The following is a 144,179-nucleotide window of genomic DNA, read 5'->3' as shown; positions in this document are numbered from 1 at the left end:
TGAATTAAAGTGTTGTTGACTGATTCTGCGTCTTGTTTGCAGTGTACAATCGAATGTGGAATTATGTACGCAAGTGTTTTATGTATTTTCATTTCGCAAAGAGCAGACTCCGAGGACAGTTCACGTGCAAATGTCTGTCGCAAAGGTTCACTTTCAGAAAAAAGTGCATTGATTAGATTCGTTTCAAACGAATTTTCTTTGAAAATTCTTTGAATTAGCTCAAGTTTAAAGTTTTGGATCTCGATTTTTTTTTTCAGACTGCCCTCTTGAATGATAAACACAGACCCGTCAGAACCCGCTCAATTTTCATGTCAAACACTCTTGGATATATAATTTAACATGTTTGGGCTATTATCTCTTGAGTAATGTATGGCCGTAAAATGTCTCAGCACTACCCACGTGTCTAGGATTATTTAATTAGAGCAGGCTATTTTTGGAATAACTATGATTTGGTGCTTGTCTTGCACAAAAAAATAAAATAAAAATAAAATAAAAATAATTTTAATTCAAAATGTGAATATTTGAAAAACTGATCTTAATTGAATTTCTCAAATATTCATATTTTAAATACATTTAAATCGTTTCTCTGTTTTTTAGGAAAAGAGGAAAAAAATGCCAAGATTTCTTTTTACAGGATTTTTTACATTTATTTTAGAACTAAATTGAAAACATGCATTTATAATAGAGAAGTTGTATGAACAGCATTATAAATGTTTTATACGGTAAAAAAAAATGTTATTTTCCGCACATCATGTAAACAGTCATTTACACGCTGAAACGTTTTTACAAACAAAACAATTTTGCCCCTTTTATGCATTTTTTTTCAAGTCTCTCTTACCCTGCAGAAAAAGCCTGGCTGCTGGCACAGACAAAACTGGCATCATTGGCTTCCAAATGTGGAATCAAACAGTCCCTTGAAATCACCAAAGCATCTGAACCTGCTTCCTCAGATGGCTCTTTAGTAAAAATTGAATTCTAAGTAGAAAATCTTGGGGAAGGGTGTGCAGGAATAATGTTGTGTTTGTGACACATGATGCTTGCAGGATGTGGCTGCCCCTGTGTACAGGTACCAGTAGACATGATGTCACGTGTATTTTTTACATCAGATTGTGTTCCAGTGACCTGGCATTTATTGTGCTACAGATCAGCCTCGCAGCAGAGCTGCTTGTGTCCAGGATCCTGTATTTAGGGCACATGCCACAGCAGAACAAATGTGAACCAGCCACATTCTGTTTCCAGCCCTCTCTCCATTTGATTGCATATCAAGGGCAGTTAGTCCTCTAAGTTTATATATCACAGATCCATGTGTCAGGGCAAATTATTCTGAGCACAATCTGCCATCACCTTTCATAAGTCAACCTTTCAGTTGATAGTTAATTATTTCAGAATTAGTAAAATAGGATTTATGGATTGCTGTAGCTTTCATATTGTTTTTCTTTGACCATATGAGAGTGACTGCTAGTAAACTGATATTTATTTACCTTATATTGAATTGTGGAGTCACATTTACTCTGTTGCAAACACCCTGAATTCCTTGTTTCTTACAAAAAAAAGTAAATTACTTAAACTTAAATGTTATTCTCTGTCTACTTTACATTGTAAGGACTTCCCCTCGGAATCCTTTGTAATGATTGTCATTCAATTCAGAATTCTTCCATTTCTGCAGGAGAGAAATTGCTATTATCATGATTTCTTTGCTTAATTGTAATGTATTGTACAAGTTTTAATCCACAAACATTTGACAGATTTGTTCTTTAGACTTTAGAACATTATTTAGACATTGCAAATATCTGTAATCTGCACAAATGATGTATTATTTTGCATACACATATCTGTATGATTCATGTATGTCAAGAATTTTTTTTATTTTATATATTATTTTGCTCTCATGCCCAGCTTCATTCTTTGTCATTGTACCATGCTCTATAAATGCAAGTTATAGTCTATATATTTGTGGCAAATATAGTGAAAGTGAAAGACTGAAGCTTAGTCAAAACCACATATCCACCTCCTTTCAATATTCCGCATATTGAGCATGACATTTTATTGATACATAAAGGAAAAGTTGTATTTGCAATAGTAAATCAGTAGTATTTTATTTTATTTATTATCATTATTATATTTTCATTGTTAATTTTGGTCGTATAAACTTAAACATTTTTTTTTTGTCTAATTCTTGTTATTCTGTCAAATAACCATAAGGTTTTATGTTCATTAATTAAGTCACTGTTAATGTGAAGCATTCATTTAACCATTTTTCAGTCATTTTTCTGTTTTTAATTGTTAGCTCTTTTTTTAATCTTTAATTAATTGCATCTGTTTTAAGTGTTGAATTACTTGTTCAGAAACAATAGAAATTCTTCAGTCTTAGCCATGCGTAACATTAAACTGCTTGGTAGAAATGCTGTCAAATTTGCTGATTAATTAAACCTAATACTTTTTTGTATGAGCCATTCACTCACATAAGTGACAAATCATATCCCCGTGGTAGCACACAACCCCAAACCCCATGAAAGACTTGATCCTGGAATCCCACTCTGTTTTCTGTGGAATACTTTGACAAAGGGGGTAAAATATCAAAGTATGAAGAAATCTGTGACTTTTTAACAGCTTTTGCAAAGCGAGTGAGACTAAAACTTTATTAGATTCGATTAGTCCCAGTGAAGTCTGGCAGCAGTATGCACAAACATTCAAAACATTCACACGGTTTTAGTGTTCTCATTAAGATTATAACTGAAATCTTTGCATAAATGAAAAATAAATAAATAATAATAATTGGGTAATACTGCAAAATTAATTATTTACAGACAGCATATATTGCACCAAATAAGTTTTTGTTATTATTATTTGTGATCTGTGACAATGTTCTCTCTAAATTCTTGCCATGTCTTCATTCTTTTAGTTTTTTTATTTTTATCCTGTATAAGTCATGCACCATATAAATGGTACATTTATAGAGCAATTTGTGCAGCATGTGCTTTTGTAGGCTTGCACAATACAGGCTATTCAAATACCAAGCCTAAATGGTCTGTTTAAACCATCACAATTTGACTGAATATCAATCAGGTTAAATGACACTGAAGTTTTAATAATAAGCAACCACAAGGTGGAATAAAATGTTTTGCTCCACAAATGAGCAGTCAAGAAACAGGCTACCTTGTGGCACAAAGATAAATAATGGATTCAGGCCATTTTATGAATCCTGTATTTATTGACAGCGCTCTGTGGAAAACCTTACCATGTGTGTACTAAAAGCTTTTAACTTGCATATAAAGCATAACAGATTTGTCTCTTATTGTTTGTGGTTTGCATTGAGGTAAAATAGTCTCGTATGTTAAGATGCCATGGGTTATTATTTTATGATATGCTCTGCCCTCAAGTAAATGTCTCTTTTACAATATAAGATTCATGACAGATGTGCCCAAAAGCTAACAAATTTAACTCTCCTCTAAATGAAATGCTTTTTGCACCTATTTGTTTAATAATATTTATGCTTTCACACTGTCATTATCAGAAATCTCCTCAGTCTGATATAAGAGATGTCACTGTGTCAGCAAATGACCTTTGACAGCATTGGCAATGGGGCTTATTTGAGTAAATTTTGAGATCATCTATTTTTGTATTTTTCAAAACATATTAAAGAGTTATGGTAGCAGTTTCAAGATGACCACTGATAAATACATTGCTGGTCACACAGGCCACTGGCCTGAGGCAAAGGCAGTGAATGCTTCCATTTGAAGATATTAATGTGGCATGACAAGTGAGTCATAATTGATGGTTTTGTTCAGTAAAAGCAGCTCACAATTACTCTCAGTGCAGATGTAAAGAAGACAAACAACAGGAAAAACAAGCAAGGAAATGATCTTTGTCATCATATTTGGAAGAGTCACTTCACGCTTTATTCTTCAATTTGGCTAACAACAGAAAAGCAGTTCCTTATTTTATTTTAGTGCTTGTAAATCGATCTCAGTCTGAGTAATTTGCCCTGGGCATAGGGAATAGGATGCCACTTTAATTGCCCGTATATCTCTGCTTTCTTTCAACAGTCTTCATATTTAGTATGAATGGCATCTCTGCCAGAGCCCAAACAGGCCTTCTGAGGCAATAAACAATACTAATTGGCCCTCAAACAAACTTGACGTGCATTTCAATGTTCAGATGAAGCGCAGACCCCACCAGAGTTCAGTTTTTCGTTTGTGTTTGTGCATAATATGTGCAATACACATCATGCTTTTAATCTGAACGTGGCCCAGATTGGCTCTGATTACTTGTGCCCACTCAGACCACATATACTGCTGTTTGCCGTTTGATTTGTAATGTATCCTAATTTCCTCGTCAGTTGAAACCAGCAGTCCACACAATAATGTGTTTGGTTACACACAGGAATGAAAGCTGCAATGTCAGTGTGTCGCGCAGCCCTCTGTGTCAAATTAAAATCTATAATATCAAACAGGACAATGTGAAAAAAGGATACTTATTTCACTTTTTCAAAGATAGGGAAACTTCGGTTTTGAAATGACTACAGGGTGAGTAAACAATGAAAGAATTGTCATTTAGTTATTATCTCTCCCTTTAAAAAGTTTTGTCACCTTGGAATTATAACGTTTTTATTTTGTTGTTGTTGTTTTTGTATTCTGAGTGGTCTTGAATATTGAGCATCAAAGATTTTACCTTCCATATACTTTGTTAATAAAACCTTTTTGTATTCTAAATAATAAAGTATTAAAACATCTCAATGTAAGTTGTCACATAATAAGAATATATAAATAACTGTATTTTGACATGTCAGATAGAATCTTATAACTCCAAGGTGACCATTTGCCTGTGATTAATGTCACACTGGTAGAGCAGAAGTTCAACAACATTTAACATGGGGACTGTAACTATGATCAGGAACTGAATTACCCTGGAATCTTTTTCCCATCAGAATTATTCCTATGTGTGAGGCAGACAGGAATGCTTGGGAGGGAGGAGCGGAATCACTGCCATCACCTCTCCATGGTAACCAGATGGTGTGCTTCCACCACAGTCATGCTGTGGTCCTGCTCTTATGCAACATGACGCACAGACTTGGCTGTAGCCTTGTTTATTCCGTTGTGTGTCTTTTGTGGCATTGTCTGTGCACCCCGAGACAGAACCCCACCAATACTGCACCCCAGCCTCCTCAGGGTCTGTCTCTTGACCTCCTTCCGATTATGTGGGTACGGACCTTTCAGACTCGCCCAGACATGAGGACGTCTCCTGGGTAAGGATGAACCATGTCTATTTGGAGCTCTGCTCCAGATTTTTATGTGTAGTTGAAATTGGTTTCACATGAGTTGGGGGCAGCCTGCATCAGCAGATTTTCTGATCAAATTAAAGCAAGAAAGACAGCGGTTGTACTGATCTTTAATTGAATAAACAGGACTTGAGGAAGGGAGGCGGGAGAGTCATCATACTTGTTCTCACCACTGTCCTCATGGTCAAAGATAGTTTAACCCCCAGCGGCAGATCAGGCCTTCAACACCCTGTCCTGACCAGCTCTACAGCCAGACATTATAAAGTTGTGGTTAAAACCAAAGAGCCGTCAGATGTGTGCATGAGAAATATCGTCTTTCATCTGTGGAGAGAAATTTGGGAATTGAATTTTCCCCTTTCAATCCTTTGACCAGCGTTGGCTGTTAATTGTTCACTGGTGCACATGCTGGAGAATATAGAATAAAAAGGTTGTGATTTTTTTTTAATTCTTTATTTAAAAACTTAGGTGTTTTTTGTGACACCTTATCTGATTCAGATCTGCTGATCATATAGAGGTCTCATGCTTGTGCCTCGGACCCCCTTAATCTAGATGAAAGTTTATTAAGATTTATAAAAATGCTTCCCATATGTGACTGGTTCTGGAATCTGGTCTTGATCTCACAATCGCTCCTTTAGTGATATGATCGGCTGGGTCAATTATGCCACTTCATCAAATTCAGAGCACACCCGACATGAGCCGTACGGCAGTTAAAAGCAGAGAAAAAAGCGCAAGAGAAAAGAAGAGTGATGGAAAAAAGACTAGAAACAGATCGAGAGGGATTATTCTCATTATTTCAAAGCAGGATAAGAGAAGCAAAGCAGTTTCTCCTGGATTATTGTTGATCAAAATAATCACTTTGAGTATTCTGAAGAAATGGAATTATAGTGCTCAATGTTATGTAATAAAAAAATAGGCACATTCCATGAATCAGTGCCATAGCAGTTATTTGTCACTAATTTGGGTGAAAACAGAGTATGTTATTGTATCAGCAGTTCTCTTGCAGAATGCAGAGAGCCACAGAAAGACCCCAGTTATAATCGAGAAACACCAATCTGACCAAAAGTATCCAACAATTGACCACTGGTATGTAAATAACTGGCATTTCGCATGCTTGGGCAGAATTATGAGTGCTGTGAGTGTCTAATTTTTATCCCATGGCAGCCACTTCGGCATCATATCTATATATTGTGCATTACATCTCAACAGGCATTCAGGGCTTGTAGCAGAGAGAATCTCCAAACATTCATCACAGATAATGCTGTGCAAATGGCTTGCAGACAGCAATCTTGGTAGCAATTTATTCGGAATAAATTACACAAATGTCCAGCAATTGTCTTCTTTTTCTCTGTTCCCTCATCCCATTGGGAAAAGCCAGATGTGGGAGTTTTAGGTGCTGTGGTTGGTTCTATTATGTTTGAGCATCTGATAATAAACCAACAGTTTCTGTAGATGTTGATTTGGTTGGTATTCCTATTATAAAAAGATTCCTATTGTAAAAATGATCTCTTTTTTTATGCCCAGCTTATTTTGTCTAGAATTACAATTCCTCATGTCTTTGAGCTATTATCTTTGAGATATAACTGATCCGAGCCAGTAAAATCCCGTATGCAGGGATTTTATTAAAAAAAATTTTAAGTCAAGGATGGCTTTTATGACAGTCTTCAAAGGCTAAGTCTTAGAAAACCACAATGGCTCAGGACTCTTTAAAAAAAAATTCAGTCTGATGGACACACAATTTTCTTAGCTCTTTCTGTGCATTATAAAAAACGGTGGGAAGTGAGTTAGAAGTCCATTTACTGTTGCTTCTCTAATATTTTACTCTTTCATCTTCTCAAATAAACACTGATCTAAATCTGAAGATTTGATGATTGACTGATTGATTCCTTCAGATCAATCTAAGACTTGTATATTCTTGAGCAATATGGTTGTCATTCTGCTCATATGAGGCTGTTATACTTTTTAAAGTTTATTATTGTTCTGCAGCATTTTGCCAATTCACTTCTGTTTAAGAAAGGAAAACAAGACCACGGTGTTCAAATAAGCCTAAATTTGGTTCCAATTGTGCGGAATCAGTTGAATAAATGGGAAACACTATTAAGACACTGACTGTTTTTTCACTTTGAAAAGATGGAATGCCAGTTTATTGGAAAATAGGTTTATTGGAATCAGGATCCTAACTGTTTAAGTAAACTTCATTTAGTCTCATGAAGTAGTTCAAATGGGTGTGTGTGGCCTAATACATGCTTGGAACAGTTTAACACTGCTTTCTTCCTATGCGTTAGATTTTTTTTTTCTCCAGTGAAGGGAAAATTGACATTAACAGTGTTTTTTTTCCATTACGTAGGTGAAAATATCATTAAGTGATCATTAACAAATAAAAATATCATTAAGTGGCTCATACTCAACAACAAGAAATGGTATGCCCCATATGTAAAGTGTTAAGTAATTACATAGTGATGATTTAATTAGTATTCTATTGTCTATAATTGAAGTATTGAAGTAATTCCAATTTCCCGAGTTGTCATACAGTATGTTGGTATATTGAACACAGAAATGACAGATTTCCCTGGCAGTTATGACATGTCTTCACATCTGCTCCATAAAGCAATATAAAACATCATTGTGGAGAGGAGGAAATCTGGCACAAAATTATATTACCCTTCTATTTCCATGGCCACCAGAAGTTGTTTCTTTCTTTCTTGGGTCATGAGCATTATGATAGCATTGCTTTTCAAATATTCTGGTTCAGTCATGGACATCTGAACCAGTCGTTCTTTTTTCTTAACTTTCATTTACCACACTATAATTGCTAATATTCCATATTACAGTAGTATAATGCAAGAACATTGTCCACTGAGTTGCCAACAAAGATGGGTGTGTAGAAACATTGCGCAAGTGCTTTATTGTGGGCTAAAGTCGGGGTGGTCATAGATTTGTGACACAGAGTAGAACTGGCACTGCTTTATATTCCCGCATGCTCATGGCATTTCTGTTAAATAGGGGCTTATCCTCACACTTTCCCCACACGAGTTTATGTAAAATACTTGATTTTTTTGTGACCTGTTGTCTTGAACGTCTCCCTTATGGATCTGACTTTGAACATCTGTCTGAGGAACATCCATGTGAAGTAGAGAATTATAGACGTGGCTACTCCTCAATGTCCTTTTATTTGTATTCCAAGACTATATTACATCTATAGCTCTCTCACCGCACTCTTGTCCATTGAACATTTCTAAGTGCTTACATGAACCCTGGTCTTTTTGAAAAGTCCATCTAAATAAACACTGGCTTTGATTTGCTTTGTTTATAGTATAGTGGGAGGACATGCAGTATAATATGCATTGTGATTTGTTTGAATCCTCAAGCAAACAATGTCAGGGAATGAAAGTGAATGTGATGTCCATTTCATTTTCAATCAAAATATCAATTCAAGATCATTTTCTCCATTCAGTCTTCGAAATGGAAGTTTCATGAATTTGCCAAATGGTAAAGTTAAGTCGAGTGAAGAATAAATAATTTGTTTCTGCCAGTGTCAAACATGGTTCCATTGCAAGAAAAACAGGGTAGGTCTCTCCAGGTCTGGCTGAGGCAGCATTCCCCCTCAGCGCATTTGGAAGGGATGAAAGCTCAGTGTGATCCCGAAGGTCATCCGGTGACCCTGTCTCTGTTTTCACAAGCCGAGGCCTGATCCTCAGTTCTGCTCTTGGAAGCTGGTGAGAAGATCAGCTGCTGTTGTCTTAGTGAGGTGGGCCACACTCTCACAGTGAGGTGCCCGCTGTCATCACTGTGATCTCTGAACTCACTGATGGTCAGACCCAGGACTCCCAATGCTGAAGGCAGTATTGTAGATGACCAAGGACTGAAATTCAGGTAGGGGTCATAAATCATGACCTGAGAACTTTTATTTTAGGTCTCTAACTTCTACAACGGGATAAAACTATTTGTAGTTGGTTTTTCTGGTAATGACCTGGGGATTTTATAGTGTGTAAAATTCTACACATAAAAAATAAAAAAGTTTCTTTTGAAAGGGTTTTGTTTTTGAGTGTCTTATGCTTACCAAGACTTCATTTATTTTTATCAAAAATACTGTAAAATATTGTGAAATATTATTACAATTTAAAATAACCTTTTTATTGTTTGTTTATTTTGAAATGTAATTTATTCATGTGATGGCAGTTGACTTCTTAGCAGCGTAGCAGCCATTACTCCTGTCTTCAGTCTCACATGATCCTTCAGAAATAATTCTTACATGCTGATTTAGTGATCAAGAAAAAAAATTTAAGTAATATTTTGCTGCTTAATTTTTTTTTTTCACCTTTGATCAATTGCTTTCTTGTCCTTGCTGAAAAGGTATTAATTTCTTACAATTTTACTAACGGCATACAATCTTTGCCAAATCTTTCCATATTTGTAGTATTTTCATTGTGGGCTCTGCTAATAAAATGTGTAACTTTCACTTGAGGTAAACCTGCAGTCTCTCTTCATAATGAGCGAATCTTGTGAAGAGGTCATGGCACAGTCTCAAAATCTCCCGGATATGCAGGATTTTACTTCCTTCACACCCTGTAGAATTTTAGTCAAACTGTTAAGTCAGTCACACAGACGTAAGCCTATGCAGCCATATGAACAAACAGACCTATCTGAGTGACAGCTCACCTTCCTGCCCTTTAGCAGTCAGACATAAACCAGGATATACCTTGTCTTCCTGTCCGTGCCCTTCTCATACTCATATGGCCATTTAGGCTGAAAGTGGAAACTTTATAATTGGGGTTTGTGTCTTCCCTTTGTCCTTGTCTTCCCCTCGGGCTCTTGACTGTAATTTAATTAAACATTCGTTTAAGAGGATCATGCTGGTCAGAGACAGGTCAGAGCAAAAGAATGTGACCTATCTGAACTGCTTCTGTGTAGAGGAATTCTTATATTTGCACAGTATATTATTTTTTTTAATTCTTGTTACATTAATCTATGTTTTTGACTGGCATGTGATAACATCTTGCATTGTAAAAAAAAAAAAAAAAAAAAAAAAAAAAAACACTAGACCACGACTTCCCCACCTTTAAATAACCTTTTTATTTTATTTATTTAATTTTTTTTTTAACAAAAGAAATTCGGCAGATGCACTTTTTTTTTCAACTCACAAAAATATGTCCTGTATATTTTGGTCAGTTACTCTTTCTGTCTTTTGTGGTATAGTATTATCTATCTCACATTTATCTCATCATTATTGTATAATTCTGCAATCATTACCATTTTGTATCCAATTTATGAAAATTGTGGTGTCCAGAAAATTATAAATATGAACATAAGACTTTGTGAGTTACTTTATCATCATAGATTCAGGCTGTCATTTGGAAATCAAGTGATAAACTAACTTAATTTTTGGACAAAATTATATTTTAACCATTTTCAATTACAAATTGTCCAAAATAAAAATAATCTTTTTTTAAGAAAGGTTAGTCTGCAATGTAATTTTAATGCATTAATGTCACCTTTAAAACATTTATTATTATTATTGATTTTGATGTCCATTAAGGGTCTGAAAGAGTTAAAGCAACAGTAAAGTCAGTAAGTGTCATTGTATTGCTCTTTCTGGCTGTGTCCTTGTGGGTGTGTGTGTTAAAACTTTCTGTGGTTTATAGAATCTGGACCAACTAACACTGTCTTTAAAATCTTGTCTGTCTGCACTTCAAGACTTCTTCCATGGAATTCTGGCTATGATAGTCAAGTAATTTCAAGAGTCTAGTCTCAAGGAGGTTTTCCATTGACCTCATTAGTTTTGGAAAACAGCAATTTTGTAATTTTATAATAACTTGCATTCTCATATTTTGTTAGTGTACTCACAATAATACATTGATCCTGATAAAATTCTATGCAATAGTGTTGTTGCAAAAAAATGTTGCGTATTGCAAAAAAAAAAAAAAGTTCAAATCAATAAGTTTGAAAGTGATTAATTAAGCCATTTCTAAATGAATTAAGCTCTTTCTTTCTTTCTTTCCCGGTCCTGGTGAATGATCATTCTATCGTTCATTTAGTTTAGTGGTGAAGAGAAACGCCTGTCTGTCTTGTATCAGCACGGCAGGCTTGTGGACTCTCTTTTGGTCTATAACCACAGGATAATTACCATGACAAAAAAAAAATATTTTGAAAAAGTTGTTTAAAGTTCTCAATGACAATCTCATTTTACATGGCTTTCCACATAAAACATTTCAAAAGCGATGCCACAGGAAAAGGCTTACAGTATTTGGTGAGGAGTTGGAAATTCAGCCAAGTGGCATCGCACTGGAGTGTTTCAACACTGTGCTCTCACTGTGTTCACCAGTTTAACAAGAACTGGACCACAGCACTCACTTGGCTGGGATAATTTCAGTGGACCAAATCCAGAGATATTATTGGCTCTAGACCCATTTTTCAAAAAAATGAAACCGGTCTTCTCAGAGTGCGGACACAGTGAAAAGTTGCTGCTCCAATTTTAGGAGCTTCTGTAGGAAGCCCAAACAAGCTGCAAATTTTATGGATATCTTTGCCTGTGTTTTAATGATAGAGTGGCTGTTTCAGACATAAAACACTGCTATTAAACTCGTCATGATGGTAGAAGCTACTGGCCATGGTTGGCTGCTGTTTTTTCTTTCTTACAAGCAGTTAAAGGACACTTTGTAAAGAGTCCATATATTTATTTTATTTATTTTGGGGGGTGGGGTTGTTTATAAACTGGCTGAAGTGCATTTAGTGTGTGTGACGTTAAGGTTGTCTGGTGACTCAAAACGGACCACAAGTCTCTCTGGTCAGCCACTGCAAATGGTGCTGACATCATTTTGCCATCATGTCATGTCAAGTGGAAAATCTGGAAGCTTGAGTCACACTGAAATATTAATTATTTGAAAACATTTAACAAAATGAGTTTGCTAGGTTTTAAAAAAAAAAAATAGATAAATTAAGACATACCTTTCTGGTGAAACTCAACAAGTGCATACAGTTAATGCATTCAATTTCATAAATATTATATAATAAATTATTATTATTTTTATTATTAAACTTAATTACTACACTGAATTGTTTAATTTTTCAGCATTTTACATTTGAAATTCATAGCAAAGTTCATTAGTTTTTGGCTTAGACTGATATAAGGCAAGAACCGAAGCATTTATAATATACAATAGTCATATGGGATGGATCAAATTATTTTTGTTTTTTGTTTGTGTCATAGAAACATCTTCTCCCGTTTGATTCTGTGTAACAGATGTTGTATCTGCTGCATCTGGAATTGAAAATACATTCTTATAAACAATGATTCCAGGAAATTCAGTATCTGCTCTGAATTTTAGAGAGTGTGACATGGATCACCTGCACCTGAGTCAAGTTAACCCCGAATGTTTTGAAATGCTGTTGTTCGGAAGCTCTCCCGGACCACACTGTTCGGCTCAGACAGTTATTGTGGACTCGGTTGCCAAAGTTTTACCAGAGCTGTCAGAACTGCAATAGCACCGACTCCCATGGCAGAGGTCACCCAAAGCAGGAAACAAAGGGAGTCTGTCTGCCACTAACATCTCAGAATGTCCTGGAATGGACAGAAAGAAGCTCTTTCAAATAGAGTCTTAATCAGAGTCATGTTCTTTATTTAATTTAGGGGGACATTTGCATGGAAGACCTTGTCCTTTCTTCACAGCTCCGTTCACAGCTTGATTCAAGTATACTCCTCTACCATAAAACTGTATTTATTCCAGACACATACATTTTTTATTTTATTCATTTCAGTCATTGCTTTATTTATTAATTTGAACGTTTAGAGTTAGAGGCAATCTTGAGTGTTTCTTGAATTAAAGGCATAGTTCACTCAAAAATGAAAACTTTGTCATAATTTATTCACCATTACATTGCTCCAAACCTGTAGAACTTTCTCTCTTCCATCGAAAACACTAAAGGCTAATTTATGAAAATTTTACTGGTTACTCTTTTCCATGCAATTTTCATCATGAGGATGAGTAAATATCAGAATTTTATGATCCCTATTAATATACAAGAAAGTTTGAGATAACTGAATTTTACCTGTCTTTTCGCAATGTGAACAGTTGCAGGGAAGTACGGAGCCCCGCACGTGAAATGCAAGAAGTAAATAAATTGTGCGCACAATTTACTAATTCGTTCCCTCAATGTACTAAAACGTGCACACAATTTACTATTGTGTTCCCTCGATTTGCTAAATTGTGCACACAATTTAGCAAATCAAGCGAACGAATTAGTAAATCGTGTGCACAATTTATAAATCGAGTGAACGAGATAGTAAATAGAGGGAATGCAATAGTAATCGTGTGCACGTTTTAGTACATTGAGGGAACGAATTAGTAAATCGTGCACACGGTTTAGCCTACTATTTTTTTCCTGCATGTCATGTGCGGGGCTCCGTAGTGAAGGATTGCTGTTGTATTATATATTTTTTTCTTTTCTAGGATATGCTAAAAATAGCCTTTGCCTGGTGCATCCTGGTGACATAATGCAGCTAGTGAAGAGAAAGCTTGCTCTCAACAAAGCTCTCCTCATCTTGTTTAGGTGCAAGTGATTCCAATCATAGCTGCAAGTGCTATTTACTGGCTGAGGTCAGAAGGGTCATTTGTGAGCATGTCTCATCCTCAAAGTATCCACAAGTTTCTATAAGTTCACTATTTTGTAGATTCATTCATTTAGCCTGTGATGTAAGGCGATGAAAAGTTTGAAAAGCTCAGAGGCATATCAGCATCTGCACAGTGAAAAAAAATGGTTGGGGGTTATTTAAGGAAGTCGGAAATAATCGTATGATTCTGAAAGTGGACATTGAGCCGATCCAGAGCCTACACGTATCACATCATAAGGCTTGGGTGCTAGCATCAGTGACGGATAACATCATGTATAGCAGGGCCAGGACGCTCTTGAAGTCATTCAGCAGCACTTTTGTGGAAGGTCAGTAATGTAAGGACAATTAAGGGCACACAAATAGTTTACTGTATTATGATATCATTAATTAAAGAATGAATGTACTAAATTGAAATGACTGCATGTCAATCATGTTCTGCATATGTTGCTTCACAGTAGCCTTCACTTAAAATCTTAAGTTTAAGATTGTTGGATGATAAAAATGAGCATACAAATTAGGAATGAACCGAATGAAAATTTTGGGCCACCTCACCAGAAGTTGTACCCATGTTTATTTTACGGTAGTAGTTTAAGAGAATATGTTAGTGTGACCATCTCTGTTCAGTTAAAGTGGTCATATGATGCGATTTCAAGTTTTCCTTTCTCTTTGGACTGTTACAAGCTCTTTGTAGAAAGATGGCATGGTTTCAGTAATCACGGTTAAAAACAGAACAGCAGCACATTTTATGGACGAACTGTTTCATGAACCTAGAAGAGGAGGAAATTCTGATTTTTGTACGACATTCTGGCGCTTCTGAATCATCTACTGTAAGTATGTAGTTTAGTTTTGTGCATCACGTGTGTGTGTGTGTGTGAGAGAGAGAGAGAGAGAGAGAGAGAGAGAGAAAGAGAGAGAGTCACACAGTGGCTTGTGTACTGCAAACACATAGGGCTTCATTATCGTCTGTCACATCACTCTGATCCTCTTTCGGGCTTAAACTGATAGTAAAACTAAGGACATTATTAACATTTATTTTGAAAGATGAAGCTCTTGATTATGGAAATGGGTGTTACATTTCCAAGGAGTGCTTGCAGTGTTTGTCCAATAACAACATAACATTTTGATGTGCTCACATACTACTTGCCTTCATAAACATAGTTGTTTATTGTTTATTTTTATATTTTAAAATGGAAGGAGACACATTGTAACTCTAAACTCAGTTGTGTATTTCAGATGCGGTCACATCCTACACCTTCATCATCTGCAGATGCACATGATGGACTTAAAGGTATCATAAAGGATTGTGAAAATACAGATATTCACTGGAACTTGGTCTTCATTACATTATTTTCTGTTTCTAATTATGTTTTACTACTTTATTTATTTATGTTCCGTGTCGACTGTCATTTATTGTATTTTGCTAATAAAGGTTGTAACATCACTGACATTTTTGCAACAATTTCACATCAATAAATAAAATAAAAGTACCTAAATGACAGCATCCTGTTGTAGTTATTGTTTTTTATGAAAACCTTAATAGACCTTATGAGATCTTATATGACCAGGCAGATAGGGGTGCAAAAATAAAACAATAGTAATAAATAATTTATTCAAATCATATTAATAAAACTAATATTAATGAAAATAAACTATCATTAAAAAGGTTATTTATAACACCAAGGTTTTATATAGCACTTCCAAAGCATGGTTCTTTATGGAACCCTATACATAAGGGTTCTATTTAGCACCAAAAATAGCAAAAAGCAATAGAACAGGTCTCCCTTGCAAGGGAAACTTAATATATTTATAATATATTCTCCTGTTATTATGTTATTATGACATTTTAGCCTGATATTTTTTGACATCGATAAACAGATGGATAGATAGACAGACAAAAAAGAGAGATGGATGGATAGAATGAAAGAATGCAAATGGATGAAATAAAGAAAGATTTATTTCTTAAAATATTTTTTGATGTTTAACTGATGTTCCAACGCATTCTGTAAGTCCTTTAAAAAGAAATCTAGTGTATAACAGACCACATCCTCTAGTAAAAGTAGAGTTTCCGAGAATGAGATTTAATTGACCTTTCACCTCTGCTTCCCCAAAGAACTCCAAAACCCACTTCCTCCTTGAAGTATGTTGAAATCTAACCAACATTCCCAAACAGCACTAGAACAATGTCAGCCAATTAATCAGATTAATATGGGACCTCAGAGCACAAGAGGCAAGTAAAATCAATTTGTTTTGGCATGCAGGGAGTTCCGCCAGTGATTTGGGATATCCAGAGAGAAGAGAGGAAGCCTGGGTAAGGGTCTGCTGTGCCTGAAGGCAACAGGCCTTCCTGTCAACAGCAGAATATGATGTGCAGTCGCGGAGGACTCGGGGCATCGCAGCGAACACAGCTTTATTAACTGCCTAAGGCTTATCCTGTCCACTACACTGCCAATAAAACCATTTCTGTGTAGAGCTATTGTTCGGTGATATGACACACAAGTAATGCATTGATGATCTTTAGGACACTGTTAAGATATATATATATTTTTGTACATTTAGGAATGTTATCTTTTGAATTTATGCTGAGTTTAGTTTCCTGTAGTTGTATTTTACTGAGCCGAATGATTTCATCTGGAGAGGACAGGTCATTTCAGAATTTGTGAGGTTATTTCTTAAAATAAAAATGAATTGCAAGTCTAAATGTAATATTATGTCTCAAAGTGTGACGCACTATTTTCACAATCTGGTCATATTGAAAGGTTGTTACTAATAATTCTGTCTATATAGCACAATATTATGACTTTATATAGCATAAACTTACATCATATCTTGTATTTGCAACTTTATACCTCACAGTTTGAACATTATATCTCACAATATGACTTTATATCTTGACATTTTTCTTGCAATGATTCTTATAATTGCAACTTTATCGCATAATATAACTATTTCATATTTTACCCTTTTATTCTAATGATACTTTATTTATATCAGAACCGCCTTTTTTATTTCTTTCTTCAATTCAATTCAAATTCAGAAACATGCTTTTACAATTTTTCTGTCTCAGGACAGGAAAATAAAAAAAAAAGCAGCATGTGGTGCCATATCATACCACTTTCCTCACCAACAATTGTAACAAGCCCCACTTCCTGCTTGGTAATCAGTGGCAGTGATTTTAAATACAATTTTACTCCCAATCAGAAAAAGCAAGCCTTTGCCATGTACTCAGACACAACAGGCTTTACTTTACACGCTGCCTATAATGAGTAGAAACACATCTTTTCACTGTACGACATAATGACGACTGAAACAGTGACCAGTAATGTAGAACTTTATATTGCCATAATCATTGCTTATTTATAATTAGGCAATTTCTGTTATGAATGGATTGGTCGTTTTTTACACATAAACTCAGCTTAGTGAGACTCCTTCTAAGATCTTCTCAAGCTTGCATGTGTATTATCTTTCAATTAAAAGCTTTTAGGTTCATTTAATGACATGATAGAGACTCATGATGAGATGAAAGTTTGGTCAAATTTTAATGTAATACTTTGCATGAGTAAACTGGAATTGTAAGTATGAAACCTGATTACTGAAGACATGCACGCTCAGATTAGAGATGTGGGCTGTCTGTATGTGAAGAACAGAAATAGAAATAAAAGGGAGTCATTAGTAGATTAGGCTTATGTAGAGGGTGCAGACAGAGGCTGTGTCTGAGTTTAGCCGGTCATCCTGGAAAATGTGCCCATCAAGACTTGTGACTTGTGCTCAAAGGTAACGATTGTGAGTGGGAGACAAATGCTCCACTCAGCACACTTTTATTTTCTCCCTTACATCCATGCACTTTGCCCTTCAATTGTTAATTCAATAACCGCTAATCACACAATTAAAATCACATGCACCCAGCAACTAAATATATGGCCTCTCGATGGGCCAAAAACCTGCAGACTGAAAACTAGCTTCTTGATGCTTCTTAACGGCATAAAATTTTCTTAAGTTGCTATGCTAAAAGCAGTGAGTATATATGTATGTGCTATAGACTACTGTTTAAAGGTTTGGTGTCAGTAAGTAAAAAAAAATAACAAAAAACTCACTAGAGCTCACCAAGGCTGCATTTATTTGATCAAATCAACAGTAAAAACAGTAATAATGTGAAATATTATTACATTTTTAAACAACTGTTTTCTATTTTAGCATACAGTATTTTAAAATAGAATTTACAAGGTGAATTTCAGAAGCCACCAGGCCTACTCCAGTCTTCAGTGTCACATGACCCTTCTAAAATCATTCGAATGTGCTGATTTAGTGATCCAATGATAAATTCTAAAAACAGTTATGCTGATTCATATTTTTGTGGAAACTGTCATACATTTTTTTCAGGATTCTTGGATGAATAGACCATTCAAAGGAACAGCATTTAATTGAAATATAAATAATTTGTAACATTATAAATGTCTTTACTGCCAGTCTTCAACTGTGGCCTTGTTGAGTAAAAATATTAACTTCTTAAAAAATTTTTTATTGAAAGCAACTTTTTTTGATGTATGCATATATTATATATGCAGTTCAAGTTAACAAAAGCCTTAAACCCCTTAAAACCACAGCATTGCATCCCACAGTTTAAGCGAGAGGTTGCTGAGAGAAAAAGAGAGGAGGAAAAGGAAATGGAGCTTGGCATGTTGACTCAGGAGAACTCCTCAATGGACAGCTATTAAAGTTTAATTGCTTGCCTCTCTTGCCTGTTTGGGAAGTTATCATGTGTTCATGTGAAGTAAAAATGCATGGCAATCCAGAGGTAACAAACAAAAAGCGGCTGAGCACAAGGTTAGAGACACCTGCATGTATTGAGCATTCAGCCCAGTCCTTCTCCATAACTTCAGCAATTACTAGGCCGAGTTCTGATATATTTCAGGGAACATTGCAGATGACATCATCTCTGAGAATTTCCACAGTTATCCCCATTTCCCATTCCCTCACAGGAAAAATAGAAAATGTCTGACCTTTGTTGCACTACTATTTGCATAATTCACTTTGATGGCACGATATTAGCCCTCCATCTTTGCACTCTTTTTTATCTGAAGATTACAAAGGGACTATTTCCAGCGCCACGCAGACTACCAGGAGGAGACTATCAAAGGAAGGGAGCAGGCTTTCAAGTTAGGACACTTCGATTGTGTTACAGATTGGTTCCAGGTGAGGCGGCTTTGTGAGGCTCAGCCAGAGGAAAATTGCCCTCCATGAAGTACCGGGTGAGAGGCAGAGGGGCTTCACGGTTGGGATGGCATTCCAGAATTCCAAAACTACTCACGTTTGGTAGGATTTGAAAGGATGAAGGCTGGGCCTCAAAAATCTTGTTGTGGTAATTGCCTACATGTTAAAACCTAAGCATGCTGATGGGAGTTTTAAAAGCATGCTAAATAGCCTTCGATTGTCCCTGTGATACGTTTGTACCAATATTTTCCAGATCTGCTTCTTATTTTCAAAGCATGCTTTTGTTTTTCATGTTGTTCCCAATAGTGACAATTGTCATTATGATCCTACAATCTGCTGAAAAACAGTTACATATTTGGTAATAATGTTGTCTTTCAGCTACTTTTTTATTGGTAAAACTATTGAACTGAGATTAAACTGATACTAAGAGAAAAAGAGCTTCAGAATAGAACTTGTTCTCTTCCATTAAAATGCAGAGAGTCCATTTACTAATAGAAAAGATTTGAGTTATGGGCACAATTTATGCATGATATATTTTTATAATATTTCGGTAACCACAAAAATAAGATTAGTAAGTGATAAAGCTCTGTATTTTGTCTTGACTACAAAAGAAAGAAAACAAAACACTGATAAAATGTAAATACTGTCTTTATCACTTTATTTTGGATGCAACAAATTAATTATAAAAAGGATTTAATTTTTGATCTTTTAAGACTGTCTTTAAAACTTTTTATGATAATGTTAGTTTAAAAGATTTTTAAGATTTCATCTTGAAAATTTCTTATAGCAATTCCTGAAGATAAACATTTATGTAATGTAATGTAACATTTGAATTACATTACAGCTATAATGCTTGCCTGGTGGCAGCTTGTTCTTGATCATAGCTTTCAAACCCTAGTCTGGCTAGTGAAATATGATCGGAGGACATCACTTAACATTATTGCTTGTACTGTAATACACTAGCAGCGGTCATATTCTTTCAATAGACTGGTGCTACTCTTGCCAGGTTTCAGAGCCAAATTCGCCTGTGCAGTTAAATGCATCATAAACCAATTCTCACTGCAACTCTGTGGATCTCAAACGTCTTGAACATTGGATGTGTAGAAATGGGCTCCTGTGGTCACCGCCGCCGCTCACCGTTCATCATGTCAGGCCGATCTAAAGCAGACCGCCAGTTGGAGACATGTTCGAACCAGCAAGTGCCAAGTGTAACTGAATCTGCCAAGGCCTTTCCCTTCATTCACCTTGCCTTCTAGCTTATTCTAGGTAAAATGTACAGCATTATCAAATCAGGAGTTAATTTGTCTAAAAATCTAATCTTAGAAATTAGTTCTTTTTATAGTTTTTGTGTCAGTTTGCTTATAATAAGAACTAAAAACAGTTTTTCCTCCTCAACTGTCCTGAAAAATAATTATATTCATTATCATATTAAAGCAGACAGCTGAGGTTAAATCAGCACAAGTTTGCGCCAGGAAAGATCCGGTCTTTATGGTTATTAACATGGGAAAAAATGAACTCTTGTAATGGTTCGCTGATTCTTCACTGATTGAGTTTACGCTAAGAGGAAAGATTGTTTTCCACCTTCAGAGAGGGATGAGGAATAGTGAAGTGGATCCAGCAGGACTTTAGCACAACGCTACGAACCCTCCAGTCTCTGTAGGGGCCACACAGAACAAATAAGCTGTTATTCCACTGTTGTTTGAAAGGGTTGAGGAGGGATGGTCTTGTAATGAAAAGAAAATACAGATGATGTTCCCATGACAGATATGGTATACAGAATGGTGCCGCGCCGCACTGCAGTGTTCAGTTCACACCTCTAACTTTAGGAGCTCCCAGCTGAAAACCTCACTGCCTGACTTACTTTCCAAAAAACATGATCTGGCCCAGAGGCCCATGCCATCACTTCCTGTGCCTGATTTGTTTGTGAACTTTAATCCATGCCCCTGCCCAGCAATGCTTTTTGTCTTGAAAAACAACCAGCTAGCATGCATTGAAAACCCAGGGGCCTCCAAAACTATTGAACATGATGTAGCTGGGGATAGTATATCCTTAGTATATATATATATATATATATATATATATATATATATATATATATATATATATATATATATATATATATATATATATATATATATATATATATATTAATATATATTATTACGTTTCACTAAATCAAGACCTATAGCAAGGCACAGAAGTTGGACATTTAAATTAGTGCAAATTTGAAAAATAGTGAAAAGATGGTCCACCCCTCAAAAAAAAAAAAAACTTTTCTCATCATTTACTCATGCTCATGCCTTTCTAAACCTGTATTACTTTCCTTCTGTAGTTGTTCTTCTCATTGAAGTCGACTGTACTTTTTGTCCATACAATAGAAGTCATTGTGAACCGAAAATGCTTGGTTCTCAACATTCTTCAAAATATCTTCTTTTGTCTTCCAACATCATACAGGTTTGGTACAGTATGAGGGTGAGTAAATGATGACAAAGTTAAAAACAAATTTGGGGGGGCTGGGGGGTTAACTATCCCTTTGAGATAATTTGTTTTCTGAGAAGTACAAAGGACCAAAGCCCTCAAAGTTGAAGAACCACGCATTAATGAACAAACTACTGTGGGCATGTGGAATTTTGTGGGCACCCAAAAACCATTTTTAAGGCCTTGTCCCGGAACACTTTTCTGCCTCCTCCATCATTTTTGTCCCATAGCAAGGATGTGTATTTGTGTATTATGTGTCAGAGGTCACTTAACATCAGTCTGCTCTTAAGCTGATCCACATGTCAGGGGACTATAGCTGCATTGAGAATCAAAACCAGAGTATGAGAGGAAGTTCTCTGTTTATGCTTTTCATAGACCTCCTTTTCATTTTCAAAGGAAAAAAAGCTGTACTGGCAAGAAAGCCAGCCTGTGGATTCTCTCTGCTGCACAGATTGCCGCTGGCCTGGCTGAACAGAGTTAAAATCACAAGTTTAACTCTCCTACACTCTTTGGGGCCTCAACTCGGGGCCCTCAAAGATTTATCTTGGTGTCTTGAGAAATCTATAGTCTGAGATGAAACTTTAGTGATTACACCTTTACATGCAGATCATCCTTGATCCACATCAGCCTTCAGTATGTTGTAATTGGTTTAGTTACACGGATGACTATGTAAATGAAATCCATATGCATATAACCAATATTTTCAGAACAATTAGATATAGTATATGCCTCACACAACCTCCAGCAATAACTGAGACAAAACAATGAAGGTATGATGCCATCATGTACATATGGTGAGGATGTTTTTGCTCAATATTAATTAATGTAGGGAGGCTGTGTAAAGAGTATGCAACTGTCCCTGGCCTTTTTTCCTTCTCAGAGATGATGCATTTTATCTTCTTTTTCCAGCATATTTTATCTTCTTTTCTGGGAGACTGCACTTATGTTTATTTGCTGTTTGTTAGTTTTGTGTTACCAGGACAACAGCATGAGGCATCCTTATATCCTTATGCATGGATACGTTGCTTCTCTTTTTTCTAGTTCTTGTAGAATAGCAAAACAACAAAAGAATCTCACTCACATATTAGTAATAAAAAAAAATATATATTATTATATTTTTTTTTATAATTAGTTATAATGTAAATGATTTACATTATACTTTGAATGTTGAATATTTAAAATTGTTATTGCATGTTTAAATGTCACTAAATTACTGTAATTCAGCTGGCCAGGGTTATTTTGTTAACTAAAACTAAAACTAAAACCATTAAAAAATGTTAAAAGTGCAATTTGTAAGATATTTGCAGTAAAAAATCAAAAAACCAGTGAGAATGGTTCGAGATGTGTATTTAAGAAAATCTGACATACTTTTGACCTTTCAAGAATTTTAAGATAAATTCCACTCAGATAAAAAACATTTCTTTAAATATCTCCAACTCAGGACTGGCAGAATGCATGCACTTTAGCCCACACAACATCAATAAATACTCATCTTAAAGTTATTCAATTTAAATTGTTAATGCGAACATATGTGACTCCAGTGGAACTCTGTCGATATAATGGAAACATTCATGATGTGTGTTCAAAGTGTAAACGATGTAGAGGAACACTGGTTCACTGTATGTGGCATTATACAAAAATGACACTCTTTTGGGAAGAATCGCACCTGACGCGGCACTGGCCCACTGCTCCTTTTGTAGGTGACATAGAGGGAGACTGCCGACAGACCAGGATCTTGTCTTCACGACAACAATATCTATACTTCATGTTGAGCATAAATATAAAGCCTACTGATAAAGCACGCTGTCAACAGCATTGATGGCAAAATAGACTATGTTTGACAGGTGCAATATGCCAGTGTGTCACTGGCCTACGGTTTTCAAAAGGCATCACGCGAGTGTGAACATCACTACAACTAGGAAAAAATATTTTAATTCAAACGCAGCTCCCGTCGGCATTTAAACAGACCTTTGCTCTTATTTCCAATCGGACAACTAACAATGTCTCTAATGTTTTCAACAACTTGTAAATCATGAGAAAATTCCCATTCTAACCAGTCACATGGGGCAGTGCAGTCGCTTGTCAATGACGTTAGTTACCCTTTGTTATGATCAGTATTGGTGTTGCATTTTCTAGATGGAGAGAGCTTTGTGACAAATCCGATCTCGCTTGTGTTTTACTCGAATGGTGAGTTGGTATTATAACGATCAACAAGATTGGTATTATGGGGCATGCACATCAAACGCGGGGCATCGCGTCTCTAGACCTGCGTGAGGACGCGTCTGATCCAGTCTGATTGTGTCTTTGCATTGACTTTGTATGTAATCTACTCACGCAAATCGTTGAACTTGCATTTGCTATGTATGCCCAATTATTGTGTTTGAATGTACACAAGTGTACATATTTGTTGAACAAGTGGTAATCGTTTCATATAATCTGACTAAACAGTAAATTATAAAATTAATTGATCATTGTCAAACTATATTTGCTGTATTGTATTGCAATATGGCATGACGCAATATGCGTATAACCAAATAAAATGGTTAAATCCATGATTTATCTTTCCATCTGATTGATGGCCGTCAGCGGTTGGGTAGAAGACAACAAATCCCATCATTCCACGCTCCTTCTTAGCATCATCAAACCACACGATTGTCATTGTTTTGGTAGTGCACCTTCTAGTGGCAGGTCCTACAACCTGTACCTTTAATTGAAATTATCAGTGTTAACTGAAGTACAACATAATAAAAAAAATGTATTTCAGCTAGTCACTATGGCAATTTTCTTCATTTTCTTTTTGCTTAACTTGATGCACTAACATAACTAAAACAAAATAAAAACAAAAACTGTAAAAATGACTCACAGTTGTGATAAAAAAAAAAAATGTTAGATATCTTTTGGAACTTTTTTTTTTTTTTTTGTGGTTGGGCCAGATGGCCAGTACAAATCTGAAATACTGACAGAAATACATATAAATAAAACATTTATGTATAGCTCTGTGAAATGCAAATTAAACAAAAAGACATAAATATATAGACATAAATAAAATCGAAAAATTTGCATTTATTGTAGAAAAAAGAAAAGAAAATAGCTCAGAAAATAGCTTGTTTATTTTCATCACCTGTTGGAAACAGCAGGCCACAATGAATGCACAGTCACAAACACAGAAGAGTAACAAGGCACTAACCAAAGCCATAATGACATAATAGAGGATAAGTCCTCTGAAGTTAAGCTGTATGGTTTTTAAGAATGTGTGCAAACATGATCTTACAGTACGTTTCAAACAGTCCTTACATTGATCAGACTTTCTCATTCTCTCTCTCTCTCTCTCTCTCTCTCTCTCTCTCTCTCTCTATATATATATATATATATACAGTACAGACCAAAAGTTTGGACACACCTTCTCATTCAAAGAGTTTTCTTTATTTTCATGACTATGGAAATTGTAAAGTCACACTGAAGGCATCAAGGGCTATTTGACCAAGAAGGAGAGTGATGGGGTGTTGCGCCAGATGACCTGGCCTCCACAGTCACCGGACCTGAACCCAATGGAGATGGTTTAGGGGTGAGCTGGACCGCAGACAGAAGGCAAGAGGGGCAACAAGTGCTAAGCATCTCTCGGGGAACTCCTTCAAGACTGTTGAAGACCATTTCAGGTGACTACCTCTTGAAGCTCATCAAGAGAATGCCAAGAGTGTGCAAAGCAGTAATCAAAGCAAAAAGTGGCTACTTTGAAGAACCTAGAATATGACATATTTTCAGTTGTTTCACACTTTTTTGTTATGTATATAATTCCATATATAATTCCACATGTATTAATTCATAGTTTTGATGCCTTCAGTGTGAATCTACAATTTTCATAGTCATGAAAATAAAGAAAACTCTTTGAATGAGAAGGTGTATCCAAACTTTTGGTCTGTACAGTACATATATATATATATATATATATATATATATATATATATATATATATATATATATATATATATATATATATATATATATATATATGAAGAGTTCAGATGCAAAAGCCTCTAAGTGCCACCTGAAATTTTCATGTAAAATTAGGATTATTATCAAGCTCCTATGCTTATGTTGCGTCATTTTACTTTAATTGCAATGCGCAGGTCCTTTTCCAGGCTATTGAAGTAAAATAACTGAACATAAATATAAGAGCCTGATAAAAATCCTAATTTTAGATGAAAATTTCAGATGGCACTTAGAGGCTTTTGCATCTGAACTCTTCATATATATATACCATTTATATATATTTATATATATATACCATTGTTCTTGCTATGAAGTAAACCTTGAAGCCTGCTGCACTGTGTGGTGTCATGTTCATTTCAACATTACTAATCTGAAATAATCTTGACAAGGCATCTCCCAAGATCACCCATGTCGTGTCATACTCAGTGACCCCTGTGGCCTGTGGGGGTGTTCTGCACGTCTGGATCGCTCGTCTCTCTTGCCATGCTGTAATGCAGAGCTCTGTTTGAATCATCACACTCAATCGGCTAGTTGACCTTAGATTGTCTACAGAGCCCTGGCATGTCAAGCCACATGCCCATTAGTAAGCCACAATCTGCTGCCCTGCTTTGCCTGGGCTGGGTGGAGAAGGAGATGAGGTTCTTTTCAACATTTCAAGCTAAAACCTGCCGGGAAGATGAAGGGTTTATGTTATTCCAGAAGTTCAGCAACAGGCCTGGTTGACTGAATTAAACTTGCCTCATTACTGAACTTTCCCTGCAAATAAAGTGACAGACTCCAGAGACTCTTTAGTGACAGCTACCACTGCAGCATGTGGGCAAGACTTTTGCTGATGTCTGAAGTCTGACATACACGTCTGCCACTATGTGGGCATCTAGATTTGGTGGCCAATTCCATGGCTTTTCTCAACAGGCTTTGATAATCAACTGTATCTTTATTATTATAATTTTTCTTTTTCAGCAAAAGAGTACAGATTTGGTGATGGATGGTGAAAACTTTCAGGAAAAATATGAATCCTCTATAATAAATATACAGTATATATATATATATATATATATATATATATATATATATATATATATATACACATTTTTGCCCAAACTTATAATTACATAAATTACGTACCTGAACGTGGTTTATGAGGACACTTCCTCTGTCCTTGTAAATTAATTGGCTTAAAAAACATACTCAACCTTTGTTTTTTGTTTGTTTTGTTTTTTATCTAAAAATGCAGGAAGTTTTCTGTAATGGGTGGGTTTAGGGGTAGGGTTAGGATATATATAAACAAATATTTCAGAATGCAAGGATGCATTTGAATGACCATCAATGGGGAAATATGCATCTTTCCCTCACAGTGCTGTAGTAACAGAATGTACCAACAGGGGATGACTGGACCATACTTACCATCAAAACCTTGATCCACTGTCACTGGAATAATTCTTTATACAACAATGTATTGATTCCATTCCTTCCAAGTTCATCCATTTCCCATTTTCTCCTTGGTCCTGTTACAAAGATGGATTGGAATTTTGGCTTAATGATCATCCTGACGTAACTGTGATTGGCTGATACCATCACATTCAGCAGGAAGGAGGAGACATCCAAACATGTTTCCAGTTTGTGTTGTTTGCATGAAATGTCCATTTCTGTTATCTCTTCATCAGTTCCTATTTTACTTTTCCAATACGGATATATTTCACCCTAGGTAACAGTGGGAGCTAAAAACCCTCCATAAAGCATAAAGACAAACATGGACCTGTAGTGCAAGTGATTCTGCTCCAAGTTTGGGTTTAGATTTCCATCTAAACTGATTTTCATCTGAATTCAGAGTAAACATGGCGGACGCCATCTGTTTCTCTGTAGAGTGGAAAGAGTTTGATGAAATTCTTGAATGCTTTAAAGAAGTCCTTTGTTAACAACTTTTATTTTGACTTATCCTGTCCTCTCAAGCATAGATCCTTATGTTTGTTTTATTGATTTTTTTTCTAAAAACTCTCTGTGCGTGTAGCCCTCAACTCAAGATACTTTGATGGACATTTAGATGAAAGTTAAGTGGTTAAACAAGAAAAAACAACAACTTACAGTTGGATCCAGAATGTATCACTAGCTATTTGTGATCTTCACACTATCAGTATGAGATTCTGAGTGTTTTTTATTAGCCCCAATACATATGCAAATATATGCAATGTTTTTTTGCAATATATAATCATTTTCAACATTACCTCTGGGGCTGCAATATCAGCTATTAGAGTAAATGTGCTCTTTCCATTAATTTATATATATATATATATATATATATATATATATATATATATATATATATAAAATTTATATTTTATTTATTTGTTTTATTTTATTGAATTCATTCGTTCGTTCATTTTGCAACAGCAAATTTTTACACAAAAATATCACCAAATTCCAAGCTTTATTCATAGCCATTATTCATGATCTCAGGGTCGATTAAATGGCAAGCTCAGGATGTAAAAGCTAACAGCTGATATTACTCCTTTTAAACCAGTCTTGAAGGATATTGTGATCTTGAGTAATAGATGACTGTGAAAAAAACAGCTCAAGTGATATGATATCACATGATTCTAGACATCTGGGAAGCTCCTCGCTCAAGAGAGAGTTTCCAAAATGCCCTCTGTTCTTGACTCTGTTTTAACAGCCTGACGGGTGTGCTCAAGTTTCGAACTGGGAGATAAGATCAAGTTTGTGTGAATTCTGTACAGCAACAGGCGCTGTTCAGTGCATAACCCCCTAGAGATGCAATATCACTTCAGGTCTGAGCACCAAGTGCATTTTAGTCCAAGCTACAGCTAGTGATGCTACACAAGAAAATCCAGATTTAAAGGTTGTACTTCCTTTAGAAATGTTTTCAATGTATCAGTCAAACAAATACACAAAACTCATTCTTGATTCTGTCTGAATCATTTGAACAATAGCGTGTTTCCCATTGATATTAGTTTGTAGTTTTTTGAAGTGTCATGGTACATGTTTTATTTAGTTTAAAATGTAAAAAGCTAATTTTGCTATGTAGCTTGTAGTGTGCTGTGTGCATATATCTTATAATGTTGTCTACTATCTTGAAATGATATTAACATTTAGATTAGCTATGATTTTCTAAAGATTAAATTAGTAGCCAATTTTTTTTGTTTTGTTTTTTTAGCATAGTATGGGTTTTAACCAGATAAATTGTGTGTTTTGGCATGTCTGAATTTAATTATGTCTAGATGTCCGGTCTTTAAATAAGCACTGATTGTGTAAATAATATGTAAAATAATAATTTTTATAGTGTCCATTTTGATAGGCAGCTTCTAAATGGATTGTTTGCTGTGATGAATCAAGAGTGATTTCTTTTACTCTCTCTTCCCTTACAGAACAAAACTATATGGGAATATGCTGTAAAATATAATGCCGATGTTACTTTCTTTAAAAACCAATGGCTGTGCACTTTCCAGCCCCAAAAGTGCTTTATTTATTATGAGCAGGTGTGCGTATGTTGTTGTAAACTAGCTCTATTTTAAAGTATGAAACATGCATTTCATAAATTATTGTTAAAATATAAGAAGTATACATTTCCTTATGTGTGTGTATATACTGCTGAATATATGCTGAATATATTTTTATACATGCAGTACCATATCTTATCTCATGTACATCTATAGATTATAAAGTGTATTACTGAATAGAAAATCACACATCTTGTTATATATAAGTACATATATTGTCACATATTTTTCAATATATGAAAAGTGGCAATACCTTATGTATTATTCAGTGTATTGTATTACATTTACACAATAAATTATTCTGTTTAATTTCTTATATACCATTATGTTGTTTAATATATTGATCATTGATATATTAGGACATATATTTTCTTTGCATAAGATGGATTCACTGCTTCTGTAACTCCAAGGCCTCATGGAAGAAGAAGTCTGCTTTCTGTCATGCTCAGTCCTGAGAGACCAATTCAAAGGATGCAGATCAGCTGGAGTAACTGAGAGATAGAGTGAATGAGTGTGCGAACCGTGGGCCTCTGTGGTAGAGAAGAAGAGGAGGTCATGAATGAGGTGAGCACACACACACACACACACACACACACACATAAGTGACTCACATCTCCAGCATGGATCTGCTCCACAACTCTTCAGAAGCTCACCAAACCAGAATTCATAATATGTGTAGCAGTAATGACGACAGCTGGAATCCTACTATGTGTCAGACACAGAGTGATGTTTTCATTACTCTTTTTGCTTAATATTCCTGAATCAAATAAATGCAATATTTGTGTGCATAAGATACTTTTGAAAACATTATAAATCATAATTATGAAAAAACTTCTGACCAGCAGTGTGTATATGTTTTGGTATGAAATGTATGAAGTTTATTATGCTCATCAAGGCTGCATTTATTTGATCAAGTAAAAGAGTCGATTTGTGTTATATTGTTACAACTTAGAATAAATGATTTCTATTTGAATATTTTAAAATGTAGTTTATTCCTGTAATGGTATTGTTACAATTTTCAGTGTCACATGACACTTCAGAAAAAATAGTTAATTGGATCCTAAAGAAACACTTATTATCATCAATGTTGAGAACTGCTGTTCAGCATTTTTTTTCATAGGCTTCATTGATGAACAGAAAGTTCAAAACATGCACTCATGCACTTTTTTTTACCACTTTTATAAAAAAATATGTATTTTTAAAATAATTTTCCAATTTTATATATGTATATATATAAATAATTTGTGAAATATAAATACAAATGTATATAAATATATACATTCTGAAAAATATTTTCTGTGATATGTAGCAAGTGCCCAGTTATTCAGTTCATGATACAGTGCATGAGATGTTCATAATGTATTATGTGTCAGATTCTTAATGTACAGCAATGTGACCCTAGTGTGAGAACAAGGTTTTCACCATGTGCTCTGCAATGAAGTGTTCCCTTCTTTAATGTCATTTGCTCCACTTTTACTGCCAGTGGAAAGTATGCAGTCAAGCCAGGGATGAATGCAGGGCATGTGTGAGATGAGCACTTTTAAAGCACTGTAGTACTTTCATGTAGTACGTGATGGTGACTTCAGCAACATTTTCCACAGTAACTAAGAAATCTAGTCATCTCTAATTAAATAGGTGCTTCTATTTAGAGTGAAATGCCTTTGCTTTATGTTTTATCCTTTCCCAGGCTGTTATCTCACCATGTGTGCACTACAAGGAAATAAAGTGTCATTGAAGTTTACATGACACATGTTGTGAATCATGGCTGCAAGCAAAGACCTTTCAATTAATAGCAAATGGAAAATTGGTGATGTAAACAGTGCAGTTTGGTGACAAACAGAGCCACCAGGGGAAGAGAGCTGACCAGATTGTTGAGGTGTAGGAAGACCTATGAGAAGTGCTGAAAAGCAGATCTGCATTCGTTGCAGCTGGCGAGCAGACGTCTACTCATCTAGTCAGAACTCCAGCTAGCGCTTTCATTCTCCCTCCCTCTCTCTCTCTCTCTCTCTCTCTCACTCTCTCTCTCTTTATGTCTTGTTTGCCATTCTGTCTCTCTTTCTGGTCCCTCCTGGGGAAAAGAATATTTCTCTTTGATTTCAATCTTGGCACCAAATACAGATCCTCTCTCCCATATGGGTAAACATCCTCACACAGAAAGAGAAAGAGCGAGTAAATAAAGAACCAAAAAGTGCAACATTATCAAAAAAAAGGTAGCTGACCATGAGCTTGTTTCCAACTGTTCATGGATATGAATCCTGATGGATGTTCACTGTAATTATGAGTGGTTTACGACCCCAACAGCTGGATGCAGTGACATCTGGACACACACAGACTCATAGATCTCTGCAGAATAATGCCAGTGCAGAGTTTGGATTGGTTATTCTTATGACACCCATTTGTAAAAGGTATGAATAAAAAAACTCATACACTAAAAGTTTGGAGGCAGTACAATGTCTCTTTTGTTCACCAAGAGTGCATTTATTACTGTAAAACAGTAATATTGTGAAATATTGTTATAATTTATAGTTAATATATTTTGAATTGGAATTTATAACTCTGATGGCAAAGCTGAATTTTCAGCAGCCATTACTTCAATTTTCAGTGTCAAATGATCCTTCAGAAATCATTCTAACGTGCTGATTTGATTCAAAAAGAAAACTGTTAGTTAGTTTTGGGTTCAAATGCAACTTGTGTCATGCTCAAAAATAATATTTTCCATAATCAACAACAGTATGATGTTATATATTCTTATAATATAACATTATAAAGCACTCTGAATGATTTATTCTTCACTACAAAGATATTTTTCTTATGAAATGCTCTCAAACTATTGTTTCTCTCTCCTAAATACTATTTTTAACCAACTAGAGAGAATTATATTGCAGTCCATGACTGTGACACAACTAAAGACTGTATGTTTTTATTTTTCAAAGAAAAGTGTGTCACCAGTATTTCTTGAGGTCTTCTAGAGGTAATATAACTTGTATGGATTATGAGGAAAAAACAAGCAATCGCAGATTAAAGAATAGAAACAGCTAAACATAATAAAAATAATAAAAACTCGATAACCCATGAGAATATAGACGTGTAGTCAAAACCAGTCGAGCTAAGCTGCCAGTGATGCACACAGATATGGAGACAAGCACAGATGGACGGCAGGTCAATGGAGGTGAAGTGGACAGACTAAGAGGGAAGATGGAAGAGGAGAGTGAGACACGGCTGGACACTGAGAGAGAACGGATGAGGAAGAGAGAGCAGAATCAGAGGGGCATCTGGTGAATTCCTGTGCTGGTCTGCAGTGCAGCGGGAGCAAGGCTTCAGCTGAAGTGTTTGTGGGGCCCCTGTGGTTTTTCAACCAATAAATCCAGTGCATGTCTTTAATACAGTCTGAACGTGCAGGCAGAGGAGTGCTGAAGGATGTATGGCCATTACTCAGCGGCCCACATCTGAAGAGAAGAGCTTGGCCCAGGACGACGCAGTCAACTCCCTCCTCTTCCTCAGACTGTGAGCAGACAGTCACAGCTCTGTGGAGGTGTGAAAACGAATGGATCTCCCGAAGCTCAGGCCACTGAACTTTTGCCTGAATGACAGCCAGTGTTCACAGAGTGTTTTCTGAGTGGGGCAAAAAACGAGGGAGAGATCATATCTGTATTATTAAATGAGTAGCTAGGTATCTTGATTTGTTCTTTTTATTTAGATGTTAGGTTATTAGTTAAAAATTTGTTATGTTCATATAGCATGACACAACAGTTAGTATCAATCTTTGAAATGTTCTTGCAAGGAACAAGAACAAGTATATACTCTTAAAGGGACAATGCACTTGCTGGACAAATCTTGAAACTCATAACAATAAAATAATAGATACAATCATATCATATAAATAAAATTACATTTATATTTAATAGAAAAAGGGGGATTTTGAGTGAAAATAATATAAACAAAATACACTTAGAAATTGCTGATCATGCTTTGACTTTGGATGTTGTAAATGTTTTTATTGGCAGAGCAAATACATAAAAGTATCTGGCTCATTGATTAAGCCAGTTAACCTATAGTTTATTTTACTATACTAAGCACTACACAATCTCGTGTAATGTGCTTTAGAAATATCAACACGGGTGTCTTTATCTGAAGCCAAACACAGCCATAATGTTGACAATGTATTTGACTAAAATGCAGGAAGTGACTACTGTTTTCCAGGTCATTAACACGACAGGTCGTGCTCTGTTATCTGCTTCTCATCATTCCAACATTTCTGTTAGTCACTGTTGAGCAAAATCATCTTCCCTTGACCCTGTAACAGAGAGATCACAGGTTTAATTTTCAAAAGGAACACGCTGATATAATGTAGGCCTATACCTTGAATGCAAAATAATTTATTTGGGATAAAAGTGTTTACTAAATTCATAAATATAATGCTCAGCCTTTTTAACACCTCTGTCCACAACAATGAAAAAAAAAGGAGAAAAAAAAAGTTTACTTTACAGCAAATGTACATTGCAAATCTATTTATAATTCAAAATAATTACATTTTAGAGTTCCAGAAATTTAGGGGTGAATTAATTTTGTTTTGCCTGTTTTTAAAGCTTCTCAAAGCTTGTGGGTCCCCTTGAAAGTTGGGTCCCAGTTAAGAAGCACTGATGGATGTACAGTATCTTGTGCACCAGTGACAGTTCGAGTCGTCATACAATATATAGGTTTTTACATTTATTTTCTTTCAATGAAGATTTTTGAAGTCATTTTTACCCTACTGTTCATGTATTTCCTAAAATAAAGGTGTCTTTTGAGAGATTTGCGCCATCTTCTGTTTAAAGTGATGAAAACTGATGAAAGGCTGCTGTAACTGGACTGGTACTACAAGAAGTCTGTCTTTGATATGATTAAGGGGATACCGGGGGAATGGAACAGGCATTGAAACCAGACATTCTCATGCAGTTTATTAGAGGCTTCTCTGTTTACATTCAGGTTGCTAAGATGAAAATAGCTCTCACATGGCTGCATATTAGTTTGATATACTCCAGTGATTATTGTATTCAAGCAAATCTGTGTTTGGCTCGTGCATTGTTTTGTGTTCAGATTTGAGGCCAGTGTTTTCAAGGACACGCTGAAATCCAGTATCATCACAGGTGGACACAATTGTAGGCCTGTTGGCATAAGCACCAACGATCTTCAGTGCAATCAAAACAGGTTTATGATTTTATGAATAAACTAAGAATTTTAGAACTTTAGACGATGTGTCTGTCATTCTTTGTCTCTCGTCTCCTATGTGAAGCATGAAACAAACATTTTTGGAGTGCTGATTGTCATCATAACTCTCTGCGTCTGCGCTCCTGGCTCAGGTTCAGATTCAGCCTGTTTGTAGCTCCATATATCACTATGCTGCCTGGAGATTAGTGGGCCATCGTCACGCCTTGCAAGACACTCTCTAGTGGCCTCGATGACTTTGCCATTTCTCTTTGCTTTTTTCACCCTAGCTTTTACTTTACTTTTTTCTGGGCTCATCAACTGTGCAAAACGGCCAGTAATCGAGCTCTTTTATGTGGTTGGATCCTTTCACAATCCAAACGCTTACCATTTGTCTGTGTCTTTTGCTGCCATCTCTCCCGCTCCTCATTGCGACAGATTTAAACGCTCTCTGGGACCTCACACGCAAATGAAATAAAAAAGGGAGGCAATGGCAACCATGGATGCAATTATCCTCCTCTTCAGTCTTCCAGTATTCATATCTCTCCCATCGGCTATTAGTCAAAATGAGATAACAGACTGAAAGTAAGAGAACTAATTAAATGTATACTTGGTTGTTGCCAGTCTTTTATCACTGTGGTTCACCAATTGCTGTTTGATCATTTAGGCTTGTGAAGCCATTTTTTTTTTGGACACTATCAAATGATCCTTCAGAAATCATTCTATGTTAATTTGGTGCTCAAGAAATATTAATTATTACTGTTATTATTAACAATGTTGATGTTGTGCTGCCTAATTTTTGTGGAAACTGAAAAAAAAAAATCAGGAGTCATTGATGAATACAAAGTTTAAAAGAACAGCATTTGTTTGAATTTGATTTTTAGGTTGTATTTACTGCCTATTTTATTCAGTGAATTCAATGAGTCCTTGCTGTTTCTTAAAATGTCATATTCACCCCAACATTTTGAATGGTAGTAAATCAATAATTCTCATAATGTAAATATTTATTCTATTAAACTAATTATGTCTCTCTATCCACCATGGACTCCTTGGGAAAAAAAGCTGAACACCCCTGTCTCAAATGTTTTCACCTACAAACAAAATATAGTTATAAGATAAAGCTTTGGTTGTAAATAAACTGTATATATATATATATATATATATATATATATATATATATATATATATATATATATATATATATATATATATATATATATATATATATATATATATATATATATATATATATATAGGCTCTGTCTGTGCCTTACTAATGTTAATGCTGTAATCCCTGATGAAGACTTGCTGCAGTGTGCCAAAATTGCAATCAAGTTTGCCTGCAAATTTTATGTGTATATCTATGTGTGTAGTGTACCATAAATAATGTGTTGATGTCAGTAATGATCCCACACACAGCTCTTCATATCTAAAGCAATCGTCCTTTAGAGATGAGGTCGTAAGAATGGTGAGCCAAAACCAGACCATATTAAAGAATATCAAAAACATAAATTACTGAGCTGTGAAAGAAACACAGAGCTGTTCAAATCCCTTGACTGGATCGTCTTGAGCTTTGAGCTCTATAGAGAGTGATTTACAGTATCTAGTATGATAGACATTACATTGGTCTCTCACATTGTCAATTTATGATTCACCAAAGACAATATCTGTGAGTGATATCACTAATAGAGAGTAGAGACTTCTCAGTAATTTTTATACAAGCACTCTTAAGGAAAAGATGCAGAAACAAACTATTTTGGGAAGCTTTTGGAGGACACGTGGGACACAGAAAGAAACTTACAAGCTCTTCAATAAAACAACATTAATCTTGATTGTGCCAGACCCAGATATTGGGTAAGACACAAGGACGGCCTGACCTAGCTGTGCAAATCTTGGGGCTTATCAGGGATTTTGACTGATAAAGCAGAGATGAGTATTTTGAGAACACAGACATCCACATAAAAGATTCATTTTAGAAGGCCATAGATGAGAGACACATGCATGTGAGCAGCCTTGCATGTTTGTGGGTGGCTGCATCACTCTTGGTTGTCATTTTTCTATAGGCTCAAAAAAAAAGTCCCCTCTCCTGTCAGTGCAAATAAATTCCTTACTCCTCAGACGAAAGGCTTCTCTAACCACTCCACTTAGCGGCGAGACTATAGCACACTAAATGGTGGGGCAGCTTAAGCATGTGGCCATCAGACATGCCGAATCAGTAAAGAGATTAACTCTGCACATAAAGCAAGACATGATTTTTATAGAAGATATCTAATATTTCAAGCCACTGAACTATATCATCTGTGAACACTGATATCATAATAATACACGTCGTGTTATCCTTAAACATTAAAATTATAATAATATATATTTAATATTAGTGTAGTCTATGTGGCGAAGACTGCCTTGGTGTAAAGTGAGAATGCACACCCAGTTTCACTATGACATACACACCAAATTGGTTATTTGTCACTTAAGCTTGTAACCATCAATATGAACAATGTGAACTTTTGGCTGGATCATTGCACAGCTCCAGTCTCTGTCTGGCCTCTAGTGGAGGAACATCACAACACAAGTTTTTTTGCAGCAAGGCAAAACTTTTGAGGTGACATATTTTTTATACATGAATTATACAGTTATACACTAATAATTAGCATTTTTCCTTGACCAATTAAATGCTATAACTGTGAACAAATGATTAAAAGAAAACGCTTCTAAACTATCGAACGTGATTTTTTTTTCTTTTTGACTCATTGCCATAGAGTTCAATGGAATTTACGAGCTAACGAAGCTTTTGTGAAACGCAACCTTGATTGAATTCAAACATGGCAACAACATTGTACGCGTGTGTGCGTGCGTGCGAGAGAGAGAGAGAGAGAGAGAGAGAGAGAGAGAGAGAGAGAGAGAGCGAGCGAGATTTAACACTTTATTCTTAACCATTAAAAACAACACTTCACTCAAGACACTTAGTAAAAGATTGTTTTCCATCTTTAACAGAGCATATCTTTGTAATCACATACATTTTCAACTTCTTCAATATTCTTCATATTTTTATAAAATAAATTTTTAAAAAAATATTATTACTTTATTAGACTCTTAAAAACATGTATAACATCCCTACCAACTACCCATAGACTACTAGAGAGAGGGAGAGAGATTAGTTTTGTGTTATTATTCTGTAAATTATTCTACAGATATGTACATTTAATATTATATATGTGAAATATGTCATATTTATGACGAAGTATAAATATTACATATTTCACATATATGATATTTAAACAAAAGAGTCAACTTATTCATAAATCTGTTTTTACCTGCTTTTGGAGATGAGTTCAGGCACAAACACAGACATCTATAAGGGTCCTTCAGCGCCTCTGCATTGTTAAGGCGAAACTCGCGGAGCTGCTGGAGTTGCCGGGGAGCGTCTGTTGTACGTACAGAAAATAACACTTAAAACACTGAAATCCAGCTGCATCGTACAAATATATCTTTCAAAACATTGAAAGTAAAGGTAAGACGCTGTCATGATAAGAATTGTTAATGTTCTGCATTCGTAAAAGAGATGACCAGCAGCTTGTGCTAGCGGCTAACGCTCACAGTCCGCTAACTCGCGATTAAAGTATGATTCTCTAACAACGCTTTTATTTTTATATGATTTCGTCTGTGTGTTCTGTGAATGCCGGCTGTTGTCCTTTGTGTGTTCATACGAGCAGCTAATAGAGGTCCAGAGATGACCATCCGCCCAAGAAGACGGATCTGTGTCTGTTAGACTTAACGTTACAATCTTTTTATGGTTACGCCGATTTACGCTTAATGTGCTGCAAATATGTATTTCTCTTTCGGATCTGTTGCAGATGAGTGGCAACTAGTTTGTCAGAATTGATGTATTGTGAAAATTGAGGTTCCTCTAAGATGGGTGTTTTTGAGTCTTCAGTTGGGATAACAGATAGAACTTTGTTTGCTCTGGACCATAAAAGCAGTTTGTTTTTGTTTTTTGACCTGTGTGGTTAGCATATCATGAATGTCTTTGAATAAGATTTTATTGATTTTGATGCATATGCGTTATTTAGGTAATTATATGGCAAATCTTAATTTCTTTGTCATTTGAGCTATCTATATATATATATATATATATATATATATATATATATATATATATATATATATAAAATTTATTTTTTGGGTTCTATCTATACAGATGCCATCAGTGACCACTGGCGACAATGCTGTTCACTCCTCCAGTCCGGATTTGGCCTCTGCACCATGTGAAGCTCTCAAGCAAGTACTTGGTGTAATTGACAAGAAGGTTCGCAACATGGAAAAGAAAAAGGTAACTCATTGTTAATGTGGAATTAGGCTTGACCCTGTTTACTTAATACACCAGTCATTGGAGTATTGTGCACAGTTTACCAGTACATGTAATTCTAAAGAAAAGTTTTTTTTATTTTTTTTTATAATATTTCAACAAAAGCTTTACAAAAAATCTTGCCAGTGCTTGATCCAGTAATATGATACAGATTATCATAAAGTATTTTGGCAATAACTGCAAATAATGATTCATTTAATGGACATTGAGCATCCATTGTGTCTGTTGAGATTCCTTTATAAAAGAGGTTATTTTAGGTCAGTTGATAACAATAAACTGCAATTACTGGCTCCATTTGTAGTATGACATGGCCCATTTAGATAAGATCAAGTCCCTTTTTTTCTCAACATTGAATGTCCTATGACACTTGGAAATCTAACATCATTTAGCTGTTGTTACAGCGTCAATAAAACAGTTAAAATTAGAACATTAATTTATTTGATTTGTACTTTAAGACCGTATTCTTAAGGCAATGGGTTTCTGTAATTTTAGTCTAGTAAAGTTCAATAAATGCTTATAAAAAGTAGTATATGACTGATATTTATTTAGTTTACTATGAGCCTGACCTGTAATAAACAGACTCCTCAGTAGTATAAATGGCATGAATTGTGTCCGCTTGACGAAGATATTTGCATCTGATCGGTTATGTGGAATTTACATTTTAATCTGCATCCCACTCATCACCATTAATGTGAGCAAACTCTCTGTTAAGAGCAAGCTGGATGATTACCAGACACGGAAGAACAAAGGAGAGCGTCTCAACCAGGATCAGCTGGTATGTGCACTATATTGTGTTCAATTCTAGTCCTCTGTGCTCGCATATATCAGCAGCTATTCCTTTATGTAATAAATACATATGCTTTCTTGTTTCATATGTGTAGGAGGCTTTATCTAAAGCTCCGGAGGTGGCTCACAACTTGGACTTTGCCCGTGAGTTGCAGAAGAGCTTCCTGGCTTTAAATGTGGAGGTATGTGTGTTTGTGATATGAAGTTTACCTAACATGATCCCGTTTTGTACTTGGCGCCCAGTCTCCGTTTCATCTCAGCATCTACATTAACTTTAACACCTCCTGTCTGGCCTAAAACCAATGATGCCATGCAATATTTCTGTCCTCACAAAGCGAAAATGCTATGTTTGTTTTTATATGAAATTATTTGGATTGTTTTCTTGTAGATCCAGAAATCGGTGAAAAAGGCAACACGACGGGAGCAGCTGAAGAGGGAGGAGGTGGAGCGCAAGCGACTGAAGGCTGTGCTGGAGGTGCAGTATTTGCTGGAGCAGCTGGGGGAGGAAAGCGTGAGGCAGGACCTGACTCAGTCCAGTGGGGACGCCCCTGTACTCACAGAGTCCGAGCTCACGGGCCTGGACGAGTTCTACAAGCTAATTGGGCCTGAGCGGGACTCTAGTGTAAGGTGAGGACAGTTCATTTCTGCCATTCAGTTCATTTTTGGTAGTAGATTTGGTGTGTTTGAATATTTTAGAATGACTCTTGATTCCAGGTTGGCTGATCAGTTTGAGGAAGCATCCCTGCATTTGTGGGAGCTTTTGGAAGGAAGGGATAAAGCTGTGGCTGGAACCACATGTAAGTAAGGGTTTTTTTTCTTCTTCTGGATTTTACAGTCAATTTAGCCTTTAATATTAGACCCAAAATGTTTACCTTTTTTAAACTGTAATTGTTTACTTCTACATATAGGAATGAATAAATAAAAATAAACTATCTTTTATACGTGTGGATTTTTTAAAAGTACCATTTATTTAATATAGAATACTATTATTTAACAAAGCTCTATTCTGAATGTGTGTGTGTTTTTTGTTTTTTTTACACTGTCACTTGAGTGATGCACATTTTAGGATTGTGAGACCTTGCATGACATAAAAGGTATCTGCTTAATTTGGAACATGTTTCACGATTCTCTTGAACTATTCATAGCTTGAGTGAATCTGATTCTTGATAACGCGAGAGTGAGTTTGAGGTTGTTTCATGAAAGCTAAAAAGAAACCGTTCGTAAGGGGCCTTTTGTTTGTAACTCTCACTGGTTATCATTTTTGTAGACTATTTTTCTTTATTGTGTTTGCAGTTGTCAGAATGGTATTGAGCCATGCCAACTGAATAATCAAACCAATATTTGTTCTCCAGTGAGTCTGAATACCAATGGGCCCATCCCTCTCTTGGCCTCTCTATTAATGGTGGCACTTGCCATGGCTTTTGAAAGCTGTGTTCTGTCTCGGCCCTGTGAGGGCCAGCAATGCTTCATGCTGACTTTTGACCCACATCAGCAGTTGGGCAGGCAGCCAGTGGTCTGCACAAAGCCTCTCTGCTGGAGGTTTTAATGATGGACAGGGCCTGCCTGCATATTCCTACAGAGAGGGTGGGAATCATGACAGTATCAAATTTTGTGTAAATTCACCCTATGAGTCTTTTGTTTGCTGATATTGCTGCAGTGTTTGTGGGCTAAATTAAAGTTACCTTCAGTAAAGAAAAATACCTTTTTGAGTCCAAATGATGTAGTGAACATCTGCCAGCAGACTAATAGGGCCTCGCAGAATCTTGCACCCTTTAACCTGTTTCTTGTCTTGAACAGACAAAGCCCTTAAGGAAAGCTTGGACAAGATGCTGCTAAGTGGGTACTTTGATCGTGCTCCAACACATCAGAATGGAGTGTGTGAAGAGGAGACGGGGGCCTCAGCAGCAGCGGAGTCTTCAGAGAGCGAAGAACGCCCCGCTGAGCCAGGTAAAAACAAAGCCATCTCATTTCAGATCAGAGAAATGCTTTGTCGCGCAACTGACAGCTTACATCGATGTTCTTGTCTTTTCACAGAGGGAGCCGCAGAAGAATTCACAGAAACTATTGAGGTTGAAGAAACAGAGGTGTGCACTGATATCACCACATTTACATTGTCGACTGCAATCCAAACTGCACCGATCAGCTGTGAGCAAAGTGACATGAATCTGATGCACTAAAGCCCCTCCCCCATATCTCTTGCTCCAAATGAAAGCAGTGTATTATATTATATTTAGAATTCTTATAAAATATTCAAAAAATTATTATATGAACTGGCAAATTAATCTTTTTCCATTTAAATTAAATGTATACAGATAAGTTTTAATATATAAAGCTTTTAAAATGACTAAACTTCTTTTGAGCTTGTTGTGAAATTAAGCAAATTATTGTTATTATTATAATTATATTTTTTATTTGCATAAGATTTTATTTCTGCTTCCTTCTCGAGCTTTTGCTGCAGAAGCAGTTTATTCCTACCTTGTAAAAGCATTTTAATTCATTATATTTTTAATAATGACACCTCTTAATCTTCAGAGTCTTGTGAGTAGTGAATCAATCCGATGCTCTCTCTTCTGTGTGATTGGCTGTTTGCTGCACGCGGCACACTTTCAGGTGCACACACAGTTGACCGTTTGATGATTGAACTTTTTGAGCCCGCTGAACCTGATCTAAACCAAGTTGGATTTATTTGGTTTTGTCAACTCTTAACCTACTCTGAAACACAGTTTGTTCAGCTAGCCTCATGAAACAGGCCACAGGTGAACGGAATCCTGGGTTATCTTGCTTATTTTTTTTATTCTTTGCATTTTTTATTGCCGTAAGTTTTTCTTTTTGGCTGATTCATTGAACAGTGCATGGGACTTACATTTTGACAGAGCTGAGAATGCCAGTGTGCTGCTAAGCATCTAGGTGAAACGTTCTAACGCACGGCTCTATGGAATACTTGATTCTGATTGGTCAGTCGTGAAATTCTGAGGTATGTTATCTCTTGATAACAACCAGTAAAAGCTGATAACTCAGGCTCATCCAGGGTAACTGAAGTCGATGCTATACCCTTGCTCGGAACAGTATTTCTTCATGGAAGCTTTGCGTTTGGTTAACTAATAAAATGTGCAATTATTTAATTACGTCATCCTTGTATCATGGACTTTTCATTCAAATGCAGCTGATTCCGTTTTGTGACAATTGTTTTGTACAATGTAATGGATTATAAGATAACTGCTGGTTTTCATGTAAATCCAGTTTTCTTTGGAAGGCAAGCAAACACAACTCGTCATAACTTGTTTTTCCTTATAGTTTGTAAACAGACAGTTCATTCCAGAAGCCACGTACAGCAGCAGTGACAAAGAACAAGGAGCAGAGTGGAACACAAGTTCTCAGGTATAATAGACCTCATTTGTCAAAGAAGGCACCAGAATTGTTAGCAACTTCTTTCCAAATGGTGTTTACACTGTGATCATTGCTTTTCAGGCAGTTAGTGCCCTCCAGCAACCACAGCAGCCCCCTGCAGCCATGAGCCCGGCTCTGGTGAGCTCGGAAGCACACACACTGAACGCCGTCCTCCCTCCCCCTGCAGCAGATCCCGTGGTCCGAAAGCAGGCTGTCCAGGATCTCATGGCTCAAATGCAGGGTACCTTCAACTTCATGCAGGTAAACTGTGTAATTTGTCATTCATCATGCTTCAAGGGTAGCAGTGGCCTTTTCTAACTTGTGTATGAAATGTAATGCAGGACTCCATGCTGGAGTTTGAGGGACCGCCTCTAGATCCTGCCATTGTGTCGGCACAGCCCATGAAACCTGCACAGATGGTTTGTCAACCAGGTTGGTTTACAAATTTAAAAATGCTTGTACTACGTCCTTAAAGTATGTACTCATGGTGAAGAAAAGGTACACACATTTGAGTGTATAGTTATTATACAGTTGTGTTTTCAATGGGCTGCTCTGTCGCATAGTTACATGCACACTGCAAATGTAAACTGTCCTGTCAATCATCTTGTCATAGTTAACATCCTCCACATTTAATTTAAGTATCTTCCTACCGTATTGGAGAGAAAAGTAGCAGCACTTTGATCTGCCAGCCATGGGTCTTCATGCAGAAAACGCTGCACGTTTTTTTGCATTGATTCATTTGAAAGTTAATGGCCTAATGTATGTTTCATACATTCATACAAGTTCACATTGTTGCAGATGAAATGATGAAACTGATAAGATTAAATATATTTTTTACCAGGTTCATTGTTGATTATTAATAGCTCAGTCCCCTTTATCTAAGCCTCTTTACTAAACCGTTGGTTGTGCACCGCCCTTTTACATTTATTCATTTAGCTGACGTTTTTATCCAAAGCGACTTACAATTGCTATTTATGTCAGGGGTCGCACGCCTCTGGAGCAACTAGGGGTTAAGTGTCTTGCTCAGGGACACATTGGTGTCTCATAGTGGATTCGAACCCGGGTCTCTCACACCAAAGGCATGTGTCTTATCCACTGCGCCAACACCAAGTCGTGTTTGTCGTTCTGAACCAAATCCTTCACCAAAGCGCAATGGATTGTGGGCAAAATAAGCCATTATAGTGTGCACGGATCCACATTTGAAAAGTCTTCTTGGAATAGTAGACCTTCTGGGAATTTTGGCATACTCTTTAACATACTATGCTTTGGGACACACTTATTCTAATCTCACGTACTATTTAGGATGGGTAGTATGAACATTGGGACGCAGGGATAGTCTGATCTTACACACCCTCATTGTGTTTTAAACTTGCATGAGTTTTTTTTTATATAAATATGGCAGCTTTAGATGCATCGTGTCAGGTTTGGCATCAGTCATTAGATTGCATTGTTTTTTTGTGTGTTTTATGACCTAATGTCCAATGAATAATATCTGTACAAATCAATTATATTTGAGAGTTATGCTGAATGCCAAAGATTCCTTGCAGCAGTTTTATTTTAGTATTATTTGATGTTGATATTATTAAATCATTAATATTTGGAATTAGTCTTAGTTTTTATATTTTAATTTAGGTTTTAGTTATTTGGGGGCTTTTATCACTTTTATTCCTTATTTTATTTAGTATTTTTCCAATTTTAGTACTTCATCTTGTTTCTAATCATTGAAGTGAGGTTTTTAATTTTGGCTTTTTCAATTACTAAGACAAGTTTTTTGAACTATAAAGAAGTTTAGCCTTGCAAAAAGAAAAAAAAAGTATAATGACAACATAAGGCTGAATAACTAAAGAATTGTGGATTAACTAACTATTCTATAGGTTTGGGAATTATTTGAATATTATCAAATCCAATTCTGCTTATCCCATTCCTAGTTTCGATTTCAATAAGGTAAAAGAAAAAAAAATGAAGGCGAACATTTAGATGTCATTCACTTTTTTTTTTTTTTTTTTTTTGCAAAGCATTCTGTTGCAGCTGAATAACATGAGCAAATATCAGCAGCAACACTTAGGCTTAAGAGTAACTTTTGCCTATGGATTTAACACAAATACCACAGCTAAAACTACTTCAATATTAATATCAAATATTAAATTGTTAAAGACAAGTTAACAGTCAGTAATAAAATGGGAACAAACAAATCAATAACAATAGTTTTTTTTTGCTCACACAGAATCCCGACTACCCCAACACAACGCTCTTTCTGTGCAGCCTGAACCCACACAAGTAAGTTCAATTAGCACAAACATGCTCTGAAGTGGTTTCTGTCTGAAAAGGATTTCCTAAAACTGTTTCTCCATCCAGGTTCCGATGGTCTCCGCTCCAAAGGAGGCCTACTCCTCCACATCCCCTCTCTATCAGCCTCCTCATAATTCAGAACCACGACCACAGTCAGACACCATTGACCCCCTGCAGGTAACCGCGCACACCGCATTGGTTACGCAGTTGCTGTGTGTACACTATGGCTTAGATATGTGAGTGATGCAGGATATACACCGTAGGTCTCCATGCCCCTGTCGTCTGAGCAGCCCCCCACCCCTTCCTCTCAGCCCCAGGTGTTTCAGCCTGTCTCCAAACCCCTTCACAGTGGCATCAACGTTAACGCAGCTCCATTCCAGTCCATGCAAGCGGTAGGCCTCAACCTGTCTACCCCACCCTCTCCAAATTCACCCCCTCAGAGTTTGTCTCTCCATTCTGCTTCTGTTCTGTTTTTCATGCTGTGTAAGGGGCCATTCACAAAGAACACATTTTTACATTACGCTACAGTTGTTTCCATTGGTTTGCTAAGTACACAAGCATTACACTGACGCGTTTTAACTGTTTCTGCTTATGTCTTACGCATTTTGTATTGTCTTGCATGTAATTTGGTATTAACAGAAACATGGCCTTCCACCACAATTAAAAAAAATGTATCTCCACTGCCCTACTTCTAGCATTTTTAGATGCATGAACGCATTCTGTGTGAATGGCCCTTGACAGGCTTTTATTTTAAAAGGACATTATGAACACTATGAGCCTTTTGAGTTTATCATGTTCAAGCCTGTTGTATATCGTTTGTGGACGAGCTGTTACTTGCATGACTATAACGGTCAGTTTTTATACAAAAAAAAAGTTGTCTAAAGGGTCCATTTAAAGTTGTGCACCTTTAAAAAAAAAAAAAGGTCTTTGTAGTTTTCATCTTTTGTGTATATAATTTATCCTGATGTATATATCCTTTTAAATATTTAATGATTTATGTAATTTTTCTAACTGATTTCTCCCTTTTTATTGCCATTGAAAACAGACTTGGAGTCTGACATTGTGTAATAAGACAGAACAATAGTGAACTTATTACATACCTCATGATAGTTTTGGATATGCTTGTTTTCTCTCCTCCTGTAGGTTTTCAATATGAACGCTCCAGTTCCTCCAACCGGTGAGATGGACTCTCCGAAGATTTCCAGCCAGTATCAGAGTAGTTACAGTCAAGGCTTCAGCACACAAGCCACCGTTCCAGCTGAGCAGCAGGAACTGCCTCAAGAAGCCCTGCAGTCAGGTAAGAGAATTGCTGCTAAAATTGTGCCATTTTACAGTAAAAAAAAAAAAACACACAAACTAATTGGTTTCTAAAAATATTGGTTGGTTTCTTTGTAGTTGGCCCTTTCCATTCTCAAGACCAAGGTATTCCATCTGCAGGGGGACACCAGTCTCCATCTCAGCAGCCCTCAGGGCAGGGCACAGGGTTTGGGCGGCCAGGTCAGCCCTTTTACAACAACAGAGCAATGCCACGAGCTGGGCCCAGAAATCCCAGAGGGGCTTTGAACGGCTTCCGTGGACCATCAAATGGATTTAGAGGTGAGCCAAGTTCTTAATTATAACAAAAAATGCTAGTCTGAAATCCAGTGTAAAATTAAAATCTGAAAAAATCCCAGTGTAAAATATTTCAAACTTTTTTTATTCTTATTTTTTATGTTTAGGTGGATACGATGGGTATCGTGCTCCATTCCCAAACACTCCAAACACCGGATATGGGCAAACTCAGTTCAGCACTCCTCGAGATTATTCCAACAACACCTACCAACGGGTAACTTCAAGAAGACAAATACTGTGTAGATTTGAGAAGTCAAGATTTTAAAGTCCCATGTGTTTTCTTTCCAGGATGGATATCAGCAAAGCTTCAAGCGAGGAGCTACCCAAGGACCTCGAGGTTGCTCTCGAGGTAATGCTCAAGCGATGCGATCCTAAAATCTTTGGGAAGACTTTTCTTTTTGGCCACTTTGAACATTCATTTATTGAGAATGGTTCCCCTAGCCCATATTTTTTACTCCTATCAATGTTTTTTTTTGGCTTATTGATTCAAGTAAGCCCACTTTGATAGTTTTAATATACTAATGTGTTTTACAGAGACACAATGGAGAGCTGAAACTGTCAGTGTTGTGATTTAAAACATAGATATTCCTGTAAACTTGAAAGATTTTCATTAATTTATTTTTTTTATAAAATCAAATGCAAAAAGAAACCTGCCACTGTCGGTTCAATCCATAGGAGTGTTTTTGATATTTCCTTGGCCTGTTCCTCCCCCGTTTTCCATACTTGGTTCTTGCCCCTGTGTATTGGGTACTGAAGGCATTAATTGTTTTTTGTTCACCCCATATTCATGTGAAGGATTTTTTTCTGCTGTCCTGCCCTTTTGTATGCTCATGTCACTCCTTGAGAGAATGTTTCAATAAAGATGTGTTGCATTACCTGCTTGTCTGCCGCTGCTTTCTTTTTGCTCTCCATGCTCGAAAATCCTCTCACCTGTCCTGTGACCCTTTTGTCTGCTAAATTGTTGGAGGTTGACTTTGTTTCCTTTAGTCTTCTTAAGGGGAGGCAGGTGATTGGTCTGCTTATTGGTCGTTTTTTTCTGCAGCTCTGTTTGCTATTCTGCCTCTTGCATCATGTATTATATCCTGTGTTCCAACAAGATTAAGAGTTTCTTTTAATTGGGTGTGAAGCAGTAATAATACAACAAAATGGCCCTAAGATTGGCTCCATGATCTGTGTTGCTGTTCCAAATCAGTCCATAGCCAATGCACTGCTTTTCCTGCTCTTGCCCAGTCAAAAAAAAAAAAATGTCCATTTTGTTCTGAACCTGTATTTTTTTTTTTTTTTTTTTTTTCTGGAGAGTATGCATGTACGAAAAAGAGCTGCAAGAACATCTGGCAAAATATTTTCTTTTGTTATCAGAAGTAAAAATATGGGTTTGGAATGATATGAGAGTGATTGTGGTAAATTGACATAGCAAAATATACATATATATTTTTGGGCGATATTTTTCTTGTGACCTGAACATTATCAGCTGTCTGTTGGACTGTACATAATTTTAGGAAAAATGAAGCAGTGTTTTACAAAGAAATAAACTAAATACTCTATATATTCAGAGAATCCTGTTGAGAATAATTGTCGCTCGTTGCTTAAAATGCTATATTAAATTTAACTCCATAATGTCATTGCGCGTTTGTTAATTAATTTGAGTGCTATAATGATATATGGAGCTGTTCTGATGAATCACACTTGAATTTAACATGAATTTAACACCTGTAGTATAAGGTACATAATATTCATACTTTTATGGGTGTTTTATGATCAGAATACCATTTCAGAAGCGTGGAAAGCGCTCCTTGTAATTGGCCCTGAAATCATTGAATGTGACTAGACTATTAAACTCCACATTGATCTTCTGATGTATTTGGGTTTCAGGACGTGGGGGATCATTTCGGTCCAGCAGAGGAATGGGTCCCATGGCTGCCCAACAGACCAGCTAAACCCAGTCCTTTAGCCATTATCAGCCCTGTTCCATCCCTTTATCTCCTCCACTCATTTGGACTCTCAAACACGAGCCGTGCCACTCCAGACCATGTAGTTAGATGACTGCATCTTAGCAAGTATGGACACAACCAATGGATTTGGGAAAATCCAGTATCAATGAGACTATAGCACTCCCAGGACTGTAATTGCTCAGAGCTCTCAAAGCTTTACTCAATCATATGCTATTGCACAACTTTTACGCATTTGAGACAGAACACGTGCCTTTGATTATGGGTGTCTGGATTTTAATTGAGCTTGGTGGAAGTACGACTTAGTAGCTGGGAACAGCTGCTAGATTATGAAAGTGAAGTACACCGTATACCAAAGGCACTTCGTTTTTGGCCAAATGAACTGTTAAGTGAATGTGAAAAATTTACTTGTGCGTACTGTATTGTAACGTGATTTTTTTTTTCTTCTTTTTTTGGCTCAGCCAAACGGTTTACAGGAAATGCATTGTACTGTATGTGGCTGAATGACTGCTTCATTGTATTTCTTCCAATCAGTGTTGATTAGAATTAATGCTAATAAATGATTTTTGAGGGACGAGACACTTTAAAAGTTATTCAAACACATTTGGTATGACGTAAGAGCAGAAGGAATCTTCTTTGAAGCCATAAAATACATTGTGCATTTAATATCCTATATATATATATGGTGCTTCATTGATAAGATTATCATCACAAATGGTTTTTGACAGGTAAAGTATAGTGCAACAAGACATTTGTGAGGTGTTTGGAATGATTAAAATGCACTTGAGGTTAGTTTTGGGTTCAGTGCAAGTTAAGCAAAATAGATAGCATTTGTGGCTTCATTTTGATTAGCACAAAAAATTAGCACAAGAACAGTTTCAATAATATGAACAGGATGTAAACAAGTATGTGTGTAAAGTTATAATTTTTTTTCTTTTGCCATGATTACACATTACCATAAACACAAGTTTAAAAATGATTCTTTAAACATCTTTACAATTCAAATCGTACACAAAATTAACAGAATTAATGCAAGTGCATTTGTAAAAATGCCGGTAAGAGCTTCACATTTCTGTTTTAAATCCTTGTAAGTGTCTCACCTTAACCTTCATTTTTGCTTTAATTGACCTCAATTTGTACTGAACTGAATTGAAGTAATTGCATGTGATGTCTGTTATTGATAAAAGAAAACTTTTTTCCAAATAGATCTCTTTATTGACTTTACTCTCAAAGTCCCCCCTGTAAGCAACAGTTAAACTCCAGAGTAGCCTTAACCAATTCCAAACTTCCAGCACAATTCAACAGTATTCTGATACCACGCAATTGGGTTTTAAGTAGCTCTTCACGGCCTTTGAAATTTCAGAAAAATAAAATGTGCAAAACAAAAGCGTACAAACAAACATCCGACCCACTGTGTTGGAAAATAAAATATCCACAACGTATGTAAAAGATATTTCCAATTACGAAAAGAAATCAAAAGCACTTATATCAAACAGCAAAGTCTGCATTAAATGTATTATATTTATGAAACTACCTAATTCCTTAGTAATTAAAACCACAGCACACATGACTGCAGGTCATCATTGACTCGTACTGTGCAGGAGGTACTTTTTGTTGAAGTCTATGGTGCTAGGTCAGTTTTCCACACTGTCACGCAGGAAAAACCATACGACTGTCTATGGCACATTGTTGAGGTCGAGGGTCATCTGTGGAGAATCATGGGGTAGACTGTTGTGTCCTGGAGGCAGTGGCTGGTTTTCTTTTGGTATATTTTGGGGTTCCTGTCCTAGATCCTGTTGATTTTGGGGTACATCATGTTGTTGTTGTTGTTGTTCTGGAGGGATATCTTGGTGTCCTGGGGGCAGAGGCTGGTGCTCAGGGGGCACAGGAGGCTGCTCATGTCCTAGTGACTCAGGAACAGCATTTCCTTCAACTGTTATAAAGAGATTTAGAGTGTTTTGTATTATTGGCAAGAATAACAGATTACACTTCAATCAAAATGTTTTAAACTACAGTGCATTTGCCCAAATCGTTTTTTTTTTTTTTTTTTTTGGAATGCCAGGAATGTCACTATTAAAATAAATTTACATTTTAAATTGAAAATTAAAATGTATATAATTATTTAAAAAGTATATAACACAATATTGGAAACTCTGTTAACTCACTGCATACATTAAGTGATATAAAATTTCTTTAAACATCTCCACAATACTGATGAACTAGAATAACATGTCTGTGGATCTCACATTTAAACCCAGTGATGGAATAGCTAGGCAATACAACCTTCACATGTATCCAGTTAAATATCTGAAGTGAAAGTTTTACTTACGTTGCATCTCTGGAGGAGGTGGAACCTTCTGTGTTTTTAACCGCTCCATATGCTCCGCAGCCTGACAAGGCAGATGCACAGAGCAGTTGTTTTTTTTCTTTTTACTTGTTTTAAATGACTCTTTTTGGTTATTTATTCAATGGGTAGGTATGAGATAAATCAGTTCAGTTACCTGCTGAAGTTCTACTTTCTGAGCATTGAGCTGCTCCTGCTGTCGCTCCAGATCCTCTCTCTGTTTGTGAAGGTCAGCTGCTTTCAGATTTAAGTCTTTCTCCTGCCTGGCCAACTGCTCCTCAAACTCTCTCATCTCTTCTTCAGTATATGCCTGGTTCTGTTCTAGACTCTGGGGTCATCAAGTAGCCCAAGATAATTATTACAGAACAACTTGAATTCTTTAAATACCATTGTTTGGGTGAATAAGTGATGAATTAGTGGGAACTGAGCAATGCTCTAAATATCTGTTAAGCATGTGCCATACTCACCTCCCAGCTGTCTGGCTCAAGAAACTCTTTTTTATTTGTGGCAACCAGGAACTCCTCTAAGGACACCAGTCTGTCTTTATTAGAGTCAACCTGTGAAGGCCAGAAGATTTAGAAAAATATATCCCCCCCAAAGATCTTCCTGAAGTTGCCAGGTCATACAAAGAGAATTGGTCCATTATTATGATCATCATTTAACCTCGTTCATGACGTGTTCTCTCATTCGCAGCCTCTCCTCCTCCATTTCAACCATGTCGTCCTCTTCATTTGTGGGATCATAGATCTTCTCCAGCTGAAACAATTATCACATTAGAAGCCATTTCATTGCTACTAAATGAAAACACAATTTTATCACTATTTTAAATATGGTTTATTTTTATTCTGTGGTGAATTATGCAATTATCAAAATTACGCTGCGTACTTCTTTTGTGAACAGGGCTTCCAGCTCTTGTTCATCAAAGAAGCCGTCTCCGTTTGTGTCTGCAAAAATAAAATATAAAAACAACAGTATTAAACATCCTTTTAGCATTCTCATATCCAGGAATCAGCTAAGCTATCAAAAATATTTTACCATGCAGATTGAAGAATGTTTTGGGGTCAAAATCTTCAGGGTCAAGGCCATCGGCTTCTTCCCACACTTCTTTGAGCTGATCCTTGCTTCCCTACAGACCAGAATATCTGAGAAACATGAGCATATCCTCAGGGAAATCACAAATGTCAACAGAAGTTCATACGTGCTGACTCACGGGGTGATTGACTTTAGGGTGGTCAGCATGTTTCTTCTTCATCTCTTCATAGTGCTCCTCTTCTTTCCTCCTGCCCTCCTCATCAAGTGTCTTCAGGTGTTCCCGTCTCTCGTGCTCTTTCATCATCTCGTACCTTTTAAATTCTTCATGCCGTTCCTTGTCATAGTTCTCCAGATCTTTTGTAGCCTATATCGCGAGATCATAAATATTACTGAAATATAACGGCTTGACAAGCCTTCATCATCAGTTATCTTATGAACGTGAAAAGACGGAAAATGGCCCTGAGATGTTTGCTGTAAGCGCTAACCTTGGATTTAAAACTAAGAGTACTACTTGATGTTCTTTTTAAGTGCATACGGAAGACTCAAGAAATCCTTGAGAGTGTATTTGTGGGACGCAGTTCAAAAACGTTTTTTAACCAGTACAGACTAATGTGCTATATTTAGTGAGAGAAATATCATTTTTTGACATTTTTACCACCACATTCTGTTAAATTTGTTTAGAGGAAAATTCCCACCTTCTGTGAAAATGTGAAAATATAACTATATTTTTTATATTTTTCTTAATTGCTGTGTAATTATTAAATATTTATTTACTAAGTAATGGAAATGGATTATTATTATTTAATATTATATATTTGCCTCAGTTTTATGCAATAAGAAATGTATTTTAAATGCAAAATATATTTGGCAGCTTTGTTTTTGATCTTAAAGATCACAAGCACCAAAATCAAGTATTGAATAAAGGCAGCATACAGTCATTCAAGGTGACAGCCAAAGAATCAAATGTAGTATGATGGAAGTACTGACATACCGATTTGATGAGTTTGTCCAGATCCTCAACCTCAAATGTAAGTGGGTTCATGTGGTTCAGATATTCAAACTGTTTGAGTAAGGCCTGGTGATCTACTGCAATATCTGATAAACATGAGAGAGAACTATGTTCAGAGAATGTTCTGAAGACCCATTTGGTGGTTATGGTCTGTTCATACATTAAAGGGTTACTCCACCCCAAAATGAAAATGTTGTCATTAATCACTTACCCCCATGTGGTTCCAAACACGTAAAAGCTTAGTTCATTCTTGGAACACAATTTAAGATATTTTGGATGAAAACCTGGAGGCTTGAGACTGTCCCATTGACTGCTAAATGAATGACACTGTCAAAGTCCAGAAAAGGTTGAAAGATGTTGTCAGAATAGTCCATTTGCCATCCATGGTTCAATCTGAATTTTATGAAGCATCGAGAATACTTAAAAAAAAAAAAAAAAAGATATTATTTAACAATTTGTCTCCTCTGTCTCTCCGCATCACCGTAGCGACATTTTGGATAATATCGGCTGAACGCAAAATGCGTACACTATTCTGTGTCAGTCGCGACACAAGGATATGTTTTCTATGTGTATTTACACTTTGATTTGAATAAAAACAGTGCATCCGTGCAGCGTGGCTGACACCGAAGAGCATATGCTGCTTGTGTTCAGCAGATATTCTCCAAAATGGCACTTTGGATACAGAGGAGACATTGTTGAATAAAGTAATTATTTTTGTATTCTTCATGGACTATTCTGACGATGCTTTTCATACTTTCCTGGACCTTGACACTGTTATTTACTTGGCAGTCAATGGGACAGTCACAAGCCTCCCGGTTTTCCATCCAAAATATCTTAAATTGTGTTCCGAAGATGAACTAAGCTTTTACGGGTTTGGAACGACATGTGGGTAATGGATTAAGGACAAAATTTTCATTCTGGGGTGGAGTATCCCTGCAGTTACCCCTATGTAGGAGAAATGACCTCAAGCACTTATTCAAATGTAATAATTATTTCTTTCAGTCATTCTTACCATTCCCTCCTTCAATATCTTGCTTGGCTTTGATCAGGGTTCTCAGACGGCTGACCTCTTGTCTTTTAAGCTCATCCAGTTTGGTTCTCACATGGTGGCTGACAAAGTCAAGCTCTTTAGCCAACTTCCCTTGCTGAAACCAGCCGGAATGAACAGATTAGCTCTGATACACAACACAAATAAAACCATGCTGTTTCTTACCTTTATATCTTCCATGTCGGTATTGTGCAGCTTTTCTCTAAAATGTTGATCTTTTTCAAGGAAATCGATAACTTCCCTGAGATATCGGTCATAATGTAGTCCAGTGTCCTACCAATATAATACTATATGAATATATGAATGGAATATAAAGTGTTTATTTTTTCTTTCAAAGTAAATGATTTCCAAATTGTGATCTTATTGCCACACAGAAATAGCCATGCATATTTATGCTTCCTCACACTCGATAAGACTACTTGCTTGTTATGTAATTAGCTGATCAAATACTTACCACACTCTGGGGAGGCTCTTTGATTGTTTCTTCTGGGAGTTTCACCTTAGTTTTATCTATGCTTATTGGGACTGCCTTGACCCAGGACATCACACTCGCCAACATAAGGCAGCTGGTGAGGAGCCCCTTTAAATAGTACATCTAGAAAAATCAGCACACGATGAAACATGAGATGGAGATGGCAGCTTCATCATCTTAGAAATATGATTGTAGGGATCATCAGGGGCAGTTTTAGTGATGGGCTGGGGCTGGGGTGTAGGGTAATGCCCCCGTGTTAACAAGCTTGGTCACCCCTCTGCAGTGGCGTAGCGCAAACTGCGTTGGCCCACCCACAAGAGTGGAGGCGGGGCCCCTCATCGCACCAACTCAGAAACACCAAAAATAAAACAGCAATTACATTAACTTGTTAAAATGCAAGGGAGCACATGACGTCAAAATATTTTTTCTATCTGCAGTATACAACAAAGATTCATGACGTTTAACATTCAATAAAGGTAATATATATTACCTTTAAAATCCTCCAAAGCGCCCCTTTCTCCTAGCATTTTTTTGCGCAAAGTCCTTGACAATGTCTGTTATTTTCAATCAGACACGCGTGCTGGCTTTCAATGCTGAGTATCGCAAGGACAGAAAGTCTGTCCTGGCTCATTGTGCTTCTCATGCAGGTTTTTATTAGTTTTAGTTTAGAAAAAGATCTCAGTCCGTTTTTGAGCTCAGCTGACATATTTTCTTTTACTCATTTTGCGCTAATAAGCTTTACTCTCTAAACAGTTGCGGAAATTCTTAATCGTGATTGGATAACAAGGACATCAGATATGGTCATAATCGCCATAATAGGCTGCAATTACTACCAAAAAAAAAAAGTCCTATACGTTCACGTTATAAAAACGCTTTAATTATTTATTCGAGTCAATTTTTTGGGGGCGCTCCTGTCCGCTACGCCACTGCCCCTCTGGCCCCCCTAAGTTTGGAATCATATCACACCAAACAATTTGGGTTGCATTGCGCAGTTGTCCTTACGGTGGCAGTAATGGAAAAAAGTAAAACATAACCAACTGCAAAACTCAAATGTTCAGCAACTGGCGCAGATAAAGACGCGTTTTTACAGTGCTGAAAAATTAAAACCAATCACACAAGATTGTGTTGAGCTTATGAATGCAATGGCCAATCAGAGGCGTTCAGATGAGTCATTGCTGAAACACCTGAGTTTTGTTCAGTGCGCTCACTCGCTGACTGAATTCTGCTCTTTGGCAAATGTTCTCATTAGAAACAACTGGGTGCAGATGTGCATGCAAATGTAAGATATTCATTTCACAGTGTAAACAGCTTCAGTCATTTCAGTGGGAGTTTTTGACTGAACTACTGAAAGTAGGTTAAAAAAAATGTAGAAAATGTGTTCCCTAAAAGGACAAGTGGCCCCTGCCACTGAGGGGTCATATGCGAACATGAAGATTTGAATAGAAATGTTTTAGACATCGCTGTTAGGATAGAAATCGAACTGATCTAGATAAGCAGCTCAATAGGGGATGAAACACAGCCAATGATTGGCAGATCAGCTCTCCAATAAACTCGTTACTAAGGATAAACAACATTAACAGTCACTCATAGCTATACTAAAGTGACACTCAAAATATGCATAGTTTTTTCATACTGCATTACAGAAATGTGGTTTGAAAGGGTGGCTGAACTCGATACATGAAGGCTAATTTATTAGCTTTCGCCTGACAGTGAAGTCTATGCCAGACGTTATATATAGCGAAAAAGTTGAATTGTTAATGCTCTATTTGGGTTAAGGCAATTTCGCAATTAAGAAATGGAACTTACGGTGTCAGATCGGTTTCTTTCGCGCTATCTCGGGTGTTTTCTGCTTCCTTTCATTACCGGAGCTTCCTGACTGTCCGCTATCTCGGACTGAAGATGACGACTTACAGAACAGCTAGCGAGCGAACAGAGAAAAGCAGCAGGAGGAGACAGAGAGCTCCTCCACGTAGATCAAATACAGCGCTTGATTTTTGTATTTTGGGGTTTAGTGTTATAGTTTATGACACAGGTAAAATAGATAGCTTCCTGAAGGGGGCGCTTTGGAGCTCAGAAAGCGAATCCTCCGCTCAGTCGCATTAAGATCTCACGACCTTTTCTTTTAAACCATTTGTACACTTGAAGATTAAAAATCCTTACTTATGATTGTTGGTACATTTTATGCGAACAGAACATTTTCCGAGTAATATCTATGCAATATATTTTCACTTCATTATAAATATATATTCATCACAAACGCCTGTCATTGGTTCCTCCTGACCATCGCTGAAAAATGTTACGGGTAACATCTGATATAACACCGTAAATGCTTATTATGTGTTTGGATAATAATAATAATAATAATAATGGATGTTTTAATAATAATTAAAACCCATATGTTGACAATAAGAAGCACGCTGAAGGAAAGTTTTTATTTCTCAAGGCCGCTAAGCTCCGCCCCTTGTATAACCCTTTCAGATGCTACTTTTCTATTCGTTTATTCTACTTCTATAGTATGCTTACAGCAGTATACTGCTTTTATATAGCGCCACCAGCCGGTTGATATGAAAGGAGTCGTGTATTTAGTTGTATTAATTGTCACAGGATGACAGTAATAAAAAAACACAACAAAAACATCAACCCATCACATAATGGATATTAGAGAGAGAAGAGACTGTAAAAATGTAATTTCTGAATTTAAAAATGATACCATTTTAATCTGTTGGTATGCCAAATGTAATTAGAGACTTATCTGGATTTATTGGAAAAAAATATGCCTTTTTCCAGTTCAGATGACAGAAAACACAATGGGGAAAAATAAAATAACATAAATAAAAGTGTATAAAAATACCAAATTTAACATACTAAACTAAAGTCTGAAAAAAAGCAAAGAAAAAAAAATACACAAATGATCATCAAATATACAGACAGGACGTGGTATTTGACATCACTTCCGGCTCCAGATTCACTTCCTCTCGGCCTAGGCTCGGTCTTTCTCTTTCCTCGCTCTCAAAGGCGCCATCATGGGTCGTATGCACGCTCCTGGGTAAATGCTTATTTTTCGCTAAAATCACAATCTATCGGCCACACTACCGACCCAAAACACGGTTAACTCTCTATAACATTGGCTGCGTCAGGAAAGTGTACTCCATTGGAGCTAGAAAAGAGTTTAAGAGGTCCGTTTAGTGCCGCGTCGTCCTGCTCTGAAGAGTGATCGCGGCACATGTGACGCTGCAGGACGGACACATTGAGGATCTTTACTCACTCTCTCAGTTAAACGGACCGATTGTCTGTACGGTCTGATTGTTCTGTTATCGTGTCGCTTAGTTTCACATAATCCATGGTTTTGTGTGGCAGATGTGTTTAACGGTTAGTTAGGGCCGGTTAGACCACCTCCTAAATGTTTTTTATGCATTTATCTTAATAGACGAACTTAGATTTAAAGCTCAGCTTGGTTTAAGATACCATTCTATTCACTTAACGTTACCTATGCTTTGTATTACCTGCTGTCAGTTATCATGTTTACAGTTTAGCTTACTGAAGGAGAAGGGGAATTGTTTAGAAGCCGTAATTTAATGTTTCATTCTGGAGCACATATTGAACTGTTAAATGCTTCATTTTTCAGCAAGGGTTTGTCCCAGTCAGCACTGCCTTATAGACGAAGTGTCCCCACAGTAAGTCCACTGATTCCGATTCATCTGGAATAATAATAATGTCTCTCTACATTTTCAAGGCTGTTAAAATATTCAATAATTTTGTTTTGTAGTGGCTCAAGCTGACATCTGATGATGTTAAAGAGCAAATCTTCAAACTGGCCAAGAAGGGTCTGACCCCCTCACAGATCGGTGAGTTGTGACTGATATTAAAGGATTTTTAACTTCGTGAAGGCAGTCATGTCCATAAGAGAAATTTTACTAGATTTCTTACAGCACATTTGATCTTACAATGGTTATACAAAGTTTGAAATCAAATAAGAGCTTTAGAGGAAAACATCAATTATTATGACTGAAACCAATTTAATAGAATTAGTGAAATGATTACAGCAGAGGCGTGTTTGACATTTGTAAGTTGTTTTCCAGTAGAAGAGAATGCTTTTATGTTCACTGGTGTTTTTTTTTCTCTGTAAGCTCATTGCTTATGCCTCCTGACATTTCTAAGTGTCTTTTATTTGTAAATAAGATGTCTGTATTGTGTCTGTCTGCCCAATTTCATTATGGAACTAACATCACCTGCCCTTTTCTCATTAGGTGTGATCCTGAGGGACTCCCATGGTGTTGCTCAGGTGCGTTTTGTCACTGGCAACAAGATCCTCAGGATCCTGAAGGCCAAAGGTCTGGCCCCTGACCTGCCTGAGGATCTCTACCACCTCATCAAGAAGGCTGTCGCTGTGAGGAAGCACTTGGAAAGGAACAGGAAGGTAGTGAAACATTCTAATATGAATGACTATGTACTTGCATATTTGCAGTGCAGTCTATCATTTTTAAAGAATTAAGGGAAATTTTCAACTATTTTGTCTCATTGTCACTCGTGGTCTTGCAGGACAAGGATGCTAAGTTCCGCCTGATTCTGGTTGAGAGCAGAATCCACAGGCTCGCCCGCTACTACAAGACCAAGAGAGTACTTGCCCCCAACTGGAAGTAGTGAGTGTTTACTTGTTTTTGTTTTTTTGACATTACAAGAAATTCCTTCTAATATGTGGTGCACATTTCATTGTCCCATTCTTCCCTTGTAAGAACTGAGATATTTCTTATGTGCCAGATAAACCTTGGAGGTAAATTAGCAGTTTGGCTTTATTGTGCCAGCACTGCCAGTCCCCTTCACACAAAAACCTTGCTTTGTCTTTCCTGAATTTTTTTTTATCTGAATCATTTGTTTGTTTTCATCCACAGCGAATCTTCCACAGCTTCTGCACTGGTGGCATAAATTTGCAGTTTTTGGACAAATAAAAATATTTGGATCAATTCAGTTGTTTGTGTGATTGCTGTCAGACTGATTTTCTTTACTACTGTTTGGCACAGAACTGTGTTACAGTTTTTGGAATAGAATACAGTGGTTACATATACATGTATTAGAAATCTGGGTAACACTTTAGAATAAGGTTCCATTAGTTAATGTTAGTTAATGTATTAATTAACATGAACAAACAATGAATAATACATTTATTACTGTATTTATTCATCTTCGTTAATGTTAGTTAATGAAAATACAGTTATTCATTGTTAGTTCATTAAGGTAATTCACAGTGCATTAACTAATGTTAACAAGCACAACTTTAGATTTAAATAATGCATTAGTAAATGTTGAAATTAACATGAACTAAGACTTATAAATGCTGTAGAAGGATTGTTCTTGCTTAGTTCATGTTAACGAAAGTAGTTAACTAACATTAACTAATGGAACCTTATTCTAAAGTGTTACCGAAATCTGATCATGTTAATGTCACAGTCAAATTCCATCATTACTGAATATTCACTTTCAAACAGTTCATTTATGGTTGATACTTTTGTGAGGATTTGTAAACCTATGTAACTTTTGTTTTGATTAAATGATAATTTTACAGACCTTAAAAGTGTCGTCAGCATTATGTAGAACATCATGCTTTGTGTTATTGACCATGTAAGAATATTGAGGATTAATGAGTTTAAATTACTGCTCAAAATGGAAAAAAGTCAAGTGGAACCATTGCCACAATAGAGCAAGAAAAGGGCATGTTGATTTATTAGCCATTGTCTCACAAACAAGTTCAAAGAATGGCTAGGGATTTAGTTACATGTTTTACTGACACTGATTAGTAAGAAATTAATGCAACATTTGTTATAGACATTTTTAGCTAACCCACTTGGTGTGTAATTAGCAATGACAATTCTTCTAGAGAAATGTTTCAACTAGATTAAGACTGGTACCTCATTCAGAGAAAGTTTTTATAAGGTGAAATATCTAGATATGCTGTCTGATTGAGTGACAACGTTCTCGTCCACTAGAGGTCAGTGCTCACCCACCATTTGAAATGTATGCTAATGGTAATTAATCAAAATGTGTTAAATGTCAAATGATACATTGTCTGCATTAATCGATGCTGTAGAAAAATAATCTATATTATAAATAATAATTAGCCATCTGGTGTAGCCTACAGTTTTTTTATGCACTGACAACAGTCTTGAGAGTCGCCTGTACTGCAGAACAAGTTATTCTGCATGCAGCGATTTAACTGCAGTTGCTTCTGTATGAACCTCTCAAGTGAGAGAGACAAGACACACTGAGTCACCTTGCAGCATTGTGAGCTGCTGGCAGTGGTTAGGAAACCATCAGCAGTACAATACTGCAGAGCTGCGCAGGCCTGTCTGCAGCCCATCTCTGAAGCTGTGCGACTGCGAGGGATAGACAGAGTAGACTGAAGGCATTACAGAAAGTCCCTAATTCATACAAGCTTATAGCCGGACATGTGCTCTGCTCTGTTGGAGGCATATGGCGTTTTAACATGAGGTCCCAGTGCACTGGTGTGCCTATGTAGGGTTACAGTTCTGTCAGTTACAGCTACTCCCAAACCAACTTGAGCAACCCTAAGAGGTGTCAGTCAAAGTCAAGGCTGTGTAGAACTGCTGACACAATTTCAAAGTGTCCTCTGCTGATTTATTTTAACATGAACAAAAGTTTTACGGGGTCTTAGAATATAAATGCCAATGGCTTCTATCAAAATAATCTATTATTCATGTATTTTAATAGTGGGAAAAATGCATGTACTCAATGCTTTATTATTAAGATCAGTAAAATAACTGAAATGATTTGTCAGAAAAACAAACTGAAATAAACCCACAGCAGCAGCCTTTGTTGCAAACATTATATTACTGCAGCCACAAGCATCTTTTTGTGTTTCTTCAATGTCTCTTCTGTGGGAGTTTAAGTCATCCTTGGGGGGCAATGTTGCATCAAACCAACAAAAGGCATGCCAACAAAAGTTCCCCAACTGCAAAGGGACTCTGTGGTAAAATTGTTATACAGTTTTCAAGTGTTTGATATACACAACTGGAATCAAATGGGCATTCTTGGCAGAAACAGTATGAAACAGTATAAATCAGGGATATAAAAATCCTGTGTTTTGTTCAAGGGAAACAGATCACAAATTTATCCCATGCATTTATCCATTAATCCAAGCCAGTTCATATGATATGGCAAACATGATTTTATCAAGTCGGAAATGTTCCTGGATCAAAATTCCTGCAACAACATTCCTTCAGAGATTACAGCCTTTATTAAGATTATTTAATTTTTTTTTGTTTTTAAAGAAACCTCTTATGCCAATTATGGCTGCATTTATTTATTTAAAAATACAGTAAAAGAGTAATATTGTGAAATATTGCTGCAATTTAAAATAAGTGTTTTCTGAATGTATTTTTAGAAGTAATTTATTCCTGTGATGACAAAGCTGAATTTTCAAGCATCATACTCCAGTCTTCAGTGTCACATGATCCTTCAAAAATCATTCTAATATGCTGATTTGGTATTCAATCATTGTCACTGAAATCATTTGTGCTGCTTCATATATTTTGTGAATATAAAGTTAAAATTAATTTTTATACAAATGCTCAAGGAACTGGAATGACAGTTTTGTCTAATGACAAAATCATGTTTATCTATATATTTCTATGAAAAATTGAATCCCACACTTCTGAACATGTAGTGATGCTTATTGTATTTTAAAATGCAACACAGTATTCTGACAGGATGTAAATCTTATGATGTTAATTCATTTATTCATAGTGAATAAACTATGAAAAATGACATTTATTTTACCATAAGAAATTAATTTATTTATATATTTTGAAAAAAGTAGAGATGTAATGATTCACTCGACTCACAATGCGATACAATTCACAATATTTCTGTATTAGTGCTTGGACAAAATGCTGAACATTTCTTTGTGAAATTATAATAATACATTTTAAAACAAACCCCAAATCAAATAAATAAATACCACAAAAGATATCTCTTCATATAAACAAACTAAGGCTTTGCCTGTGCTCTTTCCATTCCACTGTATTTTAATCATGATCCAAACAAAGATGTTGTATATGCTTAATGAATAAATTAGACTGTATTTCGAAATCTGAAGCAAAAAACAGAATGGTCAGAATTATCTGTAAAATTACGCTACATAAAACATCTGAACAAGACAAAAACAGGAGATGGGCTGAATAAAATAAAAATGCAATTTACCTCGTTTATACACATATTTCTACACATATATACAAAAGAGGAAGCATTTTACAGTATAAGTCAACTGTCAGCCAGACTACAGACTGTGGGTGGCTATAAATAGCATGGCCCAATGGAGGGATAATCAGCTGTTGTTACAGTTGGATTGTTTCTTTGGTTGTGACTCTGCCCTGGCTCAGTGAGAAGTTTGACCATGTGTTCCTGTGGTTATGAAATATATAAAAGTATGTGTCTGGTGAACAATTTTTTTTAAAAAAAATTATATATTAAAAAGAGTTATTATATTTATTTTGAAATGAATATTTTTTGAGTGCTCTGTAATATGAACCTAGACAATGTAGACACTTTTTTAAGTGTCTCTTGCTTATATATCCAGTTACCACTGAACATAAATTTGCCTTACTATTAATGACATACCTGTTTTTTTTTAAAATATATAAAAATTATAAAAAATTAATAATTTTCCTGTCTGGGAACATTAAGGACGACAAGTAGCCTACGTGATATTATTAGATCTGCCCATGCGAGTGCAGGTCACGAAAAGTGGCGCGAACACAGTGCGACACGAAAGTGTAAACAAAGCAACTTTACACTATTTGTGTCAGCGAGGAGCCAAGATGACTTCTCAGCATATCTAGGACTCATGAAAAAATGTTTAATCTGCAAGATATGTTTTCTCAGTCGGATATTTTTGGCTGGGAAACAAATAGGAGGAACGCTTATAGACAGGTTTAACCTGACTAAAATCATCACATATCTCGTACTACTGTCATTTAAATCATATGCTACTCTTCGCCTAACGTTACTTGTTACCTGCCAAAAAGCTCAGCTCTTTGAAGACAGTTGTCATGACCGCGATACAACATATGTCCCCCGCAGTCGACGGCCTCTTTCTTTTCTGTCGGCTTATAACTGGGACAAAGACTTTTCCCAAGTTTAGCCTGTCCCTTTAACAGCAGTGCAGCCCTAGCGGTGATTATCGGACTGTCCGATTACCGGGAAACTCTGCGGCGAAGCGCTCGCTTTCAACCGGGATCATGGCGGCTCCGCTCGGGCGGGACACACTACCTGAGCACTGGTCCTACGGGGTGTGTGGGGATGGCAGGGTCTTTTTCATCAAGTAAGCAGCCTATGAAGGGTTGGATCGCAGTCGTTGCATTGTATTGTGGTTCTGGTGAATCCGCACCTTTTCCGATGGGTCTCGTAACAGGTGTCTCTGTGTTCCAGCGACAAAACTCGCGGCACTACTTGGCTCCATCCCCGCACTGGTGAACCTGTCAACTCAGGACACATGATACGATCAGGTACGGTAGTAAACTATGCTGGCTAGTCTAAACTTTGCAATCCTTAGTCGGAAACTGCGGTAAGTGTTTAAAGTGACCAGTGGAAACACGTCCTCTGCATAATTGATGGTGGGCTTCTTTCTGTTTCATTAAAAACTTAATGGAGCTTTGTACAAATATTTTCTCCTTTTAGATCTACCACGGGGATGGGAAGAGGGCTTCACCGAGGAAGGCGCCAGCTACTTTATAAAGTAAGCGATAGTGGGAATTTCTGTTTTTTGTCCTTGTGAGACCGTGAGGATGCGACTGCAACTGCAAAGCCCTCCCCAACGAGCCTTCACTCACTCCCGCCTCTCGCAGTGATCAGAGTCCGCTGTCTGCTCGGACCTTCAAGTGTCAGGAAAAAACAGATGACTGAATTTAGTCAGAGGGTTGATTGAATGTTTACTGCCGATTTGCTCTTCAGTGTAGAGTAAGGCAATGACATTGGAAAACTGGTTTCCATCTATCAGTTTGCTAGTACATTGGTTTGTCTAGTTAACTGTCTAGTAGTTTATCCAGTGATCCATCTGATTGTCATGTATTTATTCATCAGTAGTCAAGGTCAATATATTTATTTTAAATAACTAGTGTCTACCGAAGTGCTATACATTAACAAATAATATAGATACTATAAAGAAGTAAGAAAATGAGAGAGAGACAAAAACAACTATGAATAACCCATAACAAAAATTAGGTCACATTACAATACACAAAATACCATTAATCCAAAAGCCAAGGAACAGTAGAGCTGGAGGAACAGGAGAGCACATACACACTGATAGCACAAACATGTACAGAAAAGTAGTGGTCGACCGATATATTGCCAAAGCCGATTTATCGGCCAATATTTGGTATTTTTCAAATATCGGCATTGGCTGATAAGTTTTTCTGCTTGGCTGAAGTCTTTGAGACTTTGAGACATTCTCTCTCTTGTTTACCGTTATCGTTAACAGTTCTGTCTAATATGGCTAGAAGTCTGTCTAATAATCACATAAAATAGTTAAACAAAGGAATGAATGTATACAAATAATATTATAATATAATGTAATTAATATTATATGACGTCAGCAGTAAACAAATACACATTTATATCATTTAAACAAATCTTTGAATGGCAAACTTCCCAGAATACTGAGTGCCCTGTAAAGTTACAGTTTTTACTTCCTTTTATAAATTATATTTATATTTCATATTTATTTATTTGGGAAAAATACTTTGCCATCTAAAGTTAAAGTATGTTTATTTTACACATTTGTTTTTAATAAAATAAATAATATATAATATAGATCATATATATATCGGCTATTGCCCCCCCTTCTTTCCAAGATATTTGCATCGGCTGTCAAAAAGCCTATATCGGTCGACAATTATAGTAAAAACAACAAAGGACAGAAGCGATGGCAGGCCTACAACCATGCTGGCACCATTTATTTATTTATTTTCAATATCCATATCCATCCAAATATATCTGTCGATGTATCTATCCATATATCATATCCTATTTTTTGTGATATAATGCCCAGGTAATATAAAATGCATTATATATGTTCAATATTCTTTTGAAAAAAACTAAATGCTTGTCTGTCTAGCTATTTCTCTTTTTGTACATCCAGTAATCAGTGAATCTGTCTATTCGTCAACATCCATCTCTACTATATTCAGCAGGTGAGGAGACTTATGGGTAGATAGTGAGCAGCCGAAATTAAATTAAGTGGACTGTGGCAGGGAGAGAAGTACTACTTAGGGAGCTGCCTAAAACAAATAGCTGTAAGGACACTAATAATTTTCAATGACAGTGGCAGGCAGAACTTGGATGCAGTGCAATACCATAAAATTGGTGTGAACAAGCATGAGAGTGTTGGGAGTGCTGTGGTCAGTGCTGCTGTATAGAACATCGTCTGTATGTCTAGTGTATGCCTGTCTACTGTATGACATATGTGAATGTGTGGCTTGGCACAGCCAGTTAGATATCATAAACATTCCAGCAGCTCCCTAAGTAATGTTTCGCTTCCCATTGTAATTCCGTACAATTGTGAGAAATACTTTTGTATTAATGAACCAACTCTTCTTTGAAATATGATTTCTCCTGAAACCAGTAGATTCCCTCCTGGTTTAGTAGATGTTGTGCCCTGTCTGTACATGTGTATGCGTGTGCCCATATGCCCGTGAAATGACAGAGATGTATGGTGTGATCACACAAAGTCACTTTATCCATTCAGCTCCACTAATGTGGAGACCACAACCAGACCGCCACCATCATAGCCAATGTAGTCAATCTAGTCATTCAACATCCTTATTTGTATGACCTGTTCCGTCTGAGATATACTGTAAGAATGTTTTTTGCCTGACAGATTATTAGTTTGTTTACAGTATTGCAGTAAATCATTTGCATGCTCTGGCTTGTTTAATTAAATTGAGAAATCAACCCAAAAGCATCCAGTAAACAACCAATGTGATTGCATTTTATGCTGCACAATTCTGTATCAACAAACTAATTGGGACAGTAGGAGCAAATGAGAGGCAGTCTGAAGCTACTAGATAAGATTTTTTCTCTTACGGATTTGTGTCTGAATTTTAAAGAGCCTGTGCCATGCAATGACTTGCTGCAGGACTGCAGTGAAAACAATGCTTACTTGTGGCTTATTTTCAGTGTTAGATTTGGAGAGCCCTTAAATTCATTCACCAGAGTAAATTTAAAGTACACAATCCTTCAATGATGGAAGAGGGCTGTTGTGGATTGTTGTATTTGATGGAGCTTTTGGTAACCCAGTTTTATTATTAAAATTGCTTTGTGATGAATTGTTCCTCTGTAATATTTATACGTTTTTTTTATCCAACTCATCGCACGCAGATGCTAATATATCTAGCAGTCACTGCATCTGAAAAATCTGCCTATGAGAATATCATGGCAATCACCCAGTTATCTCAAAGCACCACCAACTTAGCCCATGCAATCCAGAATGCATTAGTGTCTTGCTCTCTGCTTTGCATCTAAATAGCACCACTTTCCCATAAAGCTGTTTATTTTTTAGTTCAATGCTCCACTGGTGTCTGACCAGAAAACGGCGTCTCATCAAAGCTCCTATAGTAAGAGGGTGTTTTAAAGGTCAAAGAAAATTATTTTAGAAATGTGTTATTGCTGACAGTTTTATTGTGGGCTATGTGAAGGGACTCATTGTGCTTCTTTCTGGGCTCAGTCAAATACTGAACAGCTCAAAGGCCTTAGAGAGCTGAAATGGAAAGACTGTAAAATAATGCACTTATTTGTGGGCTAAATGACATTACGGTTCCTGTTTTGATCCCGTTTAACATCGTCTTTGTGTTAACAGCTAGAAAAGGGAGCTGATTGTTATTTTAGTTAAAAAATGCTAAAATAGAAAAGGCTGCATAATTTGTTTCCTATTTCTGCCTTTTGAAGTATGGTAATTGCCTTCCAGCCCTTTAAAGGGGTCACATGACTATGACGAGAGGGACGGGGCTGAGAACCATGGGAACAGAGCGAGGCCGGTGGAGTTAATGAGAATATGCGACACCTGCGCCATTCACTGGTCTCGAGTACCACGGAGGAGCTCTCGGCCCCGCCCCTCTCGTCACATTGACGTCGCTAAAAAAGAGCATTATTTTATGTATTTGGTGTAATTAAATGTGTTTATGCATCACGCCACGTAAACATTTAACCATGTCTGCATTTGTGATCGGAGAAGAGACCCTACAAGCGCTACTCCACACTACTCAAAACTCACGTTTGAATCATCAGTGGCAAATCCTTTAAATTAGGGCTGGTAATTTAACGCGTTTATTCGATTCATTAATTATGGAGAAAAGTATAGCGTAAAAATTATATGTGGATCATCTGCTATTTCATACAGTCGATTGATGACTAATATGAGGCAGGGAAACAACTTACTGCGTGATAGAGTCTAGAAAATTGCCCATAGTAATAATATTGTGTTATTTTAGACACAATGTTGTCTGTTTTGCTCAATTTTGCCAACCAAAATATAACGATAAATCAGAACTGTTCATCCCCGAGCAACCCACAGTGGCTTTTCATTTCTTAATCCACGTTTTGATCCATTTTGCGCGTTGAACCATTGGCCATAGTCACGTTGGATTTGAAGTTGGGCTGCACAGAGCGATGGGTGTATGACATCAAAGTACCGCGAGAGTGATTCAAAAGCACACTGAGTCGTCTCCTCTCTAAAGCTCTTGCAGTTCTTTGAGGTCACACTCCGTTCGGTCTAATGGTGATGAGCCGCTTCAAGTCGAACAAGCCTAATGATTCAATGAACCTTTGATAAAGAACCATTTACTTAACTCCTGAATGAATCAGCCATTTGAATGAATCAAATGAATGAAGATGGGCACAGTTTTTGACCACAACTGATCACAGTTGAAAGTGAAATGGCTTTGTGTTCCATTGAGAAGGTGATTAGCTTTACCTGATTGATTCATTTTTAGGATGTGGTGATCATTTTTCCAACTGTTAATCTGTTATTTATTTAGTTTGTTATATATTTCTCTCGGATAGAGTTGCACTGAATAAATACAGCTTTTTACTGGAATGTGCAAGATAATTTTAACACGACATGAGGAGCACATACACCTGTTTTGTAGAATATATTACTGTATTAGAAGGTTGTGACTCAGGACAAATGTTCTCTGAAAGGTCCTCAAAGGTCAGCTGAGTGTGAGGGATGCTTTATTGAACTCCGTGTACATCAAAAGGGTTTGGCTGAGTCATAAAGAGTCAAGGTGATTCATCTCTGTAGCCTGCATTGATGCCTCAGATAGTGAATGGCAGGAAGTCTCAGCAGACCTCTGTTCCAGCCTGGACGATCAGACGTGTGAGGAATAATAGTACATGTGCAGAGATGTCCTTTACTTTCTATACATCTGTCTCGCTTCAGCAGCTTTTCAGAAGGGTTCGAGGGTCAATGTTGCTTATCAGAGTGACCGTCTGTTCTTCATCTTCCATTCATCTTTTTGACCTCCTGAATTATTTTTGAAATTGTGTTTTTAGTTTTGTTCACCTATAAATTGAAGTTCTGACTTCATTTGCTCAACCTACTGAAGAATGTTCACGCAGATTTTGGGTGATTTATACAGTCAAGTTTCATAAAGGAGCAAAATCTGTATAAAAGTAGGGATAGTACTTTACAACAAGGCCTCATTGGTTATTGTTGGTTTATGGATTAACTTACTTTAATGTAACAATTGTTACAGTATTTTCTAATCTGTTAACGTTAGTAAATAAAAATACAACTGTTGATTGTTAGTTCATGTTAACTCGGATCCGTTAAATAATATTTCCAGATACAATGTTTCATTTTTATAATGTATTAGTAAATGCAGTGAATGCCTGTCCTTTATGCAAATACTTGCATGACTTTCAAACACTTTTTAATGTGTGGGCTGAGGAGGACTTGAGTACAATTCAGTTGTCAGATTAAAAGAATAAATGATAAAAAGCTGATAATACAAACTGATTACGTAGGGCTGAGTTGCTTACTTAGACTGTGTAATTATTTTCTGGTGGTCTGGTGGTCTAGCAGAACTTTGGCAGAGCCATGAGAAACTGTGTCTACTATAGCTAAATAAAATATTAATATCAAGTTTGCTCTGGGTTTAAAAGGTTCTTGTGCCAGTTGTTCCATTGGTTAGTTTAATATTTTCTTTCACAACAAGTCTCTGAGGTAACTTAAGTAGGATTAAGTTTTTTTACATCAGTGTTTTTTTGTCTACTGATGTAATGTTTTTGGAAAGGTGTATTTTTGATGCTTTGAAGCATTACTTAACTGTTGAACAAACTGTTGATGTTTCATTCACATCAAATTGAATATGGCGTCTACCCTGATGTTAAGGTCCCCGTTGACTCTTTTTGAGAAGTACCCCCCACTCCAGACCCCCTTTTTCACTTCACTGCTCATCCAACAGCCTGAGCTCAGGCCAAGTCTGCATGCTGCTGCCGTGACAACAGCCACTGCTTGTGCAGCAGGTTTTTTGAAATAAGAGGAGGCAATACAATGGTGGGACTGTTGAGTGTTAGCGGCCGTAGTAAAATCAAACTCATTTACATGAGCCCTGTTGCAGGAAGAATAAAGCCTCCTCTTGTACCCTTCAAAAGTTTGGTGTCATTTTTTTTTTTTTTTTTAGGGAAAGAAATTAATATTTGTGTTTAATAAGAGTGCATTAAACTGATAAAAAGTCACAGTAAAGACATATATAATGTCTCAAGATTTTTAATGTTTCAAAATTAATGTTCTTTTGAACTTTTTATTAAAAGAATCCTGAAAATTATTATATATAATATTAAGGTGCATTTTTGAAATATAATAACATGGAATACAGCTTTGGTGAGTATGAGACTTCTTTAAAAAAAAAAAAAAAAAACCTTATAGTCCCCAAACGTTTGAATGGTAGTCTATTGACTGCTGATGTGAGTAAGAGCTTCTGAGTACTTAAGATTTTTATTTGATTTACTTTGGAAACATGTAAACATTTGTTAGCATGTGTGAAATGCATAACAAATGTAGATTTCCCTGCTTTTCCACGGCAAAAAGCCAATGGATGCTCGGAAAAGTCATTCTGTACTGAATTTGTGGAATTCTATATCTCCCCAAAGGCACTTAGACTCAATGGTGTTCTATTGGGACAATATCCTTTTGTCATTTGGGTTTACATCCCACTGGAGCTGCAGTGGAAGTGTTGTATTTCCATGAGACTGTAGCCCTAAATTGACCGCATACAGAGAATCAGATTCCCAAATAACAGCTCTCTAAAAGCTCCCACAGTTGGAACTCTTGGGGAAAAAATTTAGAATTTGAGTTTTTGGAATTTTTTACATCAATTTACCTTTTCTCTTCAGACCACTCCATCCCCAGTGGTTCAGTCTCCTGCAGTTCTTAGGATCCCATCAGTTATTTAACCATGATTTTTTTTCAGTAAAGTGGTGGCAAAAAACTTTAAATGTTGATTAAAGAGGATTGATTTCCCAATAGGCACCATCTCCCAGAGTCCCAGCAATGTCAGTAGAGCAGCATTTGTGCCAAACCAGCAATCCCCCTCCACGCATCACTGTTCCTGTACAGATGTGTTTTTAAGTGGTCCCATACCTTTATTTCAGAGGCAAAGCTCACTAATCCAGCAAATGACCTTTTAACATTTTATTTTGTGATAGAGTCTTGCTACATTACCTGCTGTCACATCACTTTGAATTATAGTGGGGATACACTCTCTCTCTATAACAGGCTACAACCAAGTGTTTTGAGGTGAACTGTTATGTGTTGGATATTACTTAAATCCTTTACTCTAGAGTCTAGACATTGTGTTCATTTTAACCTAGAGACCTATTAGGATTCTTCAGAGCTCAGAGTCAGGCTTGAGTTTAGACTTGATGCTATTGAGAATTGATAATATGGGCTGTATTTAATGTGAAAACATTCACAAAATAGTTTCAGTGTATTAGTACTATTCTGCCTTGCTGTTCTGTTTAATTAGGCTGTTTTCACTTTTATCTGACCCAAATGCAACATGTTTAGAGAAAGCAGATAGAGTCAGATAAAGACTTGGATATTACAGTATCTTAATCATCAGCTGTACATCGTTAGGCTCTTTTAGGCCATGTCAGGAATACAATGAATGTGTGTGACCTTTACTTGACATTGCCTCCACTGAACTGCGTTTGTTTCCTTTCTGTAATCCTCATATGTGATTGACTCGGTTTTGTAGTCAGCCTCAGTGCCGAGCAGTGGTTGTGCTTCGTCACAGTATGTCTTACAAAATATTGCTGCCAAGGCAAAGTATTGCAAATATTACAGGTGCAGCGGCTCTTTTTGGCTTATCACAGTCAGCTGTTTCATACTATAATGTTTACATAGGATGGATGGTCACTCAGTTGCAGATGTTCACTTGAGATAGATTGATTTGAAATCTGAGGCGTCTTGACTTGTTCACTAGTTTTGTTTGATCCCTCAGTTTTTCAGCATACGCTTGAGGCATTATGAAACAGCAGGTTTGTGCCAATATTAACTTTCTCTTTCTCTCTCCCCATTACTCTCTTTCTCTGACGTGAATGGGGAATAAAGTGATTATGCTGTGTTTTTCAGTGAGGCAGGAGCCTTTCGCTGTGATGGGACTGCTTAATGTTTTCCTGTTGTGGTGGGGGCTGTGCGCAGTGGAGCCGCAGTGGACCGAACTGCTCATGAGAAAAAAAGAGAAATGCTCCTTTTGAACTATACCTGCAGCATGAATCATTAATCTTGTGGAAATCGTTTTATTTGTATCTCACCAGCAAAAGCGGGGGGTCTGCTTATGAATCCAGACGTGACTGATTGTCTTGAGTGGTCCAGGGTTGGGCCAGATGTAAGAATTGGCTTCCTTTTCATTCACGAGCAGGAATTACAGTTGAATTGGCCATGTTTCACAGGATGTTGAATTGGAATTTGAATAAGAATGACAGGAAGATAAATGTATTGCTCAATCAGGACCACTTCCATCAAGTATATTTAATGACAATTATAATTACATACAGTTAGTGTTGGTGGTATGGTTATGTTCTGGGCAACACTCCACACGCCTGTCCATGCAGCCATGCTTGGACAGAGCGGGGAGAGAAGCAAGACAAACCCCCCTGGGGTACAGAAAAGAACCATTATAAGCATATAATTACAATTCACAATTACATGAGTTGTAAACAAAATGTCATAGAGACTGCTTCCAATGAAGACACTGTAAAGAGAGAACAGATCAGATTACAGGTTCAGTTGGTGGAGTTGGGGTTGGAGGAGGGAGTTAATTGCAATGCGATGGAGAGACACTGAATAATGGGAATTTAAATAGACCTCAGGTGATAGGTGTCAAGACTGGATTGGTACACGTCAGGAACAGCTGACTGTCAGCTGATGCAAGCATGACTAACATGACCTGACTCAACTAACGCGATGCTCGATAATCGGAATCTAACAAATTGAGGATTTTTAACACAAGTTTTGCAAAATGAAATATTATTTATTATTATTATTTAATTCTATACATCATTCATTTTGTCTATGCCTATTAACATGATATGTAAAATATTTTCACACAATCTAGCCACCACAGTACTGTATGTTCTGTATGGCATAGTTTCTATGTATCTAATTATTTTCAGATAGTTAAAAAAAGTTGACATAAAAATTGGAATCTTGAGAATTTCACTCCATTCAGCATTTATTTGATCAAAATTACAGTAAATACAGAAATACTGTGAAATATTATCACAATTTAAAATAACTATTTTTAATATGCTGAATTAAATGTTCCAAACTAATTTTTTTGTCAGGGGTTGCAAGGGAGGAACTCGAGTGCAGACAGGATTCAACACAAAAGGGTTTATTAAATACAAAAAGGGAAAACAAAAACCCATGAGGGGGAAAACAAGGGCTAGGGTAAGGACTAAATAACCAAACAAGACAGGGCTGACCAGATAAAGACACTAAACACTAACTATAAACAAACACTCACGATATACAGGATACAATCACAGTCACCAGTGTGGAACACATCTGAGAAGCACATAAGTAACACAATGAACCGACGCAAGACAGAGCACACTAGGAGATCTAAGTAGGGGGAACAATTAAGACACGACAGGTGACACAGATAGGGCAATCACGACACGACTAGGATAACAAGGGGGGCGGGGCAAGGGAACGAGACAACACAAGCACATGGGCCAAAGACAAGGCCATGCGCTTGCACACAAAACAAGGGTCTGTCATGATCCTGCCTCAAGACTAGGAAAAATCAAGGACACGAGGGCAGGATCATGACATTTTTATGATGTTGAAAACAGTTGTGCTGTTTAATATGTTTAAAATATATGTGATACATTTTTTCCCATAAACTTTGATTGAATAGAAATCAGCAAACAAAAGGAAAGCGAAACTAAATCGCACTGCAATGCTGAAACATAGACGTTGTTTGTGTTAGATGAAACAAATGGGACTGGGTTTAATAACAGAGCATTGACAAGGGAAAGAACAGTGGAAACACAGTGAAGGGTTTGAGAGAGGGGACAGTGGCTGCTTATGTTTTGTAGCTTAATTGTGTCTGAGATGTAACTTTGCATGTCGCACTAAATGAGAAAGTTTGTAGACTGAAGAGACAGCAGACATAGAGATGATAGAGCCACCTCCAACATGGGTACCTCCTGCAGCTGCCTGCCGTTGGGCCGTGTAAACAGAGAGGATGTTGGTCGTGAGGAGATTGAACTGGAGACTAACAGAGAGGAAGAAGATGAAACTACGTTAGCAGAGGAAAGGTATATATGATATATTATACAGTATACAGAATAGGGTAGTTTTAATACTCAAGTCAACAGCTGTGGTTGTATGATCAGAATGAGTCAGTTCCGCTGGTTCTCTAAGTTTGAACAAACTGATGGCAAAACTTTCAGAGTCTATGAATGATTATTTATCTGCTTGCCTGATGTGTTAGTTAAGTATAAGTTTTTTGTTATATTTTGAAAAAGCTTTTTTTTTTTCATTACAACTATTTTTTATATTTTTAGTATTAGTTAACAATAAAAAAAAGCACTGACGTTGACCCAAAAAGCCTAGTGCTGGAAAGTTCTGATATATTTTTTATATCAGATAACTGAACACAGATGTCAGTCCCCCTGCAGCATTTTGCCAGGAGAGATTTGGCAAATGAACACAACTGCAGAACTTCAGTTTTCTCTCACCTTCACTTTACACATAAAAGGAGTTGCTGAGATGACTTGAGCTTGTAAACAATGTCCTTTCCCCTCCACTCCAGCCGTTTCAGTCTATGGAGTTTAGAATGAGGAATTAATGTTATTCAGACCATGAAGCTGGCCTCCTTTTTTTAAAGGAAAAGGAAATTCCACTGGCTAATACTTGGGATTTTGCTATCGAACTATGATCTTCAGTCTTACGGGCATGTGTTTGAAGAAAAGCCTCAAATATTTTCTCTTATCCACATGGCTGGGCTGTACCTGGTATGTTTATAGATAAAGTGCAGATCATGTTGAAATAATTTTCTCTTTAAGCAAGAACAACGTTTCCAAATGAAGTTATTAAGATTTCGATACCATAAAAAGTCTGGGCTGTATTTTGTGTAGAGGTAGGAGTGTTCTGATGAAAAAAAAAAAAAAATCAATATTCGCTCTCTAAAATGGTGTGGTGGACCATTTGTCCCTTTATAAAGCTATTGATGACTACTATTGATAACATTACACTGGAGCGAATGTGTAATTTGTCTAAATCATAGACACTCGGGAGGATATGTTGCCAGAGGAGGCAGCTGAATGCGGTATTGCTTTCTTAGGAAGGTCATCTGTCCAGAATAACATTAATTTCCTTTTGCAAGGAATCATTCTACCTGGGATTTATCTAAGTAACATTTGAGAGGGAGCAATCTTCCTGCAAGTGAGTCGTCTTTGTGGCAGGACTTTACTGTTTTGTAGTGCTGTGTCCTGTGTTGGAGTGATTTAAAGACATGATTTACAGTTCTTGCTGAGTAATGTGTTGTAAGAGCAACAACCTTTTCCTGAAATCATCTGATAATTGATTCTGGGAAGCTGGGAGGAGAAACATGAACCAATCAGTATTAGCAGTACAGTTATGCTGAGTCAACAATACTTCTTCTCTAAAAAAGAAAATGCACACCTCAGAAGGCTGAGGAAGGTTACATCTCTTCTCAAATCAGTGAGTAAAAGCATTCTTGCCTGGTTTTGTGTGGCAGAGTTTCTGCCCTTGGCCACAAGTGAACTTGTCCAAATGTTCAAAAACAGACTGCCACACTAAGATTGCAATTTGTGTTGAAGCGATCAGCATCCTGTACAATATCATAAAATGCTATGTCATGTTGTTTTTCATATTGTAATGACCAGAACTATATATTTTTTCATTTTCTGGATAAAATATGAGTAGTAATTGCATGTGCAAAACCATAGGGTACTAGAGTAGGGTGTTGTGAATGCTCCCAGGGTGTTGTTTTAGCATGTTTCTGTAAAAAAAAAAATTGTGTGATGGGGTCATTAAAAAAACATTTATTATCAGTGTTAAAATTGTACTGGTTAATATTTTTGTTGAAACCGTGATGCATGATTCTTTTATTTAGAATATATACACTACAAGCCACATGCATAATTTTTTTTGTAAGCCTGTACAAAGCCTGTTTGGGCTTTTCTGTGCTTATTGTGGAGCACAATTAACACTAACATGCTGTCTTGACTTTGCATACTAAATGTCTGCACATTATCAAGTCTCGACTGCTCTTCATACTAGAAGCTGTAATGGTGACATTGATTATGTGCCTAATTATAGCCATGCAGTGTATGTCTGTAGCTCCCTCTGGTCCATCAGCTTTAATACACACATTCTTAATTCACTCTGCCAGGACTGATCACAGGACCAATAGCCCCGAGCACAAGTTATGGCAGTTTCCCACCTTGCCCACATTAAAGCCTGGATGAAATATCTACAGTGAGAGAATGAAGTTATTTCTGTCCGAGTCAATGATCCTCTGCTGGGCCAGAGCAGCATGAGAGCTGCGGTGTGGAATGGTGTACGATTCTGCTGTGCTCAAGACAACCACCAGGGAATGCTGTTGAATCTTTGACTTGCATAGGTCACATGTGGACAGCCCCAGAGAGGGGGGATTCTTTTCCTTTCAATGGACCGCCTCTTATTCAGGATTTAAATTGACAGCTTGTGGAGGCTTTTCTCTTTTGCTCATTTATAATTGATATTCAGTTTATTAAATTCAACACAGAGTTAGCCAGTGTTTTCCCCATAACCTAAAAAAGTAATCTTGGATAATTATGTATTTCTCTCTTCCTTTTACAAGCTGCCTATCCTTTAATGTTTACAAGACTGATGGCAGACCGTCAAGGCTCCTGTTATGTCTGTCCTGGCTTTAACTTCTGGCCTAGATCGGTGATGCAAGTTCGTCTGCTTCTCCTTCTTTCCATTTCTTTCTTTTTTTTTTTTTTGTTATTTTGTTTTTTACTTATTCCCATTTTAATATTATATCAAGCTGTCAATGCTTAATGGGTTAGTGTGACCCCTGCAGGTAAATACTTGGAACTACACCATTTGTAACCAAAAAGTATCTTTCTCCTTTGATAATTATTTTGGGATCAGTTAGATTGATTGATTGATTTTTTTTATATACCTTTAAATAAAAATAAAAAAAATTCAGCATTGTGCAATAACTTGATCAAACATGTCAGTAGAGACTACAATGTTATAGAATTTTCTAGTTCAAATAAATGTTGTTCTTCTGAACTTTTTATTAATCAGAGAATTCTGAAAAAAAAATATTAAGCAGCAAAGCTAGATTTAGCTCTGATTTTATAGTATTGTTTCTTGATCACCAAATCAGCATATTAGAATGATATTAGCATATTAGCACAAATTATTATATTATAGTATTGTGGGTGTTTTTGTCAGTGCCATTTTATTATTATTATTATTATTATTATTATTAATATTTTTTATTAGTCACATGGCTTTTGTAGCTCAGGGTATTGTCTCCAAATCAGTTTTGTGTGCAGATAAGCAAACACAGCAGGTTTTATTTTCTTTATTTCCAGGAGGTTTTGTTTAAATAAATAGGAATGTTAACAGATCGTCTCTCAATGTTATATAGAATTTATCACACAAGTCCTTTTTGATTCAGAATTAGCATTTCACTATTGTGCATCAGTTGATCAGCTCTGTGTCAGATAAACATGAAGGCAGATGCAGATGTGGGTTCTGGTTGCATCCGGAGAGCAAGCTCATCAGTTTCTGTTAATTTGAAGCGGCACACTATAGATAACCCTGCAGCAGGTGTAACCTGAGACCACGAAGGACGAGGGGCGTATGGTCAGACCCTCAATTCTCTGCCCAATTTAGGGATGAGACTTTTTTTTTTCTGTTTCTCTTATCTTGTAGAGGTTCACAAGGGAGATTGAGAAGGTGCTGACGGGCCAACTGTGGGTAACTGGGGGCGGTTCAGATCAGGCTGATCCAGCACTAATTTCACCCATCCAGCAGACAGGCTGGGGCGTTTGTGGGGAGAGACTGGAGCAAACAGAGGTCATGTGAGCAATTAGCACCAGGATATTTTTGGCACATGAGACACTCTGGCATAAACCTTCAGTAACATTTCAGTAAGTTTCGATAGCTGTGAGCCTCAGAACTATTAGTCTTGTTGGATGTTGGGAAGACGTGCCAGAAGATACATAAAGGAGGAGAGAATAACGATTTGTGGATAAAATCCATCTTCAGACATCCTGACCTTCTTGAGGCAATAAGAGAAGCTGAAGATATCACTTGTGCATAGTTGTGACTTTTGTGGAGTGTCATTAGGTCTTCAAGGCCAAATAAGTGGTGAGTACAATACAACTGAATGAGTCTCTCCATAATTCCCTTGAACAGATTTATCGACAGGAAGATGTCGACTCAGCAGATTATATTTAACAAAGGATCATTAATTACCAAATGACTGTATAACTTTATTCTAAGGATGATCTAAAGCAGTCATGATGGAAGTCATATTTTATTATTCTTGCTCAATGTTGCCACAGCTTAATAGCCAATAAACTTAAGGCTATGGCAATGGTTAGTATATCAAATAGTTTCTAAATGGAGCCATTATCTATTTATTTCAAACTTAATGTGGAGTGCATGAGTGTAAAATGCTCATTTGAAAATGAATAGTGTACTACTGGCAAATAAAGTGTGATTTGATTTTTTCGGAGGGATGATACAAGATGTTAACTTACCGTCTTATCTTATTTAACTTATTTTGGCACCTTTCAAGTTTATCTTTTAACATGAAATTGATGGATACACTCTATCTTTAATTATACAAATGTTTCAGCTATATGTATTTCTGCTAAAGTAAAATGAGATGTTGTGCATTTAAAATGTGAAGAAACTAAATTCAGAACAGTTCCAACCCCTAGGTTGTGGGACTTGATACCAAATTGAACGTCATGATTCTGTTTTGACACTGTTGGATGTGAGAATGAGGATGATTCAGTAATAATTGTGATTAACTCATCTCCTTGGCTAAGTCAAACAAACATTTTCTGGTGCTGACAGATCTTCTTTTTTTGTGTCAACATAAATAAATAAATAATTGGATAATATGCCTTCTAAGAATTATTCATGTTTTATCAGTTGTATACTGCCTGATGCATCACAGAGGTAAAGGCCTAATTTGCAAATGAGATAAAACAGTATTATGTGCTTTATTAGATTTGCTGGGAGTTTGTAAGCACATTGTATCCCAGCGGTTTGTTTGAATGGTTATGTGTTTGTGTTCAGATGACGATGGGAAGAGTAGGCAGCCTCTGTTGCATTATTAAGTAATTTTATGAATGAAGCTTTAGGGGATTTCATCATGGCATCCAAGAGTATAGATCTGCTTTGCCAGACATCAGATGTCTGTGGAGGGCAACTCAAAGCTGATAAGCATGAGGAATACAGTGGTCCAAAAGTCTGAGACCATATAGAAAAAAATAAAATCTAATTTAAACCAGGAAGTCTGGAAGGTTTTAGTATTTAGAAAGTTTTATTTAAAAATGTTACAAACTCTTTTTGGTTACTAATCATATAAGTAAATATGTGATGTTGACCATGTTGCCTCCTCTGTAGAAAGATATATCATCTCACAAAAAAAAAAAAGAAAAAAAAAAAGTTTTTATTTATTTACTTTTTTATTGTAAAATTACACAAAATGCAGTGTTAAACCTTTTTTTTTTCACATTGGCAATGTGAATTTGATATAAAAGGTCATATTTTCTTGCTTTTTCAAAGCCATACCTTAGGAATGATCAGTATTTACACAAACTTGTGGAGTTCATGCAGCTTGACTGCATTGAAGTAAAAGGGAAATAAATATTATATATTATATATAAATATTTTTACTTTTACTAAGACCTTTAGACCCCATAGCATTTCCACAGTTGCCATTCGACATTTTATTTTACAAAATTGAAAAGAAGAAAATAAATTCCTCTTAATTTCAGAAAAGTTTACAAAATTTTTAAAGTAATGTTATTACAAGGAACTGTATGTAATTTGAAGAATGTGTTTTAATGTCACATATATGTGGGAGTAATTGCTTCATAACCTCTCATTTGCTGTTTAATTACCTATAAATTAGCAGCTTATTCAGCATGAATATGGAGGAGGCTGCCACCTTGCTAATGGCTGAAAGTCCCCTTGGGCTGTGGGACAGTAATGGGTTTAGTGAGCGGCATGTGTGATGTTAGATTTGAATTACTCACTCAGGTGAGTGTCAAATGCATGCACATGATTGAGCATCCTTCATAATTCAACCAGATGAGATCCTCCTCTCATCTTTTCCCTCTTCTGCCCTTTGCCTGTCTTAGTGCAACTTGCCTTGCCTTGCATTCAAAATTACTTACTGTGGGGTTCAAAAAATGTTTTTGTAATTTAATATGTGTGTATGTGAGTGTTTATATATTTGTCAGAATAAAAACATGAGTAAAAATTTAAAGGATGATTCACTGAAAAATACGAATTCTCATTTATTCACCCTCATGGCCTAAAACTTGTCCTCAGCTGAACACAAAGAAAAAGCGTTGGTCTTGAAAAAGCATTATTATCTCCATTTCGTTGTTTGTTTAAGTGACCATGAATTAGTGCGGAATCATACATTTCTTAGTAATTTTACATAATATTGTATAATTTTACTTGTTTTAAAATGCTGAAACTTTATTTTCAGGTTTAAATGATAATATTGAGTCCCAAATGTTCAGTGTGGTTTTTAAGGCATTTGGACCCCACTTTAATTGATGGCTAGACCCCATACTACTGGATGCTCACTGAATCTCATTTACATCTGGGCTGTGGGAACAGAACAGGAGCTGGGCTTGAAGAGGGTTTCTTCATTGGGGAATTGTGACTAGCATGAGGAACGAAGAACCTGTTACCCCTCTGGATTACCTCAAATCTCAAGACTCATCCTTCACCTGCAGCCGCTCTTTCATTAGCCATAGCACCCATTTTCACAGCCTATAATCAGTCTCACCAGTTGGAGCCATGCCAGATCCCTTCCTCTGTGGCTTTAAAACGTGTCTTTTTGTTCTTTTAAAAGGGCTTTTTACTTATACTCTCCTTCTGTCTATTTTAATCAGTTCATTTCTCTCTTTGTCTCAATCTTTCTGCTCCCTGTCTACTTCAATCTTGAATCTCATCCCTTTTATCACTGTCTCATTTAATTTCATCCCCTTTCCGCCTCCTACCTCTCTGTCCTTTTCCCCTTCTTTTACCTCATCTGCCATCTCCAGTTCCGCAGTATATAGAGACCCTCTCGTCATTTAAGCGTGACAAACGTGAAAGAGTACGAGGTGCAGAAGAGGTGAAATGCTCTTGCATTTGTGTATTTTGATGTGCATGCTGCTAGCTGCTTGTGCTACATCCTCATCCCCCCCATCTCTCTCTGTGAGTGGGAGATCCCGGGAGCGGGAAAGCCGTTTAAATGAAACTCATGTACTGGGCAGTGCTTGTCTGCAGCAGTAACAGCAGCTGTGCTCCACTCAGAGGAGTGTTTATCGTAAGCTAGCAAACCTGCGGCAAGCATGTGGAACCGGGCGAGTTATTCTGAGCAAATCCCTCAATCCGAGCAGCCCTTCTGCAGTGTGCCACACAGGTGTGTATCTGCTCTGCTTCTCCAGCTTCAGAAACACAGATCTGAAGATCTAGCCCCGTATCAGTTATATTGACATGTGTATGTGTCGATTTATACGTGAAAGTTGACAACTGTCCTGTCATGGAGGAAATTATTAGGATGGATCTCTTGTTTGATTCTGTTAAGCTTTTGATTCACTGCTGATGTTGACTCAAGGGTTTCCTTTGGGAATACAGCTTGTGGTTATTCATGCTTGATTTATCTGCGTGCTCTCTGCTTGTATCCGCTTTGATCGTTTGAATTATGCAAGTGAAATATTCAAGGATCATTTGCAGACAGATCTGTGTGGGACCTGTTCAGGCTTCTGGTTTATTGATACAGCCATGAAATACTATTGGGATATGCAGGCAGATCAATTGAGATTTAAACTGAGATTATGTTTCTTGTTTGGGAGCTACTTGTACACATTTCTAATTTAATCTTTCTCACACACACACACGCACACACACACACACACACACACACACACACACACACACACACACACACACACACACACACACACACACACACACACACACACACACACACACACACACACATTTGAGTAGGAAAGATCCTGAATTCTCATCTTTGTATATCATAGGCCTGTTATTTAATATTGCAAAAATAGCTCTAAATGACAATTCACATTTTTAGATAAGAGGTTTTTTCAAGCCATTTTCATAATAATTAAGTTTATATTTATAATCCATTGCTATTCGACATATCTTTTTTTTTTTACAGTATAGAACATATTTCTGCCTCATTCTGTGATCAGAATAGGTATGAAAAGATTACCGGTTTGACAATAAATCATGATTCCCATTTCTTATTTTAATTATCAATAAAACTGCATTTTGCTTGCCACGATTTGAAGAACTCAGAATAAATAAATACAGTCCAGCATAAAGCAAAGAATCAAGCTACATTCTCACGTGCCGACAGCAGTAGTTTTGTTTTGTGTGAAAACATGGCGGACAGCTGGGAGGTTTTAAAAGAGTGCTAAGGTAAATATACAAATGAATATATAAATTAATTAATTATATGAATGTACTTCTGAAGGTTCTGACTGTCTTCAGAAAAGATTCGATGTCATGTAGTTTTCATCTTCACTCCATGTAATACCTAATATAGTTTATTTTTAAGTCATTTATAAAAAAAAAAAACTTGGTAACATTTTCTATGAAGCCTATACAGGTACATACATCTCAATAAATAAAAATGTCATGTAAAAGGTCATTGTTTTCAGTAATTCAACTCAAATTGTGAAACTTGTGTATTAAATAAATTCAGTACACACAGACTGAAGTAGTTTAAGTCTTTTGGTTCTTTTAATTGTGATGATTTTGGCTCACATTTAACAAAAACACACCAATTCACTACAAATCTCAACAAATTTTGCCAATCAGCTAATCAACTCAAAACACCTGCAAAGGTTCCTAAACCTTCAGATGGTCTCAGTTTCAGTTGAGTGGAAGGAAAAAGTGTGAAAGAAAAAACAAGCACAACCAACCGAGAGAACCGCACAGTCTTATGAGGATTGTCAAGCAAATTCGATTCAAGATTTTGTGTGAACTTCACAAGGAATGGACTGAGACTGGGGTGAAGGCATACAGACGTGCCAATGAATTTGGCTACAGTTGTCGAATTCCTTATTAAGCCACTCCTGAACCACAGACAACGTCAGAGACAACAGTATTACCTGGGCTAAGGAGAAGAAGAACTGAACTGTTGCCCAGTGGTCCAAAGCTCTCTTTTTAGATGAGAGCAAGTTTCATTTGGAAACCAAGGTGCTAGAGTCTGGAGGAAGGGTGGAGAAGCTCACAGCCCAAGTTGCTTGAAGTCCATTGTTAAGTTTCTACAGTCTGTGATGATTTGGGGTGCAATGTCACCTGCTGGGCAAAGGTTCCAAAACACCTGCAAAGGTTCCTAAACCTTTCATAGGTCTCTCAGTTTGGTTCACTTGACTACACATCATGGGAAAAACTGCTGATCTGACAGTTGTCCATAAGACAATCATTGACACCCTTCACAAGGAGGGTAAGCCACAAACATTAATTGCTGAGGAAGCTGGCAGTTCACAGAGTGCTGTATCCAAGCATGTTAACAGAAAGTTGAGTGGAAGGAAAAAGTGTGAAAGAAAAACAAGCACAACCAACCGAGAGAACCGCACAGTCTTATGAGGATTGTCAAGCAAATTCGATTCAAGATTTTGTGTGAACTTCACAAGGAATGGACTGAGACTGGGGTGAAGGCATACAGACGTGCCAATGAATTTGGCTACAGTTGTCGAATTCCTTATTAAGCCACTCCTGAACCACAGACAACGTCAGAGACAACAGTATTACCTGGGCTAAGGAGAAGAAGAACTGAACTGTTGCCCAGTGGTCCAAAGCTCTCTTTTTAGATGAGAGCAAGTTTCATTTGGAAACCAAGGTGCTAGAGTCTGGAGGAAGGGTGGAGAAGCTCACAGCCCAAGTTGCTTGAAGTCCATTGTTAAGTTTCTACAGTCTGTGATGATTTGGGGTGCAATGTCACCTGCTGGTGTTGGTTCATTGTGCTTTTTGAAAACCAAAGTCACTGCATCCGTTTACCTAGAAAAGTTGGAGCACTTCATGCTTCCTTCTGCTGACCAGCTTTTTGAAGATGCGGATTTCATTTTCCAGCAGGATATGGAACTTGCCCACACTGCCAAAAACACCAAAAGTTGGTTAAATGACCATGGTGTTGGTGTGCTTGACTGGCCAGCAAACTCATCAGACCTGAACCCCATAGAGAATCTATGGGCTATTTTCAAGAGGAAAATGAGAAATGAGAGACTAAAAAATGCAGATGAGCTGAAGGCTAGTCAAAGAAACCTGGGCTTCCATACCACCTCAGCAGTGCCAAAAACTGATCACCTCCTTGCCACACCGAATTGAGGAAGTAATTAAAGCAAAAAGGAGCCCCTACCTAGTATTGAGAAAATCTAAAGTAAATGATCATACTTTCCAGAAGGCCAACAATTCACTAAAAAATTTTTTTATTTATTTTATTTTATTGGTCTTATGAAGTATTCTAATTTGTTGAGATAGTAAATTGGTGGGTTTTTGTTAAATGTGAGTCAAAATAATCACAATTAAAAGAACCAAAGGCTTAAACTACTTCAGTCTGTGTGCACTGTGTGCATTTACTTAATGTGGGTTTCACTATTTGAGTTGAATTACTGAAATAAATGAACTTTTCCACGACATTCTAATTTATTGAGATGCACCTGTATTTAATGCATTATGGGTATTTTTAATGCATTATAATGCATGGATAATGTTGCATCATCTAATGAATAATCATAACAACCTTTTAAGATCTTAAACTAATAGTTGTAACTTTTAAGAGTATAATGATACAAATTTTGCAGTTTTAACCTATCTACAGTATTCCATCATTATACTGTTTGATGAGTCTCTCACTTTGCATGTGTGAGAGAGAAACAGTGTTGTCGGCAAAGCGTCGGCGAGTCATGCGCCTTCACACAGAGTTTACAGAGCGTCAAATACAGGTGCGCTGTGCGTCCATTGAGATGAATTGGAAAAGTACAGATCACTTGATGGAGAGCGAAACTCTGAAGTGCTCAGTCAGTGTATAGCGAATTAAAATATATCCGTGCTAAACTTATAATAGCCTCGAACACACACCCTGGCGAGTAAAATGTAAGAATTTATTAGCCAATGGCTAATGATAGACATCATTTAGTCACACAGAGTCAAATTTAGTCACATATTCAAGTGATTAACTCGCAGTGTAGAGGGTTGAAGGGTCATGGTGTCACAGTGAAGATTATAAAAAAATAGACCCCATCGATTTATCATTCCTCCTGGCTGCCCTTCCTGTTACCTTTACTGTGAAACACCAGTGACTGCTCTGGCCTAGACTTAATATCATCTTGCAGAGTCTTAATGTGGATGCTGGAAGGAGCTGCAGAGACTGTTTTTACTGGAGGAAGTTCAATCAATCAGTCATGGGTTCATTGGTTTGAGACAGAAAAACCCCTCTGAGGAGAGGCCTGGATCTGATAGTCCTAGAATAGATTCATGAAACCTGTGTTTGTTTCAAGTGATCTAACATTGGAATCTGGAATTCCAGGAAACTGTACTAAATCCCAGACTAACTATACTAAATCTTTGTTTAGGTCCTGGGAGGGAATTATTTGTGAAGAAATGGCGTGAGTAGTATGAAGCTGGAAATGACATGCCATTCCACTTTGATATGGATTTAGTCTGCTGTCCTGCCTACACATGCATCAGTTGTGTTGGCTTTATGCAGTGCCAAGCAGTATTTTACTTTACTCTATAGTGAATTACTCACAGTAAACGGCTTGAAAATTGTGTGATTAAGTGTTATTATCTTTGTTAGACTTTATGTGCTTTGGGCTTCAACATAAAAGCCAACCACTTTATTAGCACACACAGTGTTATGGGGTGCTGAATGTAAAATAGTGCACATCACATAAAACAACATTTCTGCAGCCCGAAGCACTGGTTTTATATCACTGGAAAAGAGTCAAGGGTCACTAATAATTCAAGCTTTATAGTTAAAATGAACATTTAGATTTGATTTAGATTCATATTTAACATGTAGAAATTATTTTAAGATTTATATTTAACATTTAAATTTAGATTTAACATTTAAATATAGAGTAATGATTTAAATGTATTAGTACTTTTTGTAATCTTTATTAAAAAAAAATTGAAATGGGCATATTTTATTGCTAAATCTGACAGTATTGGGTTGCTGTTTTTGGAATATACTTTCTGCATTCTACATTGTGTATCATTTACCAATTATCTCAGTATTTGTCACGTTCATGTCTGTTCATCAGATTGGCTACTTACATTTACAGCTTCACTTGTTAAAGTAATAATCTCCTGTAGTTACTTATTAATATTATCTTCACCAACATTTCAGACGTGAGTTCTATATTTGCCCTCTTAACTAATGAAGCACAGGTTTAGTTAATGGTGTGTGTTTGAAAGGGTTCTTCTGGAGGAGAGCATGTCTTACTTCCTCACTGTAGTGTAAACGGAGAATATGGAAAAAGTGGCACTGATCCCTGAGGATCCTTTTAATAGCTGATCACAACTCATTCTGAATAGAGAGTACTGTAAAAAACAAAGCTGGAGACGGTATATAGTTAGAATCAAGCAGGAAAAATGCTATAATGCTAAAATGCTAATAGGTATATACATATGCTAATAATCTTATATACTAATTGAATTTTTTTTGCAGGAAATATTTTATTTAATCTACATGTCATTGATATTCACTAAAAAGTTGACAAAAGTAAAAAAAAAAAAAAAAAAAAAAAAAAAAACATTTGATACTAAATTTAAAAAAATCTGAGTCACCTGATTTTATCTTTTGGAAGATATGCTAATCAGTTTAGTGGGCACATGGCTGATAATCCCAAAATGACCAAATATTTTTCGTCCTGATTGTATTCTGATATATCAAAGGTGTGCTTGGTTTATATATGCCTGATATTTTAAAAAACACACACCATAAACGTGTGCGAGATCCTGCCATCAGAGACTGTTATGTACTCATCACTTCTTGTTCTAGACTGTTACATTGTAATTATCAGACACCCTTCAGGCCAAACATTCCACTAACTGACCTTTCTGCAGTGTCCCTGTCCTTATCTGATCGGTGCTGTTTTTATTCAGAGCTGATTTTCTGTACGGGTAGAGTGTTCTCAAGCCTGATACATATCTATGTGCTTTAAAACCAGACTAGCAGTCTTGTAGCTGGATTGGTTTGTATGGGGCTCAGTTTGTTGTGTCTGTGTCACAGTTTTGACTTAAACTAAACTGAAACTAAATAGGATTGTGAATGTTTTGTTGTTTTTACAGTCCCTTGGCACTTTTCTTTTGCCATTGTTATGTCTCTCTCATCTCTCCTTTCTACACTTGAGATGAAACATGCTAAATTATTATTATTATACATTTTTATGAAATACAGACCAGAATTATTATGGAATCAGCCCACATGGTCATTGTTTTTTAGTAATCCTGGATGAATGTTTCATAACCACATTGGCTACATCATGTACTAGGTGGAGTTTAGTGTGAAGTGAAACAAGTCTTGTTACCAGAGTTGCCAATTCATGTCTAAAGGGAAAACACAGTTTTATACGAATTGGATGTAGGGCTGCACTGTTAAAAAAAAAAACTAAACTCGTGTGTGAGGTAAAATTGAAATATTTTCCTATAATTTGTGACTCTGCTATCAGCTATTCTATATATGTTTAATAATTTTGTAATGTTGGCTGAACTAATGGTGTGAGTTTTGGGCTGGACTATTTGTTTGTGTGACCAATGGCAGATGGGGATTTAAGGACACCATTTGAAAACGGTCATTGTTTTGCAATTCTGCTGCTTTTGTCTAGTGGCAGAGCAATACGTCTTTAATTTTCATAATTAAGATAAAGGACCCGTCTGCATGGGTGGGCTCTTTCTCTTTTTCTGTTTTTATTTGAGGAGTTGTAGGGAACACAGAGAACCCTCACTGAAATGAATAATGCGTCTGACATCAGCCAGCTTTCTTTGTCTCTGTGTCTCGGTCCTTAAGGGCCCATCCGTGTCTGGTTTACAGCTCATCTCTGGCCCTACACAGCAGGAGATGTCAGACTGCAGCTCTTTAGTTCATGTAAATGCAGTCAATGTAGGTGAACCTGTTTCCAAATGCTGAAAATCCAAAATCTCTAACTGGAAACCAGACTATTTAGAAAGTCTTAGTGACTTCAAACATTAGACTGTAATACCGTGTGTCTGGCATTATATTGAGTTGGCAATATATTGATTTTTTTTTTTTTAATTGACTTGTTAGTGTCAGTTCCATTTGAGCTCAGTGATTATTTATTATCCACTGTAGAGAACATGGAGAGCGAGCTGCATCTCCTTATACATGATGGATTGTTTTGGTCTTATGTGGAGTGGGTATTGCTGTAGGAGCATTTTTAATGTCAACAGTATAACAAAATGTTTCTAGACCTAGTTAAGATTCAGAAAGTTGGAAGGGTTTCTGTCCGGATTATGTTCATTCCCTCCAAAGCTTTAGATTTAGACCAGAGATGAAACAGATAATCCAGATGTGAACATATGTGGTGAGTGTTTGTATATGTGTGTGTGTGTGTGTGTGGCTCAGAGTTTGCCTACATTGTGGATCCACCAGCTGTCCTCATGAGGAAAAAGGTTTAATAAGTTAGCAGTTTTATGACATATAAATCCACATATGTTCACATCTGGATTATCCGTTTCATCTCTGGTCTAAATCTAAATGCTTGTTCTTTGAGGCTGGAATATTTGCATTTAAACACTTTCTTCTGCTTCCACATTGGGTGTTCAGTCTAATAGCGTCAGTGTCTGATGGACTGCGATGTGCAATAGTTCAAGAACAAAGTCCTGTTGTTACATGCAGCATATACATGCATTTTATCAAGGGTTTGTTTAGTACGGTTGTCCCTAGATGGAGGAAAACCAGGATTTTTGCATTTTTCCCCCTTCTTCCAGGTGGTTATTGGTTGTTTAAGGCATCGTTGCTAATACTTGAAAATCTAATGGCCCATTTACTTGGCCAATAGGAAGTAATAACTTGTTTTAAAAGCCACAACTAAGAGGTCACCGTCTAAATGGTCATTTTGGGTAAGACACTGGTGTTCCCATGGTTACTGTTTTTGGCAAATAGCATGGTTGAACACTGGCTCTGATGCCAATGCTGTATTCAGCCTGTTGTAAATCTGTTTTATTGCAACGTGGAGTCTAACATTGCGACAATTCTGCTTACATTTGGAAGGGAATGATCAGTTATAAATGCTTTTAAGTGTTTGGCTGAACTGAAGCCATTGCTTGTAGAAACCTCAACTGCAGAGCGTCCTGAAAATAGCACCGAGATGACCGAACATTTCTAATCTAAAGAGATGAGCTGAAAACCGTAAAGAGGAGCTTTTCAGAAGCAAAGCGCTTGAGATTACAAGATGTTTGAAGTTACAGAAACACAGATCATTTAGTGCCTTCATCTGATGTCTTCACCTAAGAAATTAGAAATGGGGAATATATTCTTCATGTGCTCTGATTTTGTCCTTTGGTTACTCTTCTTTAGCTTGAATTTTCCCTTGTGTTTGACTCTGAAATAGTTGAGAAGTTTCCCTTGTTTTTTTGTTTTGTTTTTATATCACTGTCAGCTGCAGAGTTGTTTTATAAATGTTTGTGAAATAAATAGGCCTATTTTTATTCTCAGCAAGGCTGTATTTATTTGATTAGATTTGCAGTAAAACACTAATATTGTGAAATATTTACAATTTAATGATTCTTTTTATATTTACTAATATTTAATGAACAAACTTTTTCTGATTTCTGAAGCCATTACTCAGAAATTCAGAAATCATTCTAATATGCTGATTTGGTGATCAAAAACATTTCTTATTGTTATCAATGTTGTGCTGCGTACCATGATAATTTTTTTATCCGAATAAAAATTTCAAAAGAACAGCATTTATTTGAAATTGAATTTTTGTAACATGAATAGTGTCTTTCCTGTCACTTTTGGCCAATTAAATGCTTCCTTCCTTAATAAAATAATGAATTTCTTCTTACTGACCCAGTCTTTTGAACAATGTATATTTACCTTTTATGACCTACATAATGTCCTAAAAAAAGACGTGATGTGATGTTAAAGTACACTGTTAGCATTCTCTGTGTGCTTTCTGGATAGGCAGTTGACGGCTCTTATTAGGAGGAAGAGTGTGTCCTGAGAGGAATGTATATTTCCTGTATGACTCTGCCCTCCTGCAAAGATTGAGTCTGTGTCCTTGCTACAGATATTCTCAGGGCTGCTCTGATGTTGACTGTGTGGAGGCCACAGGAATATGTTTATGCCACTGCAACATTTTCCTCTTCAGCACCCTGCTGACAATGTATTGTCTAATATCTTTGTCTCATTTTCACTCTGTCAGTCAGAAAGATGGTATTGCATGATATTGGTATTGTATTGCAACTTAATCTCATAAAATGTACTCAGGTCACTGGCAGGTCATTATCGCTGATCCCAAGAATTCTGAGGCAGTCACATGCTCTGATGACAAAAGCAGTGTTTTACATATCCATTTGATAACATGAAACCCACATCTGACAGCTATAATAATGTAAAAGATGAGGATAGACTTCTTGGTTAGTGCATATTTGTTCAGGGTTTATTACTTTTTCATAAGAGTCAGTTCAGTCCAATTTAAAAGAGGGGTAGAGTAATACAGTGTGCATTATTTGGCTGCTTGTGTTTATGGTGACTTCATCCAGTGTGGTTTTTCTGGATATTTTGTCCCAAAGTGATACTGTAGATCAAGATTTCCAGATATTTTGAGTTGGAAAAAAAATGCCTCCTTTTAATTTTTGTATGTTCTTTATCATATTGTTGTGCATATTCCTGATGCTGAGTCATTCATTTAATCTTATTGATGTTGATTACCTGGATTTTGGAGGAACAGTCTTATTTAAAAAGAAAAATGAGCCTGAGTGTTTTAATAGAATCTGATTTTTTTTTCCTCTCTTTTTTTTAAGCACCTGTGAATTTAATCTGCCGCATTATAATCATCAGCATCAGCATTTCCAAATTTGCTCTATGACTGCCTCATTTGGATGACAGTGGTGATGTGGTGCCTGGGGCTGTCTAAGACTACAGACCAATCACTTCCTTATTACTGTGATAAATGACACTCTGTCATTACTGGTTAGCTGCGTCAGATCACTGAATGCCACGATCTCTCAATTCCAAAACATACTTACTAACAGTACCTAATCAAGATTGGGTGCCTTATTCGATCTCAGATAATGCAGTTTAGAAGAAGCTTGTCCTCGTGCTAACACCTTTGTGATGAATGTGTGTAAACTAGGGATGGAACAATACAGTTAAGGCATGTTGACACGATAACAATAAAGTTATTGTTCTAAAATCATTCCCAGTATTAAAGACTAGCAGAGTCCACACCACAGCTATAACGATAAAGGCACAGAGAAACAATATCGTTGGAATCACTTTCAGAACAATTTTTCTTTTCAGCTGAAAAATGATAAAAATAACATTTGACACCCAATCAGAAGCAATCCTGCTATAATGAGCTCAAGAATTTAAAGAGGCAGATATGCTTGCGCTTAGAATGAGCATATGATATATTGTATTTTTATTGTATAACAAACAAAGATGCTCCTCACATGTAGCAGTTTTTCTTTTAAATTAGATGGTAGAATTTAAAAATTTGAAGCAAAAAACCAGAATGGTCCAACTTTAGCTTTGTGAAATGATGCTGCTTAAAACATCTCTGCACAAAACAAAAGCAGCAGACGGGCTGCATGAGAACACAGATTCACTCTCTGACAGCAGGTGGCACTTATGGTACACTTTTTTTTCTTGGTTACAAATGTACACAAACAGCACTTTGCTTATAAATACTACTTAAATAGTATAATCATTATACTCAAGCAAGATGAAAAGAAAATACTGGTAAGTTCCCCTCAGTGATATATTCATATAACCCCCACCCTCAATTCAGTTTTTAGGATTGTCTTCCTAGATGTTGTGCATCACAGTGAGCTCACTCTGCTTGCTACAGTATTTTCTCCTCTTCGTGTCCATCAAAATTATAAAAAAAATATATATATTATATAAAAAAAGGTCACAAGCGCATATTGAACGGTTCGCTATTATATTGATAATTGGGGCATCCCTAGTTTAACTTCCATTCAAAAGTTTGGGGTCCTTAAGAATCTTTTTTTTTTTTTTTAAGAATGAATACTTTTGTTCACCAGGGAACGAATGAAAAGTGAAGGTAAAACATTTCTAATGTTACAAAAGATTTTTATTTCAAATAAATGCTTTTTTTCTAATAATTCTGAAAAAAAAATGAACTAGTTTACACATAAAATATTAAACAGAACAACTATTTTCAACATTGATAATGATAAGAAATGTGCACAGTAATAGTTAAGTATTCACACCATGGAATAGGCAACAAGCCATGGAAAGGGAAAGAAGACAAAAATATTGTGCATTGTTATCAACCATGAGTAGTTGTGGTCCCAAAGGAAGGCATATAAACCCAGTATCACAAGCATCTTATTCCAAAAACAAATAGTTTCTGCAGGGCTTGGAATAGCTAATGATTTTGAATAGTCACCACTATAATGACATTAGTGATTTAGTATGCTGTTGTGTTATTTGATTATTCTAAGATGTTTTTCTCTATTTACAATGTAAATGTTGCCAAGATATTCCAAAAGTATGTGCTGCTGCTCTGCTGCAGTCTCGGGGCACATCACTCCTATCCTGCAGCTATTACTGCAGATGCTGAGGTACTAAACCTAGACAAGGCATCTGTCGGTTACATTAGTTTGTTTCTGATTTACTTATCAAAACCTGTCATGTCCATCTCATTCTGTCTCTCCTGTCATTAGATCTCATCTCCATGTGTTAGGACAGCCATAAAAGCTGCATGTTATGTTTTTGTTAATGTTATGCCTCTGAATGAGCTGAGACATGAGCTGTTAGCTAATACGAATCAATGTTTTAGAAGTGGAGCTAAAGTTTCCTGGCAGTTTGAAGCTGAGCAGAATTCAGGAGGCTGTGTTGCAGGCGGTTGTTGGGGTTGCCACAGATTTACAGTTTCTTAATGAACCCAGCACTGTTCAGGATTTAGATAATGCAGGTTTGGGTGTGTTTCACTAATTGTTTCCCCTCATTTTGAAGAACTTTCTATAGATCTTTTTTTTTTTTTTTTTTTTTTTTTTATGCACCCAACACAAATTGCTGTCACCATTGATCTTCTAAGTGCCTTTTAAAAAATCATTTCATTGTGACTGTCTGGGTGGCCGTAAAACAGCTATTTCTGTGATAAATTGCTGTGAAATAGATCTTTATAAATATTTATTAGCAGGCTAATTTTGTGCCAGTGAAGTGATGGAAGTGCTGATGCTGCTGTATTCCTACTGGCGCATCTTTTCCCTCAGGCCATCGTGAAGATCTCTGTATATGGACAAAGGGAGTGTGTATAGAGCTGAGGGTGTATTGATCAGAAGTTATTGAACTAAGACTTTTTTTTTGCCGACTAATAACAAGGTGTTCAATGGGCTTTTTAAAATTAGGCTATTAAAAGACCTACCTGAAGTGCTGACCTCATAGGAAGCTCTGTCTCATAAACAAGGATGTAGACTGTTTCAAGGCCAAGGGTTCAACTTGTGTTTTGTTAGCTGTGCTCAAACTTTGAAGACTTTTCCTTAGTTTTCCCTCCAGGCGCTCTGGAACGAGCTTTTCCGGGGGCTTTTAAATCCGAAGGAGTTCATCTGAGCAAATGTTGTCATGGTAATACTCTGTTAGCGAGCAAAACGCCGGATCGGATTTTCAGTTTAATCCGTTTCGTCTGAAATCAAATGGGTTACAGCAAAAACATGTGGGTTTATTTTCTGCATAATTAGAGTTTTGATATTTCATAAATTATGATGGGGTAGTTGTACTGGCTTTCACTGTTTGTTTGTGTAGGAAATCCATTTAATCATATTAGTAATTATGTCTTGGCATTTGTTCCCTTTTAAGTGTCTCTTCACACTCGCTGCTTGTCGTTTAGTACATCATCATGAGTCCGTCGCGCTACACGGAGAACTGGGTACTGCAGCTGAGCCTGTGAGCAACCCGGCGGGGCGAACAACAGTATTTGTGTTTGTGGTACACTAAATCTCTCATTCGTTGTTCAGGTCCTTTCACTCCGCTCTAATTAGCTTTCTGCTGGGGTGCTCTTCAATGTTGGGGGCTATCCTTTGAAATGTGCTGTGTAATAAACAGGGTGGGCTCTGTCAATGTTCTTTAAAGTCTGAATCCCCTGTACCAAGGCTTGTTTGGGCCTGTGAGGTCTTTTAAATTCCAAATGTCCTTATATTGGAAAACTGTCCTTTGTATCATGGAAGCTTGAGGTAGCCAGAATGGAAGGATTGTTTTCTTTCGCACTACAGTGATGGCACACTGAAGCAACTCTTTACTAGGGCCGGGATCATGATGGCACCCAGCAGCAGATAAGGGGCTTTCATTGAAAGGGTGGTCAGTGTGTTCAAAGACAGGTGCTTGATGCCACCAACAGGAGAAGAGCATTCACTGTTGCTGGTTAGACTCAAAATACTCAAAAAAAATGATGAGTAGAGATTGTGTAGAAGAAAGGTCTGTTTTATATATTTTGTATTAACATTTTTACATTTGTATTTGGCAGATGCTCTTATCCTAAGTGACTTATATTACTCAACAAACTCATGACATTGGCTTGGCATTGATAGCTCCATTGTAATACTTATATATATATATATATATATATATATATATATATATATATATATATATATATATATATTTTTTTTTTTTTATATATATTTGTGACTCCTCCATAGCCTATCCAGAACTCTGTAAAAAGTTTTTTTGAACACATTATATAAAACCTGAATCATATATCCCTGCTGAATAAATGAATTACAATTGGACAATTTCTGTTCTGAAAACGGCACAGTTAAATAATTGCTAGGCTGAGTAACCAAATCCCACAATGCTTTCCTCGTACAATTGATCTGTTCTTCCTCAGTCTCTCCTCCTGACTAAGATATATAATGTTCATAGCTATAGATTAATATAATACAGAGTGTATTTCTTAGTCAAATGCATGCTTAATGTGATGTACCTTGTACAAAGTTGCGTAAATGCTTATTTTTCCTGCTGACTAAGGCTTTATTTTATTCTGAACTTTTGTTGCACCATTTTACATTTACATTTATCAGACGCTTTTATCCAAAGCGACTTACAGTGTATTCAGGCTATACATTTGATTTTTTTTACCAGTATGTGTGTTCCCTGGGAATTGAACCCATGATCTTTTACATTGCTAATGCAATGCTCTACCACTGAGCCACAGGAACAGGACATTTTTTTAAGTAAGTACAAAGCAATCAAAGCAAACTCATAGTTTGTCATCCAAATGCATTTTAAATCTATGTTAAATGTGCAAAGGTAATTGGAAATGCTGTAAAGGCCATTGTTTCCGTTTAGCTGAAGGTTTTTTTGGGGGGTATGTGATTCAGTATTTGCTTTCGAGCTGTGTAAATAACACATGCTTTCCTGGTCTGCATACCTCATGCTTTATCTCTTGTGAGCTAACCTACTGGTGTTTACAGACCACAGTCTGGCGAGTGGGTTGATATGTGGCAAACATCCTGTCGTAGAGAGTCTGTCGCAGGTGTAGTGGTGTGTGCCTTGACTCAGAACAAAGTTTTGGTTAACAGAGATGAAACACATTCCTCTGTAGGTTTCGAAAATGGTCAAATTTACTGTAAAATTTCGATTTTTGCAGTGACGTTGTCAAATCATCAGGGTTTTTTCCTCCAATTGTCAGTCATTTTTGCAGAGTAAATTCTCGAAACAATCAGCTCTGTGATTTGCCATGGAATATCTGCCAATACGATAGAAACGAGATGCTTTCTGGGAGGGCAACAGGCTAGTGCAATAGAACCAGGTCGGTTTTGGGTTATAAAGCTTAGAGAAATTTATTTTGGGAGAGAAACACTTCCTCCCAATTTAGTTTTCTGCCCACTGACATCCTCATTAATGGGCCAAACAAGAGACAGATAGGGTGGGAGTTAGAGAGTGAGAGAGAGAGTGGGAGTTAGAGAGAGAGAAAGAGAGGGGAAGTTGGAGAGAAGAGGGATAGATTGGATAAGCTGTGTAGCTGAGCTCGGTTCTGGTCATGAAATAGTCTGAACTCTGAACGGCCGTCAAATACTTTGTTGTGAGTGACACTTCTGGCAGGCTGTTCTCAGGAGAACTCGTGGAGGTAGGAGAGCTTTGCCCACTTCACGTCAGCAGGATATCAACTTTCGCATCTGAGTGAATCTCTCATCCTGCAACTGTTTCAGAGGACAAACCCAGAATGTGCCCAGGATGAAGTAGATGATCTACTGTTCCCTTGCCGGTGAGACAATTTAAAGACAGAATGCTCTGCATAAGATGAAGAGTTGAAGATGAAGTTGATTTAGAAATCTAAAACTTTGTTTAAATAGTGTAATAGTGATTGTACTCTGTTTCTCTAGTATAGTACCATTGATGTGTCTAGAATAGAACGCCATTTAAACTCTGATACTGAGAAGTGTTAAGGCCCGTTCACACCAAGCACAATAACTAGAAAGATAACAAGAAAGATAAAGTTTTAAAAATCGTTCTCAATATTAAAGAATAGAAATGTGTGTGTGTGTGTGTGTGTGTGTGTGTGTTTTTAAATGTAATCACTGTTTAGCGGCTTGTTTAGGAAAGTAATTTTACAGCTGAGAAAATACTGTACCATGATAATATGAACTATATATATATATATATATATATATATATATATATATGAAGATTACACACTGCGCCACAAGGAGAGTTCTGGATTTTAAGTGCTGTTATTTTTGCTATTGCTGTTTATAAGAGTTACTGTTATTTGTCTTATTGGAAAGAACATTTTATTCTGAAGAAAATTTTTTTTTTTTATTATAAAGGGAGTTTTATGGGGTGGAAAGGTTCAACGGAGCTATATGCCAATAAAAAAATCTTAATTTTTTAAAATGTGTATACTCTTGGACCATCAAACCAGATGAACATATAAACTATTCCAACTTAGACAACAGACAATGATTTTGAAATTCTTCCTTTTGAAAGTCTTCCTCTAAAACTCTTTCTATATACAGACCTTAAATATAACAAGACATTGACAGGTCCCTTAAAGTTGTTGATGCAGTGCAGTGCCAGTGGAGTTTCTTTCTGCAATATGAATATGCAGTACTAGGAGAAATCTGGGTATCTTTTGTGTAGCTGTACTGTTATCAGCAGTTTTGTTAAATAATGTGTTGTTTTGGTTTCACAATTGCCTGTTCAGTTCTTGTGAGATGCCAGATGATATGTTCATCCAACAGACAAGAGCAGTCATAGTACAAGGGGAGTGGAGAGGTGAGGTAATATGTGGACTGTAATCTGCCGAATATCAACAGGCCAGATTCACACTACACAACTTCTTTCTGTCAGCATACTTGCTTGTGGTTACTTGTGGTTTCTGTAATACTAGGCATAATGTTTGTTTAATGTTGTCTAAATAAATGTATGGTTATGGGACAATATATGAAAACTATATATATATATATATATATATATATATATATATATATATATATATATATATATATATATATATATATATATATATATATAATGCATAGATAAGGTGTTGACACATCTTACTCTAGTGTGTCCTATTAATCATATGCAATGCCATTTTTCTTGTCTCTAGAATTTAGACAAAGCAGCAGTCTTAACAGGAACAAGAGTTAATTCATAACCATCATTTATAATGTAATATGCTGCCTGCATCATGGCTCAACAAACAACACTATTGTTTGGGATTCTGTTTATCCTCTAATGCAGGGAATTCTGTAGCAAATAGTTCGGAAGTAATATGATGAGAACACAATAGCTAAATAATGCTGATTACTAATTAACAGTGGAAAATAGTTCAACTATTTCATAGAGCCGATGTAGTTTAGCAAAGCACATGGCATGATGCTTTCGGAACAAAGCTAGTGAAAGAGGAAATGTGCTTTTGTTTTTGTAGCCCATTGCAGGAAGGTGCCCCAGTCTGTGCCTGCCAGGCTGATGACGACTGAGCGAGGTACAGTACCTTGTGTGAATCAGCATTTTTGTAAAGATTTCAGGTATGGTTTGTTTTGTGACCTAGAGCTTGATGACTTCTCAGATAATCAGCACTTAATTCGGTTTTGTTGTTTTTGGTGATCTAAAATAATGGTTAATTGTGTCACGATGTGAAGAGTTTTTAATGTTATATAATGTTTATAATGTTGTCAATAGTATGGACTATGGAAGCAATTAAAAGTTTGCATCTGCCAAGATGTCTTGCAACTCTGACAACTTAAGTCTGAATTATGAGATGAAAAGTTGCATATAGGCTACCTTTCTCATTCTGATGTGATTATATGTGTCTGTGTTTGTGTGTGTGTGTGTGTGTGTAGCAAACATTATTTGCTAATGTTTACTTAGCCTAGTTTTTTGTTGTGTTTTGTTTTTGATAGTGTTACTGAATTCCATTGTATATTTTGCTTGCATTGATTTTTTATGTGGTTTTGTTGTGATGATATTGATCATGACACATTAATTTTACAGATGAGTTAGCAGTTAGAATTGACCTTAGGATAGTGTTTATTCAGGAGCTGGATCAGGCTGCGAGAACATGGATAAAACCATTGTTGTACTGAAGGCTTTGTACTACATGCTTTTAATGTCAAGTGTTCTTTCATGCAGCCACTGAAAAGCTTTTATTCAGCAGAGTTTGCTGATGCACTAAATGTTCAATTAGAGATCAAAGCGTGTTGTAGTGTTTGAAGACATGTTTGCATTCAGCTGAATCTGATCTTATGAGGATGTTTGGACCTCGGAATCCTGTGGTATGATTGTTCACTGAAGAATGAACTTGACAATGTTGTGACACTGGGGGTGTATGGTGACATGTTTCGCAGAGGCTCATAAGCATTTTTTCACACCCTGTTAAATCTAACAGTGTACCGTGAAAGGCGCATGCCTATGCTTTCTTGTCATAGTGAATGTGCCACCACCATGGAAGAAAGGCTTTTAAGAGGCTGTTTGTGGGGGGATGTTTCATATATCTTGTGATATAGATCACTTGCTGTTAATGTTTTGTGTAGAGGGTTGAGCATTCTGAGCTGTTTCCCATGCAGGCAGCAAAGGTTAGAGTCCAGCTCATATAATTTCCTGTCCTCTCTTTAGACTTCATTGAGGAAAAATTAATTTATCTTCTGTTCAGTGTTGCTTGCCTTGTATGTATACCTGAAATTTTCTGCTCTCTCTTAATGACCATAAGATCATGTAATTAATAAATATACAAGACCATTTAGGAAGTCCTCACAGAGATCAAGAATAACAAAGAAGTTTCAAGTATTATGCCATTGTTGTGACATGTTGCCAAGAATGGTGTCCCATAATCAGAATTTGTGCTCTACATTTAACCAATCCAAGTGCACACACACACAGCAGTGAGTAGTGAACGCACACACTTGTAACAGTGGGCAGCCATTTTACTCTAGTGCACACATAGATTTCTGAAATATTGCTGCTTTACCACAATACTCATTCAAGTTCTCCAAAAAGGCTAGTCATCCACGTAAGACAAGTGCATCACTAGTTTTACTTTCAGTGCTGAACAGGGTATGGATCTGTCTTGGCACGTTTAAGAGAAATCATACTGAAAGCATGCTCTGCAGTGACCAAGCCACTCATCAGCAGAAAGAATCAAAAGGCTAAGCTCACCTTTGCTGAGGAGCATATTGTGTGGAGAGGGAGAACTGGTCCAAAGTTCACTTTACTGATGAGAGCAAGTTTCATTTATTTGGGTCTGATGGGAATTAGGGCTGTGCAAAAAACCAGGATTGCCAGGTTTTCAAAACAAATCCTGCCCGCTTGCTTCTCAAAACTAGCCCAATCGCATTTCCAGGAGGTTCCCCGATAAAAATTGTGTCCAGGGGTTAAATACACGTTTTTGGCGGACTTGGCAACACTGGTTCACGTGGAGCAGCATTTACTACACAGAGCCATAGTCCATCGACAAGCTACACAAAATCGCTTTCAAAATAGACAAAGATCGCCTCTGATTTTAAATCGATTTTGTGTGGATTTTCTGTGGATGTTCTGTGAACTACGGCTCTGTGTAGTAAAGGTCAAACAGTGTTGCCAAGTCTGCGGTTGTTTTTCATGTCCGCGGTTACATGAAAGCGACCCCAATACAAATAACGTGATGTTAGGCCCCTAAAATGGTAATTTTACCAAGGGAACCCCGCCAAATAAATTTCTTTTTATCGCCCGTAACAAAACGCAATTAGGATAGTTTTGAGAAGTTATTGGACAGGTTTTGCTTTGAAAATCTGGCAATCCTGATCTGAACGCACGTGCTAGAGATATACTAATAATCAATGACTGCATAATACCGACAATATGTGCATGAAACATTTTGTTTGGCATTAAACTGGGGAAAGACTGAAACCCGAGTGAGTAAAGAAGAGAAAGGTGGAGGAAAAAGTGTCATGGTTTGGGGGATGTTTTGTGCAGCAGGAGTTGGGCCTCTTATTCAGCTACATGTCAAAGTGAATGAAAATGTTCAGCAACCTCCTTCCCTTGGAGCATCTCCCAAGCAGCCTGCAATTTTCATGCAAGATAATGACCCTTCACAATGCAAAATGGATAAAGCAGTTCCTTGAAGCTAAGAACATTGAAATAATTAAATGGCGAGCCCAGGAGGTGGATTTCTGAAGCGTTGCAAGTGCTACAGCAAGCACTAGCAAGTATGTGAATGTTGAGAAGCAAGCTCATTGGCTGCAGATACAAAAAGAGCCAATCAGCTGTGCCATGTGAATAATGATGTCATTATGCGCCATCCAGAGTTTCATGACAGAACTTTGTATATACATATAAATAAATGGCACATTTGCATAGCAGTTGGATTTCAGCGGCTCAGAAATAGGTCATCTTTATTTTATATTATATATTTTTTTATTGCTCATTTTACTACTGCATTTATTTCCGTGCCCATCCCTGGTCCATACCAGTGATTATAGAATTATTTATATGCTATTAATAACATTTTATGTTGGCTTTTTTTTATATGATAGTTTTACTGAAATTTGTTTTATGATTTCTGTTGAGCTTTTCTATTTATTGCAGTTTTAGCTTTGGTCATTTTAATACTTTCGGTAACACTTTAGATTAGGAAACATATATTCACTATTAACAAGTGAGAACTGGTCTTTAAAATAGTGTTTACAAACTTTTTTTCAGTGTAAGTTTTATTTCAGCCTTTTTTAAATTAGTTTTAGTTCTAACATCTGTTCTATCCTACAGTGAAGGACATCTTGGCTTTGCTGTATGACTGCTAGAGCACCTGAAGCATGGCTATGTCTGTTCTTTTCTCAGCTTTAAGTCCACAGATAGTCGCTATGAAATATAGGTTCATAATGGAAATGATGATAGATAAGTGACTTGTGGTGGAGCCTTTTCCCCTCATATAGGACCTAATTCACTCACTTGGGGTTCTCCTTGCTCATCAAATTACCACCACTCTCACTCTTTCCAAACACACAGTGTGAAGAAAGAATGAATAACTGAATTGATGACAGCAGGCATATTACGTGTGTTATTGTAATGTCCTCTCACCCTTAGAAGCCCCCTGTCTCTTGTCTTCTTACACCTTATGACAGTGAGATGTTTTTAATACTCTAGTTAAAACACTGAATGAGCCTGTGTAATTGAAATCAATTTTTGCAGCGGTTTGTGCTTAGCCCAACACTTTGTGTTAAACAAAACAATATGAGTGGACTTGGCCAGGCCTCAGCGCTGTCACACATTCTGCACTCCTGCGGGAAAGTCAGCAGAATTCCTCAACCTTAGTGTATTCCTGTTGAATGTTGCTCTCACGGCTACAGTACACACAGGATGTAGGGAAATGCCAAATTAAACATGATTAATATTGGATTGCTCATGTTGTTTTTCCCTATTTCCCTCCCTTTTCTTCTCGGATGCAGCCACAACCAGAGGACGACGACATTCAAGCATCCTGTGACGGGACATATCTCCTCCGAAAACACTGACTTCATTTTACACGACCAGTGAGTGCTTCTCTTCCTTTTATTTGCACCAAATATACTTTCGCTTGCCCACTTCCTGCTTTCTCTAAGGGCAGGTGGCTAAGAGGTCAACGCAGGTCATTTGTGTTGTTTTTGTATGTTAAATGATATTTGTAACAAAATTCACAGCCTCTCAGAAAAAGAAATAGTTTCAGTGGTCAGATTAAATTGAAGTGATGAAGGAGAAAGATTGGGTGTTAATAAAGTAATAAAAAGACATACATTTAAGTAGTCTGCATTTTTTTCATTCTATTGGATTTGAAACTAGGAATCAATAAGAATCAGAATCGATATAATTCAAGCGATACGCAGTCCTACCCAGAGAGTATGCAATTTCAAATGCACTCTTAGTTACTGGTTTGAATCATTCAGTTAACTTGTTCTTGAGTGGTTCTTGATTTACTCACTGCACCGCAAATACTTTCATGTCCAACTCACAATAAACAGAAAACCAGGGGAATGCTAATGGAATCAATAAGGAACCTGAATCATTCATTGGAATAGGAAGCTTGCGTTAAGTGCTGTTATGGATTAAGTTTTTTTTTTTTTTTTTTTAGATTAGTCATTATCAGCAATAAGCATACAATTAATACGATTAAATCATTTTACATTAGTCACTATTCCATTAAAATGCGTAACACGACACCTGTTCCTCTCCTATTCCTTTCCATTCATTTCTGTGTCTTCCCATATGTCAGTACACTGAGCTGGGATTTCTTCCTCATCAGTGCTGTGAGGGTTAAGAGAGCTCAGATTTACATGCCCCACTGAGACGGATCTCATTCTGTTACTTGCTAACTCCAGCGGCGAGAACGAGGTTTTGCTGTTTATTTAGAATGCTCTGCTGCCTGCTGAAACAAACCCAGGTGAAAAATATTAAGAAGTTCAACCGCCTGCCTTGATTTCCCTGTTATCACTCCGTGTTCTCCATATAGAGGTGGGCTCATGGATTCAGAATGTTGGACACTCGTAGGAATATCGCACACGGCTATGAAGACCACCTCTCATGCAGATGACAGGTAAGTAAATGTCGCTGCCAGGGTTGATTGATGCTTCTCATTAGGGCCACTGTGCATCGAGGCCCTGTGAGAGGTCTAGGCTCAGATTAACCAGAAGCCAGAAGAGACATTTGAGCTTTGTGTCACAGATGGATCTAGTTATTAGTTTACCAGCTTACAGACCTCTTGTTTGAGTGCCCAAGAGATAAAGATCATGGCCAAATATGTTAAGTGAGAGAGGAAGTTTGTCACTTTTAGCTGTCGATAAGATTTTGAGAATGTTCTGTGGGCTCTCGAATGCCTGTAATTTGTAGAAGAGAGAGATTCAGGACATAACTGGTATACTTACCACTCCTGGCTGCTCATATGTACTATTTTAAGCACAAGTGTGGCCTCATTCGCTCTTTTCTCTCCATCAACCCTACCTTTTTCATTAGTAATCTAGCTATGGAAACTAACCACGTCCTAACGGCTGTGATAAGTGCTAATCTTTAGGAAAAGCCTCTTGAAATATGTATTTTCTGTGGTGGACTGGCACAGACACACCCTGCCTAAATATGCAGGATGCTGATATTTCAGTGGATATGACTGTCCTTAATACTGCTGCATACTCCCAGCCCTAAAATGTGTTCTGCAATCCCATTGGTGGTGATGTCAGTGGAAATGTGTTAGGAGTGATTCCCTCTCTCCTGGCAGTGCAGTACTATTGATCTGAATGGCTAATCTGATATCAATGCACATCTCAACAAACACTAGGGAATGGTGCATTGTCTGCCACAAAGGATGACTGCCTTTTTGTATGAATTATTCATTCCTCTAATGGCCAAACTCCATACAAAAACTTGTTGGTAACTTTTAACATAATTAGTGAACAGTTTAGTATATAATGTTTAACAGAAAGCTGGTTTAAAATATTACAGTGGTTCTCAACTTGTTTGGCTTTAGGACCCATATTTCATGGTCATCAACCCGCGACCCACTTTGTGTGAAAGTGAAAGTGACATACAGCCAAGTATGGTGACCCATACTTAGAATTTGTGCTCTGCATTTAACCCATCCAAATCCAAAGTTACTTTTATTTTACACGTAGCATGCTCATAGTTTCTTTTGTGATTTAGTGAAGTGATATATAGCATGCTGCCGCATTTTCATGTACAATTGAAGAGTGTGCGCTACAAGCACAGTATAACATCTGACAGGACAGGATAGTTTGTTTTTCTGAGGTGAGAGACTTTTATTTCAAAACAAGTTACGAAAATAATGATAAAATAATGAGACTAAAATTAAGCCTGACATCATCTCATCTGACCACAAATACTGAATCACTTTTTCTCAGGTTCCATTTACTTAAACTGCATCTAACAGAAGTGTCAACAGCTTTCACACACGTCTTAAAAATAAGTCTCGCATCAAAAAACATTTAGAATTACGTTTTGTTTAGTTGATCTTGTTTCATTGACTGTACATGCCACGACCCACTCAGAATGGTCTTGCGACTCACTTTTGGATTGCGACCCACCAGTTGAGAAACAATTATAGTATGTTATTGTGGGTCAGGCGGGGCTAAAGTGTGGGGGTGGGTGGGCTTTAAAGCAAGGCGGTCAATTGCATAACTAACACTTGTCTCTAATTCCAGTGATTGGCGGAGAGATGGGATTTAAGCGGCTCCCAGACCTGGGAGAGAAAATGGACTATTGCAGCACGGATGGTGTGTTTGCACTGTTTTGGTTTTGAGTTTATACGAGGCAGTGTGCCTAAGGAGTTTATTTTGCTATATTTTGGTCAATAAAGAGTGCTTGCTCGCCACCCAGACTTCTTCGTCATTTCTATGTTTGCAAACCGTCTACAATTATATTATATTATACATGTCATGTTGGAGGATACTTTCTATTTATATTATGTTAGATATACAGTGGGTAAAGAAATGAAAAGGTCCCATGACATGGATTATTTCCTTTTCTTTAAATGCTTTTTAATGTTTCCTTAGGTGTACTTATATTGTTAGTATGATTTTTACATTTAAAATTTAGAAATAAAAAGCATTTTTAGATCCTGATATTAGCCCTCTGGCTTGAATGCTCTGTTTGAAGGGGCGTGTCTGCTGTGAGACGCCGAGTAAACCACAACTGTTGTGATTGGCTGACATCTTTGCATTCGAAATGCGTTCATGTGGAACCCCTCTCAAATATATATATACTATTACAGCTGTCGAGATTAACGAATCGTGGATTTGTTGATTATATAATAATTTTTTCAGTCTTTTCCCATCACATGAAAGGCTGCAGTGATGAGCATTGAGTAGACGGAGTCTGTTTATCGCGTGGATTCAGTGATCTCATCATTATTGCAACACGTTTTCTCACAAAATGCTTTCACCACAGCTAACAGCAAACACATGAATATAGTAAGATTTCCGTTGTGCAGCATAACAGCGTCATTCATTGTAACGGCAGTTTGGGCAAGTGTGCAGATATACTCGCGATGTGTAACAGCTCCGGAAAAATAAAGGGAGCATTCTTTGATCGCTCTCTGTAGTTAAATCACAATTTAAATAACAGATTTGTTTCATGCTACTAAGAGAAACAACGTGAAGTTGATCGTTTAGTCACTGGCTTGATTCACTGATGCATAAACAGTAGCTATTAAACGATTTAGAAAGAAAGTCTGTGTGAACTTGAATGATTAGCTACCCATCAGAAATCACTGATCACAGATCAGGCATTAATGAACACTGTTACTCACTGTTTGTGCCGGTGCTGTCGAATCCATATCATAAAAGTCTGTTTATAATGCCTGTCGCCTGTGTTGACATTGCGACTGAATTATATGTAAATATTTGGGCAGGCAAAGCAGAGAAAGGGGAGGTAACAATTCTCGTTGCAATGTCACAACGAGGAGATATAAGATCAGCCCGTTTGAGCTTCCATTTTCTCAAAGGCAGAGAAAGATAGAAAAATCTCGATTTACACCGATTCAAATTTCTAGAAACTTGGGGACCATATACAGGCTAGAGGAACTCATATTAAACTTAAAAAACCTCAGAAAGTGAAATTTTCATGTCATAGGACCTTTAAAATAATCACATTTTGTTGCTTTGAAGCCTGAAATGAAGACAGAAACTGTTTTTGTTTTATCCAGCTATATTTACTTATATTAACTTATAACATCCAAGTGAAAGATATACCACTAACATAAAACATAGTCAGAACTATAAAACAGAATCAATGAGTTGGAAAAAAGACCACCCCTCCTAAAATGACTTGTAAACTCAATCAGGTGTAGCTAATCACCTTATTAATGGACCACAAATCCATTTTACACCCACGTGTGATCAGCTGTGGTCATCATGATTAGCTCAGCATGAAAAAGCTTTCCTGGAGCTTTTCAGTCCTTAGTAGTGCAACTGAAGCAAACAGTCAACTTTGGATGGCAAGGCACAGTCAAAAGATCTCGGGGATAAAGTTGTGGACAAGCACAAGTTAGGAGAGGGATAAAAAAAAAATTCAAAAGCTTTATCAATGACTAGAAGCACAGTGAAGTCTATTATTAAGAAGTGGATGGTTTTTGTTACAACATAGACCCTTCCCTTGATCAGGACATCGCTCCAAACTAGATGAAAGAGCCAGGAGTAAAATGGTCAGAGATGCGACCAGGAGGCTTACAGAAACTCTGAAGAAGTGTGGACAAACTATGCAAACTTTTTTTTTTTAGTGGAAATTAGTTTGCGTGCACTCAAAGCGAACTTCCAGCAACACTGTGATGTCATATTTTCTGCACTCACCCAACCGAACTTGCAGATGCGTTAAGTATAAATCAGCCTTGACACAGAAAGAGACAGATTGACCGGCCAGCCGGGGTTCATCTTTGGGAGAAAAAAATTCTGTTTTATTATAATATTTTTATTTATTTACATTTATGTGTGTGTACTTCTAATATGTTTGGTTGGTAAAATAAATGTTGTAAATTCAAATCAGAGCGTCTTCCGTGTCTGGAATGGATGTATTCTTGAGTCTATAATGTAACAATAATATTATAAGATAACCTTGTTTGAAATGGGTGTGGCTAAAAGAAAATTTGTCTATACTTCTAGGTACTTGTGCTGTATTGAATGGGTTAAATAGAATTACATTTCTAAAAAGAGACTAAAATAAAAATTGTATTGACTAAATGTCATCAGTTTTCGTAAACTAAAACTAGATGAAAATACTCATGGATAATTCTGACTAAAATAAGACTAAAATGCTCAGATTTTTAGTTGACTGAAACTTGACTAGACTCAAAATGGTATGAATGTGAAAAACTAATAAAAACTAAAAGGACAGCTTCACACAAAGACTAAACTCAAATTAAAACAGGCCGCCAAAAAACAACACTACTTTACTCTGAAGCAGGTGCAGGAATTTAAAGAGAATTTCAAATCACAAATCACTCCTCAAGAAAGGCCACATACAGTCACGAATGAGCTTTGACAAAACGCACTTTAAAGATTCTGAGACAGAAGAGACTTAAATTTAATGATTTGGCATTCAACACCAAACCATTTGTCTGATTTAAATCCTTCACAGCCCACCATCCAAATAACAGCATTCTTCCAGTGATAAGATCCTGTTATAAGATGTCAAATTCTTGAGCAAAATCTGCTGACAGTAGGTTTACTTTCCAACATGACAATGACAGAGTAGGCAAATATTAATAAATAAAGTCTAGATGTGCGAAGTTAGTAAAGACATATTCCAGCAGACTAAAGGCTGTAATTAAAGCAAAGGGTGGTTCGACAAAATACTGACACAATGGGGTGGTCCTTTTACCAACTTTTACTTTCACTTGGATTTTATAAGTATCATGTAGCTTAACCAGGTTATTGGGTCTGAGGCTCCCCCTCTGTGGAGCTCTGAGCATTTTGGAGCAGAATTGTGCCATTTGTTTTAGACTAGGATCTTGCTGAGCTTCAGCCAGGATATTTGTCATCTCTCCAGCATAAAATACAGGCCCTCTGTGCCCATCCATTCAAAAGACAGTGCAGGTAAATAATATGAAGCCTAGATAAAACACTAGTAAGTCCTAGGGTGCAAACATACTTAAAAAATGTTGAATGAAATTAAAGGGGAAAAGAAGCAGCATTTTTGTTTCAGTCTGCAGCTCTTTTCATGACAATGCTTCCGTCGGTTTGACATGGGCCACAAACACCTCCTGACTCTGTCACATTTTTCAGGAAAAAAAGCTGTTTATGGTTTTGTTGAGGGACTGTCTGTGTGCACTTGTGTCAGTGTTTGGACAGGGTTATTGTGTTTTGCTGTAAGCTCCAGCACCCACGAAAAGCGTGGAGTCAGCCTGACATGTGGCTTGGAAATCTGCTTGCTTTGGTGAGTTTTACCAACATAATCAATTTTTTTTTCTTTTTTTGGATTGATGATCTTGTTCAGCTGCATCATGCAATTCTTTTTCTTACTGGTTTATTTTCTATTATCAGCACTTGTCTTTGAAGATTTGTGGTAATGAAAACTGCCTCAGATTCAAATATGATGCCATAGAAATCTATAATAAACAATTTTTGGTTTAGTTTTATTTTATTTTATTGGGTTATAACTAGATGTTATGCTTGTGGATCATAAAATCAAATATATAGGCCTAGTCATTGGGTTTTGGGTTACAGAGTGTTATGCAAGCAGGCTTGATAATGGTGAAAAAACCTTATACATAATGTACTATTCTAATAATTTAATAAATACTATGGGATAGATCATGTTCTGCCAGCTGCAGCTCTATTTCGCTATTACAGATTTTTCTAAAGTTTCTCCTTTCACACTGGGTCAATTATTCCCTTATGTCCCGAGTTATTTGATGTATGAAGCAGATGATTTAAGAGCAGTAGGTTTTTCACTTCTCTGCTCTCGTAGCGTGTTCTAGATTCAACCAACTCATACATCAGAGTTCACCAAATGTGTCCACACCTTCTGTGTGATGTCAGTGATGGTGTGAGTTTCAGATGGTTCTCTGAAAGAGTATCCCTGAGGCAGAGGGCTGTCAGTAAGAGAGCTTTTTGTTACTACTCTGAACGCCTCTTGAGAGTCTTCTATATTTGATATACTCAACTATATGCTTGAGTACCAGTGGTGCTGTTTTTATTTCACTTATACTGTAGGCCTTAGTCTTGCAAATCCAGACTTTTGACTTTTGTTACTGAGCCGTAACGAGCTGAGTCGTACCACGCAGTGGAAAAGCGACATAAGAGTCACCCACTTAAACAGGAAGAGGCAGTCTGACTAGCATGTAAGATACTAAATGCAATGTTTCGTTTTACATGCCATTTAGGAACTGTTTTAAAAACAGCAGACAATTATTTGTAGTCTGTCTGGAAAGTAATAAGGACTCCTGGATTATTACAGTATATTCTGTTTGTAATTTCATGACTCAACTAAACAGATACACACGGATCTAATTATTAATATGGTTCTTGCAGGAGTGCCTCAATCGAAACTTTTATCTTGCAGAGATTTGACGGCACCAGTAAGTATCGCTCAGCAACACATATGAAGTGTTAGTGGTATATGATGCTGAAACCAGAGCGGTAGCTTACAACGTAGAATAAAGGAAGAGAAATGGGATATGATCAGTCTGGTACCTTGTAAACGGCTTTGTTTCCAGGCGCACTTATAAAAAAAAAATGCACTCTTACTCCTGGAAGATGTGTTGAACCAGCCAATCTGATTGCAGTGGGTTATTTCAGCCAGCACTTGGTAGTTTTGCGTGTAATATGCATCAGATTAGCTACAAGCACTCTGTGTCTGTGCTGTCTGGCTCTCATTCTAGGTCTGCCCCCAAAATATGTTTATGGTGCCCATCGTATAAACTATTTACCCGATAACAAATTAATTCAGGATGTTTATGGGAAAGGCAACTGTCTATGCAATGAATTTTAACTCCCTGGGTCATAGTCCAGTCATTTATTTGAAGGAGGTTTAGAAATGTGACCGATGTTTGGTTAAACAGTGCAGCTCTCTGGTGGCATTCGCTCTAGCTTATACCTTCCCTGCAGTCTCTGAATCTGACACTTCTCTCTGACAGAGTTTGGAGGAAGCTTTTTATTTGTTGCCTGCAATGGCAGCTCTGACAGTTTGTTTTACCTTTCTTCCGTCCTCTGTTCCCCCCCTTCTCCCTCATCTCTCTGGTGTTCTATTCTTTTCTCTGCTGATTTACCCAAAGTGTTACATTAGCATTACCTACCTTAAACACCTATTTAATGAACATTACTTTTGATATGAATGTGTACACTCTCTTTATTTGGACAAACAATTCCAGCTACCTTTTTATTTTAGTTGTTCTTATTTTCCATTAAACTGTCAAAATTGCCAACACTGACGGCAAAAAAATCAGCAGAAACACTGAATGAAAATGCAAATTCACTCACTGACATAAGGAGGTGTTTTTAGACAAGCAGGAAAACCGTGGTTACCATTGTTACCCTTGTAAACAAAACAGTGCTGTGCTGATAAACACTATTTTATCAAAGACTATAGACAGATATTGGGATGAGCATACATGAATATTTATGAGTTTCCGGGACATGCTAGTGGAGTTGAGAGTTTTAGTTGAAGGGATATTTCCAAAAATGAAAATTACCCCATGACTTACTCACCCTCAAGGCATCCTATACGTGTATATGATTTTTCTTCTTTCAGATGAATCCAATCAAGAGCTATATTAAAAAATGTCTCAGCTCTTCCAAGCTTCATAATGGAAGTGAATGGGTGTTATTTTTCAATAGTCCAAAAGAAGTCCAATAAATTACTGTAAGAATTAAACTTTTTTGTTTCTTTTTAAAGTGACAAAAGTCCTTCCCTCAAGAGCAGTTGTGATTTTGAATTTGAATTTGTCTTTTGTTGTTTGATTAATAGAGTAGCAGCAGGAAAATAGCCCGCTGTCACTTTAAGAGCTACAGACACATCCAATTTACCATTACACACGTATTTTCATTCTCAACTCTTTACCTTGATTTATTACATGACCGACGAAGGTATACGTGAAAAATCACTAAGTGCTGTATTTTGACACATTTTTGCATGCATTTGACCGTTAAGGTGCGCACATAGAGCTAAGAGATTACTTTAAATGTTCTGTTCCTTATCTGAACGCATATATCTTCCTGAGGAGCAGGCCAAGTTCTCTTTCACGCTTTTTAAAAACATGAATAAATATACTTCTTTAAATCAAGCACGTCCAATTTTACAAAAGTAATGTTACATGATTTTGCTGATTTACGTGAAATTGCGATTTTATGGAGGAACGAAAAGTGCAGCTCTGGAAAAGGGGGCGGAATGGGGTGCAATAATCGTTTAATCTCGATTACTGTATTTTCATTATCGTTGGAGGCCAAAATCAAAATGAATCGGAAGTCTCGCATGCATGCAAGGTCTTTTTTAGAAAGTAATATTAAAATGACTATATTTTGACTAGTTGACTAGCATTTCCAATGTCGACTAGCAGCGGCTGTTCTGTTTTGTCGACTAGTCGACTACCCTCACTCATCCCTAGTACGTATGTAGATAGGTATAGGTAAATATAGATAGGTAGGTAGCTAGGTATACAGTAGGTGGATATAGCTGGGTAAGTAGATAAAGATAGGTATGTATATATATATTGTAGGTAAGTATATAGATAGGTACTGTATAGGTAGATATTGTTGTTACTTAGATTTGGTAGATAGATAGATAGATAGATAGATAGATAGATAGATAGATAGATAGATAGATAGATAGATAGATAGATAGATAGATAGATAGATAGATAGATAGATAGATAGATAGATAGATAGATAGATAGAAAGATATATAGATAGATAAGTAGATTTTTGTTTTGCTGTGTTGTCACTGTTACCATATTCAGGTCACCTGAGACTAATAACTAGAGTTGCGTATGCTGAGTGCTGGCATTGTCTGCTGACTACTCCTGTCCTGGTCTCTTTCTTTTTTTTTTTTGCCCTCAGGAAATGTGTTTATCAATGTGTTATTTGAGTGCTTCTAAGTCTCTTCCTCTCCGGGGAACTTGTCCCCAGACTCTGCTTTACTTTGTTGGTTATTAAATTACAAAAATACATCTGTGTCACTCTTGATTTCACCATGTATTAGTAACCCCACCTTCTACCTGGAAGACATCAAGTCTTTTATTTCTGACTCTTGCAGGACAAATTTACGCATGTCCAAGCCGCCACCAGAGCTGAGGCCTCCCAGCATGGTCAGCGAGTCCTCTGTAGCCGTCTCCTCATCCCCTGTGGACCCCACCTCAGCATCCAGGGTGAGAAGCCCAGCCTCGTTCAGTGCTGATCTGAGACTGGTTTAATGTGGTCTGTCGTGGTGCTGATTCTCAATAAAGGCAAACATTAACGCAGAGCACTTCTGGAGCCTGAAAGTGCCAAGCTGGCTAATTATCTAGAGAACCTCACCATTGCTAATGTGTGTGTTTATTTCATATTAAATCATATTGAAAACTGATTATGTTTTTACAGGTAATGGGAGAGAGTAAATTGGCCTCATATATGTTTGCTATCTTCCTCCAATTTTAATAAATGACCAAAGCAGATTTTACTGCAATTACTGATTTTTTTAGCACCAGAGAAGCAGGACTTCTCTTCTTCTCTGCGATTTGGCTGAGTTGTGGAGAGGTCATGAGGTAATACTGCATAGAACATCTGCAGAGGATTGAGAAATTTACAGAATGCCTCTCGCTATTTCCTGCTAATTACACTTTAGGTGTACACTTTAGGTGTAGCATATCTACATATGTGTAAGTGTTCCTGTTGCTTAAGTGGTAGAGCATTGTGTTAGCAGCGCAAGGTTGTGGGTTTGATTCCCATGGAACACGTTAGGTAAAAAATGTTAGCCTGAATGCACTGTAAGTTTTGGATAAAAGCATCTGCTAAAATGAATTTACTTTAATTTATGTGTACAATTTAATTTATATAATTTCTAATTCTATAAAATTTTTAAAACATACATATTTTTAGATAACATGCATATTGTTTAGCATACCTCATTTTGCATGCATACAAGGTAATGGGAATGCAGAGATGCAGATGTTTCTTTCTATAAGAGAGTGATTTTGACACATTTAAGTTTCAATGGCCTGGCCTGACACACGTTTACTCTGTCACTGTGTGGTAAAGAGTCTGGTGCTGGCCTGTCAATGACAGGACTGTGTCAGCATCACATGAGCTTTCACAAACAGATCGATCAAGACCCCAGAGGTCCTCATCTCTGCGCTCACACACACACACACACACACACTTTACTGGGAATGAACCAGGCTCCTGGTGGGCATCAGTCATTGTCTCACATTTGTTTTTTGTTTTTTAAGAAAAATCAAGGGGTTTTCTATTTTCTTTTCTATACCACAGAGTTTGAAACCCAGTGGGAAGGTTCATTGCTTTGGCAAGCGTGACCATTCCATCAAAAGGAACCCTAATGTCCCAGTGGTGGTGAGAGGATGGCTCTACAAGCAGGTGTGGCCCTCAAAAGTGAAACCTTGATGCGAGTGATCACAGAATCTAATGTTACAATAGTTGTACAATAGTGATGAACTAAGATCCACAGGCAATAAACTGATTAACTGAGCATGTTATTCAACATAACATTAAATACATATTCAATCTGAACCGAGGGGCCTCCAATTAAATGGTAATTGGTTGGTAACGATAGATTATAAACTGACAGTTATTTTTATTTTTTATTTAAAAGCTAATATCTGAACATGTTTGGTGGGCTGAAATATTACTGTTCTTTCACCATCAGGACAGCTCAGGCATGAGACTGTGGAAGAGGAAATGGTTTGTGTTGTCTGATTACTGCCTGTTTTACTATAAAGGTGAGTTATCAAACTCTATAATTATCTAAAACAGTCCCTAATTTTATTGCACAGTAATCACATTTCATAAGTAAAACACTCCATTTCTCTAATACATTATTATGAGAGTACCTACAATTTCAGGTTTTTCATTTCCTATTTTTATCCCTATTGCTTGCACATATCATACTGAATAATTACACTGTATGATTTTAACACCATTTACACTAAGTAATACTGTTTTTATCTTTAATATTTTTGGTGGGTAGAGTGGAGTGTCACTTGTTTTCTGTCATCTGTGTCTTTAAGTGTATTGCTAATAAAGCATTACTCAAATGCAATCTAACAATTTTCAAACATTTTCAACGAGCATCTGTTCCTTGCTCACAGATAGTCGAGAGGAGACGGTTCTGGGCAGCATTCCTCTGCCCAGCTATGTCATTTCCCCCGTGGGACCCGAGGACCACATTAGCCGCAAGTACGCCTTCAAGGTAAGAGCGTCATGGAAATCTGGGTCTCTAATGCTACTCTGTTCCTGTGTGTTCATTGGCTACTCCTTCAAGAAGTCAGTGTCATATTATCAGTGGTGTTGTGTGAGCAGCAGTCAGGGATGACTGATTAATGTGGCAGTCATTTGGTTCCTCTCTCTGCCCTCTTCTGACAGATCACTAAGTAAGCTTTCTCTGTTCAGGGCGCTCACAAATTCATAAGGGACTCAACTAAAACTCTGCTTGTTTTAACTAATCATTTTCCTCTACGTAGTTACCTAGTAAACCCTCAGACAGATAATTTTTCTTGTTATGGAAAGGTATTTTATTTTTTTTCTATTAGTGAAGTGAAAGTGAAAGTGACATTCAGCCAAGTATGGTGACCCATACTCAGAATTTGTGCTCTGCATTTAACCCATCCGAAGTGCACACACACAGAGCAGTGAACACACACACACACACACACACACTGTGAACACACACCCGGAGCAGTGGGCAGCCATTTATGCTGCGGCGCCCGGGGAGCAGTTGGGGGTTCGATGCCTTGCTCAAGGGCACCTAGTCGTGGTATTGAAGGTGGAGAGAGAACTGTACTCTTATCGGGCGATAATAAAATATCGCCGTTAATCTATTTTTAAAGTTGGGTTGAGAGCTGGGTCTATACTAGGTGAGCTAAGATGACTTTCACCTTGATATTTTAGTGCGGATGTATACCTAGCCGAATCTGTAGGAGGCGAGAACGAGCCTTTAAACCTGTGTGCATTCCTACTGTGGAATTACCACATCAAATGTGACGCACGAACATGGATGCAGCTAAAATGCCACCGGGTTTGCTTCAGGGAATTTGTTTTTTTTAAAGAAGCTTCCCAATGGAAACCTCGACAAGACGCACGCCTGTTTCACACATACTCCGTCTGCAGTGCGTATGCAGTCTTTGTGTGTTTCGTATGTGGTGCAGATGCAGCATGGACTCATACTCATTGTGCTTTCACACAGGACACGTTTGCAGTCCGCTACTCAGTACGTGAATGATCGCTGCACTGCTGCAGATGCAACGCTCTTGAAACTCATTGACGGACCGCAGTCGCGTGAACGCTGGAATCCGTTAACATGGGTTCGAAGAAAATATGCAACGCATACACACTGCAGGCGGATTATGTGTGAAACAGGCGTAAGTTTGTTTGCACGCTGTGGAATGTGGAATTCGTTTACAGCTTTTTCAAGCACTTTAGGATGCATTTTGGAAACAGGAGATGAGCCCCTGGTCTAATGCACCACCTGTCATGAGAAACCCGCTCTCAAAGACTTAACGTTTAGACTTGAACTTCATCATTTTATTTGGGTAGTAGCACACATATTCTGAATGCCTTCGGCAGAATTCAAATGAGCCATTTTAATCTAGATAAATCTAGATTAATTCCAAGATTACAGTGAGATTAATCTAGATTAAAAAAAAATGTATCTATGCCCACCACTAATTATAACAGATTTATTCTTTAAATTTGGAAGAGGCCTTCTCTGCTGTCATCACCGAAGCTGCTGTTAGCTCACAGGAATTCACACTGAGCTTCCACAGTCCTGTTCTCTTTCACAGAGCAGACATGGGAACATCATTATCTAAACCCTTCTCTGAGTGAGGCCTATTGATGGCAAGCTTCCATTGAGCCTCACACACTTCCTCCCACTGTTTACTGCGCTCCAGCGGACAGTGAAATAATGTTTAAGAGCAGAATATCCCAGAAGGCTTAGAATCATGTATATTATACCTACTGCTCTGGAAAAATAAATCTGGTTTAAACCTTTGTACCACTGAGGTGGAAAAAACTGCAGTTTTTCACTGATAACTAACCTCTAGCTTTGTATCAGTCTTTGCTTTTTTTTTTTTTTTGCTTTATCTATCTTGGTCTCCTCCTGAAGCAGAGCCTCTTCTAAAGAACAATACTCCAGGAATGTTTGATCCCATCACTGCAGCTCATTCATTTCCTCTGCTCCTTGGCTCCACCATCCTTCCTCATGGGTACACGGTGCATCATACAAACTCCATTACCCTGCCTGTATTCCCCAGTGCTGGAATATGTTTGACTATTGTGCCAGCAGGCAGATTAATTATACCTCTACTCTTTTCCTAATATCCTCCCTCTTACTTGCCCTACAGAATGTAATGTACCAGAACAAGGTGCAAAGCCTTGTTCACTCATTGGCGCTCTGGGTGATAATTAGTAGGTTGTTAGTTAAGAGATCTCTATCAGTGAACCTAGCCAGCAGCTATTTGAACATTCAATATTCAGTCTACTGTTTGTCTAATGTTTTCTACTCTAACAGGCTTATGTTAGGCAGCAATTAAATAGTTTGTCTGCATACTGTACATGTGAAGAAGAGTCTTGCATGTTTGTTTATTTTCTGTAATATTAAGATATCTTTAACACTCTCTGCCGGAAGGTTAATTTCTTTATTTAATAACGATCTGTTGGTCAAAACGGCAAATTCAAGTGACCAACTTAAACCCGTTCTGAAAACGTTGGCCTCACACAAAATTTGAATGGTTGGATTTTACATACGAAAATTCACAGAGCCACGGGAAAAGGTGACAGCAATTTTATGAGTATGAGCAGTTTTTCAGTGTATCAGAAACAGCGCAGCCTGAACACAAATGAATCATTCTTAATAATGTGTTGCTTTTAGAGAATCAACTGTCTGGTTGTTGTCACCATCTGAGAAGTTGGCAGGAAGTCATGAAAGGTCTTAATTTCATGTAGGAAGTGATATGACATGTGTTTGGGTTTAAAAATAGAAGAAGATTTTTTGTTTCAACTGATTCATTTATTCATCTACAGCAGTTAAATTTTATGATGTTAATTAATAATCTTGTCCCGTTCTCTGGAGTGTTGTAGTTCTGCTTAGATTTGCTGCCTCTAATGCTAATTGCATTTCCACTCACTATGCTTATCAGGCTAATGTTTCACAACCAGGGACATTTCAACACATAATCTAGTTTTGGTTAAGATTTTTCACATAGGCCGTGATCCACCTCGCTCTGTTTTTGCACAACTCACTCTTATTCTCTCATTCCTATTGGCCTATTGCTTCCTTTTGTGACCTGGTGCATTATGGGAGCTGAACCGGGTGCATCTGGTGGAATGGCCGTCTCCTGAGTCAGCCTCTTGCATGAATAGGTATTTTAATTTCCATTCATTACTATCAGCAGATCTCCACTCCATCACCATCCAGTGCATGGCATTTTCTATGGAAGATGAAAAATGCACATAGTCCGTGTGCATTGATGTGTTTTAGCATGCATGCGACTCATTCTGCTTCCTCTGGAACAGGCAATGCCAGCTCAACAATCCTATCTTCCTATTTCTTCATATCTTCCAGATTTGAATATTGGAGATGGAGATATATCCTTATGAATGTGTGAATCTCATAGTAAAGACTGGCACTGCTCTCTTCTCACCTTATCACTTGCATCAGTATTTCCAGTGTTGGTCATCATTCCCATTTCTACACTCTCATATGCAATTCAGTCGATTCTCAGTACTGTAACTATAATATGAAGTGGGTCTGATGGTAAATGTATGCGATTATATTTACAATTTCTGTTTATACACTACCATTTAAAGGTTTGGGGTCGGTAAGATTTATTCAGTGTTTTAAAAACCAAAATATTGTGAAATATTACAATGTAAAATGACGTTTTAAAATATTTAAAAATGTAATTTATTGTTGTGATGACAAAGCTGAATTCTCAGCAGCTATTACTCCTTCAGAAATCATTCTAATATGCTGATTTGTTTTTCAAGAAGCATTTCTTATTATGCTGCTTAATATTTTTATGGAAACTGAGATAAGAACAGCATTTGTTTGAAATGGAAGTCTTTTGTAAGACTGTAACATTTAAAACATTCACTGTCACATTTGATCTATTTAATGCATCCTTGCTGAATAAAAGTATTAATTAAAAAAAAAAAAAAAAAAAAAAAACTTTTCATGTATAACACATCTGAATTGTTTTTATGTATTTTTATGTATGTTTTTAACCAGATGTGAATTTCACACAGACATTAAGGCCAAAAGATAAACATATGTATGTATGCATCATCTTGAATGTTTAATTTAAATATAATTTATATCTGAGGAATATTCCAGGTTATTTACAATTTATAATCAATGGACAACATTTTTGGCATGTTTTTGAATACCACAACTTTTATAAGTCCCTTTTGTTTGTTATTCTAACAAAACATATTTTTGTATTGGACAAAGGGGTTATTTAAATGGCTGTTCTTTTGCAATAGTTGTATTTTTCAAATGTTTTTGCACCCCGTCTCCATAACAGTTAACTACAGTTGTGTTTTTGGTCATTTTTCACAACCGTTTGAACATTTTTTGTTTTTTTAGTTTTTTGTGCCACAGATGCTGTCCATGAATGTTAAGTAGGAAATAAAACCTCTGAAAAGGTTGAGTGATCGAGCAAATTCCTCTAATTAATCACTGCGTATCCCACTTAGAGGGATAACCCTGAATGAAAGCCCAGGACTAGATGTGTAATCTGAGGTCATTAACTTCTTAAAGACAGGAATTTGACAAGAATATAAATCTGCAGACAATGCTTTCCTTCAGTAGCTGATACTTGATATAACAGGCACTGAAATCACTGCCCAGGTTTTGTCTTCCATTTCTCATTGTTTGTCATGATTAAATGTTATTAATGGTTACAAGATAACTGGTAGATCTTTCTTTTTGCTTTCTTCTATTGTAAAATGTATTTTGCTTATTCACATTTGAATGTGTAGATGTGTGTATACGAGTAAGAGATTTTATTACATTCAATTAAAAGCATTTTGTTTTGAAATGGAATAACTGTGTCTCTCTGACAGCCCTAGAAGAACTGCAAGTCAATGAGAAAACAGTAGGATAATATGAAGACTTCATGAGAAGATATCGGATATTGGAAGGGCTGCTTTGGCCATTAGTGTGTGACAGGCGGGATAATAGACTCCTAGAAAGGGGGGAAACTTGCTGTGAGCAGAGATGCAGCTGTCGAATTGTGAATTAAGAGGCCGATGCATTGACTTTCTACTGATTGAGTCCATGTTACCAGATGTAAGCTCTGTGTGTGTGTGTGTGTTGTAGGGGTGGAAAGAACTGTCTGCTGTCTGTTTGAATGGGTCTGGGTGTGCCTGGCAAAAGCGCTGAGCTGGACTCGCGTTTCGATGTGCGAGTGGTGGCTGTTCCCCCATCAGAGAGATTAGACCAACAGTTGCATTTTGGCAGTAGCAGATTTAGTGAACAGAAGGTGCATGGAGCTAGTTTAGCTGGGGGCTGTTAATCCTGGCCTTAAACAGTAAGAGAATTAACAGCTTTGTTTATGTGTGTAAGTATTTGTGTGCATCTTTAATGTGTGTGTGTGTTTTTTTTTTTATGTTTGGTGTGTACAATTGACCCAAAAAGTATTTGAACACTTATTGTACACTTGATAACCAGATGAAGAGGGGGAGGGCAAGTATAGAGATACTTGTGTGTAAACTTTCTGCTGAAGGAAATTATATAATATTTGTGGAATAGGTGAAGTAAGTAGAAAAGATTTTCAGTCATCTCCTCTCTGCAGGAACGGCTCAGATTTGATTGATTGATCATTTGTTTGCTGTGTACTGAAGGTTGGAGTTCGATTTTCTGACAAGGATGATTTTTGTTCAATGAAAGACTGTTTGTACCTCAGACTAAAATAAAAAGGTAACAGATGTTATGTCTCGAAATTGTATTTCTTCCAACTACAACTTTATTGCTTAGAACTGTGATATATATCTTACAAATATGACTTTTATTTCCCACATTTTTTAATGAAAGAAATTAATACTTTTATTCAGCAAGGATGCATTAAATTGATCAAAATTCATATTTTATATTTATTACTTAAAAAAAACGTTTTTAAATTTATAAATTTATTTAAAAATATAAATGTATATTTTAATTAAATGCTGTTCTTTAGAACGTTCTATTGAACAAGAATCCTGAAAAAAATACATATATTAAAAATATAAATGTTATTTTAAAATGTTTTAAATTATTACATTAAGATATTTCAATTGCTGTCTTACTGCATTTTTTAAATAAATGCAGCCTTGGTGAGTAGGAGACTTTTTAAAAGCATTAAAAAATCTTACATCATTTGTTTTGGGAGTGTATATCTCAACAAATGCAACTTTCTGTCTCACAGAGTCAATTTTAAACATTCTCACAGTTAGTAACTTTTATATACTCTGAGGCATAATGGGCTTTCATATTCTGAAGCATAGTCTGCAGTACAACAATTATTAATTAATTATTTTTCAACAAAAGTCTTAAATGCTTGCATAGTACAGATCACTAGTGCAGATAATTTGACTGAAGTGCATGATGATATTTGTTACAATGATAATGTAGTTATCATTGGTTAGTAATCCTCTTACAGGCTATTTCCTGAGCTCTGATCACCAAAATAAACAGACCAGATCAGCATAACTGTAAACTTGCTACAGTGATGCTGTCACAGCAGTACAGGGGCCCGCTGGTCCCAGTGACTTACATGCACGTGCAACCTCTATGCGTGGTCAGAGCTGATGGTCCCCTCTGTCTCTCTGTCTCTCCCTCAGGCCTGCCACACGGGAATGCGCTCCTACATTTACAATAAGAATTCTCTGATTGGCTCGCAGGCTGAGCACTGTGGCATGAGGACCTACTTCTTCAGTGCAGACACACAAGAGGACATGAATGGCTGGATCCGGGCCATGAACCAGGCTGCACTGATGCAGAGCCATGTTGTGAAGAGGTCAGTCACCTCCTGCTGCTGCAAAGCTTTTCTTAGGGCTGACGTCTAGAAACAAGATCAGTATCTTCTCAGACACCTGGGCGGTATATTCCATTAAATACAACAGGATAACCCTTACTTGATTTGTCATTTATTTTCAAACTGTGACTTTATTTGTCAGAAAAAAGGACAGCAAATGCATTAAAAGTACATTAAAATAAATAAACAATAAATCAAGATACAAAAATATAAATAAATAATACACACCAATGGATAAAAAAATAAAATAAAAATTAATTCCGTCCAATTTTAGCTGGATTCATAAAAAAAACACTTGACCTCTGAAACAACTTATCTTTTCTGCTGACATATCCAAGACTGCATTGTTGGAGAAAAATAATATTAGCCAACAATATTAGTGTGTAATATTTTTCTCTCCTTCATGGTCCAGTCAAATCCCTATGGGTTTTATCCTTACAGATCCCCTTACAAGAATGTCCTTACAAGTTCCCTTACGTATTCTTTCTTAAAAAATTGTCACGTTAAAAAAAGTCAAATGTATCATGGAAGCCGTTTCATGTTTTATTTTAGAACTGGCTTAAAATTTGAGACATTTTTATAAAGTGACACAGTATAGTATTAATTATGTTCTCCACTGATTTCTCCTGGCTCTTTAATTTCCTTTATTCAACCCTCATTAATGTCATTTAAACTGTCATCTATCATCAGTCATTCTTGATTTTGAACTCCTTTCATTTGTATTCAACTCGGGAGGCCAGCAACACAAGCACATGTAAAAAAAAATTAAAAAAAATGTGTCTTTGCTATGTACCAAAGTTTAAGTTTGGCGCAGCTGTGACCTGCAAATTCACAAAGCGCAAAGGTATTAATCTTATAACGGACCTAAAGAGCATCTGAACATCACAAATCGCTAAAAAAGCTTAGCTTTGCTCTTTATGCTGACTTGTTTGTGTATTTGAAGTAGCTAAAATTCATTTTGGGGACCGTTTGCTGTCCCCAAAAATGTTTGGATCATTTTTAAGATAGGAATAGGAATACTGATGGCATTAATAAACTGTAGCTGTATGTTGTGGTCTAGTTATTTAAAGGAATAGCTCAACCAAAAATGTACTTACCCTCAAGCCATCCAAGAATTTGTTTCTTCATCAGAATGGATTTGTAGAAATGTATCAATATATCACTTGCTCAGCGATGGATCCTCTGCAGGGAATGCGTGCTAGTATTAATTTAACTAGAATTAATTCCAAACGGCTGATTATAATATCACAATAATCCAAAAGTATTCCAAATGACTCTAGTCTATCAAATAATAATGTCTTATGAAGTAAATATTTAAAATGTATAATTTATAATTGCGGCATTTTAGCTTTAAAATGTTGCTTCTGGCCAAAATATGGCAAGACAATAATAACCCATGATAACACTTCCTCCAGGCCATCCCCTGTTGTCCTATCACATTATGATTTAGATCTGCTTTGGACTGTGTTTTTGCTTCTAAATGGTACTTTATTTTGTGGAATATTGTGATGTTTTCATGGTGGGTAAGTAATCAAAAGCTTAATTATCTTATCCAGACAAATTCATCTACATTTGGGATAGCCCTGAGGGTATATGCACATTTTCAGGAAATGTTCCATTTTGGGTGAACTATTCCTTTAAGCTAATGTGTGATCTCCAGATCCCAGCAGAAGCTGTGTGGTGTGTTCTCATCTGCTGCTGTGGTGCTGGTGCAGAGGCACAGTGCCATAGTTGAGTACATTTTGACACCGCAGCTCTGGGGAGGAGTATCACTTCGGCACGCTGCAGCCAGCTGACTGTGGGCCACCAGCCCAGAACACAGCACTCGAAATGGGGCGTGATGTTCGTGTGCTGCCCCCATGAGTGCAGAGAGGGTTTGTCCCTAGGGCTTTCCTTATAGCTGGGCTTTTATAGTATACATAAAAAGGAGAGTAGGTGGTTAATAACCATGAAGGTGGTTATATATGTCATTAATGGTTGGTAGGGCTAGTGTAGTCTAGATTTTGTAGGCAAATGCTTTTCCACAAATATGTGGAGTGTGGGAAGTGTTGCTATACTTGTCTGATCAAGGTGAGGGGTTAAATGTCAATGTTAGTGCTGCTAAACCTATTTTGACATTCCACTGTAGGCCCTTAGTTCATAAGTGGGATGTTTTGAATGTTATATAACAGTGCCATCTAGGGATAGATTCACAGTATTGCACATGATGATGATGTCATACGTATTTGAAAAGTCATGTTTCAATTAGGATAGATTCTAGATGGTCAGTTATCTGCACACTGAGTTGTAGATTCAGTTATAATTTACGCTAAAGTCTGAACTCATTTCTGTCCTGTTTGCTCCTAATACTGCTACATCATTGGAAATAAGTCTTAAGTTATAGCTCATTTTAAAGGTCAAATATTAGCTGTTCGTTTTTTTCTTCCATAGAGAAGCTGAAAGAAGCTCCAAACCTGAGCAGCAAGCAGTCCCTCAGACCAACCATTTCAGAAGCAGCGTTAAAATCTCCTCCCAGGCTGAAGGCCTCCGAGATGGGGAGGAGTGCTATGTGTACAGCAAGGAAGCGTCGGAGGATCCTGTTAAAATCTCCTCCGGAGAGATGGAGATGGCAGGGATTTCCCAATCAGGTGCCCATTCTCGCCCACCTTCTACGGTGCCCACTCACAGGAATGGGCTGCCCTCCTCAGGCATACCTCCTGATGAGAACGGGATCATGGTGTATAAGAGGGGTCTCGTCCCCCGTCCAAACACGGAGAAAAAGGTGCAAAGGAAAACTGCGCAGGCTCAGGTCGAGCACTGGGTGAAGGTGCAGAAAGAAGACCCCTCAAAAAGGTCAGTTTTGTGTGTTTAGACAGCTTTATATGTGCTGTGATGGGGGGAGTAATGTTAGGAAACCATACAGGGTTATGTGTAATACTCAAATTAAATGATGTCACATTGGGAACTCAAGCCATCTGTAGGATTCAGTTCTTTCTTTTTATGAAGGAGCTCCCACTAGTGGTTATGATGTAAACGCACTAAATATTTAAGAGACTGTTTTGTGTTCTAGCAACAGCATTCTGGTTATTGCAGTTTTTTTTAACACCTCTTATTTTTGTAAAATCCATCTAGTTATCACATTCGCACTATTGCACTTGCAATAAAAGCCTGTGAGGCATATCAGCATTTGGTGTTTCTACATTGCAGAAAAACACCATTGTAAAACAATGACTTACCTTTACGTTTATTTATCACCTTAATTGATATCTATAATATAATTATCATTTATTAATGATAATTAAATTAATAATAAGATATATTAATAATATATAGGTCACACTTTACCTACATTTAAATTAATTGTTTGGTACAGTGCACTTATTGTATACATACGGTACATGTTTTTAAATTGTACATTGTATATTTTCAAAATACCTGCATGTAAATACATCTGTAATTAATTTCTGTAATTACATTTATAATTACACTGTTGACCCTTCCCTTACACGTCAACACACCCTTAAACCTACCCATACCACCAAACCTTTCCCTGACCTTACCCGTATCCCACCTTAAAAGCACAATATGAACACAATAACTACATTGCACTTGATGTACGTACATAATATTTAAGGCCTCTTAATATAAAGTGAGGCCAATATATCTATATTATTTCCTTTTATTAGTTTATTAGTATAATAATAATTATTATTATTACTATTATTATTAATATTTTTGTTGTTGTCATTTGCTTAATAGTTAATATATTAGTTATGATTGTTGTTGGTGATTAATAATAATAATAGTAATAATTTATTTGCAGCTCAGGTCAGAAACAAAAACATTTTAAAAGAAAAAAGTGAATGTTTTTTTATTAATTTAAATACTTTGTATAGCATATGAATGCTAGCTGACAGTGAGAAGGACAGAATATTAACAATAAAATAACTTTTTACAAAATAACAGCCATCCCACTGCTGAGTACAAACTTCCCAGACGGACACCACCTCTCCAGCCTAAGTCCGTCATGATGGAGACGTACCAGTCGTTGCCAAAGACCACTCGCCACCACTCTGGAGGCAGTTCCCCACCAGTGTCCCGTAACCTGCCTAGTGACTATAAGTACGCCCACGACCGTCTTAGTCACTTTCGTATGTCGTCTGATGAGCGGTTGGCCACTAAAGAAGGCATGGTGTGGCAGCTGTATGAGTGGCAGCAGCGCCAACAGTTCCGCCATGGAAGCCCCACTGCACCAATCTACACCGGGCCTGACTACATGGACACGTCTGCCTTCAGAGTTACTCTGGAAATGCCACGATCCATATCTGTGCCTCCATCACCATGTGACATACCCCCACCCAGCCACCACTCCAAGTCCTTGTCCCCACGCAGGCCCCACACGCCCGCCGACAGGGTGACCGTATGCCCACTGGATGACTTCACCACCGTGGACACTCCCAGTTTGGGTTCTCCCAGAGGAATATGTTCCCAGATCTCAAAGGTAGGGAACGTGGAGGAGTTCACATAATCTCACAATTTTAAATCACTTGTGGCGAGTCCTTCTCTTTGTTCAGACCACAGAAGTGTTGACCACCGAAAGCGTCAAGGGTTATGGGAAAACCGCGTTTCCCTTTACTCAAGCTTTGATTTGGGCTTTGTGACAGGATTCACACAGTCGTCACTCAGGGCTTGACTGCCAGGTGCCGAGGGTGTGTTAAAAGAGAGCGTTTTTGTTTATGTGTGTTGCTGAAAATGCTTTTGTGACAGATAGTAGCATCTGCCAGCTACACCCCCCCACATGAGAGCGCTGCTCCCAGCGCCACATTCACACGCAGCAGTCACAGAAGACTCTTACAAGTTAACATACTGTCACTACCATTTCTGCTCTGCATACGGCACGACTCGTGTGAACTCACTAATTACATGCCTCCAGCAGAAAGATTCACAGAAGCTGTCAAAAACCAGATAGAAAAAAAACAGACCTTCAATCAGTGTGCAGTGATACCACAAAGAATATACAGCAGAATCTTAAAATCTGAGATATTAGTGAAAACGTTTTCATTATTGTTGTTGCATGTTATATTATCAGCATAACTCGACAATTGACTAATTAATTGCATTTTAATAAACATTCATTGCTATCAAATTAATTGCATTTTAATAGCCTTTTTAGCATGATGAATAGCATGATTTGAGAGTGATTAAAGAGAAACGATTAAGTTCTTTTGAATTTTCAGTTTGTCAAACATATGAAATATATTTAAATATTACACAGAACTGTTTTCAGAATGGATAATAATAATAATAAATATTCTGGACCATCATGTGACACTGAAGACTGGAGTAATGTCTGCTGAAAATTCAGCTTTGTCATCAAAAAAATTAAAATAACATTTTAAAATATATCTTAAATTATAAATGAGTTATTTTAAGTTTTAATAATATCTCATAATTTGTTTTAATTAAATAAATCCAACCTTGGTAAATTTAAGAGAGTTCTTTCAAAAACATACAAAATCTTACCAATCACAAACTCTTAAACAGTCATGACTGTACAAAAAAATGTATACATTAAATATTATTTATTAATAGGGAAAGTATCTATTTTAGGAAGTTTGTGAACATTTAAGTTTTTTTTTTTTTTTTTTTTTTTTGCATTCCAGTCACTTTTTGCTTTCAAGTTACTTTTTTTTTAAACTAGTATTTTTAATTAAAACATTTTGATGTTGGAGAAATTGCAGTCTCTCAATAATATAAAGTCATAAGTACTGCATGTATAAAATTAGAAAAGAATAATAAAATGATGTTTTCTAAAGAAGATTTGGATAAACTACATATATCACACAGAAGGACACACTGTGTCTGATTTGTGATGTTGAATAACCAGTAGCAGATGTCTATGCATCCTAAAGACTTGAATGTGTTTCATAGAGCTGTACAGTTTGTGTGTTTCATAGAGTGTGTTTTCATAGCTGTCGTAGAGCATATCTCTGTGGAGGATATCTAGAATGTGTTTATCTGGTAAGATTCGCCAAAGGCTAAGCAAAGCGCCCAATAAACCTCCTCAGCAGTGGTCTCTTTCTTCTGATCTTGTATTTAAATAAAAAACCTATTATACAGCAAAAATGCAGTACCGTGGGATTCACATTGGAAACAGTCTATATTGCTTCTCTGCTGATAGCAAACAAATGTTATTTTAAAAAAGCATGTTGAGGATAATTTATGTGTAGTTAATTAAATCTCTTGTTGTTTCTGTCCTTTTGAGGTGCTATGATGGGCCTAGATGAAGAATTTTGTATGTTAAGCAAAACTGTCAAACTGTCAAAGCCCTGTGGCACATTTGAAATCAAGCGCACAGTTTTTTAGCTAAAATAAACAGATGCATGGGTAAAATGTGCTCTGCTGAACTCTAGTTTTGTGCTAAACTTTGAAACTGGCTTTTACCTGACTGTACAGTATCTATTTACTAAAGGAGTGAATTTGAGAATGATAGAACTGCGATTGTCTTAATTTTTCATTGTAAGTGCCACCATTCTTAGTATTTTTGTGTCTTCACAGACCTCACAAATAGAGAGGAGATCCATGCCAACAATGGGGTACATCACGCACACAGTCAGTGCACCAAGTCTGCATGGAAAAACGGTAAGACTTCCATTGAGAGCAGACTTTTTCAGATGAGCTACCCAGAAAACATAGGAGATCTGCTTGGCAGATGACATTTTGGCCACGAGGAGGTTTTTGCTTTCTAGTTTTGACACAGTGAGCTATGTTTTTTAAAGACTGGCAGTTACAGTTCGCCTTAGTCCACTTCTATTGGCCAAATTTCACCTTCATCTTGGCACTGCCCTGGTGGTCACCTCCTGAAGTGCTTTCTCTCCCGTCTCCCCGCTGTCCTGCAGCCGGAGGAGTTGACCCTGCTGCTCATCCAGCTCAGGAGACACCGGGCCAAGATGGCCAGCGTGCACTGCGACACATTCACACACCTGCAGAACCAGCACAACGGCCTCTCAGGCCCCAGTTTGCAGGTTAGAGGGTCACATTTTCCCCTTAACCCATCCTGAGCACATCATGCCCTCTTTTCCCTAACTCCCATATCCTACGCTGTTGGTTTTAGTTATGATTGCGTTGGTTTAGTGTTAGCTGTCCGTTAGCATGGAGTCTGTAGTAGAATATCTTAAGGCTTGGGGCTGCACAATGTGACGTAACAGCCTGTTTTGTGTTTTTGAAGGTATTTTCTTCTACATTTAGCTTTTCTTAGTACTTTTTTGTAGTTTCTTCATTTCTTGTATTTTGGATTGTCAGATTGCTCCTCAGTTAACAACATGTTGCTTGTTGACTTGCCTGCAGTCACATGATTGAATGTTTTCATGAACAGAAAACGTATTGAAAACTTCAATGGTTGATTTATTTTTATGCAATTTTGGATATGAAAAGTCAGAAAGGTAACCAAGAATTAGTGTAAACATTTGATAGAATAGACATTAGCTGTGATCAATTCAGCACTCTATCTGTGTGTGCAGTGCGCCACAGGTGATGGCGATTTACCGCTAATCAGGGAAACCGGCTTTACTGATGAAATGCGCCTGATAATCGCATGCGATATATCGCCCATCCCTAATCTGTCCTAAATAAAAGTTACCACAACATTTGAACAGTAGTGTATTTATTTATATTTTTCATAACCATTATGTTAATTATTGTAACTCAGAGTAATTAACGACTTGTCAATCTCTTTACATGCACTTGCACAGTGTGTAATACTGTACCAGCATTTGGATTAACAGTGCACATGTCTTGCATGCTGTACTCTCAGTCATGTCCCGTGACCTCTTTCTCCATTTACTGTTCAAAGGCAGATGACACTTACATCCAGCTGAAGAAGGACCTGGAGTATCTAGACCTAAAGGTATGCTCTAGTGGATCTGCCTTCACCTTCACCTTCCTCCTCCTCTCATCGTCTCCCTCTCTACTCAAGGCAGAAACCTTCCTGATTTCCCCCCTCTCCTTATTCTCTACAACAGCTGCTCTGCTCTCTAACCCTGAAGGATGTGTAGAGTCAATTTTGGAAATCGATGATTAAATACATGTACAGCCGTCATTATTCATGTAGAGCATTGTTTGATTTGAAGCTTTTCCTGCTAGAAATCAGATTTTATACTGCAATTTGAAATAAAAGTCTTTGTGGCTACTGCATGGATGTAGTGACTAGTGATGGTTCCCAAGAGAAGATTATGACATTTGAAAGTCACATGAATGCTAGAATCTGATTCTCAAGTTTTTCCCTATGTACAGTGGCATCAGTGGCCTTTATTGCTCTTATATAGAGTTTTTCCACTTTTTACAAACCTTTTATTTTTTTTTTAAATATCAATGGAGTGGCATTTATTGCTCTGATGAGGGATTGTTCTAGCAATCACATTGTAAATGTGAACGTTATGTAAAGGCTGTGCTAATTTGTTTGGTAAGGAGACATTTAGACATCCATGAAGACATGAAGCATCAAGGAATTATCCTAGAATGTGAGGTTTTCTGTGAATGAGTGAGCGTTTACAGACAGCTGCTCTTACTTTTACAGTATCCTTTAGCTAACCCCCTGTTTATCATTAAATGATAGTCTTTCGGTGCGTTGCAGCTTGTCGTATGCTTCACTCCCACATGGTTCATGTCAAGTTCACCACTGATGAAAAGTATTACAACCTTGCCAAATCAAGAGCAGCGCTTTGGGTGGATCATTGTGGCTATCAACCAAATACCCCAGTTGCTGTTTGTACGTAAACACATCGCAGAGCTTCCAAAAAACAGTAATGGTTTATTTTGTTGTTGTTTTGTTCATCTCGAGATATTCTTGTTCTTTTAGCTTGCCAAAGCACAGTTTGTTTACATGATTTCAACAACCCTTTGTCAATAGGTTGCTTGAACCTTACAGCTTCTTAGTCTTGATGTTGATGCTAATGTCTTTGAAAGTGCATGAGCTTTTGCATTTTGTCAACAGGTAACTGGACGTGACTCGCTTAAAGATCGACCACCTCGGCCTGTTAAAATAGCTGAAAGTGACATAGATGTAAGTTCTATTCTCTATTTATTAAAGCCCAATTTCTGACCCTTGTCCCTGTTTGCTCTGCACAGAAAGCTGTTAGTCAAGCCTGAATTTGTGCAAGTAAACACAGGCATCGGAGTGAGGCGGTGGTAAACGCTGTGGGGAGAAGCAGGCTCTCTCTGTGTCAAGAAGAAATTAGAAAATTATTGATGAGGGCTTTTTATATTCAATGCTCAATTTAAAGAGAAAAATACATGCAATGGGAATTTTATACTTTGGGCTTGTGAATTTTTCAGTCTGATTTTTTTGTATTTCGGTGCTCTCACAGTTTTTCGCTTGATTGGAAGTAAATATTCTGGAAGTCCTGGCTTTTTTATCATTAACATTGTTTCAGTTGAACAATTTATACAAATTTTGTTGGTGGATTTATCTGCATGATGAATATTTAATGTTCTTAAAACAATGATATGTGGCTGTGAAATAATAATAACTGTAAATAACAGCTTAATAATTAATTGGAGGGAATGATAAACAGAGCAGAGAATAAACAGGCAGTGTGAAGAAGACCGTAAACAAGACCGTTTATGTTTCTCCTGCATGAGCACTCATTCCCTAAGCCTTTTTTCACTGAGAAAATGTGGTTTGTTTCTACAAATAATGACACCAGAATTGTCTTGGGTGCATGAAGTTTATGCTAATGAATATCTTCAATAGTGGGAAATGCTGAATATGGAATAGTGGAAGAATGTATTCCGTCGACACTCTGTTCGATATGTTTGTATGCTTTAATGGATTCAATTCAGTCATGACTGGTGACCATGTTTTATTGCTGCTTGTGATTGTCTCTTCAGGTAAAGCTTAGTAGGTTATGCGAGCAAGACAAGATCCTACAAGAACTGGAGGCCAGGATACGCACACTCAAAGAAGATAAGGTGCTTTGTTTGTTTCCTTATCTAAATTCAATATTCTAAATCACGCTATGAGGATATCGAATCAACTGTTGTTAGCTCGAAGATCTATTTCTACTTTATCTAACCCTTTAAAATGCCTTTTGTAACCTAATACAGTCAGATCCATTCCACCACAATAAATACATTATTGACTTGAATAGAATTTCTTGGTCCCTAGCGCTAGTTCTTTTTCTTTCTAACTTATTCATCTGCGTCATCTTGTATTTCTCACCCATATCTAGGACAAGCTTGAGTCAGTTCTGGATGTTTCCCATCAGCAGATGGAGCAGTACCACGATCAGCCCGCCCATGCAGAGAAGATCGCCTATCAACAGAAGCTGTTACGGGAGGACGTGGTCCACATCAGGGCGGACATCTCACAAGTGTCCACGGTGAGGAATCATACCTGTGTTAATACACTCGCAGAAGGTTCAAGAACATCTATAAAATACTAAAATCACATAAGGCTAGAAATGAGTATCAATGCAATACTAATATCAGCTCGTTGCACTAGTATTGAGGCTTGTTCTGTGTTAAACAGGAGATGGAGAACGCTTGGGCAGAGTACAGCCAATTAGAGAGAGATGTGGACAGACTGCGTTCAGCCCTTCAAGACCAGATGACCCACATTGCTCTCTCTCAGGTCAGAAGCAGGGGGAAAAAGTCAAAAAATGAGGACAGAAGTCTTTCTTTATTCAAGCTCAAAATTATATTTCAGCTTTTATCTCTTTAATGCATGCTTCCAAACTAAAGTATCAATACTGTTTGAGCGGCAGAGTGTATCAGAAGATGTTAAATCGCGTCAGCCTCTTTTTCTATTCAGCATGCACCTCTCAGTCCGGTAATTGATAGAAAAAGAACAAAGTGATGAAAGAGATATGGAGCTCTCGGAGCCGGAGTGAAGATCTAATGTCAGTTTTTGATCAGCGTGATAGAGCCGTAAGAACAAGGCAAAGAGTGTCTAAGATTATTGATTTCTCAAGTGTTTGTGTGAGAGCACACACAGACACAGTCAATAAATTATGGCTTGTTCTGAAAATACAAATAAGAGAAAATCCTATCCTTTCTTCGGTGCCCCTTTGAGCTCTAAATTTGCCTCTTAGAGAATCAAAGACAAGCCTTAGGGTGGTCATATTTTTTTAAGAGTGATCGCAGTGGTGTGAAGGTACTTCTGTTCTACTCTCATTTTCAGCTTTTAGTTTCTGTTGAAGAAATTGTTGTTCTATGTTATATTAAATTATATTATATTATATTACATGATCTTAAATACTGAAAGACAGACACTTATTTTTAGTATTCTGTTCACATGAATGTAATGAAATAAAGAAAAATATATCCCCAAGCATAATGTTACACTAATATATTCTGATTTTTATATATTGATTATAATGTTATACATGATATGAATTTTTACACTTTAACTTAATTTAGGTGCGTTTTTGCGTATCTAATAATATACTGAGTTTTAAGTAATTGCATAATTGTATAACTTTTTGCTAAATAAATTACATTTACTTAAATACTGAAGTATGCATACTTGTATTCTGTACCTTCCTGTTCCAGTTTCTTATGTTAAATGTTTTATTCAGTTATCTCTGTTTAATTGTATTCAAAAGGAGTAAAAATGATTCAATTCTGTGCTACTGTGCAGCAGGAGAAATGTCAGCTGAGGAAGGAGCTGTGGCGGATCGAGGATGTGCTTGCAGGCCTAAGCTCCAGCAAAACCAACTACAAAGTGACCATTGACTCTTTTCGGAATCCAGGTGAGAGCGGGCCCCTGCCTGCCATCACCCCCATGCACTGGAACACAGACCGAGGTACTGAGGTCAAACAACTCCACATGCAACTCTGCCAACTGCATCCACATGCAACTGATAATCATGCGTGTTTTTTTTTTTCCTTATGATGTCAACGGTTGGAATAATTGCCTGACCCAGAGAGAAAACTTGTGCCTTCAGCATCATTGTCCGCAGTGCCTTCTCTCACTGCAAGCCCATCCATGGGCGAACTGAAAGCTGCTCAACCCAGCCCCCATCTCAGCCCAGTGCAGTCTACCCAGCAGCCCTTGCAGCTCTCACATTCAGCCCACAAGCCAAAATGGGTGAGTGAGTGAAAAAAGTAACCAAAATACTCCTTCAGTTAATTTGTATGTTTTTATGGAAATGTAATGTTTACACAATGCAGCCTGAAGAGGATGCTCCACCCAGACCACCTCTCCCTAACCTCTACAGTCCAGATGAACACCCCCCGGCAGTGCCCCCTTTCCCCAAAGAAACCTCTGTCATCCGCCACACATCAGTCCGGGGTCTTAAACGACAGTCTGATGAGCGGAAGCGTGATCGTGAGTTTGGGCAGTACTCTAATGGAGATCATAAGGTTTGTGCCACTCAGTGGTACTTCGATACAAACAGTTTTCATCGGTGTATATAGTAAAATGTCAATATAGTTCTGAACTCTATTTTCCTGGGTCTCCAGGTTGAGATACGAGCGTTCCTGAGTGAGCCTGAACTATTGGCAGTTGGTGGACAAATTGGGGGCTTGAGCCGTGATAGTGGCTACCAAACTCTACCAAACAGAGGTATATAAATACAGACCTGTACATGACAGTCACAGTCTCAGATTCACAGACTAGGGTCCTCACTAGCGTACAACATTGGATTAAAAAGAGGGATGCAAGGTTTGTATCATGTAAACCACAGTGCGGTTTGCTGATGATGTGAAAACAGTCTGCTAGTAAATCGCTAATTATTTTGTATATTTACCTTGTAGCTTGTGTTGGCACTTCCCAGTTTCCATCATTCGTAATTGGAGCAGAAATTCGGACAAATTCTGCAAGTGTGGAAATATTTAATTTTATGCGTTTTGGTTGTATAAGGAGCCAAAAATGGTAAAAAATATAATTTCCACCACCATCATTTTTATCACAGAATGCTGTTTAATGCAAAACTGTACATCATTTGAAATGGAAATGATGCTGTGGTGAAAACATTCATGACTTTTAGAAAAATAAAATGTTGGGGGTCAGTATGATTTTTTTTTATGTATTAATACTCTTATTCAGTAAGGATGCATTCAATTGATCAAAGGTAAAGTGAAGTAAAATTAAATCAGTTCAGTAAAATTTCTTTTTGACTTTAATTTCATTTAATTTCATTGAAGCATTTTGAAAAAATATGCATCTTGGTTACCACAAAGAAATTGAGCAGTGCAACTATTTTCAACATTAATAATCAGAAATATGTTTTAAGCCCTAAATTAGCCTATTAGAACGATTTCTGAATCATGTGACACTTAAGACTAAACTAATGGCTGCTTATAACTCCCTTGAGGGATTTTTTTTCTTTATTTTTGATCAAGTAAATGCAGCCTTGGGGAACATACAGTAAGAGACTTCTTTCAAAAACATTGAAAAAAAACAAAACAAAACTTACAGATCCCAAAAGTATGAACGGTAGTCTGTATTCTGCTGGAAACTGTTTGTAGACATTAAAACAAATCAAATGTGTGCTTTAAGAGAGTCGACATGGCCAAAAGAGCCCATACAGTAGCTGAATTAAGCAAGTGTGACAAGTGTGAATGTGAATATAAGAATTTAATAAAAGATTTGTCTAATCCAGTTCGACATCTGTCAGGTTTGACAGGCTCATCTTCAAGACTGAACCAGTCATCAAACATTTCTTCATTTGTCACCCTCAGAAGAGGACTCACCACCACAAGCTTGAAGGTAGGAAGCCACACAAGTCCTGAAAGTGTCTATTGAGAGGCAGGGGGGCATAAAGGGTCCGTCACAGTTTGCTTTGGCAGAGCTGATGTGCAGCAGGTTGATTAGATGCAGCAGCAGCACAAACCGCTGAGCAAATGAAATAAAAGCAGCCAGTGTGGGCTTGGGCCAGACTGTATTTTGCGGATGAATTACTGCGGTAGTGTTACCATGCAGACTGTGAACACAGTATGTGTCTGTCACCCTGATGAATTCACACAGAAAATGTTAACAGAACAGAGCACAGCAGAGCTTCAAAATGAACTCCTCTGTTCCTGATACTTTGTTTGTTTTTTCTCCTCTTATTTTCCCTCTGCCTCTCTCGTTCCAAACCGACTGTATTACACACATTAATACCAACACACTTCATTCAAAAACAATTAAATTAGTTACAAATATATCTAGCTATAAAAATATACGTCATATATTATGATTAAATGTACACAACATTCAAACTTTTGGTGTCACTAAGATTTGTTTTATGCTTTTGACAGTCTCTTATGCTCACCAAGACTGCATTTATTTATTATATTTATATTTTTTAAATATTAGAATTCTGAAGAATTATTCCTATTTAAAGTAACAGTTTTCTATTTAAATATAATTTATTCCTCTGTCGGCAAAGCTGAAATTTCAGCCTCATTACTCCAGTCTTCAGTGTCACATGATCTTCAGAAATCATTCTGATGTTTTCTAATGCTGATTTGTTGCTTAAGAAATATATATTTTTTTATTATCAATGTTGAATACAGTTGTGCTGCTTACTATTTTTGGAGAAAACTGTGATTTTATAAAAGAACAGCATTTATTTGACAAAAAGAAAATCACAAAAAAGAAAAATTAAAATCAGAAGTAAATTAAAACAATAAATACCCTCTAACTTTAACACTCACTATTCTTATTCTATTCTTAAAAAAATCTAACTACCTTTCTAATCTTTTTGTATTCTATTTTATTTTCATTTATTATGCAATTGTATATGTATGTGTGTGTGTGTGTGTGTGTAAAGACTCTAACTAGCTTGCTCTATTCTTTTTTTTTTTTTCTATGTTTTCTTTTTATTTATTATATTAGTTAAAATCCCATGCTACGTGTACTGTGTTAACCTAACTGAGACTTGTTATAGCACTTATATATCATTGCTCTTTTTGTTCTTTTTGATTGCCTCCACTGTCTTCATCTGTAAGTCGCTTTGGATAAAAGCGTCTGTTAAATGAATAAATGGAAATGGAAATGGAAATAGAGTACATTTTAATACAACATGCAAAAACTGCACATGAACAATAAGAATATAGTATAGGCATTGACAGGATGGTTCAGTCTCTTCTCCTTCTCCTTCTCCTCCTCCCTATTGCAAATTGTTGCACACTGTTCTTTGGTGCTGTTTGTTTCAGCATTATTAACACATCCACTGGTGTCTCTTAGGAGAGACCAAAGAGTGCCTTGGAGCGGCTGTATTCTGGGGAGCCTGTGCAGCAGCGCGGCCGCATGAGCGCCGAAGAGCAGCTGGAGAGAATGAAGCGTCACCAAAAGGCTCTCGTGCGGGAGCGCAAGAGAACACTCAGCCAGGGCGAGCGGCAGGCCTCCTCATCTCGTGCCTCCTCCTCCTCCTCCACATCCAGACCTGTGTCTGCAGACCTGAGATCAGTACGTTAGAGCACAATGACACACTATCCTCCAGAGAGAATTTTTTACGTTTTGATGGAGAACTGTAAGATTTGGTGTTAACATGATCAGCATTTTACTGAAGTAGTGTCTGGCGTAGGTGAATGGGTTGGTTGGATGTGTTGCAGAAGCAGATGTGAGAGATTTTATTACGTTGTTGGGCCACACTGATAGGTTCCTTAATAAGAACAGATGGGAGTTATGCTATTTGACAATGAAAGACATGGACTAATGTGTTTGGATTAATGGATTAATAAGGAAAGTTGATATGCTACTGATTCTCATTACATTCTTATTGTAGTTTCAAAATGTTCTAATGACTTAGTATGAGTGTTTAATTTTAAAGCTTGGGATATGGATCCTTAAGGGAGCAGCTACCATGTTAATTTGGGATAGTGAATCAATAGTGTGCTTTTTACTGGCGGGTCTTTGAATAGGCAAAAGCCAACACTAACATCAAAATGCTCTTTTAACCTCTCTGTAACAATAACCTAATGCTCAAAGTTATGTGGAATGGGGTCTGCTGTATAAGTGAGCTCATAAACTAAACTTAATTTCAAGCACAAGCTCTCAAACCTTTTAGCTGTTCATCACTCATCCCGCAATAATTATAGCTTTTAATCATAGCTAAATGAACTGTGAAAGCAGACTCTGTTGTGCTTACCTCACTCATTTATTCTTTTGTTTCACTTTTCATATTCAGCTCTCTAATAATAAGTCTTATAAAACTCGCAAGGTAATTTTTACTGCTATTTGGGTCTGATTTGAGTGCTCAGAATAAATTATAATTTAGTGGGTTTTTTTATTTATTAACTGAATTGTCATTGTACACAATGTGACATTAACATAAAATTTAGCTTATCCATTTTATATATATATATATACATATATAATTGTACTCCTTGTTTTACCAAAATGTATTGAATGTGTACACAATGATTGGCCTGGGTAATGTATGATTGACTTATGTGTTTATAATTGTACTTAGTGAGCATGTTTTTCTTTAATCGCTCTACTGTACTCTGTACGTTCATAATGATATAACAGCAGATTGTAGCATAATTTGCAAAAAGAAAATAATTGCACAGCTCTGCTTTCTTTATCTTTTATGTAGATTTTTGCACATAAAAATAAACGCGTTGCTAGTAAAAAAAATAAAATAAAAAAGCGTTGTTCTTTTTCTATCTACTGTGAATGTGAAACCACAGTTTATTTCACGACACACTGGTTTATTTTCTTTCCAGTAAGCACAATAAAGCCTGGGAATGAAGCATGTAAATGAAGTCGCAGATGGAGCTTTTTATTGCGTCTTTCTTGGTTTGCAGGAGTGCTGTGTGCTACGGTTTGAGAGCTTGAACATGAGACACTTCACACGCAATCAGTCCAGTCACTTGTACATGGTACAGAGGTACAGGAGCGTACTGGGACATTATGCCATTACGCTCAAGGTTGCAGTTTAACCCAGTTTTGTGTGCAGGGCTGTCCTCTTCAAAAATGTATTTCATGTTAAAAAATGAATGTTGGATGTAAACTGATATGTGGCGCACAGAGGTCATTTTAACTTTAATACTATGTGTACTACATATGAGGTAAAAAAAAAAAAAACACTCTCTTAGTTGTAACATCTGTCCTATTGTAACTGGAAATGTTATTCTAGACTTTACCTGTCCTGTAAATCAGGAGAAGACCATTTCAGAATCAAACTCTAACATTTTGATTTCCTGAGTTGGATGTGTCTGAGGTCAAGATGGCCATCTCAGGGCTCTGTGTTTGTGTGCCTTCAGTGGAGGAGAGAGCAGGACTTTGATTTGCAGCTTCTGGAGCGGGCCGTGCAGGGTGAAGAGAGACCAGTCGAGCACAAAGAGAGACAGCGCTCTCACTCAGACGAATGGCTCACCCTGAGCAGCACACCCATGAGAGAACTGGATCTGGAGCCTCTGGACTACCAGCTGGACCTCAGCAAAGAGGTAACCCTACTGCTCAAAGGGATCGTTCAAAAAACATTCCCTTGTTGTGTGGAACAGAAAAGCCTCAGTCACCAAGCACTGTCATTTTACAGAGAAAAGATGCAGAAAAAAAAAACAATGTTGAGTAAGACAGTACTTAAAACTCGGCCTAAATTCTCCTTTTCTGTTCTGAAAGTCCTGCAGGTTTGAAATCACATGAGAGAGAGTAAATCCTGACAGTTTTTGCTTGAACTATCCGGAGTTTAAAGGGCAAATGTTGAATGTTAAAACAGTTCAATAATACTGTCATATTATTTTGCCTTTGATCGTTTCATATTAAATAAACTGTAGGCATTTTATTTTAAGAGAACAAAAAAATTATTAAAGAAATGAAAGTATTGAACTTGACGTTAGATTTCAGAATGAAGTGATTGATGTTGTGTGTTTGGTCTCAATGCCTGTATAGCTTGCAAAGCCACAAAAGGTGGCCATCCCTGAGCGTTACGTGGACCTGGATCCAGAGGAGCCCCTTAGTCCTCAGGAAATGGAGGCCAGACATCGTAAAGTGGAACAAATCAAGAGCATCCTTGCTAAGTCTAGGTACTGGCAGATCAGACTCATTTAACAGCTGCTCTTATTGTCAGCTTTACAGATGGTTGCCATATATACACTATCATCCAAATGTTTAGGGTTTGTACATTTTTTCTTTTTTCCAAATAAGCAATGTTTTCAAAATAAGCATCTTATGCTCACCGGGGATGCATTTATTTGATCAGAAAATAAAAACATTAGTATTGTTGAAATATTTGTGCAATTTAAACGTATACATTTCTACTTAATTAGCATTTAAAATGAAATGTATTCTTCTAATGGCAAAGCAGACTTCAGTGTCACATGATCTTCTGCAGGTCATCCTCAAGAATTCTTTCTTGTTATGTTGAAAATAGTTGTCATGCTTATTATTTTTGTGTCAATTGATGAATGGAGTGTTCAGAAAATGAGGAAAAAACATTTATTTGAAATAAAAATCTTTTGTAACATTATAAATATCTTTACTGTCACTTTTGATCAATTGAATGAATTCTTACAAAACAAAACGTATAATTTCTTTAAAAGAAAACTTGCCGACCCTAAAATGCTGAGAACCTTTCTCCGAGAGTTTACTCTGATGTACCTGGGTTTTTTTTTTTGTGTACTTATAAGTGTCCAGAATATACCTCCTCCAGCAGCAGTAGACAAGCCGATGCCGCCGGACATAGACTCAGCTCTACAGGAGCAAGAGAGAATCATCACCATGTCCCATGCCTTAGCATCAGAGGCCTCGCTCAAGAGCAAGCAAGTGGCAGGTAAACTAACCCGCAGCATTACTACCAACCTGAACTGAATCGTTCATTTATTACTCATCATTATTACTAATTCCTGAAATTATCTTGTTTATACACTCAATTTTCTATGGAAGCACATGACATTTTAAAGTCAAATTACAGTAAATTTGTTTTTAGTAGTCTTGTTAAATGGCAAGAGCAAGGACAGGGAATTTAATGTGCACAATGCGTGTTAAGAGAGGCTAAGGACGCTGAATAACATACAATCAACAGTTCACACCTGTATGACTGCCAGAACTCATCTTGAATAGATTGATTTCAGATATGCTCTGCAGTACACCTTGACCATTTAAAATACTCACGGTGGATCAAGATCAAGGTAAATGGGAAGAAAAGGCTTCAGAAATAGTTATTTGTAATGCAAATCTGACAGTGTCAATAAAATGTCCTAAATCTACACACTGACAACTGTGGATTAATGGTGAACGTTGGGAGAAACATCGGTCCTCCCTGTTTCAAATCATCGGCATTCGAGGCGTGATGAGGAAGAAGAAAGAGTACAGCCAAGCCTATCAAACGCAACGCTAATGACTGAACATTATTTCGTATTTGCGCAGATCTGACGAGTAAAGATGTTTGCTAATTTTGACACATGTCGGATCTTTCAGGCTGGATGGAATCTCTTGATGAGGCCATTTTTTTCAGAGCCGATCAATGACCCGGTTGAATACGCACTGGGGCTTGTTCACTCTGCATCCCGTGGCAGCACTTTGAACATCTTTCTGAACTGGCATAAAAGCACACCATCGTTTCATCTTTCCTTCTTACAGAGGCCTCACTCACTCTGCCAGGTCTAACCTTCTGACAGCGAGCAGTGTGTCTCTCTTAGTCACACAGTTTAACAGTTAGTTTTTTTTGGATGAACTACAGTATCCCTTTAAATTTGACCGACTTGATGACCTCAGGTGGCTCTTGTAGTTATGTTCTCCTAAATAGCAGTTTGTAGTGCGTAGTAGCAATGAACCTACGCATGTCACTACCTCCCTGTGTTACTACACTCCTCTGTTCCTGTTTCTGCTTCAGACTCACCGCCGGTTAACAGTCCCACCTCACTCCCTCAACCTCCACCTCCTCCTCCTCCTCTCCCTCCCTCCTCCTCTACGCCTCAGTCTGCTCCCTCTCCCCTGAGCAATGGATTTCACTACACCTTTGTCTAATCAGAGAAGAACTAAGTAAGAACTAACTGCAAACCGTTTAGCATGCAAATGCGCTTTTGCTAATTGTTCCCTGTGTGTTTTGGCACCTTTTCCGAGGCATGCTGCATGATTGTGCTTCATCAGTGTTTGTGATGTAGTATGTAGTAACTTCAAGAGTAGTGGAGATTGCCCCCCCCCCCACATTCTAACAACTGCCTCCACATCTGGAGATGGAGAGGTGTGTGAATTGTGTGCAAATTAGCTTTTTATGTGCCGATAAGCCTTAAAAGCCACAAACAAATGCTGTCTTTTGTGACTTGTTTGTAATTAACAAAGACTCAGGGCATCTCTAAGGCAGCACATGCTGTTGTGTTGCCCAACACCGCTTGCTTGCCATCTGTAATCGGCAAAGATCTTTGGTGTTTTGATATCTGTGACTTGTGGAAATAAAGATCGGAATGGCAGTTAGAGTTTGTGTGGGGAAAAGAAAAACAGCCCTTGGTCTTTGGAAACGTTATATGTGTGTGCATCTCTCCAAAGCAATTTCTGTGCAGTTCATGAAAGAGCATGATCTCCACCTGGATTGTGTGTTCTGCTTCCCAGCATAACTTAAATCAGTGGATTTCCTATTTGACGCATGCCAATTATGAACTATTACAGTATATGAGGCACTGTTCACAAACACGCTACACTTTTGGGTCTAAGTCTTAAGTCTTAAAAGCACAATTATTTTGTTTGCCATGATGATTATTTTATAAACCATTATCTAACTTTTTCTAATTAGCGTAGCATGTTAAAGTTAGCTAGTTTTACCTTCGAAGTCAGATTTATTAACAATATTTAGTTTGACTTGCTGAGGGGAAAAGATCTTCTGCCATGTTTTGTACTGTTCTCTGTTTGCGGACAGTGCCATGCTTATATTATAGTGTATGAAAGATTTGAGTCAGTGCAAAACAATACACTTTATGTTTATTAGCCAGTCCATTAATTCACTGACTGCCTGAGCTGGCCGTGCTATTCTGCTGTTTCAGCAGTGTTTGTATGAAAGTGAGCTGCATGCTGCGTCATGCACGTGCATGTGTTGAAGTGTGTTTAACTCAGCATTTTCTTTATGTAACATGCTGCACAGAGAGAAGGAGGGTGGAGAGTGTTTACCTGTCTACTATTTAGGTTTAAGGTAATTCTTGGGTTATAAATAAAATAGAATTTAGAAATTGCTAGTAAATTTCACAAATAATTACAAAAAAGCAAGTAACATTAAATAAGGAATTGTATTTAAAATACTTGTTTTATTTACAGCTTTTTTAAATAAATCATTTTTGCAGTGTAGGTACCTGCACCACATGGGTTTTAATTAACTTTTTTTTTCTGCTTTAGCACCGTAAAACAAATTACATTAGTACACTGTTAAGTGTGTGTGTGTGTGTTTTTCAGTGTATTGTATCGTTTTGTTTGTTTAGCTTTATTTCTTCACATTTCACATCTCTCACTCTTTCTCTATTTTCCAGCCAAAGCTGTGTCTGGATACTGAGGTGCTGTCACATTCTGAAAACCCCACCAGTGGTGGACAAACTTAAACTCAACTTATCGAATCACATCGCTCACATTTAGAGATGACGTTAGCGCACTTTTGGACTCATATGGGAACTCGCTCCTGAAATGCATTTTTGTAGAGCTATTATTTGATACAGACTTTCTGCTGTGGAAACTGCTGTGCATATGCTGTACAAAATCTATCCATGATAACCCAGACATAGAGAGCCATTTTATATCCATTACTGCACTTTTAATATGCACCGTATTGTAGAGATCATTTTACTTCTCAAAGCAAGACCGATGTTTAAATGGAGTTCAGGTTGAAAACAACGGTAACACAAAGACTAAAAAAGTATTCTAAATGTGTAACGACATGAAGGGTACCAAACTGTCAAATGTCGATTGTATTTTGTCAATTCAGATGATATTCTTACACCAAATCACTTGAAATATTATTTTTATGTATCCAGCACTGCCAGTCTCCAGTTAGCTTGCCAAATGCATTTTATTTTTGTTGAGAAAGTAAAGAAAACAATTCATACATTAATATTTTCAGACAGGATTTGTGGGGAATTGGTTGGGGAGGAATATGCCACATACTTTTTTTTTTTAAAGAAACTGTAAATATTAAAGATATTAACAAGCCAGTTGTCTTTTATTCTGTTTGTGTTCTTTAAGAACGAAAGAAAGAGAGAAAAGAATTTAAGTTTTTCAGCTACAGAAAAAAAAATCGATGTCAAATAAACAATTTATGAACTGATTTGGAGGTTTTACATTTGCATCGTATTAAAAGCAGTCGTTAACTCCAGTCTCACAAGGTAATGCGTATTCAAATCTTCTGAACTCACTTTGTTTTATTCCTTCCATACATATTCAGTTAAAGAATAAGAATAAAATGAATTGCGAAATTCCTTTTCCATGCATGTTCTGTAACAACCTCTTCTTTTTTATATAGAACAAAGGTTATTGCCCGTTAATGTGAAATGTGCTCTCTTCATTGCTTCAAGGATTTCCTTTAAAATGTGCATTAAGTGTTTTGACCACTTTATGTTGTATAATGTTATAAA

The 144,179-nt window shown here is 37.0% G+C and overlaps 4 protein-coding genes and 1 non-coding gene across 12 annotated transcripts; 4 read left to right on the top strand and 1 right to left on the bottom strand.

Annotated features, from left to right (window-relative positions):
* Window positions 1-37,611: 37,611 nt before the first annotated feature.
* Window positions 37,612-49,222, top strand: LOC113052034 (caprin-1-like). 5 transcript variants are annotated; one of them, XM_026216297.1, is made up of 19 exons: window positions 37,612-37,766; window positions 38,454-38,585; window positions 39,334-39,396; window positions 39,503-39,589; window positions 39,796-40,034; window positions 40,122-40,204; window positions 41,205-41,354; window positions 41,442-41,491; window positions 42,717-42,785; window positions 42,876-43,055; window positions 43,136-43,226; window positions 45,019-45,071; window positions 45,150-45,260; window positions 45,347-45,475; window positions 46,227-46,380; window positions 46,479-46,679; window positions 46,802-46,908; window positions 46,983-47,043; window positions 48,567-49,222. In XM_026216297.1, exons 2-19 carry the CDS (start codon window positions 38,454-38,456, stop codon window positions 48,629-48,631), a joined length of 2,025 nt encoding a protein of 674 aa, XP_026072082.1. In that variant the 5' UTR covers window positions 37,612-37,766; the 3' UTR covers window positions 48,632-49,222. The 5 variants fall into 5 exon arrangements, with proteins under 5 accessions (XP_026072082.1, XP_026072081.1, XP_026072083.1 ...); XM_026216296.1 differs by having other exon boundaries at window positions 42,702-42,785; window positions 45,019-45,065; XM_026216298.1 differs by having other exon boundaries at window positions 42,702-42,785; window positions 46,521-46,679.
* A 613-nt stretch (window positions 49,223-49,835) lies between these two features.
* Window positions 49,836-56,558, bottom strand: LOC113052037 (nucleobindin-2-like). The gene is made up of 13 exons (XM_026216304.1): window positions 56,355-56,558; window positions 54,531-54,671; window positions 54,242-54,349; window positions 54,041-54,173; window positions 53,011-53,114; window positions 52,198-52,383; window positions 52,023-52,113; window positions 51,873-51,931; window positions 51,651-51,743; window positions 51,455-51,544; window positions 51,145-51,315; window positions 50,973-51,033; window positions 49,836-50,576 (listed from the first exon to the last, which is right to left on the bottom strand). The coding sequence occupies exons 2-13, from the start codon at window positions 54,669-54,671 to the stop codon at window positions 50,320-50,322; spliced, it is 1,494 nt and encodes a 497-aa protein (XP_026072089.1). The 5' UTR covers window positions 56,355-56,558; the 3' UTR covers window positions 49,836-50,319.
* Window positions 56,559-57,482: 924 nt separating this feature from the next.
* LOC113052051 (40S ribosomal protein S13) lies at window positions 57,483-59,509 on the top strand. Its single transcript, XM_026216330.1, has 6 exons — window positions 57,483-57,594; window positions 58,174-58,222; window positions 58,315-58,393; window positions 58,796-58,965; window positions 59,088-59,188; window positions 59,438-59,509. Exons 1-6 carry the CDS (start codon window positions 57,572-57,574, stop codon window positions 59,469-59,471), a joined length of 456 nt encoding a protein of 151 aa, XP_026072115.1. The 5' UTR covers window positions 57,483-57,571; the 3' UTR covers window positions 59,472-59,509.
* LOC113052567 (small nucleolar RNA SNORA19) lies at window positions 59,247-59,375 on the top strand. The gene has a single exon (XR_003277071.1). It is a non-coding gene; the product is annotated as a small nucleolar RNA SNORA19 (small nucleolar RNA).
* A 3,741-nt stretch (window positions 59,510-63,250) lies between the features above and the next one.
* Window positions 63,251-143,057, top strand: LOC113052029 (pleckstrin homology domain-containing family A member 7-like). 4 transcript variants are annotated; one of them, XM_026216272.1, is made up of 28 exons: window positions 63,251-63,882; window positions 63,990-64,066; window positions 64,239-64,296; window positions 102,469-102,552; window positions 112,748-112,859; window positions 113,959-114,063; window positions 114,353-114,425; window positions 114,795-114,895; window positions 121,525-121,700; window positions 124,149-124,550; window positions 125,664-126,198; window positions 128,256-128,339; window positions 128,597-128,722; window positions 129,550-129,603; window positions 130,690-130,758; window positions 131,586-131,666; window positions 131,927-132,076; window positions 132,226-132,327; window positions 133,336-133,501; window positions 133,622-133,785; window positions 133,869-134,060; window positions 134,160-134,262; window positions 135,302-135,408; window positions 136,870-137,091; window positions 138,894-139,076; window positions 139,522-139,655; window positions 140,259-140,401; window positions 141,464-143,057. In XM_026216272.1, exons 1-28 carry the CDS (start codon window positions 63,800-63,802, stop codon window positions 141,595-141,597), a joined length of 4,020 nt encoding a protein of 1,339 aa, XP_026072057.1. In that variant the 5' UTR covers window positions 63,251-63,799; the 3' UTR covers window positions 141,598-143,057. The 4 variants fall into 4 exon arrangements, with proteins under 4 accessions (XP_026072057.1, XP_026072060.1, XP_026072059.1 ...); XM_026216274.1 differs by having other exon boundaries at window positions 63,252-63,882; window positions 135,317-135,408; XM_026216276.1 differs by lacking the exon at window positions 128,597-128,722 and having other exon boundaries at window positions 63,252-63,882; window positions 135,317-135,408.
* The last annotated feature ends 1,122 nt before the right edge of the window (window positions 143,058-144,179 follow it).

This window comes from Carassius auratus, chromosome 32, assembly GCF_003368295.1.
Source record: "Carassius auratus strain Wakin chromosome 32, ASM336829v1, whole genome shotgun sequence".
NCBI classification, from domain to species: Eukaryota; Metazoa; Chordata; class Actinopteri; order Cypriniformes; family Cyprinidae; genus Carassius; species Carassius auratus.
Note: the sequence above shows the minus strand (reverse complement) of the source record. Positions and strands in the feature narration are given on the sequence as shown.

Coding starts and splice junctions, on each gene's coding strand:
- LOC113052029 (XM_026216272.1), top strand. CDS start 63,800: ATGGCGGCTCCGCTCGGGCGGGACACACTACCTGAGCACTGGTCCTAC. Junction 132,328..133,335: donor CCCACATTGCTCTCTCTCAG/GTCAGAAGCAGG, acceptor GCTACTGTGCAG/CAGGAGAAATGTCAGCTGAG. Junction 139,656..140,258: donor AGCATCCTTGCTAAGTCTAG/GTACTGGCAGAT, acceptor TGTACTTATAAG/TGTCCAGAATATACCTCCTC.
- LOC113052037 (XM_026216304.1), bottom strand. CDS start 54,671: ATGTACTATTTAAAGGGGCTCCTCACCAGCTGCCTTATGTTGGCGAGT. Junction 51,744..51,872: donor AAGCCCTGTTCACAAAAGAA/GTACGCAGCGTA, acceptor TAATTGTTTCAG/CTGGAGAAGATCTATGATCC. Junction 51,316..51,454: donor TTGAGCCAGACAGCTGGGAG/GTGAGTATGGCA, acceptor TGATGACCCCAG/AGTCTAGAACAGAACCAGGC.
- LOC113052051 (XM_026216330.1), top strand. CDS start 57,572: ATGGGTCGTATGCACGCTCCTGG. Junction 58,394..58,795: donor TCTGACCCCCTCACAGATCG/GTGAGTTGTGAC, acceptor TTTTCTCATTAG/GTGTGATCCTGAGGGACTCC. Junction 59,189..59,437: donor CTTGCCCCCAACTGGAAGTA/GTGAGTGTTTAC, acceptor TTTCATCCACAG/CGAATCTTCCACAGCTTCTG.
- LOC113052034 (XM_026216295.1), top strand. CDS start 38,454: ATGCCATCAGTGACCACTGGCGACAATGCTGTTCACTCCTCCAGTCCG. Junction 41,355..41,441: donor AGAACGCCCCGCTGAGCCAG/GTAAAAACAAAG, acceptor GTCTTTTCACAG/AGGGAGCCGCAGAAGAATTC. Junction 43,227..45,018: donor ACAGATGGTTTGTCAACCAG/GTTGGTTTACAA, acceptor TTGCTCACACAG/AATCCCGACTACCCCAACAC.